The sequence below is a fragment of the Phocoena phocoena genome, chromosome 4 (genome assembly GCF_963924675.1).
Source record: "Phocoena phocoena chromosome 4, mPhoPho1.1, whole genome shotgun sequence".
Lineage (NCBI taxonomy): Eukaryota > Metazoa > Chordata > Mammalia > Artiodactyla > Phocoenidae > Phocoena > Phocoena phocoena.
Genome location: NC_089222.1, coordinates 125466288 through 125610466, shown reverse-complemented (window position 1 = coordinate 125610466; position 144179 = coordinate 125466288).

The window sequence follows — 144179 nt, the reverse complement described above, 5'->3', positions numbered from 1 at the left end:
CTTCTAAAATTTATTCTCTTAGCAACTTTCAAGTATACTACACAATATTGCTAACTAAAGTCACCATGCTGTGCATTACATTCCCAGAATTTAGTCATCCTATAACTGGAAGTTTGTATTCTTTGACTACCTTCACCCATCTTCCCACTCTCCCACTGCCCCCATCCCCACTGCTGAACGTGATTTAGAAGCTCAGCTATTAGGGTTCAGGCATCACTTCCTCCATCATTTTCAGAGGAAGCTTAACACTAGCCTTGCATTGTTTTGGAGATGGTGGAAAGGAGAAAGGGAGAATAAGAAAGCTGGATCAAAGGACAAGGTTTAAGAGTAGATGCAGAGTAAAAGTATTGGTTAAACTTGCTAAAATCTTTTCACTAAGCTACATCGTTTTTCTCCTGTTGCCTGTGAGAAATACAGGCAAATTCTAAGTTGTCAATCAACAGTTTATTTTAATTGTTTTTTTAAATGTTTATGTCTTTTCCTTTCTTATGTGGACCATTAAACTCATCAATTTTTACATTTCTGCCTTGGCTTTCAGAAAGCTAGGAGCTCTTTTGACTATGCAATCACATGATTATATAGTTAATTACATACAGTATTTATGCTTATACAATAAAAGTAAAGTTTTTTTGTTTTCTTAGGCTATAATCATTTCCTGGATTGGGATGTAAGTGGATTAAAATAATGGATATTAAATTTTATATAAATATCTAAAGCAAATTTGTTTTTTGTTTTTTATTAGAAAATTGATATAAATGGTTCAATAGTTTCTACTAGATATTTTGAATGACTTCTAATTTTGACCTCTTTCTATTCTCCATCCATGGTCTTCTGAATATCTATAGCTATGTCAATACTTGAATTATCTTTTTTTTAGCTATTCAGAAATATTTATTTTGATCAGTACTAACTCCTCTCAATAAGAAATAAATAACTTTAGAGATAAGGAGGAGATAACAATGTGAAAAATTCAAAGAGGCCCCTTCTATAAATGTAAGATGTTATCTTGTCCTGCTTCACCAATTGTTGAATAATACTTTGCTCACCCCCTTACTGGCTGAGATTTTTGTTAATCTTCATCTTCAGGATTGTAAATTCAGTTTAATAGTCTGTATTAGACATTTCAGGGAATAACATAATTTTATTTTTAAAGATACTAGAGCTTTCATCTTTTGAGCTCTTCTTTTCACAATGGGGTGTTATTTTTAGCTCTGTGATTAAAAGTCACAGATGGCAGGGAGGTATTTCTTATGATTGGATACTCATTTCTCATTAGCTCACAATTTCTAGTTAATGCCTCTTTCTACTTGAATATGCCTTTATTCTCTTTAAGATGAAGGGGAAAAAGTGATATGATGTAGCTACTCTGCTGCTGCTCCTTTCTTCCTGTTACCCTTTAAATGCTAAAAATTTTCTTTACAGGATGTGGTGGCTAAGGTACTAACTGTTGCTTCATTTTATGCCTGAGAGTCTTCTTTTCTTTGATTCTGCTGTTACAGCACTTCTTTTCCCTATGCTGTATTTATAATTCTTACCTGCTTAGGTGTTTTCTTTTTTAACCATATATCTTTGGAAACAATTAATGGAAATAATTTTTTAAACAGTTTAAATGAATTTTTGACAAATATATAAAAAAAATTACAGTTCGGGGGTATTTCTAAAAGATGCTATACAAGGAGTATGTTTAAACCCACTCCGTGCTTCAGAATGGGCCATCAAACTGACTCTTCTCTTCCCCTGTCTCAACTAAGACTAGTCTATCTATGGCTCTTTTCGATGCTTCTTTGTCAAGGTATTCATGAATATCACTATTGTGGCACATTCTTGTTGCCCACTGTTAATTAGTAACATACTTGGCTTTATGCAGATGCTTAATAAAAAATTATAGGTGAGGAGTTGAATTTTTCACATAGTATAACTCTATTTTTTCAAGAACATTAGTGTAACTCTATTAACTTTTTTGTAATATTCAAAATGATTTTCCAGAAATGATAATTTACAATATTAATTTTGAATTACAGACATGAAGATTTACAGCCTTGAATTTATTTTGTGCTTTCAAGTTGCGTGAGTGTTCAGCAATTATTTTAAGTGCTTCTCTTTTTCTGAAGTCCTTGTTTTGTAATGTGAACTTGAAATGATGCCAATTTTAAAAAGACAGAACACCTATTATCTGTAATGATACAATTAAAAAGAAATCACTCATCCTTTGAGTAAACTCAAATTTTCTCCCAACAGTGTTTTCCCTAGATTAAGAATTAGTCATTACTGAGAAGTTTAATATATAGTAACTGCTTTTCTATCACTTATTTTATGAAAGAAAAATTGATAATGCTTATTTTGGTTCCCCAGGCAAAGAACATTTAAACCTAAATAAGGATATTTGCACAGAACTTAAATGCAGGTAAAGAGACTGAGATTAACCAATTTAGAATATTATGAGGCCAAAGGACAATTGATTAAACTGCTTATGTAGTTTACAAATTGAATTCACATATTTCTTTATGTATAGAATCAGATGAAACATAAAAAGGCCTCCTTTTGTTATACATTACTTGTAATTATAATTTTTTCCTATTCTAAATGTTTCTGCCCCAAAGCGTTATGAAATAGGTTGGTGCTTTCCATGTCACTGAATATTATGTATCACAGTATAAACTCAAAGAGACTAGACAATACTTGGTTTGTAAAAATAATCCAGAGGCAAAAGGAAAGTCACTGTGCAAACAATAGTTTCTAATATATCTTTATATATTAAAACACACTCACACACACTCAGACTCAATCACACACCAGAAAAAAACATTGTTTGAAACTGTATCATGAAAAAATAAATAAAACTTGAATTCCTAGACCAGACTAGTTTGTATTTAATTCACCAATAAATGATAATTTAGTATATATTTTTAATCCTTATTATAGATTTTATAAGTCTGATATATTTTTATTCTATAGAAAACATTGCATTTGAGAGGTATTTAAAATAATTACTATCATCATTTATTGTAAGCCAACAATAAACTATGTTTTTCTCAATGAGTTATTTGTTTAAATAATCAAGCTTAAAGATTTTAATGAATTTAAAAGCGTAGCTACAATTGATTCAATGAAATAACATAGTTGAAGTCCAAGTAGATGCAACATTATCAGAGTTATCAATGAAGATTATAAATTTTATGATTTGTGATAATGATAAATATTTAATATATCCATTTCTCTGGTTATTGTAAAGTTTAGAACTAAATTTGATCTTCTATATCTGTATTGCATACTCTTAGGATTAGCATATTTCCCTCCTATTCCCTGCAATGGAACTGTTTCCTAATCTCCATTTTTTGTGTTTATGTCACTTTAAATTTACTTTTGAAAATAAAATACATACCTAATAAATTATATAAAGTAAATACTGTAAACAGTAGTTGACAAAATATATTTTGGTTATCGATTTCTATTGAAAATTCCTAATGGCATAGTGAAAACATCTTTGCAACTATTTCTACATATATAGATTCTTATATAGACAACACATCTGAATTACTATGTAAATTTTGACTGATATTTACTGCATGTCATAGATCAATGTTTCTAACATTTTACTTTAAGAAAGAATTACCCAGATAATTAGCTAAAAATGCACATTTTGGGGCCAAATCTCCTTATGCTCTAAGTATTTAGTTGTCACCAAAATATGAATATGTAACAGATTCTCATTTTTTTTTGAGGGATCACAGGATCTAAGTTTTGAATATCTTAAAATGAAAATTATAAAGGTGTTTACACTATTAAAAAGACATTTGTATGTATATGTCTGGCATCCAGGATCTATTTAATACAATCCAATAGGTCTCAACGAATAGAGTGACCACATAATTTATTTCCCTATTCAACTCACCTTTGAAATTGAAAGGGAGCACTATTACTGGTAAATTCCAGGATGACAGACAAACTTGAGCAATTCAGGAGAAGTAAGCACGTTGGATGTTTTCCCTATTAGAAATTTGGTAATTCTTTCATGAAACTTGTCTTAGACATCCATTTGACAGGGTGCTGCACTGCAACATTCCCCATCTTAGTTAAAGGAAAACTTTACATCTCCGCTTCATTTTATATCCAATTCAGCGGAAAGTTCTGTTAGAAGCACCTTCTAACGGACTCAAAATATGATCTTTTTCTACTTGTCATTATGTCAGTTAGTCCGCTTATATCTCTGGGAAGACTCCCCATTTCTCTTAAACTAAATGTTAAGTTATTTTAATGGCCTTTTTCTGACTTTCTCTCCCACTACTCCCCCGTTGCTTTCTTGTCTCCAAGCAGACTAATCTCCAAGACGTTCTTTATATACATCAAACATACTCCATCTCTAGGCACTGCCTCAATCAATCACTAAGTCTAGTTAATTCATAATCCTTTATCATTTTTTCTGCAGTCATTATTTTTATTCTTTTCTCACTGCCTTAATTGTCTAAATAAGGAAAATCACAGTTGCTATTTTCACTTGTGCATTATTTTTCTATATTTATATTTTATTAGTTATATTTTATCATGGTAAGAACATGTACATGAGATCTAACCTCATAAACAAACTTTTAAGTGTACAATACAGTATTATCAACCACACTAAGAAAAAAAACAGGACTCAAAATCAGGAATGAAAAAGGAGACATTACAACTGATATTACAGAAGTAAAAAGGATCATAAGAAAGTACTATGCCAACAAATTGGAAAACCTTGAACAAATTGGTAAATTCCTTAAACGATTAACCTTCTAAAGACAAATTATGAATAAATAGAAAGTCGAAATAGATATATACCTGGTACGGAGATTGAAACTAATTAAAACCTCGTAACAAAGAAAATCCCAGAACCAAATAGCTTTACCTGTGCATTCTTAATCTCTACCAAAATATTTGGCATGAAGTGAACAGGAAATTAAGACTTTTAGTATGAAAGAAGGGATTATTGAATAAATAATTTGCCCAACTTAATATCCTGCTCTCCTGCTTTTTTACCAAGGCTTAACCTCCCAGGTTAAAATTTCTGCCAAAAAGTATCAAGCTTCTTTGTATCTCTGCTTTCACTGTGTTCTTAATCTCAAATGCCATTCCTCTTCTTGTTACAAATCCTACATAGCTTTCAAGTTCCCAATAACGTGCACTTGTCTTTTATGAAAATTTTATTTATGAAAGAGCAAAAATTATTGCTTTATCCACTTTAATCCAAAAGTATTTTCTTATATCTCTGATAAATATTTTTCCTTATGATGAAAGTCTAATTTTATTCTAGGCGTGAATTATAAAATTTAGATATCAGAGTATAATATGATAACTTAGAAAATATATTTACTAAAAATTGTTTTAATAAAATATCAAATAGTTTTAAAAATGTATTAAATTTGTGAAAATAATTGCTACATGTGCAAAGATATCCATATTTTGACTGTGTACACAAGTTTTGTTTTGTTTTGTTGGTTTGTTTTACATTTTAAAGTGGATCAGACAATACATTATATTTCTATGGCTTACTTTTATTTTCTTACACCATACAATAAAAATACTGAGTAAATGTGTAAATAAGTTTGATCCAGACAAACAGTACAAACTGCCTTTTATGAGGCTGATATCTACTTTAAATAAGATTATTTTAAGCATTGACAAGCTTGGAGTTTTTAAAAAATTGCATTTTTTTAAAAATTCACATTGTACTATTTTCCCTTTATTTATTTTTCAATATTCTAAATCATATGGTTGACAGGTTGTTTAATTTTTAAATTGAATTACAATTGACATACAACATTATGATGTTAATTTAGGTGTACAGTATAATGATTTTATATTTGTAAAAATTGAAAAATGATCACCACAATAAGTCTAGTAAACATCCATTGCCATACCCAGTTACAAAGCTTATTTTCTTGTGATGAAAAACTTTAAGATCTACTCTCTCAGCAACTTTCAAATATGCAATGCAGTATTATTAACTATAGTCACCATGTTGTACATTACATCCTCATACATGTCAAGTTAATTTAATTATAATTCTTGAAACAGTATCATTTTACTCCTTATATTCACTGGGAGACATGACAATTGACAGAGTTCCTGATGCCAAGAGCTTACAATTATTTTTGAAGGAAGCAGCTTGGTATATGGGATATAGAAAGAATTTTGGAGCCCTAGATTCCTACAGTTTCATTCTGGCTCATTCTAGGTGTGTAAATTATGACAATCAAGTAACCACACGAGATTAAAGTATCATATTGCAAGACAATATATCACTTAAAAAATGTCATTATGATTAAATGATATAATGTAGGTAAAAGCCATAGCAATTATTTGCCACTTAGTATGGATCCAACACTTATCATTGTGCTGATAATGTTATCATCATCAGTATGTATTCGTAAGTTAACTAAAAATAAACATATTCAACACAGATTTAAGTAGAAAATTGAATAGTACAAAAGATACACACTCCAAAAACAATAGGAAAAAATGTTTCTAGATCAGTGAAAAGGATTCTTAAAGGTGAAGGGGAGAAATGCTGACTTTAAAAATTGTACTGGGATTTCAAGACAGTAACACAAAAAGAGAAAATGTGGAAGAGAATATAACAAAAGGATTAAATTTGAGAATGACTATGCCAAGATCATGGATCATGATAATACCTTGGCATGTATGCCAAGATCATACCTGCTTGCATATGGTGATTTATATTGTCGATAATGAGGTTAAATTTGGGTAAATATTATCTGAATATGGAAGATCCTGTATTAGATGATTAGAAAGATGAAACTGCTAACTAAGTATTGAAGCTTGGTGAAGGTGATGATGAAAAGAGTGTTTTAAGATTATTAATTTAGTGGCAGATAAGTAGAACATATTGAAATCAACAGTGACAAAGGTTATTTAGTCTGACAACTTGGAGGTACTACTTTAGCATTTTCAAGACTTTAATGTCATTAAACAGGTTTTATAAATTGATTATATTGAAACTTAGCATTTCCTTTAATTTTCTTCCTGAAGCTAAGTATGAACTATGAAGTGTCTGATGAAAACTACAAAAGTAAATATTTGGGCAGAGTGATGATTACTCCCCAAATGCCTGGTAATCAAATCCTACTATTATTCTAGTTAATAAAAAGATGTTTTCCTATGATAACAAACTCTAAGCTCACCAAGAAATATAAATGTTATATCTTCTGAATTAATATGATAAGATTACTTCAAAAAAGTTTGTGATAAAAGGTGTACTGATCCAACAAGTCATGAATACATCTCAAATTTAGTTGTTTTAAAAACCATCTGGAAGTTTCTTTCAAAATTCAGGTTTCTAGACCTCAAATCCTCTAAGTTTCCAATTCATTAGATCTGAGGCAGGACACAAATTAATAACTTAAGTGTTCAAGAATTCTAATGCTGTTGAGTTTCTGGATACATTTTGGGCAATTATATCCTAGAGTTCAGAGCCAAGCCATCTCCTAGTGAGATATTAGTCCACGAGAAGGCATTTGAGATTTTATTTAATTCTCCAATGCTGTCACAACACTTACTACTTTATAATAAAATACGAGTTCAACAACAACAACATGATATATTAAGCCAGAAATGTGAGATGTTTTACTGTATATCACAGATTCACATTTTAGTTTTGCTGAAATAGGAACAATGCCATCTTTAATTTGGTTAAACTTGGTATTTACTATCTTAAATAAAAGAGTTTGCATAGTAATTTAATAATTAACTGTTTTATAATATTTATATTGCCTTCATCTCTACACATTCAATTCAAGCTTACTTCTTGAGTTTATATAGTTTGTTAAGGACACTTCACTTCTACAAATTAATGTTTCACTCACCGAAGTGTTTGAAGCCAATTTTAACCAATTTTCACAGCTTTGAGACAAAGTCCAATTGTATTTATGTTTTTTCGTATTTAATCTGAGGATATGTTGCTTGAAAACAAATGTAGGAAATCAAGGAAGATGAAGTAAAAAGAACTTTTCGACGAGTTCAGAGTTAAAGTCTGGAAAAGGCAATTCCGTGGAGGATGGATTTTTAGTACTTGTCCTATCAGTGCCCATAACCTCTCCATGTATATCTTGAGTACTCTAACTTATTAAACTAAATAAGAAATTATATGCAAATACCTCTGGCAATAACAACACTTTGGAGTTCAGTAATTTTTCTAATTATATAAATTTTGGGTAAATACAATGTAGTTTACTTTATTCTGTAATGTGAGATTTTAATGAAATAATGCTTATGAAAGTGCTTTAAAATCTGTTGAATCTTTCAGCAATATTTCACATAATTAAAGCCAAGTCTCAGGTTCAAAAGGAAAGTAGTTGTTTTTTTTTTTTTAATTATAATGGCATTATACTATTATTAAAGTGTTAGGCATTATATGAGTAAAATAGCAAAACTATTGGCAAAAATTCATTACCCAGAGGTAACCACGTTTACTACTGGGAAACATCCTTCCAGAAACTCTCATTGAGCTCTGGAAGGAAATACTAGAATATATCATTTTAAGCAATATTTTTAAAAAAGTTAAGCATCACAATTCATAGTTGACACTGCTATCCTCACTTATGTGTATGTTAGGTGATAAAGGAAAAATGAGAGCACCACAGTCAGGAGAGCTTGAGATCCTCACCCTCAGATGTTTACTATTTTCAGATACTGCAATTCATTGCAGTTTTTGTGCTACAGATTGACATAGATGTTGTCCTATTAGTTTTTAAAAAGACATTTAAATAGTAGACTATTTAAAATACAATGTAAAATCATGGAGAAGGAGATTAAAATTAGTATGTACCACACAGAAATTTACTAGCTGTACCATGGAAAAGAAATTGTAAAACTTGGAAACACTCTCAGGTCTCAATGTTTAAATATGGAAAATAGTAATTTCTAATCTGATAAATGGAATTTATTAAATAAGAGTTTGGGTAAGAATTCTTCCCCCAAATGTCTAACTGACATTGGGAAAGATGGAAATTTACTAGCTTATATTTAAAAACTAAATCTACTAGCTTATATTTTAAAACCTTTTGTAAAGCAGTTGATTGGAACTGAAAGATGAATGAGACCATTTTTAGCAAGCATAGCCAAAGAGGCTTTTGTTCCATTTACATATAGTTTTACTTGGGAGGTATTTTTTTATTGTAATTTTTTTAGGAAACAAATTTTGAAATAATCTTAAATGAAAACCACCACTTGAAATCAATATTTCATTGTCTTAAACTAAGAATTTTAAAGATGAATGTGAATATGTAACCACAACTCATTAAATTTTATTTATGAATATTACAATATTTAAATAATTTATTTTATCTATCATTATTTTTAAACTTTGATCATTATATCTTTTTTATTGTTAAAATAGCAATAACAATAATAAATACATATTTATTACTAATAATAGTAGTAAATTATAATAATAGTAGTGGTAAATAACAATAATAAATAACATATAACAATAATAGTAATAACAATAGTAATAAAATAGTAATAACAATAATAAGTACACATTTATTACTAATAATAGTAGTAAATTACTAAAAATAGTAGTAGTAAATAATAGTAGTAAACTTGTACAACTCAATATTTTTTCATTGATAATGATGTTTGATCTGAATCATTTGGTGACCAAAATAATGTACTCTGTCAATCCTTTCTTCAAATATTAATTAATTCCTCATACACTTTTGAATATCTGCAAAGAGTCACAATGAAATGCATCATAGGCTTGGAATAGAGGGGAGTGTTTTTTCAGGGGGTAGCTGGAAAAGAATTATATATATATATACATATATGTATTCTGCTAAGAAATTTAGATTGTATTTTTAATACAAAATTTGAAAACATACAGCTCTTTCTATCTTTCTAGAAAATAATAATGTATACAGGTTTTATTGTGTATTTGGTGTACATTAAATTAAGACTAAAAAATAAGTACTTCAAGGTAAAATCAATATGGACAATAATATTATGCTATAATTATGTAATGTGATAAATCTTGCTATAATGGCAGTCATATTATAATATATAAATGTACAAAGTAACATTATGTACTTCGTAAACTTAGGCAATGTTACACGTCAAATTTATTCAATAAAAATTAATTCAATAAAAAATACTTTAAAGTTCATCTAAATTTAGAATTCTATGTCCAAGTTTTTTTATCACCATAAAATGTGACAAATAATTATTTATTAATTCTGAGATAATATTTCTTCAAAGACAAGATTGTGACTGCAGCATAACAAAGACTTATTTGGATGGTGATTGTTGTTATTTCTGTAAGATTTTCCAGTGTGTTATGAGTACGCTAAAGGTCCCAAGAAGAAATCACATATAAATGATGCATCCAAAGCCTTTCTAAATTGCTAGAGATTTTGACTCCAGCTAGGCTATTATATAAGTAATTATTTTGCTATTGATATTTTATTTGACTTTAGGATTTAACATTTGTATTTGATTTCTTCCAGAATGGACTATTTATGAGTTTCTTCAAGTGGTTCTAAAAGCTTTCTTTAAATGTTAATTTCTTTGTTGAGATACCAATTAATTATGAAGTAATGAAATGGCTTGTTATCGATTAATCCATGAAATTTCTAGGTGGACTACAAGGAATTTTTTTATTACAAAAGGATGTATACAAATATTAACTGACTCTAAATTCTCCTATTTCCCCACAGAATATCAGTATCTGCTTTCTTTATGCATTCTACAAAGACCCACAGTCACCATTCTTATTCCCATGAAATCACAAATATGTGAAAAATAATTCTGGCAAAAAAATATGCTCACTAGCAAGTGGTGTCTGAATTTAGTCAACTGTGCTAACCAGTTGAGTTTCTAGTACCTGTATTAAAATGAAGGCTTCACTACTATAAAGTGGGCTCAGCCTCACTAAATTTGTTAAGGAATTATTCTATTTTTATATTTTCTTATAGTAAATCATCTTTCCACTCCTAGAATAAATTCCACTTGTCAGGTAGATTATTCTTTAAATATATGTTTACCTCAGTGTAGCGTGCTTACACATGTTTTACTTATGTTTACCTTAGCATGCTTTGCACATATTTTACTTAAAAAGGCCATTCTCTACATTTTATTATATTATTTTTGTAAATTTTAGGTGCTGGTGTTAGATTACAAATGCAAATTTTTGTGAGTTGTGTCTTCCATGATTAATATCTCTCTATATAACATAAATATTTTTCATTAATATATACTTGGAAGAACCTGGCTATAAAAGTGTAATTGTAGAAACAGGAATTGTGAGTTGAAGGGTGGATTTTTGTTTCTTTTCATTTCATTTTACTAGACTAGGATTTCTGTCCTATTTTCTCCTATTTTGTTTAAAATTAGTGTTTTTTCCTACTTTTTCAATTGATACTTGAAACTGTGTTTTCTAAAAAACAAAAAACGAAAAACTTCTGTCATTGACTTTGTCAAAATTACCTATATAGAGGTAGAAATATTTTTCTTATAATATTAAATTATATTTTGTAAGAAAATGAATGCTTTACCTAATACATTTGAGGTATTTTTCTATTTTAATTTTGAATTATGAAAACAATTTAATTATGAAAACAATATATATTGGTGTGCTTTTTAAGACTTTTCTTAAGAGCAGTTTTAGGTTTATAACAATTTAAGAGGAAGGTACAGAGATTTCCAATATACCCTCTATCCGCAATCATGCATATTTTCCCCATTATCAACATCTCCCATCAAAATATTTCCTTTGTTAACCAGGATGAACCTCACTAACACATCTAAATCACCTAAGTTCATACTTTACATTAGGGTTCACTCTTGCACATTCTATGAGTTTGGATAAATGTATAATGGCATGTCCTCATCATTATGGTGTAATAGTATTAACACTGCCCTAGAAATCCTGTTCTCTATTCATTCGACCCCTGCTGCCAACCCTAGCAAACACTGACTGTTTTATTTTCTCCATAGTTTTGACTTTCACATAATGGAATATAGTTGGAATTTTACAGCATGTAACATTATCAAATCGTCCTTTTTCACTTGGTAATATGCATTTACGATTACTCTATGTCTTTTTATAGCTTGATACTTCCATTTTCTTTAACACTGAATAATATGCTATTGTCTGGATGTACCACAGTTCATTTATTCATTCATCTACTCAAGGGCATCTTAGTTACTTCCAGGCTTTGGCAATTATGAATAAAGTTTCTATAAACATCCACTTGAAGGTCTTTATGTGGACATAAGTTTTCAACTCCTTTAGACAGAAAGATACCAAGAAGTGCAGTTGTCAAATCATATGGTAAGAGTATATTTAGTTTTGTAAAAAGTGGCTAAACTGTCTTCCAAAGTGGTTGAATGATTTTGAACTCCCACCAGCAATGTATGAGAATTCCTGTTGCCTCACATCCTGGTCAGTATATAGTATGCCCCATTTTGTTCATTCTAATAAGGGTATAATGGTATCTCATCGTTGTTTTCATTTGTATTTTCCTGACAACATATGTTATAGAGCATCTCTTCATATTTCATATTCTTATTTGCCATCTCTATATCTTCTTGTTGAGATATCTGTTGAGTTCTTTGGCTCATTTTTAATTAGTTTGTTTGGTTTCTTACTACCGAGTTTTAAGAGTTCTTGCATATTTTGGATAACAGTTTATCAGATGTGCCTTTGGCAGATATTTTCTCCCAGTCTCTAGCTTATTTTCTTATTGTACTGACACTGTCTTTCACAGAGCAGAAAGTTTTAAGTTTAATGAAGTTCACATTATCAATTATTTCTCTTATAGTTTGTGTCTTTAGGTTGTATCTAAAAGGGAATCACCATACTCAAGGTCATCTAGGTTTTCTGTGTTATGCTCTCTGAGTTTTATACTTTTGCATTTTACATTTAGAGCTGTCCTCCAATTTGTGTTAATCTTTGTGATATAGCCACAAAATATCTTGCTAGATTTTTGACTGAGATTGCCTTCACTGGATAGATCAAGTTGGAAGAAATTGACATCTTGACGATGTTGATTATTCCTATATAAACATAAAATTTATCCTTATTTATTTAGTCCTTTGATAGCATTTCAGATCAGGGTATTAAGCTTCCTCAGTTTATTAACTCTTCCCTTTTGTTAATGATTTTTAAAATCTTTATTTTATCCGTACAAATAATTATTCAAGAAACATCCAACTTGTGCGTATTTCATTCATTTGCTAGCAAATATGAGGAAAGTAGAATTGTTGGGTTACAGGATACATGCTTCTGACATTTATGTGAACCTTTCAAAATGCTCTTCTGTTGCAGATTAATGTTGCATAAATGATTTAAAAATCTTAGTCCACATTTGATTCTATCATTCTATTAAAGTTTTTTATTGTAATGAGTCAAAACTGAGTTATTATTAATATGATTTATATTTCCTAGTTACTAGTTAGATTAGATACCCTTCAAATGAATAATAGCTTTATATTTCTGAGAAAATAATATACATTAATTCATCTATTTTATTTTGGGTTTCTCTATTCTCACTTTATAAAGATCGATTATAACTTTTGGGTAGTAAATACTATTTACATATAATACAAACATTTTCTGCAGTCTCTTTTATTTGTCTTAACCTTGGTCAATGGTGTTTATTGACAGAAATAATTTAAAATTTCAATATATCCAAATTTATCAATCTTATTTGTGAATTTTGCTTTTTGAGTATTGTTTAAGACTTCTGTACATCAAGGATGAATCATATTCCGTTTCATTCTCTCTTAATATTAGTATGGTCTTAAAAACATTTTAAAATTTTGTTTTATATTTTTGCCCTTAATAATTTGCAACTCATTTGTATGAATATGTAAGATAAGGCATGACCTTTTTTCAAAATGGAAAATCAAACTAACATTATTCATTAATTAGTTAATGCTTTCCATAATTAATTAACTCATCTTCATTAATATATTTTCATATATAAATAGAGCTCTTTCTAGGTTTCAGACTTTCTATCTACTTGTTTTTATCTACCTTTTATTCCTGTCTGACATGTTATCATTATAATTACAATAGTTTTATAACATATTTGAATAGTTTAGGAAATATATCTGCACATTTTTCTTTTTCCAACATTTGTTAGTAATTTTTTCATATTTATTTTTGGGTATGAATTTTTAGGAAAAATTTTAAGTTTTAGAATAAAAATTCTAATCAGATTGTCTGGGACTGTATTGAAATCTTAAATTGATTTGGTAAGAACCGGCATCATTACACGACTGAATCTTCCAAAATAAAATCAAGTTCTATTTTTCTGTTATTTCAGTATTAATTTTATGTCTCCCATGTTGCAAGGCAACATAGCATATTTTGTTACAAACATGGACACAAAGTCATCCTTTTATTACAAATTCTGACTTTTCAGTAACTAAGTCTTTTTCTAAATGTGTAAGGTTTTAGTAGGGATTAAATGTGCTATGTAAAAACATACAACAGTGCATCATGCAAAATGAATGCACAATAATTGTTAGTTATGATGATGCCCTATAAAACAATTTCTTAAATATCTTGCTGGTTGTATTTAATAATATTGTAAAAATGTTTCTAAATATTTTATGATTTCCCTAATAGAGTAATGCTGATATATAGAAAAGTTCTGGGATTACTAAATAAATAATATATAGATCATTCTAAATATTTTATTAGTACTTACAATTCACCAGTTGGTTCTTTAGAATTTCCAGCTGGAAAATAATATTGTCTGAAAATAATGAGGATTTATCACTTCATATCAAACTTGTGCACCTGATTTATCCATTTTTTTACTTCATTGGTTCAGAGCTTTAGAATAATGAACAGTATATTTCATAATGGATGTTTTGCTTATTTATGACTTTAATGGAAATGCCTATCACATTTTGCCCATAATTTGATGTTTAATGTAGGATTTTGCTAATATAATTTTTTTCAAGCTTGGAAAAGAAAGGATCATCTCCAATATTCGTTGTTCATAATTTTTTTTTAAAAAATTGCCTGTGCATTAAATTTTAGTCAATATATTGTTTTAATCTACTGAGATTACCATGTTGCATTTTGAAGTCTTTTGATCTATTAATATAGAGAATTATTAGATATTCTAACGTAGCATCAAGAGCCCCTAAATGATACTCCTATTCTCTTCCTCTACACTCATTGCCAGTCATCAGTCAGGGGGAAGAGGTTAACACATGTTTTCAAAGAGAGAAACAAACATCAGAAATGTAGATTGGTGGTTTCTGGATTTTCTATGGCTTGTTCAAAACTCTAAATCCACCATTCATTAACGTTATGTTATTGTATCAAATGAAATTATGTGTATGTATGTGTATATGAAAGTTTTGTATGTTTATGCATATATAGATTAATATAGCTATATATGATTGTATGTATATAATGTATGTGTGTATGTATATATATATATAGAAAATTATACAGATATATAGGTATATATACACATACTCATAAACTATTTGATCTCAATGTCAGACGTGGTATTGTTATTTTATAAATATTGGTTATTATTCTTTTGGAACAATTTATAATCAAAAATTAAAACTTTAATTATATAATCCCACAAATAATTCATTTTATCATTTTTAAATGAATTTATAAAATAAAAAGTGATCAGAAAGACAGTTGCTGAATGATAAGAGATTTTGTAACATAATAGGGTCATGGCATCATCTATGAAGTTATGAGAGAACCACTTGTAAAGGTGGGTCTTAAAAGATGAGTGGAGTTTAACTAAAGTGATCGAATTGAAAAGATGTTACGAACAGGCAGAGTAACAACATGTGCAAAGACTTTGAGGTGAGAGGAAGATTTGCATTGTAGTTCTATCTGATATTAAAATTTTGACAGCTGTGGTTATCTTACTACTAGTTCATATTGTATATAAACTAAACAAGTGCTACTCAGAGTGCTATCCTCACTGAGATTAGGAGAATGCACCAGAATGTAAATCAACTGTCTTTTAAAGGCACTGTTTATTTTAAATTATATTATTATTTTTTTCATGGTAAGACTTCTCCAAAGAAAGAAGCAGCAACTGATTTATGTTTTCCTGCAAGTTAATTACACATCTTATACCCATCTTATGAGTAGCACTTACATCTGCAGTGAGGGTAGGAATCTCATTTGTTTTGTGCACTATTATAAACCCAAAATATATTGTAGTTTCTGGAATAAATTAGGGGCATAATTAATATTAAGCATTGCATTTGGGCATGAATATATAACGCAAAAAAACTGGAAAACTATTTCAGGAACTGGTGAAGTTCAATAAAATTTTTAGCTGTTTAGAAATATGAAGCATTTCAAGGTAACTCTTCTAAGATAGGGAACTTGTTATTGCATCTGGCCTCTCCTAACAAGAAACACTATAAGTAGGCCTCTTTGAATTTGGGAAACAATGTATAATTAATCTGAGATGCTGGTTATTGACTAACCTAAAAGGCTACCAGTTTGAACTACCAGACGCTAGTTATTGACTAACCTAAAAGACTACTAATCTAAAAGGTCTTACTTGTCTAGAGCAAGTAAAACCCCATTAAAGTCTGGCCTGCCATGAAAGTTACTTTACCAATGAGATTCTATGAAAAGATACAATGATGGTTGAATGTCTGTAGCAGATAGTAATGCTACATGGAGTCTTTGTCAGACCCTTTTGGTAAAATACAATGTAAATGTCAAGGTTTTGGAGACAAGTCAATTCCATCATCTGCAGGTAAGTACTTTATTTTTAGAAAAAGCATCTATCTTACTACTGACCTTAGTAGAGATTGGAGGCTCACCAAGTTACCATGTGACCTGATTTCTCCATCATGAAGTAGGATTTTCCTGATCCATCACTCTATAAAGTTGATGTACACAGTGACAGAAGTACTCCATCACTACATGGTAGTGGTATAAACAAGATCAAGCTCAAGTAACTCCTGAAGCAATAAGCAAGTTCCATAAGCAAGATGCTTAGGCTCTCATGGATCTTATTCCTGCTATACCATCTCCTGTCCCTCAACCCACAGTTATGGCTTCTTGGGATTTCTCTATGATCAGATGATAGAGAAAACAAAACTTTAGCTTTGATTTACAGATAGTTGTGCATACTATACGTAATATGCTTGTACTACCAGAAAGTGGACAATCGCTGCACTATAGCCCCATTCAGGCATTGCCCAGAAGGAAGGCTCTGGTGAAGGAAAATCCTTTCAATAGGCAGTTGCAGTATACCTGACCATTAATTTTGCCTAGAAAGAGTCAAAGATAAGGTTCTACAGTGAATATTAGTTTTTGGCTTATGGATTAGGTGGGTGGTTAGGACCTTGGAAAGAACATGATTAGGAAATTGGTGCCAAGTGTTTGTGGGGATGAGGAGGTATTCAAATAGACATTTAGAATGAGAATAGAATGGAAAGATATGTATGGACACTGCACAAAAAGTCAAAGAAGAGTCACCTTAGCAGAGACGATCTGAATTACCAGGTAGACAACGTTTACTGTTCTGTTGATGTCAGTCAGGCTTTTGCTCTATGCCCATGTGCAATGGGATCATGAACAGTGTCCTTGGTGGAAGTGAGTTGCACAGTGGGAATTGGGATGGCAGAACTACATGTCTGAACTTCAGCTCAATTACACATTAGCAATGTAAGTATGGAGAAATCACTTAATATTTCATATTCTCAGATTCCTCCTCAGTAAAATGGGGAGACTATTCATGTCATAGGATTGTTAAAAGATTTAGTAAGATAACACACAAAAATTCAGTAAAATAATATACATAATATATAAGAATAACGTGCAGGCAAATATAAGCTTGTCTTCCTTAGTTAATTCTATTTCTTACCCACTCAAGTATCAAGGACATTTTCTAAAATTATATGAAACTTTTGTGAATTTCTTATTAAAAATAGAAAAAAATAAATGAAAATTTGATTAGAAAGCTAAATATGTAACAATCTGTATCCAAGTAATATTGCTAACATTATTCTCTTCCCTATGCATTCATATTTGCTATCAGCCAGGCCTCTTCTAGCCAGGAGATGAAAGAGTTAACAAAGCTGATAAAAAGTCCTACTCTACAGCACCTTACAGTCTGTTGGAAATTAGAGGAAATATATAAAATAAATAAGTAAATTATATATATTTTCAGATAATCTATGGTTCTTTGTAGTAGTCAATTTCCAAAGGAAAATGCATTCAAATAGCAAATGTGGTATGAAAATATAGGAAGGCATTGATACAGGAAATAACTTTTTAAATATTATTTTTAAAAAAGAGATATGAATTTTTTTCTTTTAAGAAAAATGAGTATACCCTTCCTCATTGCTTTGTGGACAAATACATCAGAAAACCATCCCGGAACCAGTTTTTATATGTGTGGAAACAAGAATGAAAATGGCATTCAGCTTATTTTTATATTAGTGTAATTTGCAAGTATAATAATCAGTATAACTTTGATATATCAAAGTTTACTAAGAGATCATATAATATAGTGTCATCTGTATGTATTTGTAATTATACCCATATAACAAAAGATATACCATTATTGCTCTTATTATATAGCTACATATAATAGAAAAGCATGTTTACACACTTCATTGTAAGTGGGGGGTAAGTGAGCATTTACCCCCTCTTGCCCTGGGCTTCATAGGAACAAGGACTGCTCTAGTGTGAGAAAATTAGAACAAACATATCTGTACAAGGTGAGTAAATATTCCTCCAGTTTGTATGCAGAAGAGTGCTCTGCATCTTTAGAAGGATTTCTAAAGATTTCTTAAGAAAAGTGATATGAGGATTTTAGTTTAGAATAGGTGTCATAACCTAAGACCTGCCCATCACCTCTTTGTAAATAAAATTTTACTGAAACACAGCATGATCATTCATTTACATATTGTCTATGGCTGTTTTACCACTTCAATAGCCAACTTTAGTAGTTATGAGAGAGGACATTGCTCAAAAGCCTAAAATATTTACTATCTAGCTCTATACAGAAAATATTTGCTGACCCTTTAGTTTAGGGCAGTAATTTCTGGAAAGTGAGAAGGGAACTAAAAGGGCCAAGAAAAATGAACCATCTAGATTCGAAGTAATAAGAAAGTCTTGACTAACAAAGTGATACAGTAACCTTCTCAATCAGAGCAACAAGTTATATGCTAATACTTGCAGTCTATGGCTCTCAAATGAACCTGCTCACTGACCTTGAATTTCTGTTTCACATACTCTCTGATATACAAGGATCCAGAGCAATGTCACTGGGAAAGTCTGACTAGCTTCATTAGGTAATCCAAAAATAATTATATCATGCATTTCTTGTCAAGTCCTACAGTGAGTGTTGGCATTTGAAAAAGTATTTTTAACTGCTGAATTACATGATGTTTGACAATTCAGGCTTTTAAATGTGGCTACTCAGTCTGTATGACTTTGCATTTGATATAAAGAGAATTATAGACATGAATTATAATGAGTACATAGCAAAATTATAGTTTCTTATCACTAGTAACTTTATGTTGCATTATATGTGAAAATATAGATATTTCCATTTAAATAATTAAACCATTTTTATATTTAATCCATATTAATGAATGCTAGGTGTTATTAATTTTAAAGGCAAATAGCACATCAAGTGAGGGTATGTATCTTTTAAATAAAACAAATTTTAAATAAAAGTAGACCACTATGAACTATAAATTTTTACTATAGATATAGAAGACAAATTAATGGTTCAATTCAGTGTTTTAAGAAATGTCATAAACTACTGCAAGGGTGAATTCACCATTCAAAAAATAGTTATTGAACATTTACTATGCTGTTCTTTGTGGTTATAAGTGCACATTTTTAGGAGTAAATAAGGCAGAGGATATCCTTTCTCAAATACTAAGGATACTATTTTATAATGAGGTTTAGTAATATGTATCAATTTCTAAAATCCAGTCCCTTACAGTTTCAAGGTAATATACTGAGAAAAATGCTTCAAACTGATACTCTGCTCAGAGAGAATGATTAGAGCCCACTTGTTCATTCTTAAAATCCACTGCAGAATTTTCTTAAATAGCTGTTGCTGAATAAAAATTGGCTCATTATTACTGTCTCTCACATGTAAGTTAGTAGAGCTGCCACAAATCTATTGAACTTTATCTACTTTTAATTGTCATTAGATTATTTTTCTCTCTTGGTTAGACATTTTTAATAAATGTATTTGAAAGAGAAAAATGTTCCCTCAAATTACAAAAATTACTCATGTATATTGGTAGAGAAAAGTAATTCAGAATGAAGAATATTTTGAAAATGAAATGTCCAGTGAATTAAATGAAAGATAATGCATTTCATTTTGTAAAGAAGAAGGAAATAACATTTTTTTATTATCTATCAAACAGGCCCTCAGGGCAAATATTGCTCTTAATATGGCTGAGCTGGGGCCATTGTGTTAAAGAAAACTGTTTGAAAATATATTGTATTTGGTGTACTCTAATATGCATGTATATATTCTGAAGATATGTGTTGCTTAACTTCTGTGGTAACATATGCTGTAAAAATGCACAGTTTGTAATGTGAAATCAAGAAATTGTTTTAAATTCTGGCTAGACTTGATTAAATAATAAAAGCAAGCGTCTCTTATTTCTCTTTTCTACCACATAATCCTTTAGTGCTCTGTCATCGGTTGTAGCTTCAGTTAGGTACTTACATATTTTGGCAAAACCTCAACGTTAATAATCTTGCTAAAGCTTTTTCACACACACACACACACAACTGTATGGAAGAAAGGGGCTGAATGAACTGTTTTCTTTTTATTTACATTGTAACTTTTACCATTACAATTGCTGCTCAGAGTCTGCCTTTTTTTCTTTTGTGCAGACAGTGGTTGGGGATGATTCTCAAGCTTTAGAGAACCCAGAATCACGCTGAACACTTTAAACAGATTGCTGGGCCCTACACCAGGTGTTTCTTATGTACTAGGTTTGGAGTGGAGCCTGAATATTGTCATTTCCAACAAGTTCTCAAGTGACCTTAATGCTTTTGGTTCAGAAATATATTTGACCCATAAATACCGAGGGGGTTAAGGTGCCAAACCACATATAACTTTTGACCCCCCCAAACTTAACTACTAATAGCCTACTGTCAACCAGAAGCCTTACAGACAACATAAACAGTCAATTAACACATACTTTGTATATGTATTATACACTGTATTCTGACAATAAAGAAAATAAAATGTTACTAAGAAAGTTTTAAGGAAGAGGAAATACGGTTACAGTACTGTAATATATTTATCAATACCGTAAGTTTATGTTGTCTGTTTATAAGATGAAATGTCTGTCAGTACCTACATCAATATTGTCTTATTCGATACAAAACACTGTAGATGTTATACAAATTATTAGCTACTAGCATTAGGTTTCAAAAATGGAAAGATGATGTGAAAAAGAAATTCATATTTACTTACCAGATAATAATTAATGTATTGATAATGAAGAAGCAGAAATATGATTGCTTTATGGTAGCTTAGTGCAATCAATATGATTGTTTCATGGTAACCTAGCATATACATTAGTAAATAAATCATTAGAAAATAGTTGTGACATACAGTACTACAGTCGTATTCATAATATAATATTGAAAACATTGCTACCCATGATGATAGGCTGAGGGAGAGGCATGCTTAAGGTAAACTAACACACTATTAATTTTGGATTAAGTAGCACTTATGCCTATGTAAGTATCTACATATATTTTATGCATTTAAGACATTTTTTTCTTAATTTTCTCTATGTATCTAGGTTATGTGGTGAATACATGAGTTTTTTCAAATTGTCACAAATCTCCAAAATTTTTTCCAGTGTATTTATTGAAAAAATTCAATGTGTAAGTGGACCTGCACAGTTCAAAGCTGTTTTTTTCAAGGGTCAACAGTACTTTCAGAAACAATACCTTAGACCAGAAGATAACTTTTCAACTTCACTGCCTGTATCTTGATGGTCATTTTTCTCAAAATAAAATAGATTGTATAATCCAAAGTAAAATAACAAACTAACTCCAGAAATGTTATATTTATATATGATACTGGAAATTAACATTTGCAAAAGGCAAGGTTCTACTTAGTATTCTCCTTTTAACTTAGTGCCTGGTTTGTAATTCTTTTTCAGCTTTTGTTTGTTTGTTTTTGCTTTTTCAGTAATATAAGCTATCTTCTGTTTCTATAATAATTGATTTATAGTTATTTTTTGACTCAGCTGAAAGAATACCCATCAATGAGCACCATTTTATAACATGGAAATTTTAATTTTTATCTTATACAAAAATCAAGTATAAATACAGATACTTCTCTTAAGGTTAATAAATTCAATCTATTATTTTCATGAAAAAGACATAATTTTAGCTATTTTTAAAATATTGAGTATTTGGCATTGATGTAGGGAAAAAATAGCATTTTCAAGATTTTGTTAACTGGCCTTTGATTTTACAATTTTTGATGTAACGTATTCCTGATTATTCTTTTGGAGAATAAATTTAAATGGGATATTCTTATTTTCATGAACACTTTGGGAATGCTTGGGAACAGGCATATGGTCACAGTATATTTCTAAAGTTATGCAAAAATATATGGAAATAGGCCTATTTTTGTTTTAAATATTAGTTTTAAAATTAGAAGTACTATGAGGAATACGATACTGGGATAAGCAAAATAATGTTCCTTTTTACACCACTCCACCACACACACACAAAATAGTAATGTCCAAATACTGATTTGGGGAAGTTGTGAATATATTCTGTTACAAGAAAAAAGAGAATTAAGTTTATAGATGGAATTAAGGTTGTGACTTGCATCACTGGGCAAAGTTATAGATGGTGTGACCACTTGCTTATGTTTTTTTTTGTAAAACACAAGGCATCCTTTAAGAAATTTAACACATGTCCTTGTCTATTTTGGGTAGAAAGCCAGATGGTAACTTAGTCTGAACAATGCTAAAAACACTTCAGATTCTTATAAAGTATTAGAAGGACATCGATGCAATGATTAAACTATATACCTTTTATCAAGACATTTGTATTTTGAAAATACCAAATCACAAGTTTCCATTTTAAAATTATGTCCCATTATTAGTTTATTTATTTATTTATTGCAGTACACCGGCCTCTCACTGCTGTGGCTTCTCCTGTTGCAGAGCACAGGCTCCGGACACACAGGCTCAGCGGCCATGGGTCACGGGCCTAGCTGCTTCGCGGCATGTGGGATCTTCCCAGACCGGGGCACGAACATGTGTACCCTGCATCGGCTGGCAGACTCTCAACCACTGTGCCACCAGGGAAGCCCTATTATTAGTTTATTCTTTTCACAAATATTTTTAGAGTTTTTCTGCTATTCCAACACTGTATTATATATTGAGAATGCAAAGATGAATAACTATGACCCCAGGCTTTAAGGTTCTTCCAGACTAATGGGAGACAAACTAAAATAAACAATTAGAGTTCAGGGTGATGTGCCTTTTCAGTTTTACTACTTGCTCTTTTATTATCTTTGAATTTAAATCTGTTGTTTAAAATTACTGAAAAAATAAAGTGAGAAAAGTTTATGTATATTACTTCCCCAAAGGAATTAATTAGCATTGCAAAGCTAAAGTCGATCATAAATTAGTAAAAAATAAATAAATATATTATTATCAAGAAATTTAATAAGACTTTTCTGCTACTTTATTAATTTAAATCATTTGAAAATATATGTTTAGTTGAATTTACTTTAATAGACTTTATTTTTATTTCTCTGTGTCTGCCTGCACATATAACCTTTCTTTAAAATTTAAGCTAAATATAGCAGTTTATTATAATTATAGAGACAACCAATTGTTCAAGCAGAAAAATATAACTAATAATAGGAACTATCTATAAAAATGATAATAACCAATTTAATTTATTCTCTAAAAGAATAATCAAGACAACTTTTAGATCCAGAGCATTTTTCATTGTGTTTTGCACTTATTTGATATTGAAATAAAAGCAAAATTATTTTTAAGATTTACCTTCTCTGCATTGTGATTATTTTCAATGTTATGTTTGTTGTAGTTTTACTGTATCATAGATAATTAATATGTACTGTATTCTACAAGAGAATATGGTATTACGATCATAAGTGTCCATTTACTAAGTGGCACTATTCTAATCCATCATGAGGATTTTTTCCCATTCTCAATAATAGAATAAAAGTGGTCAGTATATTGCTAACTAACATTCACTAACTCTTTTAGTCACTTTTATATACTATTTAACAACGTACAAATTGATAGTGTTGTAATCTGCAGATAGCGTTTTGTCTGCAATTTCCATCTGTATGTATGCACTTGTCTATAAGTGTGTTTTACTAAAACAGCATTATATTTGTAAGTACATAAATCATTAATTAATTGCGTGAATTGTTTTAACTTACCTTGCCTACAAAATTGCCAATATAGCAACTTCAACTGGAAAAGTGTAGACTGCAGAGATTTTAACTAATCTAATTATTCACAATTGTGAATATATATAAACTATTTTAGGTATAAGCATCTTCATTTGGTATTTAGATGTAAATCATTATATATATATGTATATATATGTATATATGCATATACATATACACATATGTATACACACGTACATATATACACATATATATACATACGTTCATATATATGTATGTACATATATATGTACATACATATATATATGCATGCATGTATACATATATATACTTATTCACAGCAGAATTTTCCCCTTCTTTTTCATATACCAAAAATGTAAGCACATCATGTAAAATATGCAAGATCTTTATGATTGTCTCTGTTTTATTGAATACTGGTGGATTACACACACACACACTCACACTTTAAAACTTAGAAACTAGAAAAAAACTTAGAATTAGAAAAAATATTACTTTTTCCCTATTCCCTCAAGTCCCCACCATTACTTGCTCAACATTACTCCATATTTGTTGTCATCAGTGTGGAGACAGACAATTTTCAAAGTACAGTCTACCTTCCATGTCTGGTTTAGTTTACATTGCCTTGTACAATGTTAGCTGAATATCTTCGGTTATCTTTGATCCCCATTGAGGTCTGTCATTCCCCTCACCTAAGGCAACCCATCTCCTCAAAGCTTCCCTGTATACACTAAGGAACTCCCAGTCAGAAAATTGCTCTTTATCCTTAGTACTTTTTCAGTTTTTTTCCATTGCTTGCCATGATTGGAAACTACCTGTTCATCAAGCAGGCTGATTTCCTATATTCCTCTTATCATTATTCACTCCTGTGATTCAAATTTCTGGTGTTGAAGTCACTCACTGTTTTCCTTTTTCCTAAAGTCACTTCTAGATTATCAGTCACCTATCTTTTAAAACTAAGTACAATCATAAGACTAATAACAATAATATTAACAATCCCACTGCATCCCCATGCACCACCATCCATTCTCATTACTGTCATTTTCCTCCCCTTGGTGGAAACCTCCAGACTCACTGAAGGCTTCAGCAAAATATCTCACTGCATTCTATACCCCATTAACTTCTAAGCTATAAGATGACTTGGTCAAGCTTTCAGAAAGTGCTGAGACATTCTGAATAAAACATGATGAAAAGGAAATCCTGATATTATAAAACTTCAGAGGGAGGGTGATCTGGAGTATTGTGGTTATGGAGGAATGCAGCTTGTGATGCTTGGTGGATAAGTATTTGCTTGTGTTTGTATATATCAGCATACAAAAAATATTTTAAAAATTGAATAATAGGTATTGAGATATTACCTAAATTGAGCAAAAATTAAGATGACAAAATAAAAAGTTGATATTTTAAGGACTAATACAGAGCATTAGAAAAATAGAAGATTAAGGAAAGCTATTATACATTTAACTTTGTGGCTTGATTGTCTAAGATAGTCAATCTCTTATATTTAAATATATATATTTAAAAGTTATATAATGAGGAAAAGGAAATCAACTCAAAAATTATTGGGCAATTACAAGACTATGATGAAATAAAGATAACTTTAAAAACTAAATCTGCTAGTATTTTAATACTATTTAGTTTTTTAGATGATTTAAAAAAGATTCTGGTAGAAGTTGGAGAAAGGGAGCCCACACATTTTAAGTCATGTTCAAAATCTACATATTAGATAAAACTGCTCATGTGTGGCATTGTTCGGTAATACATTCAGCTAGATAGCTCTCAAACTTGCTCTTGTATGAGAATCAACTGGGTGAGTTTATCAAAACTGCAGATGCCTACGAATTACCGTTAGAGATTTTGATACAGAGTTCTTAGTTGAGGTTAGTCATTTTCACTTTTAATAACCAACTCCAGTTATTTTAATGCACTTCAAAACTTGAGAACCTGTGCTTATATAAGGAGGGTTTGTGTGTGTGCATGTGTGTGTTTTGTTTGTTTGTTTTGCGGTACGTGGGCCTCTCACTATTGTGGCCTCTCCCGTTGTGGAGCACAGGCTCCGGACACGCAGGCTCAGCGGCCATGGCTCACGGGCCCAGCCGCTCCGCGGCATGTGGGATCTTCCCAGACGGGGGCACGAACCCGTGTCCCCTGCATCTGCAGGCGGACTCTCAACCACTGCGCCACCAGGGAAGCCCCCGTTTGTTTGTTTTTAATAATGGTGGCGTGAGGAGCTTGGAGAAACCTCTCTCCTAAAGAGACGCTTTGATGGTGGCACTTCTTATAGGGCACTTTCCATACTTTGGTAAACACATGTACTACACATGAATGCTATAAAAAGGTTTTCATGTTTAATTTTTAATAAATCATTTCAGGGCACACATATAATTCAGCAATTTGTTTTTCATTTAGTTTTTTTTTTTTTTTTTTTTTTTTTTTTTTTTTTTTTTTTGTGATAGGTGGGCCTCTCACTGTTGTGGCCTCTCCCGTTGCGGAGCACAGGCTCTGGACGCAGAGGCTCAGTGGCCATGACTCACGGGTCCAGCCGTTCCGCAGCATGTGGGATCTTCCCGGACCGGAGCACAAACCCGTGTCCCCTGCATCGGCAGGCGGACTCTCAACCACCGCGCCACGAGGGAAGCCCTTTTCATTTAGTTTTATGCTTTGATAATATAACTATATTTATACAAATAGATCTAATTCAATTATTTAGTTTATAGTATATTTTATGAATCACTTATTTATGTTCATATAGATGAGCGGGTGTGTTGGAGCTAGTGCTTAAAAGATCTTATAAGCCCATTATGTATATTTCTTCTCAAATCATATTCAGTGATTGGATCAAAATTGGTCGTAGGGTCTGGTATTTAAGTCATGAAGACTGGTAACTGCTACAAACCAAGACTTTTTTCCACCAAAATATCTAGTTCTTAAACCCTTACACCACACCACTTGGTGTACATGTTGTTTCCAATATAATATTATTATTGTAAACAACCCTGAAATATGTGTACCCTTGTCCACATACACAATTCTTATTAGGCAATATACTTGAAAATGAGTAGTGGGTTGCTATATTGCTATGTTAAACACTAATTGATGTCTTAAGGGCTGTTTGCAAGAAATATGGTTAAATTGCTCTCAAAAGAATTACAGTAATTTGCACACCCACCAGTAAAGTGGAAAAGCTCTTGGTCTTTCTACCTCCAGGCCATCATTAGAGATTGTCAGATTAATATTACATTATTATTTTGGCTTATTTTTGATTTACTTGACAATTTTATGATTATAAATTCTGCTGGAAAAAAAGTTACACACACTCATTTCTTCCATAGATCTTTAAGTCTAGCTCTATCATATGCCAAGTTCTTATTCCATCCACCGAGATGTTTATCTTTCCCTGCACCTATATAAGCAGCTTTGTCAATGTTTACTCTTAATAAGTCTGATATCCAGGAACACAAGAACCTTTCATTCTCTACTGATTTTTCACTTTTAAAATTACAGTGGTATCCATGGTCCTTTACCATATAAATTTTAGAATAATTTTGTCAAGTTACATGAAAAAATTCTGGGTACAATTTAATTAAAATTTATTAATATTAAATTGAAGTTATCAATTAATACTGCGAGAATTTTCTACTATGGCAGATTAAATCTTTTAATCTATGGATATAGTGATTTATCTCTATTCAGATCTCCTGTCAGGGTTATCCATAACTTTTAAATTTATATTCATATTCTATAATTTACATTCTAGCATATTTTTTAACATCTTTAGTGGAGTATAACTGCTTTACAATGTTGTGTTACTTTCTGCTTTATAACAAAGTGAATCAGCTATATGTATACATATATCCCCATATCTCCTCCCTCTTACTTCCGCCTTCCACTCTCCCTATCCTACTCCTCTAGGTGGTCACAAAGCACCCAGCTGATCTCCCTGTGCTATGCAGCTGCTTCCCACTAGCTATCTATTTTACATTTGGTAGTGTATATATGTCAATGCTACTCTCTCACTTCGCTCCAGCTACCCTTCCCCCTTCACGTGTCCTCAAGTCCTTTCTCTATGTCTGTGTCTTTATTACTGTCCTGCCCCTAGGTTCTTCAGAACCACTTTCTTTTTTTTTTTTTTTTTTTTTTTTTTTAGATTCCATATATATGTGTTAGCATACGGTATTTGTTTTTCTCTTTCTGACTCACTTCATTCTGTATGACAGACTCTAGGTCCATCCACCTCAGTACAAATAACTCAATTCCGTTTCGTATTATGGCTGAGTAATATTCCATTGTATATATGTGCCACATCTTCTTTATCCATTCATCTGTCGATGGACCTTTAGGTTGCTTCCATGTCTTGGTTATTGTAAATAGTGCTGCAATGAACATTGTAGTACACGTCTCTTTTTGAATTATGGTTTTCTAAGGGCATATGCCCAGGAGTGGGATTGCTGGGTCATATGGTAGTTCCTTTTTTTTAGTTTTTTAAGGAACCTCCATACTGTTCTCCATAGTTGCTGTAAAATTTACATTCCCACCAACAGTGTAAGAGGGTACCCTTTTCTTCACACCCTCTCCAGCATTTATTGTTTGTAGATTTTTTGATGATGGCCATTCTGACTGGTGTGAGGTGATACCCTATTATAGTTTTGATTTGCATTTCTCTAATGATTGCTGATATTGAGCATGCTTTCATGTGTTTGTTGGCAATCTGTATATCTTCTTTGGAGAAATGTCTATTTAGATCTTCTGCCCATTTTTGGATTGAGTTGTTTGTTTTTTAATATTGAGCTGCATGAGCTGCTTGTATATTTTGGAGATTAATCCTTTGTCAATTGCTTCGACTGCAAATATTTCCTCCCATTCTGAGGGTTGCCTTTTGGTCTTGTTTATGGTTTCCTTTGCTGTGCAAAAGCTTTTAAGTTTCTTTAGGTCCCATTTGTTTATTTTTGTTTTTATTTCCATTTCTCTAGGAGGTGGATCAAAAAGGATCTTGCTGTGATTTATGTCATAGAGTGTTCTGCCTATGTTATCCTCTAAGAGTTTTATGGTGTCTGGCCTTATATTTAGGTCTTTACTCCATTTTGAGTTTATTTTTGTGTATGGTGTTAGGTAGTGTGCTAATTTCATTCTTTTATGTGTAGCTGTCCAGTTTTCCCAGCACCACTTATTGAAGAGGTTGTCCTTTCTCCATTGTATATTCTTGCTTCCTTTATCAAAGATAAGGTGATCATATGTCCATGGGTTTATCTCTGGGCTTTATATCCTGTTCCATTGATTGATAGTTTAGTTTTTGTGCCAGTATCATGCTATCTTCATTATTGTAGCTTTGTAGTATAGTCTGAAGTCAGGGAGCCTGATCCCTCCAGCTCCATTTTTCTTTCTCAAAATTGTTTTGGCTATTTGGGGTCTTTTGTGTTTCCACACAAACTGTGAAACTTTTGTTCTACTTCTGTGAATAATGCCATTGGTAGTTTGATAGGGATTGCATTGAATCTGTAGATTGCTTTGGGTAGTGTAGTCATTTTCACAATGTTGATTCTTCCAATCCAAGAACATGGTATATCTCTCCATCTGTTCGTATCATCTTTAATTTCTTTCATCAGTGTCTTATAGCTTTCTGCATAAAGGTCTTTTGTCTCCTTAGGTAGGTTTATTCCTAGGTATTTTATTATTTTTGTTTGCAATGGTAAATGGGAGTGTTTCCTTAATTTCTCTTTCAGATTTTTCATCATTAGTGTATAGGAATGCAAGAGATTTCTGTGCATTAATTTTGTACCCTGCTACTCTACCAGGTTAATTGATTAGCTCTAGTGGTTTTCTGGTAACATCTTTAGGATTCTCTATGTATAGTAACATGTCATTTGCAACAGTGACAGTTTTACTTCTTTTCTGATTTGGATTTATTTTATTTCTTTTTCTGCTCTGATTGCTGTGGCTAAAACTTCCAAAACTATGTTGAATAAGAGTGGTGAGAGTGGGCACCCTTGTCTTCTTCCTGATCTTAGAGGAAATGCTTTCAGTTTTTCAGCATTGAGAACAATGTTGGCTGTGGGTTTGTCATATATGGCTTGTATTATGTTGAGGTAGGTTTCCTCTATGCCTACTTTCTGGAGAGTTTTTATCATAAATGGGTGTTGAATTTTGTTGAAAGATTTTCTGCATCTTTTGAGACGATCATATGTTTTTATCTTTCAATTTATTAATATTGTGTATCATATTGATTGATTTGCATATATTGAAGAATTCTTGCATTTCTAGGATAACCTCACTTGATCGTGGTGTATGATCCTTTTATCTGATGTTGGATTCTGTTTTCCTAGTATTTTGTTGAGGATTTTTGCATCTATGTTAATCAGTGATATTGGCCTGTCATTTTCTTTTTCTGTGACATCTTTGTCTGGTTTTGATATCAGGGTGATGGTGGCCTCATAGAATGAGTTTGGGAGTTGTCCTCCCTCTGCTATATTTTGGAAGAGTTTGAGAAGGATATGTGTTAACCTTTCTCTGAATGTTTGATGGAATTCACCTGTGAAGCCATCTGGTCCTGGGATCTTGTTTGTTGGAAGATTTTTAATCACAGTTTCAATTTCAGTGCTTGTGATTGGTGTGTTTATATTTCCTATTTCTTCCTGGTTCTGGTTCAGAAGGTCTAGCACATTTTTTTTTTTTTTTTTTTTTTTTTTTGTGGTACACGGGCCTCTCACTGTTGTGGCCTCTCCCGTTGTGGAGCACAGTCTCTGGACACACAGGCTCAGTGGCCAGGGCTCACGGGCCTAGCGGCTCTGTGGCATGTGGGATCTTCTCGGACCAGGGCACGAACCCGTGTCCCCTGCATCGGCAGGCGGACTCTCAGCCACTGCACCACCAGGGAAGCCCATCTAGCACATTTTTTATTTATTACTAAGTACATTATGTTTTGTTGATATAAGATTGATTTTGTTGTTCTATTGCTTATTGGTAGTATATAGGAACAATATTGATTTTTTTCATATTGTATTTTGACAAGAATCTGACTGAATTCTCTTATCTTTCAGTTTAGATTATTATTGCAGATTCTCTTCGATTTTTGTATAAATAGCAAATGAATCGTTAAAATGTCAGGATTATCTCTTCAACCAAATTCCTTTCAGTAATAGCTTTGTTTTGTATTGTTTTTGATCTATTGCTTGCTTAGGGTCACCAGTACAATTTTCAATGTAAAGCTCCATAAAATACATCAAGTTTTTTTATTGACTATGACAATGATTGAATGATTCCTCATTAAGTTTGATGTTTGATAAAGTTTACTTGATAAACATCCTTTGAAGTTTAAAAAAACATTATAATTTTAGTTCTGTATGTTAAAATTAAACATTCGAAATATTTATGTGTTGATTATGATAGTAATATAATTTTTATCATTTAATCCATTATACACATCAGTGTGTTTGTGTATCTTTTTACATCTGTGATAAAGCCTAGAAATATGGTACGCAATAGACTGCCTGCATGCTATAGTCAACTTCTATGTAATGATGACTATTAAGAAATGTGATGTCAACCAAAAATGCCTATTAAAAATTTTATGATTTATGACCTAATGTGCCCTGACCCGAGTTCACAGAAGAAGTAAAGTGCTGTGTTTTTCTCAAGATGTTCCTAAACCTAGAAGTTTGGTTTCTCATATATATACATAATCTAAAAGTTATCTTTTTTATTTTTTTAAATTTTGCTACTCACTCATTCTTTTTTTTTTTTTTACATCTTTATTGAAGTATAATTGCTCTACAATGGTGTCTTAGTTTCTGCTTTATAACAAAGTGAATCAGTTATACATATACATATTTTCCCATATCTCCTCCCTCTTACGTATCCCTCCCTACCACCCTCTCTATCCCACCCATTCATGTGGTCAAAAAGCACAGAGCTGATCTCCCTGTGCTATGCGGCTGCTTCCCACTAGCTAGATATTCTTAATTACTGCCCTTGGGGTAATCTTACAGTACAATATACCAGCCATTTTAAGTGGGAGATTTGAGTTTCTTTATTATGTCTTCTTTTTTCTCTTTTTAACATCATTGATGATAATTGATATAACACAGAACAGTCTGCTTTTCACTATCTTTGTATTATTTTACTTTAACAGCAGTTTGTTTTATGTTGCCTTTTAAATGAAGAAAACACTATAAACCTACTTGTATATTTAATTCCCCCTTCCACAGTATTTGATGATGGCTCATTACTTTAATATTTTACCAGATGTTTTCATATTTAATTTCAGTTAGTTTAGATTGCTTTCTTGTTTCATTTACAAAATTATACTATCCTCATAAAAAAATCAGGTTATCTTGATTTGTTTTTCTACTCTCTATTTTCAGAAAGAGTATTTAGAAAATATGCTTGTAGATAATTTAGTAAAAGTTCCCTGTTATATTGATAATATTTTATCTTGAGTGGGATGATTTTTATTACCAAATAACTTTCCCTAGTGGATATTATATTTTTAGATATTGTATTCCATTGAGTATTTTTATTAACTTATTTTACCCAGATAATTTCCATTGTAACCTTAAAATATATTGGAATAAATTATTGATAATTTTAAAGTTTACAATTTTAATAATTATCAATTATTGAAAATTGATAATTTTCTTCCTGGAGACAGACTAATAGTAGTAGTAGAGAGGATTTCCTGTCAACAATGTCATTTGGGGGACTGTATACAGGTAGAAAATAAGGCCACACTTAGAGCAACTACCTGGCTGGAAGCTTTATATAAATTACGTGATTGGAAAAGCATGAGGCCCCTCTGTTACAGTGATAGAGTTGTACTCCAAGCCTCGCCTCAGAATGGCAGCAATGTGATATAATAGAAACTTAGTTTCCAGCTCACTTCTACTTAATTAGTATTCATAGCTGGGATAGAATCTGCCATATTCATGTTCACATGGCTCAATGAATTCCAGTCGTGGTACGTCACCTGCTTAAGCACTAGTTTATAGTTGATTTCCATAGAGCTCAGTAGAAGCAAATTCCATTTCTGGGATGAGGTATCTCTTAAATATCATTTCATAATTCCAGAGTGACTGCTTTTTAACTTATCAGTTAATACCAAGAGAGTTATTTCACTTCCAAATGTTGGTAAGTGTATTGTTTTTACATGCTATAGAAAAATAAAGCAGGATAAGTGGGATTGGAAACATCACGGGTTTTCTTTTTTTCTTTATATCCTGTTACTAAAAAGTTAGACATCCTACTTCTACCTTTTCTTGAATTATCTTTAAAATGTTGACGTATATAGATATAATATAGACAGATTTTCACAGTTGTATTATGGCTGAGTTATCACGGTTTTAGGTTAACTCTACTCTTTCACTACCACTTTAAAGAGGGGCTAATTTCTTGTGCCTGAGACACTATTACAGAGCCATATTAAGTCAGTTCACGTCCATATGTTTAATGAAATACATAAGAAGTAAGGAAAATGGGTAATCCCTCTCAAGAAGGCGACATCTCATGAGAAAAAATGCAAGTGAAACTCTAGACAATTTTGTTTTCAGAGAGACAGTCTTCATAAATGCCAGGTTTATTTGTCAGAATAGGAGGAATTGTTTCTCATTTTAAAATTAAAATGCTTTACTTATCTCTGGTGATATGATAAGTGCTAAAAGCTGCTAGTTGATTGAATTAACAAGTTTCAATTGATCTAACCAATTATATTTTCAATAAATTAAAACGTTTAAATTTGAAGTATGTCTATCAAAATGAGAAGATTTGTGGTTAATTATTCTGATCAATAATTATGATCTATCAAAGTTCTGTACCACGTATAAAGAAATATTCTTGATATAAATATATGATTTTATTGCAGCAAACCATAGGATATATTTCACAGTAAATAAAAGATAATTAAATTATGTTCAATATTTGTAACAATAGTGTATGATCTTAAACTTTTCCCCTGCTATGTATATAAATTATAGATAACTACTACAGTAAATGATTTTATACTTTGTGATTAAGGGGTAGATAATAAAGATGTCAGACACTTCCTCAGGGTATTAAAATATTTTATTTTTGTTAGCAATCGTTCCCCATATCTACTATAAACAAGCCAAAATGTTACATACAATGAGAATTCATTGTTTTTAAATCTTGGTGACATAAATGCCCCATTAGAACAAACTCTGAACCATTAATATTTTATTAACTCACAGGCTTGTATCTGGATATTAGAAACCATAAAATATTCCAGAAAGATCTGGTTATTCATACAATAATATTCATAAATATTCAAATACCTTAGTATAGAATAGTTTCTTGAGGTATTCTAGTATACAGAATATATTAAAATTCTTTTGGTATGAGGTTACTTTTTTTTAGGGAAACAGACCATAAGCATTTGAAATGATACATTAATATATTATATCTTGTGTTAGGAGGCTCATATTAAATGTCCCATAGGAAAGTAGTATCAGGTAAGTAGGATTGGGAATATGAAGATTCAGAGGAGTGGTAGGTTGCAGTTTTAAATAATGTGGTCAGGAAATCTCTGCTATGATGTGACTCAAGCATAGATACAAAGGATAGAAAATAATTTGCTATGAGGAAGCCATTATTAGCAGAGGGAATAGCCAGTATAAATACTCTGTAGCAGAAACATATGTAGAGCAGTGTGAAAGAGATTGCGTCTAAGAAGAGTGAGCATGGGAAAGAGTGGTTATTGAAGTCAGGAAGGTGACTAAAGTCTCTTGCCATGTAGAGTATATAAGCCTTTGCTTTTACTCTGATAGAAATACTGAGCCATGTTATAGTTTTGAGCAAAGGAATAACATACATCAACTTAAATTCAAGTGGATAACTCTGGCTACTAAGTGGCGAATTTATCCACTTAGGGGAAATATTGTAGTATAAGTATTGAGATCAGATAGAACATTATATTGGAGAGAGATAATGTCATCTTGAATCAAGATGTTAGCAGTAAATGTACGTGAGAAGTGTTCATATTTTAGATATGTTTTGAAGGTAAAATGAATCTGATATACTGATGGATTGAGTGCATTGATAGAATGTGAGAGGCAAATTGTAGCCAACAATGACCTCAGGTTGGTCAGCTAACATTGCCTTATATTATAAGATTTTGTTTGTGAATAAAAACATAATGTACCACTAAAGTTCCCTGATGGTGCAGTGGTTAAGAACCTGCCTGCCAATGCAGGGGACACAGGTTTGATCCCTGGTCTGGGAAGATCCCACATGCCGTGGAGAAACTAAGCCTGTGTACCACGACTACTGAGCCTCTGTTCTAAAGGCGGTGAGCCACAAATACTGAGCCCAAGTATCACAACTTCTGAAGCCCACGCACCTAGAGCCCGTGCTCTGCAACAAGAGAAACTACCACAATAAGAATTTCACACACCACAACAAAGAGTAGCCCCCACTCACCACAACTAGAGAAAGCCTGCACACAGCAATGAAGACACAATGCAGTCAAAAATTAAAAATAAATAAATAAATAAATTTATGATACAAAACAAAACAATAATACAAAACAAGACAAAACAGAAAAACATAATGTACCTCTTCTGGAAATGTATTCAAACTATAAGTATACAAACAATGAAAAAAATAGTATTCTATGCTGCTTATCTTCTGGAAAAATGTTAAAGATTAATATGGATTTTTAAATTACTGACTATAATTACTCAACTTATAACAACATTGATATTATTATAGTGCCCTCCACCTTCCAGATTTGCAACTCTATTCCTTATCGTTGAGAAACTTGGTTCTTATTCTCAATAATACATTTCCTTATTTGATCAATACTCCTATATGTAACAAATCTCTCACTGCTTCCTACTCTTTCTTGCCCACACAGATATCCTTTAACCATACAAATTCCACAATGTGAGCTAGGCCACTTCCCATATGTGTGCACTCACCCTTTGATTAGCCTCTGAAAACCCATAGTTGGCAGTACCTTTTCATGGATGCCCTCTTCTTCCTTCTCAAGTTCTAACATCCTATGTCAGTTGCTGCTCCAAAGGGAAGACTTCCTTGCCTACCTTGGGTTCTTAGATACTGTGCCAGGCCAATGCTCAACCAATGCCCACACCCTTCTCCTGCAACTCATGACCTAACTGTCACATAAGACAGACCTCCTCACGTTCCAAAAGGTAATGTAAGAAAGGGAAAGACAGGGAAATGGAAACCAAAAAACATCAACATATATATCGTTTGCCACTGTTTGTAAAGACTCAATATTGTTAGGATGACAGTTCTTTCCAAACATCTATTACAATGATTGGCAAAATTTTTCTGTACAGGCCCAGATAAGAAAAGTTCTAGATTTTGCAGATACATACTTTTTTATTCCTCTTCTTTTATCCTTTTTTTCCCACCTCTTCTTCTTCCCCTACCATTCTCCTTGTACTCCCCATCCTATCTCTTCTATTCCTCCTCCTTCTACTCTTATTTCTGCTTCTGTTTCTCCATCTTCTTTGTGAAAATATAAAAACTATTTTTTATACCATGTACCATACAAAATAATCTGTTGGCTGGTCACCTTATCTATGGATTTGAAACCATCCCAATCAAAATCAAAGTAATTTTTAAAGGATAGACATGAAAAGGGTGAGTCTGAATATCATGTGGAAATAGAAAGGACTTAGAATAGTCAAACCAGCTTAAAAAAAAAGTTAGAGGGACTTTCCTGGTGGTGCAGTGGTTAAGAATCTTCCTGCCAATGCAAGGGACACGGGTTCGATCCCTGGCCAGGCAGGATCCCACATGTCGCAGAGCAACTAAGCCTGTGAACCACAACTACTGAGCTCGCGTGCCTAGAACCCGTGCTCTGCAACAAGAGAAGCCACCGCAATGAGAAGCCCATGCACCACATGGAAGAGTAGCCCCCACTGGCTGCAACGAGAGAAAGCCATGCACAGCAACAAAGAACAAAAGCAGCCAAAAATAAATAAATAAATTTATTTTAAAAAAAAGTTGGAAGGCTCATTACTTTCTGATTCTAAGGCATTAATCAAAACAATGTAGAATTAATATCAAGAAGACAAATAAATACATGGAACAGAATAGAGCACCCTGAAATATTCTCACATATATGTGGATAAATAAATTTTGATGCCAAAAAATGATGCAAAGGCACTTCAGTCATGGAAGGATAATCTTTTCAACAAATGGTAATGGAACAATTAGATCTATGGGCATAAAAATGAATTTTGATCCATATTCCACACCATATGCAAAAATTGACCCAAAATGATTCAAAGACTTAAATGTGATACCTATACCCAAAAACCTTCTAGAAAAAGACATAAAAGAAAATCACTGTTGCATTGTGTAAAACAATAATTTCTTAAACATGATATTAAAAGAATGACTTATAAAAGAAAGAAATGGCTTGATTATAATTTAAAACATTATATCTTCAAAAGACACTATTACATAATGAAAAGACAAGCCACAGACTGGGAGAGAAATTTACAAAGCAAATATTTAATAAAGGATGCATCTCTAGAATAAAAAAAAGGAAAATAAAAATACAAAATTCAGTAATAATAAAATAATCCAATATAAAAATAGGCAATGCTTAAAGGACATTTCACCAAAGAAGGATAAGGATATCAAATAAGTATGTAAAATGATATTTAATCATGAATATCATGAATTTTTAGGCAGATGCTAATAAAAACCCCAAGTTAGCATTAGAAAACTATTAGAATGACTATAATTCAAATGACTGAACATATAAAGTATGAGTGATAATATGAAGAAATTGAAATTCTTACACACTGCTGGTGAGGATGTAAAATAATACCACAACCACCATGCAAAATAGATGGGCCATTTACTTAGTATTTGAACATACACCTATCATATAACCTAGCCATTCTACTTCTAGGCATTTAATTAAGGGAAATGAAATCATATTTTATGGCCAATACTTATATCTGAATGTTCATAGTATCTTAGGCATGTTAGGCAAAATTTGGAAACATTCATCAATATAATTTGATAAATTGTGGTATACTCATACAATGAATACTAATCAGCAATAAAAAGAAACAAACTACTCATACAGGCATGAATCTCAAAGATATCCTGATCCATGTCAGAAGTCAGAAACCAAAGGCTACGTTTTGTATGATTCAATTTATAAGACATTCTTGAAAAGGCAAAACTCTAGGGAAAAGGCAAAAACATAGATCAGTTATTGCCAGAGCCATGTGGGAACTTAATGGGATGATGCATTAATTCTGTATCCTGATGTAGAGTCAATTATAGAACTTTATCCATTTGTCAAAACACATTGGATTGTACATTTTGAATATTATTTTATGTGAACAATTCCTCAATTTAAAATAAATATGCCCAAGTTTTGGGAATAACATTTTTTTTATCGAACTACTCTTTGCTGCATTGTACCATCATACTTCCTTCTTCCTTTTTATATGTTAGAATTAAATCTATATTTCCTAATAAGCCCTCTAACTTCAGAGAATGATTATTTTAATCAAAAAGTTTTAAACTTTATTATCTTTTTCTTATATACCAATTTATCTGCAGACTGTAGCCTCTGTTACTATATATCAGACACTAAACTCAGTACAATGAAGTATTTCTCATTGTTTTAATTCTCTGTAAGACATATTTTATGATACTTTGTATAAACTTTCAATATAAAAATGAATTGAGTTTGCTATAGCTCTATCAAAAAAGGATACATTTGACAAGAATTCGGGAAGATAATGAGCAGGTACTTATGTTTGCATCACCATTTTCAAGATGGCACATAGAGATTTTTCTTTGAAAATCATGAATATAAAATATATTACATTGCTGTTCCACGTGGGAAGTATGGCATTTTAGATTTCACATTATAATTTTTTCTCTATCAAATTATCTTCTGCCTCAAGATTAATAAAGATTAGAGATTTAATTTCTAAATTTTACATAAACAGTCCTCCAGTCCTTTTTCCATGTGAAAGGGGAACTTGGAATGGACTTTTTTTTTTTAATATAGCAGCCAAACATGACTTCTTTCCCATTATACTTGTGTAGTCCATGTATTCTGTCCAGAGATTGTACTTCGTTCTCTTGTGATAGGTAGTGTGTCCTTCACACCATGATTTCCATAAGAAAATAAATCTGTTACAACTCTGAAACAAATTATTTATAATTTATTTTTCAAGGGATTTATTTGTATATAAAAGTTAATGTAGCATGATTTGACTTGGTGATTATGCATTACATATTTAGAGTGGAAACATTTGTAGAAGTAGTTTCTGGTAAGTATGTACACTATACTTAGGAGACGTGAAATTATTATTATTTTATTTTGAGAAAATTGTGTGTTCACATTGTTATAATAATAGAGAAAGATACTATCTATCCTTCATCCAGTTTAGGGAACTTGATATTTCAAAATCAAGGTTTGTTTATGTTATTTTTGTTTGTGTCTCTTTATTCATTTGATCATTCATTGATTGGAAAACTATTTCCTGGTGTTTTGGGAGGTTCTTTGATGGCTCAAACATAGTTATACAATTAAATATTCCTACAGAGTACCTCTTGCATTTTTCAGGAATACTGAAATTAAAGAATCTCAGTTCCAGGTGATTAAAAAATCAACTAAATCTGACTTAAACAAACAAGTTTGGATTCATTGGCACACATAAAAGTAAGAATATAACTACCTTATGATTCAACTGATTTTTCCAGTACATCTTTCTTTTCCCATCACTCAGTCAGTTTTCTCTGTATTGATGTAATTATTAGGCAAACTCAGACGTCCACACTCATTCCTTATTTAACTAGTGAAACATTAACAGATCCCCTTCCTCTGAGAGGTTCTAAATTCCAAAGCAGAAACTCATATGAGTTTCTTGTTTGAGTAGTTAGGTGATAAAAAGGCCACTTCACCATATACAAGTTAGATGACACATGAAAATTATATTTAATGATAATTAACATTTATTTATAACTAGCAATTATCCAGTATAGCTTTAAGCAATTTCATGTCCCTTACTAATTATAAAAACTCTACCATTCCCACATAAGAGATCAGGATTACGGAGTTTGTAAGTAGTAAATCCATTATTGTTTACATGCAGTACGTGATTTAGTTTATTATCTGCTAAAACTTTTCATGTGCCTTTCTGCGAATTGAGAATTGTCTATTTAAAAAATCCGTGATACCAAGATAATCCAAAATAAGGTAACATTTAATGTTACATTTCAATAATGTAATTGTTTTTTTTGTTCTACCCAATGTTATCTGTGTTTTGTAGAGAAAAATTTCTCAAGTTCTCCCTTCCCTCACTAAATAAATGTTAAAGAGATCTTTGTTTTTTAAAGATCATTAATTTAAAGAAGCACCAAGTCAGTGGTCTGTTGTGGGTGCCTAACTTCTCAGACCAGGCATATGACTGCTTAGAGACAGGCAGCTCCTAATTGCATTACTGACTTTGCCAGAGTTCTCAATATCTCTTGTCCTTGCTTTAGGCTGAAAATCATTATTTTTAAGGAGAGGAATTTCTATTATGCCATGGCCTTTCTATTTTCTTTTATTCTTTCCTATTCAATCTATGCTTATCATTTTCATTTTCATCTCTGCCATGGTCCTTCACAGTTGAGACCTATTTTATTTTTATTCTCAGAACTCCTTGTTCCTATGTATTATCTGTTCCCTCGTTTTGTTAATGCTTGAAAATACAGATTGTTTTCATCATAAATGCTGCCAGAGATACAAAATAAAATTTTATCTTGCTATGTCTCTGATCATGTCAATACTGTGATTTCATAAGTTCGACTGCCAACTTTTAATCTTAAATGCAGTATTCTTAAATAAACAATAAAATTTAAAAGTTAAAAAAAATAGCAGCCAACCACACTTCAAAGCAAGATGAAAATTACCATGGGTAAGATCAAAGACATGGCTGAAACTGTCCCAGAAGTAGTTATCCTGCTAGACTCCAGGGCAAACATAAAAAGACCCAACAAATAATTAAAACATTTTTGTCTGAAGGCATCTTTGCTGGTCTCTTGTTTGGTTCTGCTCTTTAGTATAAATCCTTGATTTTGGAGAATTTAAGTTCAAGAGCCAAGATCACTGTTAGGACTGAGGCATCCACTGTGCTTCCAACTGTGATACTAGGGTCATCTGGAGAGCCAGGCTACCTGCCAGTTTGAGGATACATGTGTAAAATTCTCAGGGAGACCCATGATTAGGGAATTAAGACCTAGTTCTGAAAAGAGGAGACTAGGGATTCAGATGGAGGTTGTCATATACAGGATGATTGTGAGAGAAGAAAATCTAAACTCCCATCCACGCCCATGGCCCCCTCCACATACATCAACACTTGTGAAGCCCATATAGGTAACACTGTTCATTTACAGTATTATGATATTTTATGTCTTAAAATACTTTTTAAAATTTAGACATTAGCTGACCCTTATACACAGTAAAATATTATAATAAAAAGCTAAAATTTGCTGTTATTTGGGAATATCATGAAGAGATAAATTCTGATTTTAGAGAAATTAAATAGATTCATGCAAAATATTTTTATTTGAACATGATTTTAAGGCTACTTTTCTTTTATTTTTTGATGTACTATTTGGTTATATGTTAATAGAAGCTCTGTGGATCTTATTCTTGCCTTGCTGAACTAGTATTAGCTAGGGATTTTAATTAAATTTCTTATTACTGCTATATAAATTATTTATTGTATCACACTTAAACATATTTTAGTCCTATAGATATAAAATACCAATGTCTAGAGAAATAATTATTTAATAAATATTTCCTCATATCAAACATACTCTCACTTATATTATTTTCAGTTATGAATAATATACTATACTTTTGAAATATCAGATAAAACTCAAAAATAAAGATTTATTGATGATGTAAGAATAGATATATATTTGTTCAGATTTTTACTGACTTCATTTTTAATGTAGTTTAATAACCATTGTATTTGCTCTAATCTATAGCAATAATTTTAAAAATACTATTATTGATGTCTCCTTTGGAGTAAACTAATTTAACACAAATAACTAGAAATGTATCTTTCTCTGTGATTTTGCTATAAATTTTAAAAATATTAATTTAAGTTGGGTAATTTTGAAATGTATTACAGTTAAGATAAAATAATTTTATAGGGGATATTGGCTTTCCCAATCCAGATAAAATAATAAACAAAATCTTCTCCTTTAGTTTTAAGCTTGGTACCTGCTATTCTATTTTAAAATTCATGCTGCTCTTTGTGAGATGAATTATCATTGGCATATTTTCTTCTAATAGTAGTTAATATTTAATAGAAACTGTGCCTTTAGAATTATACATACATAGATACACACCTAACACAGAGATGATTACTGATACCAATAACATTCTACTTACAGCTGTGACTTGTTAGGCTCCCAGGAAAATACAGTAGATAATGCAGGGAAATTTAAAATGAGACCTGAGAGTCATCAGCCTATAAAATATTTAGAACAGCTGTGAACATCAGTCACAAAAAATATCCTGCTGACTTAGGCCACATTTGTTTATTGTTACTTCAGCCCAAACACATCCTTGATAAGCTAAAGACATTTCAGAGGCTGTTTTACATGTGCTGCATCAAATAGTCATCAGTCTTCTTGGCTTGCATATAGCAACTATGAAATTTCTTATCTACTCTTCCTTTTTTTCCCCTCTATGCTGGAGTAATATCTAAGATGTTAACGACTGCCAAAGGCATTGTCTGTGCTATGATGCTACTGGAACTTTTATTTATGCCAGTATCACTGATGACTAAATTACTAGTAAGACATCTGTGCTGACAGCATTTCTCCTAAAGCCTGAAAAACGTGGCACATGTCTGCTTCTACCAAAGTCTGGTCCACCACAATGGTGCTTGACAGTTGTGCCCTAAAGTTCATTGTAATTTTTGTTGAACCAATCTTTTATGCTTTTTCTTACTCATTAATTGCAATCCTATCATCCTAGGATGCAGGAATGAATCTACACAAGGCAAAACTAAAGGCAAAAAGAATAATAGAAACCATTTAAAAATAAGCCTCTTCTGCCATGCAGTTATATTATCCTTGATGAAAATATTATCACCTATCCTGTTTTTTCTTGAAATGAATTGTTTACAAGATGACCCTTTTCGTTCATGAACCAGATGAAGGGTCCAGATGAACAAACACAGTTTATACTCTAGATTTGTTTACACATGCTTGGACCTCAGAGTATCAAAGTTTAGGTCAAATTTGCATTTGTGTATATACAGCTATATGTAATTATACTGAATTTAATTTTGTCAGACCTCTATAAAAATATTTTCTTCTTACTGATTTCTGAATGATTAAATATATATTTGTTTGTTTGTTTTTCGGTGGGAGAGAGGATTCTTATTTCCTTTACTGGTAGGTTATCAAGCAGCTCCCACCACCGCACACAGGAGTTCACACTCCCACTGCCATTCTACCAAAGGAAAAAATAAAAAGTATGTAACCCTAACATCTTAATTGTTTCTATTAATGTGATTCTATCATTTGACTTCAGGTTCATGGTAGAGATTTGGCATGTCACCTTTCTTTTTTGCCAGAGGAAATAGGGGGAAAAGTGGCATGTATCATTTGGTCTTTTACAGTACTTAATGTTTGCTTGCCTGATATGGCAAGAAATAGACATAAATTTGAGTCATGAACTCCAGTTTCAGACTAGAAAATCTGGATTTTTCCTGTATCTAATAAGGTTCTTGAGACTGGCTAGGTAAACTGAAAGAGGGGTTTTCATATTTCAAAACTAGAAGGAAATTTTAACTTCAGGTTTAAAGCATAACCTAGATAGAGCCTGACACAAGTTATTTAAATTTGGAAGTCTTTATTATTTGGTGTTCTCCCACCATTCACTCCCTGAATCAGAATATAGGGTAAAGAAATCTGCATTATTGAAACAGAGATGATTAACCTTTAACCTTCCTCAAAATGAAACATCTTCATTCAATTACCCATTAAGTTAACTACACATTTTCTATCTTTTTCATTATCAAATGGAATATGAGATTTGATAGCTAATTTAGTCAATACTTAAAATAAAGTTTAAAAATTGAGGATGGAGTAAATGCCTCACAATGAAAAACCTATCTATGGAAAGGCATTTCAAAATTATGAATAACTTTAAGCTATACATATGATGCTTACATAAACATATTTATAGAAATGTCAATATAACATCAGGAACATTAGAAAATTAGGAAGAAAATTTTATTGAAACTTTAATAGATATTATTCAATCTCAGGATAAAGAGGATAAAAAACGATAAAAAAAAATAAACAGTTTCAATGACCAGAGGAAAGTATCAAGTGATCTAATACACATGTACTTGGAATGTGAATAGATGAGAAGAGAGGGGGATAAAGAAGAAAGTTATTATAATAGACAATTTTTTTTTCCTGTGAAGTTACAATTCAAGAATTGCGGACTACAAACTTTCTGCAGTAATGAGACAGGCACTAGATCCAAGCTAAGTCAGTGGGGAAAACCATGTCCATCTTCCTCATGATGTAATAACAAAGTGTTGCTTTTCCCAATTTCAACCCAGAACTGAAGAGACGATGGCATGGAACTCTGTCAACTGATTAACTCACAAGGACAGAGAGCTGCAGAGGCTTTAGAATCTAAATTGACATTTTAACAGCATCCTGAATAGACTGGCTCCTGATAAAATGAAAGTTTGAAATAGGAACCAGAATCTTAAAACATAATATTCAAAATATCCAGGATACAGTCCAAAATTTTTTTTTCATACCAGAAATAGGATAATTTCAATTAGAAAGATAAAATAAATCAAAGACACCAACACTGATATGAACCAAATATGGGAATTATTGAACAAGAATTTTAAAACAACCATCATAACAATGTTCTAAGAAACACAAACACTCTTGAAAAAAGTGAAAAAAATAAAAATCTCAGCAAAAATATCAAAGATATAAAGAATTAAATGATACATTGAGAGTTAATAATTCCAATAAACAAACAAAAATATGTGCTAAACGGTCTCAATGGCAAAATGGAAAGGACAGAAGAAAGAGTCACTGAATTTGAAGATAGATCAATAAAAATCATCCAAACTAAATGACAGAGAAAAAATAAACAGACAAAATTAAAAATTAGCGTGTGAGACCTGTGGGACAATTATAAAAGAACTAACATCTCTGTCAATAGAGTTTCAGAAGAAGAGAATGAATAGGTGAAAAAATGTTTGAAAATATAAAGCTGAACTTTTCTCCTGTTTGGAAAAAGACATAAACTTGTGTATGCAAGAACCTGAGTACATTCTAAAAAAAAGAAACACAAAGAAAACTATGCACATACACTTCATGGTCAAACTTCTGAAAACTAAAGAAAAATATGTCTTGAAAGCAGCTACAGAGAAATGAAATATTACTTAGGAAAATAACAATTTGAATGATATTAGATTTCTCATTAGAAACCATGGAATTAAGAAGAAACTGGTACATCATTTTTTAGGGCTGAAAAATATTTGTCAACATTGAATTCTACATCCAGGAACAATATATTTCAGGAATTAAAGGGAAATAAAGACATTCCACTCTATGCAAAACTTAAGAGAATTTGTCAAAGCAGGTATGCTGCAACATGACTAAATGAAGTACTTCAGACAGAAAGGAAATAATAGGGGAAAAAAGTTTGAATCATAAGAATGAAAAGAGAGCAAAAAAAAAAAAATGGTAAATGTATGCGTAAATACAGTGCACGACTACTCTCATTTTCTGTTTCTAAAATTGTGTTTTACTGTTAAAAGCAAAAAATAATAACATTATCTGATATACTTGCCAATAATAATGGGACATTACTTTTTAGAGTTAATTTTTGATAAGATTTTAATATTGAATGTTTTTATATTTTCTCAAATGCAGTTATGAAGTTTCTGGAGCAGAGCTCAGAGGGATTATTACTTATAGCAATAACCACAACAGTTCAACATGCCCAATTCTTACCTCTAATGAGGCAATGTGATGAGAGCTACTAGATGGTCAGAATTCATGTACAAAGTAGATATCTTATGCTATAGAAGAACTCTGAAATTACAAATCTAGGAGTTTATACAGTAGTGATACAGGTGATACTCTCTCAGGACAGAAACCATTGATTCCTAGTCCTTTACAATATTTGTGATATATCCCACTGACTTTATGTCTCTAGGTTTTATCCCATGTTGAAATATAAGCAAATTATCTGGAGTGGATATAGAAGAAAGCCCCTTCCATGGAGAGCAAGTATTTGACTCCAGTATAAATAAGTTTATTACGTTTTGAATGAGAGATCATGGCTAAAATTCTAACAGTCTTGGAATATGAGGATCAAATGAGTCTGGAGAAAAGGAGACATTATCTAGTATGCAAATTTCCTTTGGTCAAGAAGCCAAATTGCTCAGAACTGTGAAAGTAATACTGGGACATTATTTTTCTGACAGTACTTAAGACTATTATCTCACAATTGGAGTTGAGGAGTAAAAGAACCTAACTGGTATTAAGACATACGTATTGCACTTAAAGAGATTAAATATTGATAATAGTAGACTTCTTTATATGTATATTGCATGCCCTGATGCAACTAATTAAAAAAATATAGAGAGACACATCTCAAAAAAACTATAGATTAAAATAAAGGAATACTAAAAATGTTTATATAATACACAAGAAGATAAAAAAAAGGGGAGGCAATAAACAGAGGAACAAACTGATAAAAAATACAATGGCATCAATTTTTAAAAATAAATAATTTCATGAAATGGTCCAAACTCATGAAATAAAAGACATACATTAGCAGACTAGATGGAAAAACATGATTCAACTGTACAATGTCAACCATAAACTCAAGTAAAATATAATTATATAAGTTGGTTAAGGATAAAAGGGTAAAAGAAAACATAAAAATTAATATAGAAGTGGAATGGCTATATTAATATCAAAGTAGACTAAAGAGCAGAAAAATAATTATCAGGGCAAAGAGAGAGATTACATAATGATAAAGGCATCAGCTCATCAAGAAGATAAAACAGAATTAAATGTGTATGCACAAACCAACAGCTGCAAAACACGTGTAGAAAAACTGATAGATCAAAGGAGAAATAGACAAATCCAAAATTATCATTGGAGACTTTGAAATATCTCAGTAATTGATAAAACACTAGCCAAAATTAGCAAGATTATAGGCAAACTGAACAAAATCACATTGATATTTACAGATCACACAGCAAGAAAAAATACTTTCACGGGTGCGTGAGATTTCATCAATATAGACACTATCTTAGGCCGTAAAGCAAAACTTAACAAATGAAAAATATTAGAAATTATTCAAAAGTATGCTCTCTGACCACAAATTATACTAGAAATTAATAATTAGAACATATCAGGAAAATCTCCAAGCACTTAGAAATAGTTAATACTTGTCCAAATACATAATGAATATATCTGAGAAAATGTCTCAAGTGATAAAAACAAATTACTGAACTCTTAAAAATAAAAATATAATTATCAAAAATGTGTTGGATTCAGTAAAAGCAATGCTTAGGGTATAGTTATAATATTAAATCATTACTAGAAAAAAAAAACCCTAAATTTTAAAAAGGAGAAAAAAGAACAATTTAAGCCTAAAACAATTTAAACCTATATAGAAAGAAAAGTAACAAAAAAAGTTAGTGAAGAAATCAATCATATTGAAAACAAGATAATGATATAGAAAATAAATTAAACCAAAAGTTATTCCTTTAAAAAGATCTGTGAAATTGATAGAACTCTAGCAAACCTAAACAAGAAAAGAAAGAAGGTGCAAATTACCAACAATTATCAAAATTGGAAAAGGGGCCATTAGTATTGATCCCATCGACATTAAAAGTTAACACTTGAATGTCACTAATAATTTTATGCTTCAAGTTTGATAAATTAGATGAAATGGACAAATTGCTTGAAAGACAAAAAAAAAAAAAAGAAAGAAAAACAAACAAAGAAAGCAAGGAGAAATACATAACCTGAATAGTTCCCTACTATTAAATATATTGAATAAATAATAATACTACAAGAAGGAAAAGCTCCATTCCCAGGTTATTTAACTGATAAAGTCTACCAAATATTTATGAAAGAAATAATACCAATTCTCTATTTTCTTTTCCAGAAAAAGGAAGGATAGGAAGCACTTTCTAACTCATTCTATGAGACAAGCATTACTCCAATATAAAACTTCAAGATATTACAAGCAAATAAAACTCCAGACCATATTTCTCTCATGTACACATCTATCATGAACTATATTTCATGAACATAAACACAAAAATCCTCAATAAGTGACATCAGTAAGACGGAAGGCTAGAAAGCTACTGCTGTTCCAGATTCTCCCATGGAAACATTAAAAAAAAAAAAAAATGAAAACCAAAGAAAACACTAGACACTGAGTAAAATAACTGTATAGGAACTCTGGAAAATATTCAGAGGTCTACAGCAACCAAGCAAATGACCAACAAAGCAAAAGCCACACTCAAAGTCATGGGAAATTTTGTGGTGTTTTTGTTTACCCTTGCCCCATACCTTCCCCTAACTTGTGCGGTCTTGATCTGGAGAAGATGGCAGTCCAATTTCCAGTTTCCTGCCTTGAACTGGAGTGAGCAGAGCAGACCCCCATACAATGTTCTAACCTGTCAGGCTGCCTGAAGGACTGGTCTCTGTTTCATGAAACTTGAAACTCAGGTAGGGAGAAAGAGGGTAACTAGGATCTCAGGCTACAGAGAGCAGTCAAAGCAGCAGTCACTGTTTCTAAATGCAGAGCTAAATGGGAAGTGATTTGGAGAAATAATAACTTTTCAGACACCAAATAACAGTAGTCTTTTTTTTTTTTTTTTTTTTTTTTTTTTTGCGGTATGCGGGCCTCTCACTGCTGTGGCCTCTCCCATTGCGGAGCACAGGCTCCGGACGCGCAGGCTCAGAGGCCATGGCTCACGGACCCAGCCGCTCCGCGGCATGTGGGATCTTCCTAGACCAGGGCATGAACCCATGTCCCCTGCATCAGCAGGCGGACTCTCAACCACTGCGCCACCAGGGAAGCCCAACAGTAGTCATTTTAATGGGAGTAAACTATTCTATTAAAAGACAAAATCTGATACAAAACATCTATATAGATATACTGTATACTATAAAGGCAACGGCTCTACAAGGAAAAAAAAGCTATGTTTATAGTACATTTTACTGAAATTAAATAGCCAATAACTATACCATAAATGTGATTAATTCTATCTTAACGTATTTTTCCTGACATCTTAAAGACTCATCTTTAGTGTTATCCTTAAAGTTTACCGTTTTTCAAAGATGATTTTCTTATTTTCTATTGCAGGTATAAACACAAGAAACTGACTTTCATTTTAATAGTATATGGGTAAAACCCTAGAAAACTTTATTTTACATTCAAACATCTAATTTGTTCACTGTAGAATAGTTAAAATGCTTGTATTGTTTATACATGCAAAGTATGCTCTACCTAATCAAGAATAACAGCTTCTGACAATCAGGAATAAAACACTGCAAATTATTCTTGAACAAGGATCTGAATGGAAAGCAAATAACACATAAAAATATTTCATCTCAGGTTTTTTTCTGTTTTTTGGGGGGATTTGTTTCTTTGTTTGATTTTGTTTGTTTTACAGATTTCCAGGCATATAGTGTTAGCATCAAAAATATTTAGGCCATAATTCTCCAACTCAATAATTAGCATATAGCTTTTATCAGTTCTTGAAGATCAATAAAAGGATAGCTTAGTTATCTTAAATTCCTTGAAATATTAGCTACTCATAGAGAAAAATTCACAGCAACAACAGCAAACATATTATTCAGGCACTGGTCCTTAATATAACCAAAATATAACCAAACTATACTTTTTCTACTTGGGGACATGTATGTTTTAATAATTATCAAACTGCAGAGTAAATTGATACAACTTAAATCATCACAAAATACAATTCATGAATTGTTAAAAGTTAATTAGTATATTTCTAAGAACATTATGCAAGGCACTGAAAAAATACTTCTCTTTTATAACTAGAGAAGCCAATAATAGGATTTCATATTTAGATATCCTTTAATGTAAGTTGCTATGATGTTAGAAGTTCTATAAATATGTTATTACAGATAAACTGGAAATGATAATTGTTTTATTATAATTTTGAATTAATTTATCCCTCACATTTCAAGCAAAAAGGGCTACAATTCTAGTTCTTAACAATTTCTTACCCCAGGTAATAAACGTGGAGTTCTTCATAAACTTTTTTGAATCCCAAGCCAGTCTGTGTGAATTACTATCATTTGCTTAGTGGAATTTAGCCAACTTCCTCAATATATCTTATAGTTTAACCAGTAATCTGAAGAGTAGGAAACATAGTCAAGTTGAAATGCCCCCCCCACCTCCACAAAAGCAAACTGTTGTCCCCTCTTACCTGTGGTGTAAGACCCCCAGGGGATGCCTGAAACCATGGATAGTACCAAACCCTATATTTACAATGTGCCTTCCTATACGTATATAACTATGATAAAGTTCAATTTATAAATTAGGCACAGTAAGAGAGTAACTACAATAACTAAAAAATATAGAACAATTATAACAACTTCCTGTAATAAAAATTATATGAACGTGGTCTCTGTCTCCCTTAGAATATCTTATTGTACAAATTTAATGCCTTTTCCACCTTAACTAAGCACTTATCATGTACTTTAGCTGTTAACTGTTGCAGTTTGAGATGTGGCAGCTAAATTAACACAAATTTAGTTTTTCTTCTTCACAATTTTACAGATAGAACATTTGTCCTTATCGTAGATAACGCTACCCCTCATGTAAATTGATACCCCAGTGGGCTTCGCACTAAGGGTAAGGTTAAACCAGAAGTTACGTGACATTCAAGTGCAAACTTTTAGCACTTTCTTGGCTTAGATCTGTGAAAACTCTACAGTGATCACCAAGGTGTTATCAGGGAACATTCAAATGAAGTAAGTAGTTCACCACAGAACCAGTGTAACACTCAGTTCTCAGTTTTGAAATATCTTTCTCCAATAAATGAAACCAGCGCTCCTTAAAAATGTAGTTCATTCCAGGGCTAAGGAAAGGATAATACAAGATGAACATTAAGCATCCTATGATGTCAGAAAACAAGAAAGTACTCAAAATATGGGGGAATATCAAAGGAAACAAAGAGCCAACCTGAAAGAGCTCGCAGTGACCAAAACTGGGAACATTTGGACAACAAATTGAATAGAAATAGCATTTTGTTACCCATAAAATGAAATAAATATTTATGAGCCCTGACTTACAGAAGTGTATATGGGAATTGTATATTTCCCCTGAAAAAGCAACAGGGATTCCCCCCCGAGAATATAGTTTGGATGTGCAGTTGATGACACTCAACAACACAATTTGAGAGAAAGTTTATTACTCGTACAAGGGACTCTTAGAAACAGCTAGGTGGGTGAAAGGAAGTCCAGGTTGTCTTGGTTAAAAAGAAGAGGGAGTGGGTTTTGGCCTTTGTAATGGCTAAGGATTTAGATGGGGGAAAATTTCACGCACACAAGATTTAATTTTCCCACCAGTGCAAACTCCTGGGCCTTTTACCTGCCTGTCCATCTCTGGAGCCAAAGGGGAAGAGAGGGTGCAGCCTAAAAAGAAGTCAGCAGTCAAACATCAAAATAGAGGACAGACACTTTATTCAGGAATAAATGAATAAATAAAAATATATAGGGGAGAATAGGAGGTTCTTCCTTACAGGATGCCAACTAATTAATGAAGAAGGAATGAGGGAAAAATAGAATCACCATTAGACCAGGTCACTTTTCAAAAGAACCAGCATGAAATTATATATACAAAAAAGGTTAATGAGCAGTGCAGAGAGTAATTGTCAGAAGGGCTCAGAAGAAGTCTCTGTAGATCCAGTACTTAGGGAAGGTTTCTCAGTCTCTGTCTCTCTTGCACACACACACACACACACACACACACTTGCACACATGATTGACCTGGTCTTTGGAGAATGCTGGACAGGACTTATGACTTTGGAGAAAAAATCAAAAATGAAGGATATCTTATCATTCTCTAATAGTTTGGGAAATGTAGAAATTTCCTTTGATAATGAAAATGGGAGAACACTTGGTATCTTAACCTACTAGGGAAGGAAAGTCAATAACACAAAGGAGAGAGATACCTAAGCACTGGCATATTTGATTAAAATAAAATAGAGCTTAAAGGAATTCTCTCTCTAAAGTAATTTAGTCACATCATATTCCTAATCTCCTTTTTAACATGGAGGTATAAATGATGCTTAGGTCTGTTCCCTAAAATGTTAGGAATTTTGGGGTTCTGTTTTAAGTAAATTTGTGAATCAGAGATAGTTAACTAGCTCTTCATATCTATTAGTGAATTTTTGTAAGATAATATATTTGCTTCTTAAAGGCAGAAATATTAAACACAACAATTAAGAGCTTAGAATATCTATACTCATCCAGGAAAAATGAAACTTTGCCACTTTATTGGAGTTCCACTATGACCATGGCTAAATTTATTCCACCCTTCAACATGTGTTGTGCATGGAGACATATGGGAAAGATAAATAAATGGATGGCTTGAGGAAACATAATTTTATTTGCAAAAAATTGTTGGATATGCCATGGGATAATAAATTTGCTGTAGAAAAATTAGTTTTTCTACTCACTGAGGAAAATATGTGAAATGGGTTAATTTTGTTTGGAATGCATATGCTTTTTGTGCTAATGAATATATGTATTGGTATTTAATTAATAGCCCTTAGTGTTGTTTATTTTCTTACAACAGAAATACAAACTAAATTTTGATTCATAGAAAGGAAAAATCGTGTGTGATATTTGGCAATTGTGAATAAATATTTCACTTAATCTTTATTGAAAATGAAGCAAAACAGACTTACTTTAATTTTTTTCATAAAGTTTAGTCCACAAGTAGAAAGAGCCACAGAGAAACTGCCTTTGTTTACCTACAATTTTAAAAGTTTTGAACTATATTTTTGGGGACTGGGTGTTTTGCAACTAACCCTCCATTTGTGTGTATTACCTTTCATGGATTCTAAGCCATTGACCGCTAACTTCTGACTTTGCATTTTTGTGAATACTTATATTAACCCTACCATAACCTCTGATAGTATAACTTTAAATATATTTCTGACCTAGTATTGGTCTAAATTTCCTGCCAGATTAATTCTGGGATGAGGAGACAAAAGGCATATGATTTTTGATGATTAGCCTCTAGCAAGGATTTAAAGCTTCTGCTTAACCATAGTCACCATCATGTACATGAGATGACAATTTAGGAATGTAGACATATGGGATTGTTAATAAAGTTGACCCTTCCTCTCAGCAAGGGCAATGATAGTCTCTGTACAAACAGTTAGGCTTGGCAACGTGATTAGAAAGCAAGCTTAGTAAAAATATCCCTGGATAATTTTGCTGGAGTACAGAATGTCCACAGGGATTTGCTAATTTAATTGTTACAGGCATGGCTGAGCAAGTTAACTACTGTGGTTCCACGTGTTCAGGGATTCTCTGTGTCTCATTAAGTCAGCCAAGACGGATTGCCAGAGAGAGGTGTGTGTGTCAGAGTTTAAAGAAGTTTGTCTCCCTGGAGGTGGGTTCAATGTTGTTGTAGTGATAATTGGAATTTACAAGCAAGGCAACTATGTTCTTGTCTTAATGGATATATCTTATGATAGGGAAGAAGAATGCTGCCATTGATTTCTCTTATTATTTTATTAAATTTCCAAGCTGACACAATTAATGTATCATAAATAATAATACATATTTTTGGTCTATGTTTGTAAAGAAAACCCAAAACCTCAGGACATTATATTATTGAATAGTGTTCCTGATGAAATATAGGTTATCTTTAGTTAAATGTGAACATATAGGAGAAATTAGAGAGTTATTAGTGAAGTGTTACTTGGATATTTGGATAGAGACTATCTCCTATAGAACCACAGCAAACTTTCTAGAAAAGACAATAGAAATTATCCAAGATATCATTTTGCAGACAATAAAACTGTTTTCATGATACCCCTGCCTTTCCAACTCATTTAGGATTGAGTTCTTATCTACAAGGTTCGGTCTTCTTATAATTGTCATCTATTTTTACCCAGTTTTATGTTATAATTATTTTTCTATGATTTTAACAGTGTTTTGGAGTGAATGCATGTGTACATGTGTACATATAATAATGGAGTATTTATTTGCTGTTTAGTTAGGATTCTTTGTTGTTTCACTATTTCACTATACTTTAAAGTCATTTATCCTCTTGTTACTTATCAAATAGCAATGTATTTGATTCCCCTACAGAATATAGTTTGTGTGAAAAGAGTGATTAAGTAACATTTCAATTAAACTTTGCTTCTTATATTTTATATGATGGAATAGTGGAGTAGAAACTATATTATGTAGAAAGTTTCTCCATTTGTTATCAAGATCAGAGTATCTTTTCCTATTACATCATCAGCTACATTCCTAAATGGAGATTAGAACATGTAGGATAATTTGGGGGAGGAGGAAGAAGAGTGACATTATCTGTAGCAAATTCTGTTGAGGTCCTGCCTGTATTTGTCACTCACTGTTTCAGTGCAAAGTGAAAATGTGAATAAAAACATTATCTAACCCACATGTTGGAAAGATTAAATAAAGCCCTATATGTAAAGTACCCACTTTCTCTAAAAAATGTTGCTTGTCCCATGATATCATCATTGTATTGTTCTTAGAGTTGACATGCAGTCAGTAGAGTTACTTCTCTTTGCTAAATTATAAATAAGAATGATGAGGCCCTTCCTTCCACACACCCTGCAACACACACTGGAAAGAACTTGCATGAACAATGAGTGATTTGTCATCTAATTTAAACAGTAAGTTGTAGTTTACTGAGAAGTTTTTAGGAACCTTTGCATATTCTGAGAATGTAAAAAATAACTGTAGAGCTGTTCTTAAGGCTGTTTACAAAAAATAAAATACCTTAGTTTATGGTAGACAAAATCTTCAGCCTATTCTATTTTTGCTTTACAACACTGAAAACCACTAAAGAAAACAATAAACTAGGTTAAAATGCATAATAAGTATCAGTGATTAATGGAAAAGATGAATGAAGAATTTTGCAGACTGACTTTTTATATGCTTCCCATATTAAGCTTGGTCATTGCTGAGAGAATCACAGTAAATTTTGTTTCTGTGAAATCATCTTTGAGGATTATCACTCTGCATTCTAGAAGTAGGTTTTTCCATTCTCTACTCACAGTCTCTTTACATATATGTAAGAAGAAGCATATGTGCAAGATAATAACATCTTCCAACATATTTCAGCAGAGAAATCACAGGTATATGACAAATTCTAATAAAATTCTTAATAAGGAAGTTTTCTGGCATTTCTTAAATTTCTGATGTTTAAAACTTTCATAATTTATTTTACTTAGAGAACAAACTTACTGTCCAAATTCTCCTTTGGAGCACACAGGTTTACTGTAGATTCTAAAGGAAAACAAAAATGAAATTTGAGAGCTCTCAATTATTCTTAGATACTTTGTGGTTGTCATAGTGATCATCTTTACCTGCCTAGTTTTTTCAAAGCTCCTAACTCAGAAAAAAATAAGCACTATAATATTTGAAGATTGTTCAGGACGAAGATATTTTTTGATGCTTTGTTCTTAGTCTAATAGCTTATAAGAAGTTAGGAATAGATTTATGGAGTTGATAGGTTAGTCAAGATCTTGAATTCCATAACAAAAATCATTCTTATCATTTGAATGAGCAAGCAGAGTCAGGAATTCCTTTAATTATCTCTGTGTCTTTCTTTTGCTCTCTGTTACCTGTTCACCCTGTTTCTGTCCCTCTCTGTCTTTATTTTTCTCGATTATTTTAATTAAATTACTTTCGATTTAAATCAGAAATATAAAAATGCACATTTCAGTAAAACAAAGCACAGAAGACACAAATGCATATTTATACCAAAGTATTTTATATGGAGGGTGACAAGTTAGCCAGTAATTACTAGTGTCTTGGTTTTAAGGTTTCATTTTCTCATATTAGTAAAAATGGCACAGTTAATCTTTCCTTATAGGATGAAATCATGACTTTTTCTAGAACTTATCCTGTGATGACATATTTTAAACAGAAATTACTTACTATAAAAAACAAAGTTTACAATATTTTTTTTCAAATGAAAAGTTTACCCTAGACCCTAGTTCAGTAAACTAATATATATATATATATATATATATATATAGTATCACATTTATAAACATTAAAATGCAAAGAAACCAGATATCTGCTCATAAATATACATCTTGAGTCATTTCTTTGCATAGCATTAGCTGTATAATCAAACTATAGCACAGAAAACCAACATTAGACTCGATACAAGAAAATACAAAGTAATCATCATTGTTTACTGTTTTTATTTTCAAAAACGTCCTCATTTTACTTTCTACCCTTTGTCAAATAGATCTGTGGTTAAGGCAGCATTGTTCAGTTATTATATGACAAGGGAAAACATACTGTTTGAAAAACTATTTGTTGACACAAAATAATATTATCATATTTGTGCATGCTATTTGGAAACATGTCCATTTTACTTTGAAGAAAGAATGTTTATATTTCTTCATTAGAACCACAACTGAATTTTTTTCCACCATTGGCTTTATACATGAATCCTCCACTCAGTGAATAACATTGTGATACATCCTACCAATTATTTAGACACACACACACACACACACACACACACACACAGAGGAGAAAAGCAAAAAAACAAGCAAACAAACAAAAAACGCTCTCAACTTGTTAGTTTTCAGCCTTAATTTTGATCAGCTGAAAGATTTTTATTAGTCCTTTTTGAGCTTGGTTCATGTTAGAAAATTGGAGAATTTAACACTCTTTCTCTTTTCTTTCTTTCTTCCTTTACTTCTTTTTTCTTTCTGTCTATCTTTCTCTATTTATCTATTCATTTATATAAGCTATTAATTCCATGATAGAAAAATAGAATCAAAATGATCTTCCCAGGAGAGAGTCCGGGAAAAAGTCTGGACCTGCCTAAAAAGCAAGAGACCATTGTTTCAGGGTGTGTGAAGAGAGGGGACTCAGACCACCACCTAAATAAGCTCCAGAGATGGGCACAAGCCGCGGCTATTGGCACGGACAAAGGGATGGGCTTGAGACGCTAAGGCTGCTGCTGCAGACACCAAGAAGCCTGTGTGCAAGCACAGGTCACTATCCACACCTACCCTCCTGAGAGCCTTTGCAGAATACCACTGCCAGGGTCCCGTGATCCAGGGACAACTTCCCTGGGAGGAGAACACACAGTGCACCTCAGGCTGTTGCAACGTCATGCTGGCCTCTGCTGCTGCAGTCTCACCCTGCACTCTGTGCCCCTCCCTCCCCCGGCCTGAGTGAGCCAGAGCCCTTGATTCAGCCACTTCTTTAACCTCCTCCTCTCTGGGAGAAGAACAGATGACCTCAGGTGACCTACATGCAGAGGCGGGGCCAAAACCAAAGCTGAACCCCAGGAGCTCTGTGAACAAAGAAGAGAAAGGGAAATCTCTCCCAGAAGCCTCAGGAGCAGAGGATTAAATCTCCACAGTCAACTTGATGTACCCTGAAACTGTGGAATACCTGAATAGAAAAAAATATCCCAAAATTGAGGTGGTGGACTTTGGGAACAACTGTAGACTTGGGGTTTGCTTTCAACATCTGTTTCTGGGTTTATGTTTATTTAGTTTAGTATTATCATTGGTAGATTTATTATCATTGGTAGGTTGGTTTATTGATTTGGTTGCTCCCTTCCTTTATATATATTTTCCCCCCTTTTTCTCTTTCTGTGAGTGTGTATGTGTATGCTTCCTTGTGTGATTTCGTCTTTTGTCTGTATAACTTTGCTTGTACAATTTGTCCTAGAATTCTCTCACTGTTTTTTGTTTTGTTTTGTTTTCACTTTTTAGTGTTTTTCATTGTTGGTGGATTTTTTTTGTTTGTTTGATTGCTCTCTTCTTTCTTTCTTTTCTTTTTTTCATTACTCTTTCTATGTTTTTATATTTAATGGTATATATTTTTTATTTTAATAATTTTATTTTATTTTTTTCTTCTTTACTTTATTTTCTTTCTTACCTTTCTTCTGATCCATGAGGCTCACAAGGTCTTGGGGCTCTAGCCAGGTGTCAGGCCTGACCCTCTGTGGTGGGAGAGCCAAGTTCAGGACATCGGTCCACCAGAGACTTCCCAGTCCTATATAATATCAAACAGCAAAAGCTCTCCCTGAGATCACCATCTCAAAGCTAAGACCCACCTCCACTCAATAACCAGCAACTAAAGTGCTGGATGCCTTATGCCAAACAACTAGCAAGAGAGGAATAAAACCCCACCCATTAGAAGAGAGTCTGCTTAAAATCATAATAAGTTCACAGACACCCCCAAACACAAAACCAGACATGGTCCTCCCCTTCAGAAAGACAAGACCCAGCCTCATCCACCAGAACAAAGGCACCACTCTCTTCCACCAGGAAGCCTACACAACCCACTGAACCAAGACATCAAAAACAATGGGAAGTATGAATGTGCAGCCTGTGAAAAGGAGACCCCAAACACAGTAAGTTAAGCAAAATGAGAAGACAAAGAAATACACAACAGAAGAAGGAGCAAGGTAAAAACCCATCAGAAGGGCTTCCCTCGTGGCACAGTTGTTGAGAGTCCACTTGCTGATGCAGGGGACACGGGTTCGTGTCCCGGTCCGGGAAGATCTCACATGCTGAGGAGTGGCTGGGCCCATGAGCCATGGCTGCTGATCCTGCATGTCCAGAGCCTGTGCTCTGCAATGGGAAAGGCCACAACAGTGAGAAGCCCACGTGCCACACGCACACACACACAAAAAACCAAAACAAAACAGAAGAAACAAATGAAGAGGAAATAGGCAGTCTACCTGAAAAAGAATTCAGAGTAATGATAGTAAAAATGATCCAAAATCTTTTCTTAGAATGCAGAAAATACAAGAAACACTTAACAATGACACACAAGAACTAAAGAGCAAACAAGCAATGATGAACAATATAATAAATGAAATTAAAAATTCTTTAGAATGAATCAATAGCACAATAACTCAGGCAGAAGAATAGATAAGTGACATGGAAGATAAAATAGTGGAAATAACTACTGCAGAGCAGAATAAAGGAAAAAGGTGAAAATAATTGAGGAAAGTCTCAGAGACTTCTGGGACAATATTAAATGCACCAATATTTGAATTATTGTGCTCCCAGAAGAAGCAGATAAAAAGAACAGGTCTCAGAAAATATTTTAAGAGATGATACTTGAAAACTTCCCTAATATGGGAAAGGAAATAATAAAGTCCAGGAAGCTCAGAGAGTGCCATAAAGGATAAATCCAAGGAGAAACATGCCAAGACATAAATTAATCAAATTATCAAAAACTAAATACAAAGAAAATAATTAAAAGCAGCAGGGAAAAGCAACAAATGACATACAAGGGAATCCCCATAAGGTTAACAGCTGATCTTTCAGCAGAATCTCTGCAAGCCAGAATGGAGTAGCAGGATATATTTAAAGTGATGAAAGGGAAAAAACTACAACCAAGATTAGTCTACCAGCAAGGATCTCATTCAAATTTGGCAAAGAAATTGAAAACTTTACAGACAAGCAAAGGCTAAGAGAATTCAGCACCAGCAAACCAGCTTTCCTGTAAATTCTAAAGGAACCTCTCTAGGAAGGAAACACAAGAAAAGGAAAAAGACCTACAATAACAAACCCAAAACAATTAATAAAATGGTAATAGGAACATACATATTGATAACTACCTTAAATGTAAATGGATTAAATGCACCAACAAAAGACATAGACTGACTGAATGGATACAAACACAGGACACATATATATGCGGTCTACAAGAGACCAACTTCAGACCTAGGGACACATACAGACTGAAAGAGAGGGGTTGGAAAAAGATATTCCATGCAAATGGAAATCAAAAGAAAGCTGGAGTAACAATTATCATATCACACAAAATAGACATTAAAATAAAAAAACTATTACAAGAGACAAAGAAGGACACTATGTAATAATTAAGAGATCAATTCAAGAAGAAGATATAAAAATTGTAAATATGTATGCACCTAACATAGGAGCACCTCAACACTTAGGGCAAATGTTAACAGCCAAAAAAGGGGAAATCAACAGTAACACAATAATAGTAGGGGACTTTAACACTGCACTTTCACCAATGGCAGATCATCCAAAATTAAAATAAATAAGGAAACACAAGCTTCAAATGATACATTAAACAAGATGGACATAATTGATATTTATAGGATATTTCATCCAAAAACAACAGAATACACTTTCTTCTCAAGTGTTCAATAGGATCATCCAGGATAGATCATATCTTGGGTCACAAATCAACTCTTGGTAAATTTAAGAGAAGTGAAATCATATCAAGTATATTTTCCAACCACAAAGCTATGAGACTAGATATCAATTACAAGAGAAAAATCTGTAAAAAATACAAAAACATGGAGACTATATAATACACTACTAAGTATCCAAGAGATCACTGAAGAAATCAAACAAGAAATCAAAAATTACTTAGAAACAAATGAAAACGAAAACATGATGACCCAGATCTATGGGATGCAGTAAAAGCAGTTCTAAGAAGAAAGTTTATAGCAATATAATCCTACCTGAAGAAACAAGAAACATCTCAAATAAACAACCTAACCTTACACATAAAGCAATTAGAGAAAGAAGAACCAAAAATGCACCCCCAAGTTAGCAGAAGGAAAGAAATATAAATATCAGATCAGAAATAAATGAAAAATAAATGAAGGAAATGATAGCAAGGACCAAAAAAACTAAAAGCTGGTTCTCTGTGAAGATAAACAAAACTGATAAATCTTTAGCCAGACTTAAAAAGAAAAAAAAAGGGAGAAGACTCAAATCAATAGAAATGAAAAAGGAGAAGTAACAAGAAATGGACCAATTCATAGAAAAGCACAACCTTCCAAGACTGAACTAGGAAGAAATGAAAAATAAGAACAGAAAAATTACATGCACAGAAATTGAAACTGTTATTAAAATTCTTCCAACAAACAAAAGCCCAGGACCAGATGGCTTCACAGGCGAATTCTATCAAACATTTAGAGAAGAGCTAGCACCTACACTTCTCAAACTCGTCTAAAATATAACAGAGGGAGGAACACTACCAAACTCATACTACAAGACAACCATCATCCTGAAACAAAGATGTCACAAATAAAAGAAAACTACAGGCCAATATCACTAATGAACCTAGATGCAAAATTCCTCAACAAAATACTAGAAAACAGAATCCAACAGCAAATTAATAGGATCATACACCGTGATCACATGGGGGTAAATCCTAGAAATGCAAGGATTCGTCAATAAAAACAAATCAATCAATGTGATACACCATATTAACAAATTGAAGGATAAAAATATGGTCATCTCAATAGATGCAGAAAAAAGCATTTGACAAAATTCAACACGGATTTATGATAAAAATGCTCCAGAAAATAGGCATAGAGGGAACTTATCTCAACAGAATAAAGACCATATATGACAAACCCACAGCCAACATCATTCTCAATGGTAAAAAACTGAAAGCATTTTCACTAAGATCAGGAGCAAGACAAGGTTGTCCACTCTCACCACTATTATTCAACACAGTTTTGGAAGTTTTATCCACTGCAATCAGAGAAGAAAAATAAATAAATGGAATCCAAATCAGAAAAGAAGAAGTAAAGTTGTCACTGTTTGCAGATGACAAGATACTATACATAGAGAATCCTAAGGATGCTACCAGAAAACTACTAGAGCTAATCAATGAATGTGATAAAGTTGCACATACAAAATTAATGTAGAGAAATCTCTTGCATTCCTATATGCTAATGATAAAAAAATCTGAAAGAGAATTTAAAGGATCACTCCCATTTACCATTGCAGCAAAAATAATAAAATACCCAGAATAAACCTATCTAAGGAGACAAACGACCTGTATGTAGAAAACTATAAGACACTGATGAAAGAAATTAATGATGATACAAACACATGGAGAGATATACCATGTTCTTGGATTGGAAGAATCAATATTGTGAAAATGACTATACTACCCAAAGCAATCTACAGATTCAGTGCAATCTCTATCAAACTACCAATGGCATTTTTCACAGAATTAGAACAAAAAAGTTCACAATTTGTATAGAAATACAAAAGACCCCAAATAGCCAAAGCAATCTTGAGAAAGAAAAATGGAGTTGGAGGAATCAGTCTCCCTGACTTCAGACTATACTAAAAAGCTACAGTAATCTAGACAGGATGATACTGGCCAAAACACAGAAATATAGATCAATTGAAAAGGATATAAAGGCCAAAGATAAACCCACGCACATATGGCTACCTTATATTTGATAAAGGAAGCAAAAATATACAATGGAGAAAAAACTGCCTCTTCGATAAGTTGTGCTGGGAAAACTGGACAACTACATGTAGAAGAATGAAATTAGAACACTCCCTAAAACCATAAACAAAAGTAAACTGAAAATGGACTAAAGACGTAAATGTAAGGCCAGACACTATAAAACTCTTAGAGGAAAACATAGGCAGAACACACTATGACATAAATCACAGAAATAACCCTTTTGACCCACCTCCTAGAGAAATGGAAATAAAAACAAAAAATAAACAAATGGGACCTAATGAAAATTAAAAGCTTTCGCACAGCAAAGGAAACCATAAACAAGACCAAAAGACAACCCTCAGAGTGGGAGATAATATCTGCAAATGAAGCAACTGACAGAAGATTAATCTCCAAAATATACAAGCAGCTCATGCAGCTCAATATCAAAAAACAAACAAAACAATCCAAAAATGGGCAGAAAACTTAAATAGACATTTCTACAAAGAAGATACACAGATTGCCAAGAAACACATTAAAGGATGCTCAACATCCCTAATCATTAGAGAAATGCAAATCAAAACTACAATGACGTATCACTTCAAACCGGTCAGAAGGTCATCATCAAAAAATTTACAAACAATAAATGCTGGAGAGGGTTTGGAGAAAGAGAACCCTCTTGTACTGTTGGTGGAAATGTCAACTGATACAGCCACTATGGATAACAGTATGGAGGTTCTTTAAAAACCTAAAGATAGAACTACCATTTCACCCAGCAATCACACTACTGGGCATATATATTGAGAAAAATATAATTCAAAAATAGTTATATACCACAATGTTCATTGAAGCTCTATTTACAGTAGCTAGGATATGGAAGCAACCTAAGTGTCCATCGACAGATGAATGGATAAAGACCATGTGGCACATATATACAATGGAGTATTACTCAGCCATAAAAAGAAAGGAATTTGAGTTATTTGTAGTGAGGTGGATGGAACTAGAGACTGTCATACAGAATAAAGTAATCAGAAAGAGAAAAACAAATACCATATGCTAACACATATATATATGGAATCTAAAAAAAAGGTTCTGAAGAACCTAGGGCCAGGACAGGAATAAAGAAGCAGATGTAGAAAAAGAACTTGAGGACACGAGGAGGTGGAGGGGTAAGCCAAGAGAAGTGAGAGAGTGGCATGGGCATATATATATTACCAAAAGTAAAATAGATGGCTAGTTGGAAGCAGTGGCATAGCACATGGAGATCAGCTCGGTGCTTTGTGGCCACCTAGAGGGGTGAGATAGGGAAGGGGGAGAGAGAAGTAAGAGGGAGGAGATATGGGGATATATGTATACATATAGCTGGTTCACTTTGTGATGCACCAGCAACTAACACAACAATGTAAAGCAATTATAATCCAGTAAAGATGTTAAAAATAAATAAATAGCCAAAAAATGTAAATGTACTAAATTCTGCAATAAAAATACATATTGTGGCAGTTGTATACACATAAACAAACAAAAATAAAAAAAGACATATCTATATGTTGCTCAAAAGAGACTCACCCCAGATGTAAGGACACACAGAGAATGGAAATGAAGCAATGAAAAAAGATATTCCATGCATACAGAAACCATTAGAAAGCTGGTGTTGTTATGATTATATGAGGCAAATAGACTTTAAAACAGATTGCAGTAAGAGACAAAGGAGGGCATTGCATAATGATAAAAATCTCAACCCACAAAGAGAGTGTAATATTTGCAAATTTATGCACGCAAAAGCGAGCACCCAAAAGCCAATATTATCAGACCTCAAGGGAGAAATTTACACTCACTCAATAATAGTAGGGGACTTTAACACCCCACTTACATCAGTGGATAGATCATACAGACAGAAAATCAACAAGAAAACAATAATATTAAATGGCATGTTAGACCACATTGACTTAGATATATACAGAGCATTTCTTCAAAAAATGACAGATTACACATTCTTCTCAAGAGTACAAGGAACATTCTCTAGGATAGATTATAAATTAGGCCACAAAACAAGTCCTAACAACTTTAAAAAGATTGAAACCATCAAGCATATTTTTCTGACCACAGTGGTATGAAACTAGAAATCAATTACAATAACAAGACTGAAAAATTCACAATTATGTGGAGATTAAACAACATGCTACTGAATAACCAGTGGGTCAATGAAGAACTCAATAGAAAATTTTTTTAAAAAATTACTTGAGACAAATGAAAATGGAAATACAACATACTGAAACTTATTGGATACAGAAAATGCAGTTCTAAAAGGGAAGTTCATAGCAATAAATGCCTACCTCAAGGAATGAGAAAAGTCTCTAAGAAACAAACATACTTTACACCTCAAGGAACTAGAAAAAGAAAACAAAGTACAAAGATAGTAGAAAGAAGAAATAACAAATATCAGAGCAGAAATAAATAAAATAGAGACTAAAAGACAATAGAAAAAATTAATGAATCCAAGAGCCAGGTTGTTGAAAAGATAAACAAAATTGACAAACCTTAGGTAGACTTCCTAAGAAAAAAATAGAGAGGACTCAAATAAATAAAACCAGAAATGTAAGAGGAAACATTACAACTAATACCACAGAAATACAGAGAATCATGAGACTACTATGAAAAACTATACATCTATAAATTGAACAACTTAGAAAAAATTGATAAATTTCTAGAAACATATATTCTTCCAAGATGAAATAGAAAATTTGAAAAGACCATTTAGTAGAAAGGAGATTGAATCAGTAATCAAAAAACTCCCCAAAACAAAAGTCCAGGTCTAGACAGCTTCACTGGTGAATTATACCAAACATTCAAAGAATTATTAGCAATCCTTATCAATTTTTTCTGAAACATAGAAGAAGGAAAATACTTATATACACATTTTAAGAGGCCAACATTCCCCTGATACCAAAACCAGGCAAAGAGATTACAAGAAAAGGTAATAAAAGGCCAATATACCTGATGAACATAGATGTAAAAATCCTCAACATAATATTATCAAACTAAATTCAACAATGCATTAGAAAGATCATACACCATGTTCAACTGGGATTTATTTCAGGAATGCAAGGATGAGTCAACTTCTGCAAATCAATTGATGTAACACACCACATTATCAAAGTTAAGGATAAAAAGTCATATAGTCATCCTAATAGATGCAGAAAAAGCATTTGACAAATTCAACATCCATTTACAATAAAATCTCTCAACAAGTGGGCACAGAGGGAATGTGCTTCTATATTTATGACAAACCCACAGCTAAGATAATTCTCAATGGTTAAAAAGCTGAAAGCTTTTTTCCTAATATCAGGAAAAAGACAAGGATGCCCATTATTGCCACTTTAATTCAACATAGTATTGGACGTCCTTGCCAGCGCAATTAGGCAAGAAAAAAAGGTATCCAAATAGAAAAGAAAGATTGTCATTATTTGCAGATGGCATGATATTATATACAGAAAAATCTAAAGACTCCACCAAAAACTTATTAGTACTAATAAATGAATTCAGTAAAATTGCAAGATACAACATTTATATACAGAAATCTGTTCCATATCTATGCAGTAATAACAAACTATCAGAAAGAGATATTTAAAAAAAATCCCATTTACAATTGCATCAAAAAATAACTAGGAATAAATTTAACCACACAGATGAAACACCTGTACCCTGAAAATTATAAGACATTGATGAAAGAAACTAAAGAAGACACAAATAAATGGAAAGATATTTTGTGCTCATGGATTGGAAGAATTAGTATTGCTAAAATGTTCATACTACTCAAAACAATCTACAGATTTAATCCAATCTCTATCAAAATGACAAAGTCATTTTTCACAGGGGAACAAAAATTATAAAATCGGTATGGAATTACAAAAGATCCTAAGTAATCACACCTGTTAGAATGGCTATAAACAAAAATAGAAAAAATAACAAGTGTTGGGAAAGCTGTGGAGAAAAGGGGACAATTGTGCACTGTCGGTGGACATATAAATTGGTACAACCACTATGGAAAATAGTATAGAGTTTCCTCAAAAAATTAAAAATAGAACTACCATACAATCCAGCAATTCTACTTTGGGGTATTTACTCTAAGAAAACAAAACACTAAATCGAAAAGATACATCCACTTTTTGTTCATTGCAGCATTATTCACAATATGGAAGCAACTTACATATCCATTGATAGATGAATGAAACAAGAAGTTTAGCATATATTATATATATATATATGCACATATATGTATGTATATATATCCCACTATATACATATACATAGTGAGATATTACTCATCCATAAAAAGAAGGAAATCTTGCCATTCGTGACAACTTCGATGGACCTAGAGTTTATTATGCTCAGTGAAATAAGTCAGACAAGGAAAGAGAAATACTGAACATTTTCATGTATATGTGGAATCTAAAAAACAAAACTTGTGAACAAATATAACAAAACAGATACAGACTCATGGATACAGAGAACAAATGAGTGATCACCAGTGGGGAAGAGGTTGGGGCGGATGGGTGAAACAGGTGAAGGGAATTAAGAGCTACAAACTATCAGTTATAATATAAAGAAGTCAATGGAATCTAATGTACAGCAAAGGGAAAATAGTCAATAATATTGTAATAACTTTGTCTCATGCATAAGGTTTAAAAAACTGAGTCACTATTTTGTTCACCTGAAACTAATATAATATTATAGTTCAACTATATCAAAAAATTAAATGAATTAGAAAAAAGTTTAAAAGAAGAAAATGTGGTTTGTGTATATAGAAAGTGGAATATTATTCAGAAATACAAAAAGAACAAAATTTTGCCATTTGTGACAACATGGATGGACCCTGGGGCCATTATGCTAAGGGAAATAAGTCAAGCAGAGAAAGGCGAACACCATATGATCTCATTTATATGTGGAATCTTAAAAAAAAGCTCATAGATAAGAGAACAGATTACAGATCGGTGATTTCCAGAGACAGAGGTTGGGAGAATGTGCAAAATGGGTAAAGGGAGTCAAAAGGTACAAACTTCCAGTTTTAAAATAAATAAGTCATGAAGATGTAAGGTACATCATGGTATCTATAGCCAATAATACTGTCTGCATCGTTGAAGGTTTCTAAGAGAGTAGATCTTAAAAGTTCTCATAATAAGAAAAAAAAACATGTAACTATATAGTGACAACTGTTAATTAGACTTATTATGGTGATCATTTCATAATACATACATATATCAAATCATTATGCTATATACCTGAAACTAATACAGTGCTGTATATCAAGTAAACCTCAATTAAAATATTCGTAAAAAAAGAATGCCTCAACAAAGTGAGGTGTATATAAGAAACAGGTATTCATCCCATAACAAAACTTTTTTAAGGGCCATTGGGAAGAGGTGAGGTTTTTACCAATTCCATTCTTCTTTAAGTTCTGTTTTTATATTTGGAGTTCAAAAGACAGAACTTCACTATATAGAAGACCAATGGCAGGGTTAATCAAATTTCCTTGTGGCAGAAAATAAAAAGAAACAGGACCTCAGAGCAAAAGGATCCTGTGTAACCAGTCTTTGAAAACATCTCACATAAAGGTGTGTGCATGCTTGTGTGAATGTGTTTGTGTGTGTATGTGCATGTGTACATCTGCACCTATATGTGTGTGCTCTGTGGATACATTTAATTTAATTAGAATTATATTTTTATAATTGACAGAGGTGAGTACAGAAATATCAACAACAAAATTCTTAATAATGGAGCTTGCAACTGGTGTCCAATAGCCTTGTAATGAAATATCTGCTTTCGCTTTCCAAATAGATGGGAAATAAGCTGCTATTGAATGAAAGAAAATGCTAAGGAAGACCTAAGAAAAACCCCAGTAGACAACTTCTTTGTGAGATACAGCTATGCCATTGTGTGTTATTCCAGTGCCAGGCCAGCACCCTTTTAGCCAATCCAAAAATCTTGAAGTGAAGTAATTGGTCACAGTTCCTAATAGTTTCCTAGTTTTCAGCAAGTATATATAGTTTATGGCTTTATTCTGTTAAAAAAAAACTGATAGAATCAGATTAATGATGATGTTTCAAATAAAAATATTGTTAAATATTTGTTGCTAACAATAGGAGTAATAAAATATATTGTCCTATAATTTGATTTAGATTTTTAAAAATCAGTATAACAACAAGATTTACCAAATATCAATAGATATCATAATAATATAATAGCCCAACTAAGGTCTCCATAAGTTGAGGCAATACCAAGTCTCATTAATTTTTTTCATCAAGGAGTATGCATTGAACAGTCATCCTACAATTATCATGACTTTGGGTCCTGACAACAAGTCTAATGGAGAATAGAGTTAGCTTTGGGAAGCACATATTTGTGGAGCTATAAGGAACAATTTTTATAGTACAAAAATGGGCAAACCATAACATATGTTTGACTAGAACTCTGGAAGAGTATAAGTTGATTACAAATAAAGTTAGCGGGATTGTAAAATAGGTTAGATTTTTTTTTTTTAATATAGGAACTGAGTATTTTACACTTAATCTAGTAACCCTTTCTCTATGCCCAACTCAGGAATACCATACTATGAAAAATTTATATACTTCCATTGTAGAAATAAGGCTAATTATACAATATAAATATAGTCTTTTTTTTTTTAATGTACAGATTGCACTCCATTAGAGGAATTTATATTTCTATGGGACACTTTTTTTTTTTCCCGTTGAGGAGCACAGGCTCTGTATGCACAGGCTCAGCAGCCACAGCTCACGGGCCCAGCCACTCTGCGGCATGTGGGATCTTCCTGGACCGGGGCACGAACCCGTGTCCCTTGCATCGGCAGGCTGACTCTCAACCACTGCACCATCAGGAAAGCCCTGGGACACTTATTTTAATCAATAATAAAAAAGAGGATTTACTTGATAGTTCATGACAAAGCACTATAAGAAAGGTAATTCTGATGCTAATATTTTTTTCTTACAAAACAAATTGATATAAGATGAAATTACCCTTTTTGAGGCAATGTTCATTAGAATTTTAATTTTACCAGTTATTCACAAATAAAACCTTCTGACTTCATGAGTTCTAGATAATTCTCAGTTCAACTTCAACTACATTCAACAAAACCTGGCTTTAGGGATGTGTTTGTGTGTGTGTGTGTGTGTGTGTGTGTGTGTGTGTGTTTGAGAAAGAGATAAAGTTATTAATTGATGCATTTTATTTACTCCGTGGTCTTCCTGTATTCTGTCATTGAAAAGGGATTTGTATTAGAAGGAGAATGTTAAAATGACCCAGAAAAGAGAGCTAGAGAGCTTTTATTTATTTATTTATTTTTAAAATTTTTATTGGAGTATAGATGATTTAAAATGCTGTGTTAGTTTTAGGTGTACAGCAAAGTGACTCAGTTATATGTATACATATATCCACTTTCTTTAAGATTATTTTCCCATATAGGCCATTACAGAGTACTGTGTAGAGTTCCCTGTGCTATACAGTAAGTCTTTATTAGTTATCTATTTTATATATAGTAGTGTGTATATATCAACACCAATCTCCCAGTTTAACCCTTCTCCCCCACCTAACCCCCTTGTAACCATAAGTTTGTTTTCTACATCTGTAACTCTATTTCTATTTTGTAAATAAGGTCATTTGTACCTTTTTTTTAGATTCCACATATAAGCCATATCCTATATTTGTCTTTCTCTGTCTGACTTAGTTCATGCAGTATGACAATCTCTGAAGTCTATCCATGTTGCTGCAAATAGCATTATTTCATTTTTGTTTTCAAAAATGGCTACTTCAGACTATACTACAAAACTACAGTCATCAAAACAGTATGGTACTGGTACAAAAACAAATACAGATCAATGGAACAGGATAGAAAGTCCAGAGATAAACTCAAGCACTTATGGCCACCTAATCTATGACAAAGGAGACAAGAATATGCAATGAAGAAAAGACAGTCTCTTTAATAATTGGTACTGGGAAAACTGGGCAGCTGCATGTAAACAAATGAAATTGGAATGCTCCTTAACACCATACACAAAAATAAACTCAAAATGGATTAAAGACCTAAATGTAAGGCTGAGTACTATAAAACTCTTAGAGGAGAACATGGGCAGAACACTCTTTGACATAAATAGCAGAAGATTTTTTTCAATCCTAGAAAAAGGTTTACATTTTTTCATTACCTCCTAGAGTAATGAAAATAGAGAGCTCCTAAGTTCGACTATATATATTCTAGCTGGAATAACCAGCTTGTGTGCTTGTTCTTATCTATTGCTACTCCCATCTCCAAATTAAAAGGATGCTATCTAATCTGGAAAAAAGGAAGAGAGGTGAAGAGTGTATGCTGCCTTAGGCCCTCCCTTTACCCTGTTGGCAGAGTCTTGGGGTGATACCTAACTTAATTGCTATCACAATATGAGATGTTCAGGTGAATACTCTGTGTCATGCTTTCAGCATCTAGCAGTGAATACAGCCATTCCTTGACAAAATACATCAAACACAGCTCAAGAAGACATGTCAAAGTAGAAATGACACCATGCTGGGCATGGGCATGAAAGAATAAGACAAAATATTATTATTAAAAGAGGAAAGGGTTTCCCTGGTGGTGCAGTGGTTGAGAGTCTGCCTGCCGATGCAGGGGATGCAGGTTCGTGCCCCGGTCCAGGAAGATCTCACATGTCACAGAGGAGCTGGGCCCGTGAGCCATGGCTGCTGAGGCTGTGAGTCCGGAGCCTGTGCTCCACAACAGGAGAGGCAACAACAGTGAGAGGCCCGCATACCACAAAAAAAAAAAAAAAAAAGACATTTTACTTTAATCTTTCTTAATCTCCTGTCCTTATGTAGGAGTGCTCCTACATCTCACCACCACCATCGATGCTTCCTTCCTACCTGGGAATAGTAGCATAAAGCAGATGAAATTTCCCTTGCTTCTGAGAGAGGACTGCAGACATATTGAAGGATGGCTATGGACCAATGGGAGATTGTAGATTTGAACAGGAAGAAATGTCAGGTTATATGAACCAGATACACGAAGGCCTCGTGTGACAGCAGCAGGAGCAGAAGGGACAGGAGCTCTCAGCAAACATGTGGGACAAGTTCTACCTAAAGTAGATTGCAGAATATAACCAAGATAAAGGACATTTACCAAAAACCTGCAGAGAACACCACATTAATTGTGAAAACTTGCAATCATTTCCCCTAAGTTTAGGAGCAAGAAGATGATGTTCATTCTTGCCACTTCTATTCAGCATTTAACTGAAGCTTTTTGTCAGGGAAATTAAGTAAGAAACTGAAATAAAGGACATCAAGTTTGGAAAGGAATAGAAGGGAAATTTTATTCACAAATGGCATGAACTTGTATATAGAAAATTATTGGGAATTCACATAGGCAGGCTGAAAAAAGAGTGAAGTAAATTAGTTCAGCAAGAATACAGGATACAATATCAAAAAGCAAAATCAATTATATTCCTATATAGCAGCAATAAAAAATCCAAAGATAAAATTTAAAACAATCCCCATTTACAGTAGGATTAAAAAGAATAAATACTTAGAAATAACATTGTACACTAAAAAATGCAAAAGTCTTTGAAAGAAATTAAAGAAGACCTGAATAAATGAAAAGACATCCAATGTTTATGAATCGGAAAACTTAATGTTGCCAAGATGACAACACTTACAAATTGATCTACTGATTCAACACAATTCTTATCAAAATCTCAGCTGGCTTCTTAGAAGAACTTGATGAGTTGCTGCTGACATTTATATAAGTATGCAAAAGACCTTGAGCAGGCAAACCAATCTTGAAAAGAACAAAGTTGGAGGACTCACATATCTTTATTTTAATATTTACTATAAAGCTACAGTAATCAACACAGGTTGATATCTGAATAATGACAGATATATAGGTCAATGAAATGTAATACAGAATCCAGAAACCATCTTTGCACATATGGGCAATTGATTTTGACAAGTGTTAAGGCAATTCAAAAAGGAAATAAAAAATGAGTGGTAGGGGCTTTTCCTGGTGGCACAGTGGTTGAGAGTCCACCTGCCAATGCAGGGGACACGGGTTTGCGCCCCGGTCTGGGAAGATCTCACATACTACAGAGTGGCTGGGCCCCTGAGCCCTCACGTCTGGAACCTGTGCTCCACAACGGGAGAGGCCACAAGAGTGAGAGGCCCATGTACAGCAAAAGACAAAACAAACAAACAACAAAAAAACAGCAACTGAATACTCACATCCAAAGGAATGAAGTTGGACCCCTATTATACCCCGCATAAAAAAATAACTAAACAAGAATCAAACACCCAAATATAAGGGTTAAAACATTTATATAAAAAAAGAATAGCTATATTTACAAAATAAATTTGAACAGAAATTGAAAGAATAAAATAAAGAGGAAAAATACCCTAAGTAATATATCAGGTGCAACGTAGTTTTCCTGCATTTCATTTCAAATTTTCTAGGGAAAAAATGAGCAATATAAAATGTTACAAAATATAGTAAGTCCCCTACACATGAACAAGTTCTGTTTGGAGAGCACATTTGTAAGACTGTTTGTTCATAAGTCCAAAAAAGTTAGCCTAGGAACCTAACTAACACAATTGGCTGTATAGTACTGTACTATAATAGGTTTATAATATTTTCACACAAATAATACATAAAAAACAAACACAAAAAATAAAGAAAACAGGAGAGATTTGTTCAAGATGGCAGGTTAGAAGGACGTGCGCTCACTCCCTCTTACAAGAACACCAGAATCACAACTAAATGCTGAACAATCATTGACAGGAAGACACTGGAACTCACCAAAAAAGATACCCCACATCAAAAGATAAAGGAGAAGCCACAGTGAGATGGTAGGAGGGGTGTAATCACAATAAAATCAAATCCCATAACTACTGGGTGGGTGACTCACAAACTGGAGAACATTTATACCACAGAAATCCACCCACTGGTGTGAAGGTTCTGAGCCCCATGTCAGGCTTCTGACCCTGGGGTCCTGTCAATGGGTGGAGGAATTCCTAGAGAAACAGACTTTGAAGACTAGCGGGATTTGATTGCAGGACTTTGACAGGACTGGAGGAAACAGAGACTCCACTCTTGGAAGGCACACACAAAGTAGTATGAACATCGGGACCCAGGGGAAAGAGCAGTAACCACACAGGAGACTGAACTAGACCTACCTGCTAGTGTTGGAGGGTCTCCTGCAGAAGTGGGGGCTGGCTGTGTCTTATTGTGAGGACAAGGACACTGACAGCAGAAGTTCTGGGAGGTATTCCTTGGCATCAGCCCTCCCAGAGTACTCCATTAGCCCCACTAAAGAGCCCAGGTAGGCTCCAGTGTTGGGTGGCCTCAGGTCAAACAACCAACAGGGAAGAAACCCAGTCCCACCCATCAGCAGACAAGTGGATTAAAGTATTACTGAGCTCTTCCAACCAAACCAGGAGCCACTCTACCCATCACCAGTCCCTCCTATCAGAATACTTGCTGAAGCCTCTTAGATAGCTTTGTCCACCAGAGGGAAGATAGCAGAAGGAAGAAAAACAACAATCCTGCAGCCTGTGGAACAAAAACCACATTCACAGAAAGATAGACAAGATGAAAAAGCAGAGGGCTATGCACCAGATGAAGGAACAAGATAAAACCCCAGAAAAACAACTAAATGAAGTAGAGATAGGAAACCTTCAAGAAAAATAATTCAGAATAATGATAGTGAAGATGATCCAGGACCTCAGAAAAAGATCGAGAAGATGCAAGAAATATATAACAAAGACCTAGAATTAAAGAACAAACAAACAGAGGTGAACAATACAATATCTGAAATGAAAAATGTACTAGAAGCCATACATAACAGAATAACTGAGGTAGAAGAACGGATAAGTGACCTGGAAGACAGAATGGTGGAATTAACAGCTGCAGAACAGAATAAAGTAAAAAGAATGAAAAGAAATGAAGACAGCCTAAGAGACCTCTGGGACAACATTAACGCAACAACATTTGCATTATAGGGGTCCCAGAAGGAGAAGAGAGAGAGAAAGGACCAGAGAAAATATCTGAAGAGATTATAGTCGAAAACTTCCCTGAAATGGGAAAGGAAATAGCCACCCAAGTACAGAAAGTGCAGAGAGTCCCATACAGGATAAACCCAAGGTGAAACATTCCGAGACACACAGTAATAAAATTGGCAAAAATTAAACACAAAGATAAATTATTGAAAGCAACATGTGAAAAAATGACAAATAATATACAAGGGAACTCCCATAAGTTTAACAGCTCATTTCTCAGTAGAAACTCTACAAGCCAAAAGGGAGTGGCAAGATACACTTAAAGTGATGAAAGGGAAAAAACTACAAACAAAATTACTCTACCTGGCAAAGATCTCTTTCAGATTCGCTGGAGAAATCAAAAGTTTTATAGACAAGCAAAAGCTAAGCAATTCAGCACAACCAAATCAGCTCTACAACAAATGCTAAAGGAACTTCTCTAAATGGGAAACACAAGACAAGAAACGGACCTACAAAAACAAACTCAAAACAATTGAGAAAATTGTCATAGGAACATACATATTGATAATTACCTTAAACGTGAATGGATTAAATGCTCCAACCAAAAGACACAGGCTTGCTGAATGCATACAAAAACAACACCCATATATATACTGTCTACACAACACTCACTTCAGAACTAGGGATACATTCAGACTGAAAGTGAGGGGATGGAAAATGATATTCCATGCAAAAGGAAATCAAAAGAAAGCTGGAGCAGCAATACTCATATCAGATAAAATAGACATTAAAATAAAGAATGTTACAAGAGACAAAGAAATACACTACATAATGATCAAGGGATCAATCCAAGAAGAAGATGTGATGATCGTAAATATATAAGCACCCAACATAGGAGCACCTCAATACATAAGGCAACTGCTAACAGCTATAAAAGAGGAAATCAACAGAAACACAAAAATATTGGGGAACTTTAACAACTCACTTACACCAATGGACAGATCATCCAGACAGAAAGCTAATAAGGAAACACAAGCTTTAAATGAAACAAGAGTCCAGATAGATTTAATTGATACTTATAGGACATTCCATCCCCAAACAGCAGATTACACTTTCTCCTCAAGTTTGCATGGAACATTCTTCAGGATAGATCACATCTTAGGTCAAAAATCAAGACTCAGTAAATTTAAGAAAATTGAAATCTTATCAAGCATCTTTCCTGACCACAACGCTATGAGATTAGAAATCGATTACAGCAAAAAAAAAGAAATGTAAAAAACACAAACACATGGATGCTAAACAATACATTACTAAATAACCAAGAGATCACTGAAGAAATCAAAGAGGAAATCAAAAAATACCTAGAGACAAGTGAGAATGAAAACACGACGATCCAAAACCTATGGGATGCAGCAAAAGCAGTTCTAAGAGAGAAATTTATAGCTATACAAGCCTACCTCAAGAAACAAGAAAAATCTTAAATAAACTGTCTAACCTTACACCTAAAGGAACTAGAGAAAGAACAAACAAAGCCCAAAGTTAGCAGAAGGAAAGAAATCATAAAGATCTGAGAGGAAATAAATGAAATAGAAACAAAGAAACCAATAGCAAGGCCAATAAAACTAAAAGCTGGTACTTTAAGAAGATAAACAAAATTGATAAACTATTAGCCAGACTCTTCAAGAAAAAGAGGGAGAGGACTCAAATCAATAAAATTAGAAATGAAAAAGGAGAAGTTACAACAGACACCAGAGAAATACAAAGCATCCTAAGAGTCTGTTACAAGCAACTCTATGCCAATAAAATGGACAACCTGGAAGAAATGGACAAAATCATAGAAAGGTGTAACCTTCTAAGATTGAACTAGGAAGAAATAGAAGATATGAACAAACAAATCACAAGTAATGAAATTGAAACTGTGATTAAAAGTCTTCCAACAAACGAAAGCCCAGGACCAGATGGCTTCACAGGTGAATTCTATCAAACAATTAGAGCAAAGCAAATGCCTATCCTTCTCAAACTCTTCCAGAAAATTGCAGAAGAAGGAACACTCCCAAACTCATTCTATGAGGTCAACATCACCCTGATACCAAAACCAGAAAAATATTTCACAAATAAAGATAATTACAGACCAATATCACTGATGAACATAGATGTAAAAATCCTCAACAAAATGCTAGCAAACAGAATCCAACAGCACAGTAAAAGGATCATACACCATGATCAAGTGGGATTTATCCCAGGGATGCAAAGATTCTTCAATACACACAAATCAATCAATGTGATACACTATATTAACAAATTGAAGAATAAAACCCATATGATCATCTCAATAGATGTAGAAAAAGCTTTTGACAAAATTCAACACCATTTATAATAAAAACTCTCCAGAAAGAGGGCAGAGAGGGAACCTACTTCAACATAATAAAGGACATATAAGACAAACCCACAACAAACATCATTCTCAATGGTGAAAAGCTGAAAGCATTTCCTCTAAAATCAGGAACAAGACAAGGATATCTACTCTCACCACTATTATTAAACATAATTTTGGAAGTCCTAGCCATGGCAATCAGAGAAGAAAAAGAAATAAAAGGAATACAAATTGGAAAAGAAGAAGTAAAGTTCTCACTGTTTGCAGATGACATGATACTATACATAGAGAATCCTAAAGATGCTACCAGAAAACTACTAGATCTAATCAATGAATTTGGTAAAGTTGCAGTATACAAAATTAATGCACAGAAATCTCTTGCATTCCTATACACTAATGATGGAAAATCTGAAAGAGAAATTAAGGAAACACTCTCATTTACCATTGCAACAAAAAGAATAAAATACCTAGGAATAAACCTACCTAGGGAGACAAAAGACTTGTATGCAGAAAACTATAAGACACTGTTGAAAGAAATTACAGATGATACGAACAGATGGAGAGATATACCATGTTCTTGGGTTGGAAGAATCAATATTGTGAAAATGACAATACTACCCAAAGCAATCTACAGATGCAATGCAATTCCTATCAAATTACCAATGGCAATTTTTACAGAACCAGAACAAAAAATCTTAAAATTTGTATGGAGACACAAAAGACCTTGAATAGCCAAAGCAGTCTTGAGGGAAAAATACTGAGCTGGAGGAATCAGACTCCATGACTTCAGACTATACTATAAGGTTACAGTAATCAAGACAGTATGGTACTGGCACAAAAACAGAAATATAGATCAATGGAACAGGAGAGAAAACCCAGAGATAAACCCATGCACCTATGGTCAACCAATCTATGACAAAGGAGGCAAGGATATACAATGGAGAACAGACAGTCTCTTCAATAAGGTGTGTTCAGAAAACTGGACAGGTACATGTAAAGAATTAAATTAGGATACTCTCTAACACTATACACAAAAATAAACTCAAAATGGATTAGAGATCTAAATGTAAGACCGGACACTATAAAACTCTTTGAAGAAAACATAGGAAGAACACTCTTTGACATAAATCATGACAAGATCTGTTTTGATCCACCACCTAGAGTAATGGAAATCTAAACAAAAATAAACAAATGGGACCTAATGAAACTTAAAAGCTTTTACAAAGCAAAGTAAACTACAGACAAGACGAAAAGACAACCCTCAGAATGGGAAAAAAATGTTTGCAAATGAATCAAGGGACAAAGGATTAATCTCCAATATATATAAAGAGCTTATGGAACTCAATATTTTAAAAGCAAACAACCCAATCAAAAAATTGGCAGAAAACTTAAATAGACATTTTTCCAAAGAGGACATACGGATGGCCAAGAATGACATGAAAAGCTGCTGAACATCACTAATTATTAGAGAAATGCAAATCAAAACTACCTCACACCAGTTAGACTGGGCATGATCAGAAAATCTACAATCAACAAATACTTGAGAGGGTGTGGAGAAAAGGGAACCCTCTTGCACTGTTGGTGGGAATGTAAATTGATACAGCCACTATGGAGAACAGTATGAAGCTTCCTCATAAAACTACAAATAGATTTACCACATGACCCAGCAATCCCACTACTGGGCATATACCCAGAGAAAATGTTCATTGCAGCACTATTTACAATAGCCAGGTCATGGAAACAACCTAAATGCCCATCGACAGATGAATGGATAAAGAAGATGTGATACATATATACAATGGAATATTACTCAACCATAAAAAGGAATGAAGTTGCGTCATTTGTAGAGATGTGGATGAATCTAGAGACTATCATACAGAGTGAAGTAAGTCAGAAAGAGAAAAACAAATATTGCATATTAACGCATATATGTGGAACCTAGAAAAATGGTACAGATTAACTGGTTTGCAGGGCAGAAATTGGGACACAGATGCAGAGAAGAAACATATGGACACCAAGGTGGGAAAGCAGTGGCGGGTGGTGGTGGTTGTGTGATGAATTGGGAGATTGAGACTGACATGTATACAATGATGTGTATAAAATAGATGACTAATAAGAACCTGCTGTAAGAAAAAATAAATAAATTTTTTTTAAAAAGCTCAGAAATGAAAAAAAATAAATAAAGGAAACATTTTTAATCTTACAGCATAGTACCTTGAAAATTACAGTAGTATAATACAACAACTGGCATACAGGGGCTTGTCTGTGTATCAAGTGAACAGGCAAGAAGAGTTACTGACTGGAGGAGGGAGAGGAAATTGGAGATTGTGGAGCTGAAGCCTCTTAAACAATGAGAGATGGAGGGCAAGCTGCAATTTCATTCACACCTGACATTGATGGAACACACGTTCACATCTTTGTAAATTCATAATTTGAAGGTTCACATGTAGGGGACATACTGCATATCAAAATTAAATGTTTGCATTTGAACTCATAGGAATAAATATGCTACTGCCATTCTTTTTAAAATTTATTTTATTGAAGTTTAGTTGATTTACAGTGTTGTGTTAATTTCTATTGTACAGTAAAGTGATTCAGTTATTCATATATCTGAAAGTTTGCATCTGCTAATCCCAAACACCTAATCCCTCCCTCCCCCTACCACCACCTTGGCAACCACAATTCTGTTCTCTATGTCTATGAGTCTGTTTCTGTTTTGTAAATAAGTCCATTTGAATCATATTTTAGATTCCACATAAAAGTGGTATCAAATGATATTTGTCTTTCTCTTTCTGACTTACTTCACTTAGTATGATAATGTCTATGTAAAGTAGCTTTATAACTGACTAAATAAAGCAGAAACTGTAGGTCAGTCTAATTCTCAAATGCATATGAGTAAAACTAATTAAACCCACATTATCTTTTATCTTGTCCTAATTTTATGTAGAAATTCCAGTTCACAGCAAAACACTCCCACTCCAGGGTTTGTAGAACCCTTAAAGGGTGTTTTACATTTCCACGGCTGTGTCTGATTTCTCAGCCATGATATTTACTCTGCCATTTCTCTTTGACTGATGAGTTATAGCCTTGTTCTGAGTTGTTCCAGTGCCAAGCAGAGCATATTCTTCTGGAAATAGCTGCTGGTTCCACTGCTTTGACAAAGAGTGTAACGGTTTTCATTGATCAGATGTGGGGCTAGAAACAGGAGGCTCTGGTTATTGTGATGGCTGTGATAGTAGATCATAATAAATTAATTATGCATATTGTGAAAAAATATGCTTAAACGTGAGTGACAAAAATAAAATAATTTGGTAAAATAGAAGCTTTACACGATTTACTTATAAAAATCAGACACTGATGGAATGTTGCTGAAACACAAAAATGTATGTCCTATCTATGTCATTGTTCCTTGGTGCCTTATTTCTGTTCCCAAGGCTAACTCACCATTCAAAATGGCTCCTCTACTTTCAGCAATCAAGTGATATTCCAGCCAACACAAAGGAGGTAACAAAAGAAGAGATTATCCCCTTTTTGAAGGAGATAGGAAAATCGGAAAGAATAGGTATTTTAGGAGAGATGATGATAAGTTTCACTTAGAGTGTATTGAATTCAGGAGGCAGACTCATGAGTTAACTAGTAAATGAGCATTTAAGAGCCAGTTTTATTTTGCAAAAATTGATTTTAGAGTTATCTATATTTAATACTAAAGTAGAGAAAATTACCAGTTTCTACTTGTTTCAAAGCTTTTAGTTGAAGGACACCACACTTTATATAACTGTATGTTACTCAGAACACAGTGTCTTCTGTTTGGTAAATTCCAAAGATACACACAAAAAAAACACATGCACATATGATAAATGGTTAAAAATATATTTTAAAACAAAAAATTGATTAAACAAAGTAACACAATGCATGACATACTCATTACATGTTAAGTAAACTATAGAGCATATAAAATATTCCAATGTCTGGATCAGTCACCAGTAACCCAAAAACATTGAGGCTGAGACACCAATCTAATTAGAAAATCTCTCATGCCCACCAATAAAAGATAAAATGTAAACATTGGTGAATATTTTAAATAATACTTTTTAAAAAATAAATTTATTTATTTTATTTTTGGCTGTGTTGGGTCTTTGTTGCTGCGTGCGGGCTTTCTCTAGTTGTGGCAAGTGGGGGTTATTCTTCATTGCAGTGCACGAGCTTCTCATTGTGGTTGCTTCTCTTGTTGTGGCGCACGGGCTCTAGGTATGCGGGCTTCAGTAGTTGTGGCTCACCAGCTCTCGAGTGCAGGCTCAATAGTTGTGGTGCAAGGGCTTAGTTGCTCCGCGGCATGTGGGATCCTCCTGGACCAGTGCTTCAACCCATGTACCCTGCATTGGCAGTCAGATTCTTAACCACTGTGCCACCAGGAAAGTGCCATTTTTGGAACTGAGGAGCACTGAGAGTCATACTGTTTATTTGACATGAGACCAAAATTTACTTGATTAGTAAAATGGCTGAATTGCTATTATTTATTAAATATGATTTTGTTATTCTTTTATTGTGGCTCAGCTACACAAGAAAAAAAAGATTCTTCATAAACTATATTAAAATGTTGATACCATTGGGAAAAGGGAAGGGGGAGGGACAAAATAGGGGTATTTATACCAACTATTTTGTATACAATAAATAAGCAACAAGGATATATTATACAGCACAGAGAAGTATAGCCATTATTTTGTAATAACTTTAAATGGAGCATAATCTATAAAGCTTTTGAATTGCTATATTATACACCTGAAACTAATATATTGTAAATCAACTATACTTAAATAAATAAAGAGATTAATTAATTAAAAAAATGTTGAGTTATTGTCTGATTGGCTTTCCCTTAGGAAAAGCAAAACTTGGTGTTGTAACAAGATTTTCTAAAATTTAAATTTAATAATAACCACCCAATGGCATGCATCATAGCATAAGTTAACTAAATTAGTAGTTAGCTTTCAAATTAAAATCAAATAAATTACTTAAAAAATTTCTCAGTAGAGCTTTCCTGGTGGCGCAGTGCTTAAGAGTCTGCCTGCTGATGCAGGGGACACGGGTTCGTGCAAGGTCTGCCTACCGAAAAAAATAAATAAATACATAAATTGGTTCCACGTTAAAGAAGCATTCTTAATGTTTACTATCAAACTACCGTTTCTACATCTATTTTAGATGTTGGCATTTTCCGACCTTTCTGAAACTTAACCATTCTCATTTTTATGTTCGCTATTTGGAATACTCTGAGTATACAGTTTTATATAAGGTTAAGATAATAAATATATTATAACTAACTTATTCAGTGTAAATGGAAATTGAAATTCATCTTATTTGGCTAAAATTAATTTGACAAAAAACAACTTGGTAAGCATAATATATATTAGTCAACAATAAGTATCCTGAAATATTGATGCTTTGATTATTCTTAATTTTGATGCAACAATGTGGACTTACATAAAACTCTTTAGTCATTTTACATATACTTGTAGTTTTCTTGTATTCAGAATTTTACCACATTATAAGAACATTTTTGTTTCTATTTTAATTTTTAAATAATAATTTCTCATATTTGTTATTACAAATATTTAAAATCACTAAATGCCTACTAAAATCACCAATGTCTACTAAAATCACTAAATATCTACTTTGTATATGTGAAACTTGTAAGGTGCTGCTGCCAGTTATCATCAACTTGGGACTTGATTGGTATGTGTTGAAAATTTTGAGGATTAATTACTAGAAATATCTATTTTTTGGTAAGGTTATATTTTATCTATCTATCTATCAATGATTATTTTTTTTTCTAATTATATATAACCTGAATATGGAGAGAGAGAAAAAGGTATTTGAAAGTCTATTTATCAATTTCTGGAGGGCAGAGTTAGAATATTACTTAAATGCTCATTTTGTCCACTTATATTTTGTTTGCTTTACTTTTGTTAAAATACTAAAAATGATACAAACTTCTGAAGTAATATTCTTCTGTGATACAATATTTATTTGGCCTAGTCTATTTCCTATTGTTATACATTTATCTTATGGAAACTAACTGTGTGTTAACTAGACATATCCGAAAAACTGATTAATGTCAAATATTTTTTGTTTACTTACAGATGCTTAGATATCTACATGCAGTTTGTGATATATACATATTACTTGGTTTGCTGACATGAACCAATTTAAAAATTGGCAGAAATAACATGTAAAGAATGTGGATTTTTAACTGGATAAGTGATTAACTACATTAAAAGATATATTAATAATAAACAAATGAGGTCAATTTAGTTGAAGGGCATTGCAGTGGAAAAGTAAGAATAGGAAGTAAGCAAATTTTATCTGTGCTGTCAGGAATTCTAGATGACCATAAGCTGCTAACTGGACACAGGTGGCTGTTTTCTCAGGCGAGCACTTCATAATAGGTTTTAAATGAGAAAATGAGAATCATCAGTTTTAGATACTTTTGAAATCTCACAAGTGTGAAAGCCTTCATATATCATAACTGAAATAATGGGAAGTGATTAATAAATGTCATTGACATAAATGAGTTGCCAGATGCATCCAATCCTCAAGTGAGCAGGAAAAAAAAATGCAAAAGAACTTCATAAAATGTGTCATAACAGATTGTGGCAATTTATGTTAAACCAAAGAAATGATTTCAATTTCCAAAATAAAATACTTTTAGAAAGGTAAGTTATTTATTTTAAGAATATAACCAAGTTCCATATTTTAGCATTTGAAGATTATATTTTGTCTTCTATCTCAAAGCATAATTATAAACAAACCAAAGCAATAAATGGACAAAAAATAATAAATGCCTCAATTAACAAAGACAATAATGGAATGTATAAATGTAGCCCAGTTAAAATAATAGGATATATATATATTTTAAAAAAATCTTAATAGGAGCATCTGTTTTCTGAGAATTTTTTTTTTTTTTTTTTTTGCAGTACACGGGCCTCTCACTGTTGTGGCCTCTCCCCCACTGCGGAGCACAGGCTCCGGACGCTCAGGCTCAGCGGCCATGGCTCACGGGCCCAGCCACTCTGCGGCATGTGGGATCTTCCCAGATCGGGGCACGAACCCGTGTCCCCTGAATCGGCAGGCGGACTTTCAACCACTGCGCCACCAGGGAAGCCCTGGAACCAAATTTTAATCTGGTAAAACGATTTCAATGTCTTTCTCTCACTTGCTCATGACAATAATGTTTTATTAGCTTGAACCTCAAAAGAGGCTAAAATTATACAGGGCAATGGGAAAAATAAAATAAAATAAAAACATGCAAAGAACATAATCATACAATAAACTTTACCAAGCCTCTCTGAGAGTGAGGAAATTCAAGTCCTTTCTTAAAACCTTGATAAACTCTCCTCTTTTAGATTCCTTAGAAGTAGGAAGTGTCAGATGCCAGAAAAGGAATCTATATTTTATGTGTTTGTGTTGTGCGTGGTGGCTAAAGGGGAGAAGTGAGGAGTGAAGGCTAAAACACATGTATGGAATAACAGGCTGCCAATTTGTATCTTTTACTGTAAGCAAAAAAAGAAATTTCCTTTATTTTATAAGTCTGATGAGATATTCTCTATGGTTCAATTCTTCTACCACTGAAAGCAGCCCTATTTGCTTATAGTTTTTCTAGAAAATGGAGAAAAAGTTAACTCTGATGTTATTGTTGGGATTTCTTGTGCTAAATTTTATCTCTATCTGCTAACATTTTTCAACATATATATATATATATACTTTTTAAAAAAATTTATTTTATTTATGTATTTATTTTTGGCTGTGTTGGGTCTTAGTTTCTGTGCAAGGGCTTTCTCTAGTTGTGGCAAGCGAGGGCCACTCTTCATCGCCATGCATGACCCTCTCACAATCGCGGCCTCTCTTGTTGCGGAGCACAGGCTCCAGAAGCACAGGCTCAGTAGCTGTGGCTCACAGGCCTCGTTGCTCCGTGGCACGTGGGATCTTTCCAGAGGGCTAGAACCCGTGTCCCCTGCATTGGCAGGCAGATTCTCAACCACTGCACCACCAGGGAAGTCCTCAACATATATTTTTTTAGCTCTACCCACATTTATAAATGTGATCTTTGTTATAGGAATTCAGTTGAAAAATAGGCTCAACTATTTTATTTATTTTGCTTATATGCTTAACTGACTGCATGTAAAATTTTAAAGCTGTTGTTTCTCAGAAAACATGCAAAATGCTTGCATGTTCCTGTTCTCACAGCAAATAAATTAAATTGGGTAAAAGTGAATAGCAACTCCAAATACAAAACTATGTTGAATAAAAGTGGCAAAAATGGACACCCTTGCCTTGTTCCTGATCTTAGAGGAAATGCTTCAGCTTTTCACTGTTGAGAAATGATATCAGATGTGGGTTTATCATCTATGGTCTTTATCATATTGAGCTATGTTTCCTCTATGCCCACTTTCTGAAGAGTTTTTATCATGATTGGATGTTGAATTTATCAAAAGCTTTTTCTGCATCTAATGAGATGAACATATGGTTTTAATTCTTCAATTTGTTAATGCTTTGTATCACACTGGATTGATTTGTGGATATTAAAAAATCCTTGCATTCCTGGGATAAATCCCACTTGAACATGGTGTATGATCCTTTTAATGTATTGTTGGATTCAGTCTGCTAGTACTTTGTTAAGGATTTTTGCGTCTATGTTTATCAGTGATATCAGCCTGTAGTTTTCTCTTTTTCTGTGATATCTGTGTCTGGTTTTGGTATCAAGGTGATGCTGGCCTCACAGAATGAACTCAGAAGTACTCCTTCCTCTGCAATTTTTCTGAATATTTTGAGAAGAATAGGTGTTAAATCGTCTCTAAATGTTTAGTAGAATATTCCTGTGAAGGCATTTGGTCCTGGACTTTTGTTTGTTGGGAGTTTTTAAATTACTGATTCAATTTCATTGCTAGTAATTGGTCTGTTCATATTTTCTTTTTCTTCCTGGTTCGGTCTTGGGAGACTGTACTTTTATAAGAATTTGTCCATTTCTTCTACGTTTTCCATTTTATTGGCATACAGTTGTTCAGATAGTCTCTTATGACCCTTTGTTTTTCTGTGGTGTCAGTTGTAACTTCTTTTTCATTTCTGATTTTATTGATTTGGGCCCTCTCCCTTTTTTTCTTGATGAGTCTGGCTAAAGGTTTATCAATTTTGTTTATCTTTTCAAAGAACCGTCTTTTAGTTTTAATAATTTTAAGATTTGTATCAAAACACAAATGATCCCAAATAGCCAAAACAGTATTGAGAAAGAAGAACAGCACAGGAGGAATCACTGTCCTTGACTTCAGACTATACTACAAAGCTACAGTAATCAAAACAATGTTGTAGTGGCACAGAAACAGACACAAAGATTAATGGAAGAGGATAAAGAGCCCAGAAATAAACCCACACACTTATGGTTAATTAATCTATGACAAAGGAGGCAAGAATATACAATGGAGAAAATACAGTATCTTCAATAAGTGGTGCTGAGAAAACTGGACAACTATGTGCAAAACAATGATATTAGAACGTTCTGTAACAGTACATACAAAAATAAACTCAAAATGGATTAAAGGTCTATGTGTAAGACAAGATACTATAAAATCCCTAGAGGAAAATAAAGGCAAAACACTCCCTGACCTAAATAGCAACAATGTTTTTTTCAGATATGTCTCCTAAAGCAATTTAAATAAAAGCAAAAATAAACAACTGGGATCTAATTAAACTTAAAAGCTTTTTCCCAGTGAAGAAAACCATCAACAAAGTGAAAAGACAACCTACTGAATGGGAGAAAATATTTGCAAATGATGTGACAAGTAAGGTGTTAATATCCAACATATACAATCTTATAACTCAGCATCAAAAAAAACCAAACAACCCAATTAAAAAGTGGGCAGAAGAACTGAATAGACATTTTTCCAAATAGGAAATGCAGATGCCAAAAGGCACATGAAAAGATGCTGAACATCACTAATCATCAGGGAAATGCAAATCAAAACCAGAATGAGGTATCACTTCATTCCTGTCAAAATGGCTATCATCAAAAAGAACACAAATAATACATTTTGGAGAGGATGTAGAGAAAAGAGAACCCTCATACACTGTTGGTGGGGATTTAAATTGGTGCAGCCACTGTGGAAAACAGTATAGAAGTTCCTCAAAATACTAAAAATAGAACTACCCTACCATATGATCCAGAAGTTCCACTCCTGGGTATGTATCCAAAAACAAAAACAAAAACAAACAAAAAAAAAAAACATTAATTCGAAAATATACATGCACCTTAATGTTTTTAGCAGCATTATTTACTGTAGCCAAGATATGGAAGAAACCTAAATGTCCATCAACAGATGAATGGATAAAGAAGATGTTATATATATATATATATATATATATATATATATATATATATATATATATATATATACACACACACACACACACACACACACACATATACATACAGTGGAATACTATGCAGCCATAAAAAAGAACAAAATGTTGCCATTTGAAGCAACATGGATGGATTTGGAGAGAATTACGTTAAGTGAAATAAGTCAGACAGAGAAAGAAAAATACTGTATAATATCACTATATGTGGAATCTAAAAAATATAGCAAACTAGTGAAAAGAACAAAAAAGAAGCAGACTCACAGATATGGAGAACAAACTAGTGGTTACCAGTAGGGAGAGGGGAGGGGGAGGAGGCAATACAGGGGTAAGAGATTAAGATGTACAAATTATTAGGTATAAAATAGCTACAAGGACATACTGTACAACATGGGGAATATATCCAATATTTTATAATAACTATAAATGGATTATAACCTTTAAAAGCTGTAAATGACTATATTGTATACCTATAACTCATATAATAATATATAACAAATATACATTCATAAAAATAAAATTAAAAAATAGATGTCAGAGTTGAGGTAAAAATATGACATTCAAACAATGTTAATCATGGGACTTCAGAAACAGCATTCAAGTGAAACATGGTTTAAGAATTTAAAATGCAAAGGATTCTATAGCCTAATTACATATTATTTGAAAAAGAAATTGTTTACCACAGCTTGAAAAATGCTTGAAAAATTAATGTGTTTGCTATGAGATCAAGTAGGGGAGGGCCTGTCTGGTCAGTGGATCAATTCCAATGACTTTGTCATTTAGGATACTCTTCTGAGGGCAGACTGTCACCCTTGCTGCTAGTTAGCTGTGTGACCTTGATTTTGGGCAAGAAATGAATTTCAGTAAGCCTCAGTTTACACAACTATAAAATTGAGATAATCATTGTATTTTCCTTACAGGTACTAACTAGTGTGTAACATACTGAAACACTTAGAATACAAAGTAAGCATTAAATAAATGTCAGATTTTATTATTAAATGTGCAAAAGTTTGTCACACACATTGTTTATTCAACTTAGTTTTTTAATGCAGGTTTAAGGTACATTTCATAACTGATAATGGGTCTTCCCATATTCTTCTTCAGGTAAGCTTTAATATGTCTTGACTATTCTAATTCTTCATCTTTTGTGAAATTTAGAATTATTAAATAAGTTCCAGGACTTCCCTAGTGGCACAGTAGTTAAGAACCTGCCTACCAGTGAAGGGGACACAGGTTTGAGCCCTGGTCCAGGAAGATCCCACATGCCATGGAGCAACTAAGCCTGTGCACCACAACTACTGAGCCTGTACTCTGGAGGTCGTGAGCCACAACTACTGAAGCCCGTGCTCCTAGAGCCCATGCTCCACAACAAGAGAAACCACCACAATGAGAAGCCTGCACACCACAATGAAGACTAGCCCCCACTTGCCACAACTAAAGAAAGCCCATGCACAGTAATGAAGACCCAATGCAGCCAAAAATAAATAAATTAATTAATTAAAAAAATAATAACTTCTCAAAAAATTCATTTAACATTTTGATTGATACTATATTAATTTGATGAGATTTGTTCTCCTTATGACATTCCTTCTTAGTTAGGGACAGATTGTCTTTCTATTTATTCAAGTCAAATATATATATCTGTGTTTAAATTGATTTTTTTAAATAACATTTAATATGACATTCTAAGTACTATTTGTTAGGTTTTGAGGGGGATGGGAAGTAGAACTAAATCATGCCTCTCTATTTAAATTTAAACACATTTATATGTTTTTAAAATTTCAAGTATTGAAATTTCAAGTATTCAAAGATGTAAGAAATGAAAAGTAATTTTTTATTCATTACTCTATTCTTTTTCTAGATTCTTTAGCCCCTCTTGTTTTTAACATAAAATTATTCAATCTTCATGCTTTCTGTATAACCCTTCAAAATATTGATATGTTTTATCAATTCTTCCATTTAGTTGTTTTGTTGACAAAATTAGCAATTGAATCATATTGAATATAACTTTATTTCATTACAAATATTTTTATATTTTAGACAAGCCCTAATTTTTCCTTAATTTAAACTATTACTATTTGTTATTTATATTATTACTGTAAATGGGTCCATTTCACAGGAAGCAGAATATTATAAAAGAAATGCATGGTTGTATCATCTGCCTCATTAAACTCAGAGAGAGATCAGATTGTTTTCACCCCAAATATACCTCATCAATGCTGGTAAAAGGGATCAAATTTATTTGACCTTATAGATTCTGATATAAAGATTAATTTTAGTTTTTAAATATTTTAGTGGGAATGCAAATTGTCTCAATATATTAACATTCTAAACATACAATATAAAATGTAATCAACTTAAGACTGTGATGTAAGAATAATATTTATAAATTGCTCTTTAGCCACAGAAGTATGTAGTTGCGTCTCATGTTGTACTACTATAAGTCCTGATAGAAATAATTGAATAGTATTATTATTCTCTGATCAGAGTAATAGAAAGTATATATATATCTTTTCTCTTAAAAATAACAATCCTATAATTTCTGTTTGTGTACTCTTTGCATTTTTCCTCTTGGAGTATATCTATTTTTATACTTGGATAAATACTTTTTCTGTCTTATGAATATTTACAGGAAAAATATTAGTGATTATAAATTCATTACATGGCTGCAGATAACACTGCATTTGTAAGATGGACATAAATTTCAAGAATATATAAAAGTTTTAAAAGTATCTCATCATTATTATTTCCCTATTTGCTTTAGATTTGTCTATTTTTATAGATTTACATATAAGTTAAAAATTCTTTTGTTTTTTTTCTCTTAACTCTATTGAGTCTCAGGAATATTTTTATAAAATGTACATAAAATTCAAACTGTGATTCTAATGTTATCATCTGTTCCTTTGTTTTAACTCATATTAATAAAATGTTTTGTGTTATTTTTTTTGAGACAAATTCTCCCAATCCTTTTTCTAGTGTCTGTAATTGGCACTTTCTGTCAAAGCAGCCTACTGAGCAAAGTGCTTACATTTGAAGAGCTTCTTTAAAACATTCCCAAGAAGTTCAGTCATTATAAGCAATCTACAGAATTCAGCAGGAGTATGTGAGAAAATATAAAACAGACCACATCAACTTGCTGCTAAGTAGAATGTGTGTGAAGAGAACACCTGTAGGTGACTGTATTTTTTTCCTCTCTCCTTTTTACTGCCTAATAATTAGTTATTTGTTTCTCTTATAATTTGCCCCTGGCATGTACATGACACTTAGAAAACAAGAGTGAAAACAAATCACAGATAAGAGCATAGCAAAATATTAAATTGTCCTCATTTTGTATTTCACTTGTCTCTGTTGTCTTTAATCGGGTCTATTTTGCACTGACAGTGCACACCTGTGGCTGTGAACATAAACAGCAAATTAACTATTTCCTAAACTTTCTGATATGCTAAACTAACAGCGTTATGACAGAAAATAGATCTACTGCAATAAACAGGAAGAAAAGAAGGGAGGGAGGGGAAAGAAAGAAAGAAGGAAAGAAAGAGAGAAAGAGAGAAGGAGAGAAGGAGAGAAAGAAAGAGAAAGAAAGAAAGAAAGAAAAAGGAAGGAAGGAAGGAAGAGAGAGAGAAAGAAAGAAAGAAAGAGAAAAATAAAGAAAGAAAGGAAGGAAGAAAGAAAGACAAGAAGAAAAATAAATTTCAAAAGTAATATATGTATACATATAGCTGGTTTACTTTGTTATACAGCAGCAACTAACACAACACTGTAAAGAAATTATACTCCAATAAAGATGTTTAGAAAAGACAAAGTAATCAGACATGTTTATAAAATCCTTCCTGACAATTTTACTACCAGCCGTCAAAATATTTTGGGAGCAGAAAAAAATGGGTGCTGGGATACTTGCCTTGTGGTGTCACAATGAAAATGAACACTAGCAAGACCAAACTCAAAGGGTTTCCTTCATTCTACTCTTTCTCACTTGCCAGAGTTAAAAGAAAATGAGAATCCAATGTAACTTATCAGTTACATTTCTAATATTGAAAGAAAATTAAATTCCTTTGTTCATTATAATGTCCCTTTTGAAACATTATCTAGGCCTAAATAAGTAAAAATAATTTGGAAAGAATTATAGCATAAAACTGTAAATATAAATTAATTTAAAAATCCCCCATGTATTAAAATGATACAATGTACCTCAATGTTCATAACAGCGCTATTTACAATAGCCAAGATATGGAAACAACCCAAGTGCTCATCAACAGATAACTGGCTTAAGAAGACCTGATATATATATATATATATATATATATATATATATATATATATATATATATATACACACACACACACACACACACACAGTGAAATATTACTCAGCCGTAAAAAGGAATGAAATATTGACATTTGCAACAACATGGATGGACCTAGAGAATATTGCACTTAGTGAAGTAAGTCAGAGAAAGACAAATACTATATGGTATCCCTTATATGTGGAATCTAAAAAAATAATACAAATGAATCTATACCCAAAACAGAAACAGACTCACAGTCATAGAAAATGAACTTATGATTACCAAAGGGGAAGGGAGGGAGGGACAAATTAAGAGTATGGGATTAACAGATACAAACTAGTATATATAAAATAGATAAGTAACAAGGATTTACTGTATAGCACAGGGAATTATATTCAATATCTTGTAATAACCTATGATAATATAACCAGAAAAAAAAAAAGAATCACTATGCTACACACCTGAAACTAACATAATATTGTAAATCAACTATACTTCAATTTAAAAGAATCCATATGCTTATCAACTGTTCCCCCAACAATATCATGGTAATTATACTTTTATATGTTAATTGGAAATAACAGAATAATTACTATTATCAGAACAGCAGTTATTATATTCTTTAAATTATCATAAATGTCAGATACTTCGTTGATAATTGGTAATTAGTTTTATTAACATGAATACTAAAAATTAGGTAGATACCTTTTTAATGCAGTAATTAATATCTCTTTTCATTTCCTAAATGTTATATTGGACAATATTTTTAAATGTTTTGATAACACATATAATAAAGCAAAACAATTGTGTCAAAAAGTTTACTCTATCCAACACGGTTTAATCATTTATATGGAAAAAAAAGTGTTTTTTTTCTCATACTTAAATACCACTGCATTCAATATTCACAATATTGCATATGCAATACTTAAAGCTATATGTGCAAACCTGATTCATGTGGGATAGAAGTCTGTGGACCTTTCCACCTTCTTGCCTTAATTTAGCTTTTACAAAACTTTTGCTACCTTATGCAGATAATTCCACTGACCTATGCAGAATATAAGTCCCAGCAGAATTGCTATTTCATGTTCTCAATCTCAGTTTTTTCCTCACATTTTAACTCATCCCCACTATAATGTTGGGGGTACAAAGCTGTTGTGATATAAGTTTTTTTGTTTCTTTTATAGTCTGTAATCTTAATGTAAGGATATGAAGAATTAATGGTAACATCGACAAAAGCACCAACTTATGGGGCTTTAATGCATCTTGAAGTCATAATCTATATAATAATAAATACTCAAGTGCTTCATATAAAAATCATGCAGTAATTTGTTTCTTTGGTACTGCCTGTCAAGTACTTACTTTGATGGTCAGCATACCCATGGTTGATTATATTCCACATTTTATAAAAAGCTTCCTTTTGCAACTCAAGAGGTTCAGAAATAATCCCTTCTATGTTTCTCATAGAATATGTTTTGTTTTTTGTTTTGTTTTGTGTTTTTTTTTAAGTTTTTTCATCTGGCTTTAAATTGGGGGAAAATAACAATGAAAATCATGTATGAAATCTGATGATTATTGGTAATCAGTGCTAGATCAATTGCAATCTAGTTGTAAAGGTAAAACTATAGGGCTGTCAAATGAAAAAATAAAAGTATTAAATTATAGATAAGAAGTGTAGATAACTTTTTAGAAGTTTGGATGAAAAGATGAGGGGAAGAGTTTGATAGATAAGATCGGATGAGAGTTTCAAGATCTTTTTTATGCATTCTGGAACGTGTTACCTTCCTTCTATTACTTAATCTTTTCTCCAACTAGACACCTTTCAGGGAAAATAAACACTTTTACAGTTCCTCTCTGAGCTCTATTATGTGTTATCCTGTAAAATACGAGTTTACTTCCTCCACCCCCTCAGAAATTGTATTGATAGTAGAACATCACTTAGACTTCCTTTAGCATGGTTTCTTATTGCTGCTATAAAAAAAAAAAAAAATTACCACAGATTTAGTAGCTTAAAACTATACAGTCATTACCTATAGTTCTGGAGATCAAAGGTTCAACCGGAGCCTCACAGTGTCAAAATCAAGGTGTATGCTGGAAACCAGAGGCTCAGGGGAGAATCTGCTTCTTTGTCTTTTCCGCCTTGGAGAGGCTTCCCATATTCCCTGGCCCTAGGCCTAGTCCCCTTTAAGCCAGGTCCCATCACTCTGACCTCTGCTCCTTCCTCATCTCCTTTTCTGAATTTCACATTTCCCTTTGTCTCTTATGAAGACATTTATAATTACGTTGGGCCCATCAAATATCCAGAATATTCTCCCCTTCTCAAGAGCCCTAACTTAATCACCTCTGCAGACACTGTTTTACTGAGATTAGGTCATAAACATCTTTGGAGGGAGGGCACTATGCTGATTCCCACATGATCTATATGCTTAACTTCATTCACTCCTTTAAAGTGAGCCTTCAATGGTTTTCAGTTGCTCTACTCAACAGATCCCACTTGATTCTACCCCACGTCCCCACCCCAGGTTACAAATTTGCATTTCATGAACTTTAGACCTACCACTAAATTCCTGTTTCTAAACTGAGAGGTTGGACAGAGTTAGGTCTCAGTTTAGCTATTCTAAAGCATTTTTTAAAATTAATATTAATTGATTTTTTAATCAAGATTTTTTTACCTCAGGAAACTAGCAACACTCAGCCATTGAGATTACTTTAGAGTGATCTCCGAGTTCTCTTTTGTTCTCCTCTCTCCTTAGAAAACTGACTTTTACCAAATCGTGTAGATACAGAAACAATACATATAATTAGAATCAGTGCTATTACAAATCTTTATGATTATGTAAGTCCCATAAGCCATATATTGTGAATAAAATAAATGCATTGGTATTTAATTAAATTAAAGAAAATCCAAGATTCAAAATGATATTATGTACTCCTAATTGTATGAGAATGGAAATTCTCATCAGACTATCTCTCGCATTTCCTTCCACTTATCGGTGTTTCTTTCCCCTATCAGTCCATTTCCAGCATTTGGTATCAAATACAGGGAGACTTATAAGTAATTTTGAATCCAACACAGTAAATCTTCTCATTTCGGGCATGTGACATTTATGTCATTTCAATTTTTTTCACGGTAATTCTCTAAAACTAAAAGGGCCACCTCAATGTTCCACATCTTGTGAAGATAAGTTCAACTCCTACTTTCTTGATGAACCCTTCCACAAACCTTCTAACCTGCATCAACCATCTCTTGTTTTTCTTTCAAAAACACAAATTATTTTTCCTACTTAACTATATTATATTGTTTTAGGTATGACTCTTCCTCTAAGCTCTCTGAGGCCAGAGGCCTTAATTCTTGCTCTTTATTGGCCATATCATCAATCAGAATGTTAGGTGTATAGAAAACAATGTTAGGTGTATAGAAAACCAAAATATCTCATTGTACAAAGTAATGAAATGTAACTCATTAATTTATGATAACACATATATTTAATGTTCTTTCCTCTCCAAATATTTTTCTATGGCCTTGAGTAAAGCAATATCAAAATATCTTTTGTAGAAATAATGTCATTACTTCTAGCTGAGTAATATTTACTATAATAAATATATTCCTCCATTATGAACATAAAATATTTTAATACAATCATAACAATATCAAGGTTTTTAAAAGGACAAAAATACTTTAGATTCTGCTAATATCACCATTTCCAAAGTTAGCATGAATGTTTTGATAAATATTATTCCATTTAAATGAATGATTAGCATCTCTTTCGATGAATGTAGTGAGAAACATTAGCTATCCCTTAACATTCATAAATGTTAACTACCATTTCTAAAGAAATTTAAAGTAATAGCAATTATTTAAACTGTGGGGTTGAGAGACTCTCTCACAACTTAAGTGAGATCATCCTACATGTTTCTTTTATTGTTTTATTCACATAGTGAATGTTAGATATATGTAGACCTATTGTTAATATATTAAATTATTATTAATTTAAGAAATTCTAAGTTTTGTAGATTTTATTTTTGGCAAAGTCTTTACTCAATGCATTAACATTTATTACAGACAGCCATTTATTAAACAGCACTCAGAAAGTTCAGCTAATACTTCATTGTTAAAGGCTCCTCAATATTGTTAATAAACCTTTCAAAAGATGATCACAAGGAAAGAAACATGCCAGCATCATCATTAAAACAATTTTGCTATGTAGCCAAATAAGGATTAATCAGGCCAGATTTTTTCCAATAATGCAGTCAGGACACCGTCTTCACCTGGTAAGAGGGAGGGCCCAGGAACATCCTTCTAATCTCCTTTCTCTTGAACCAATTTCTAAGATAGGAAAATTTTTTCCTATCCCTTTTCTTCATATGCTGTAAAGGTTGTAGCCAGGATTTTTTCAGATGTAAATCCAATAAAATGTATTAAGCTTTATGATGCTTATATTTCTGTGAGTGTTGATCATTTTATTTTATTTGGCAATATTAACTTATAACAAAAGAAATCAAAATATCTTAAGGTGAAAAGATTATTTGTATAGTACATGACAATTTCTATAACAATGTATTGTACTTACACTTTTCAGATTTAGTTTAATAGAAATTGCTTTCTGGTTTTATTCCCCAAAGCTCATATAACTGTAAACAGTGCTTATACAACTTCTCACTTACCTACACAGCTACTGCCCTCACCTAAGTCACCAAAACATTTCACTTAGATTGTTGCAATAGCTCCTAAAACTTCTCCCCACTGACACTTTTGCCTCTCCATCATCTATTCTCAACAAAGCAACCAGGGTTATTCATATAAAACATAATGCATCATATCACCTCAGTACTCACAAATTCCAGTGGTTTTGTACCTTATCAGGACAGAAAGCAAGAGTTTTTTAAAATACCATAAAGGGCCATATGCTGCATTCCCCAAATGCCATTCCCTCAACACAATCTTTATACTGGCTTCAAATTCTACTTTACTACTCTCTCCCTTTCTCCTACTCTGAGTACATTAGCTGTCTTGCTGTTCAACCATGATATGCTTGTTTCAATCTCATGGTTTCTACACATGTGGTTTCCTTAGCCTGATGTTCTCTTCACTCAGACAACTCTATCACACTTTTGCTTGGTTTCTCTACTACACGTCACCTATTAGTCACAAATTAGTGAGGTCTACATGGACAACCATATAAAATGTTCCACCCAACCAGACCTTGCCACTCACTATCTCCCCACTCACCTGTTTCCATTTTCTTTGTAACATTTATTGCCACCTGGCTTGATATAAATTCACTTGTTTATCCATTTATTGCTAGTCTACCATTAATAGGATATGTAAGGGATATACAATAAATGTTTGCTGGACAAACTAATAAATGAATGCAAGAAAAGGAGAAGCTTTTCTTTTGTACCAGAGTTAAGCAATCTGAAGCCCTCAGGCTAAGACCAGCCAGGCACCTGATCTATAAATAAAGTTTTATTAGAACAGAGCCATGCACATTTGTTCACATACTGTTTATGGCAACTTTTGCACAACAATGGCAGAGTTGTGTAGTTGTGACAGAGAATGAGAAACTAACAAAGACCAAAATATCACTATTTATCTCCTTACATAAAATGTTTGCTAACCACTATTCTCATAATTGATTTCCATTCTCCACTTTTTTTTTTCCAGATAAGTAGAAGTAGCTATTATTACAGTATTCAGTACTGCCATTAAGAGACTGAAGTCAGATTTCAGTAACTTCATGGGAACCAAGATTTATACCGGCTTTGCAGTCAAAAATTTCACATGAAAAGTATTGAGTAGGTAAAAGGAAGTTTAACATTTCTGTGAACATTCCCTAGGAAAGTTCCCTAAGAAAATCTGATAAGATTGAAACAAAACACCACAAGGTAGTCACTTAACCAAAGGAGTTAGAGACCATTACAAAATAAAAGGAAAGCAGTTTGGATGCAGGAGATGACATTTCACTCAGATATGTTGTTTTATCTTTCATCTTTCAGAACTTATTTGGAAAAGAACATGTGATGTTTAGTTCCATTGAGCAATTAAATATTTAATGAGAAAGAGCACTAATTGGTGAAAAATGTTCTTATTGATTGTTTCTTAACCAGTTAGTAATTGCATATAAAAGTAATATATTAGAGACTTAATGAGCAATACAAATTACTCTGCCAAAAATGGCATATCATTATCACAGAATTTATATTGTAGCCATCCTTATTTTCCCCTTTGGTTTTGAAACCTTAGCAGAGAAAAGAACACTAAATTTAAGCTCATGATTTGTATTCTTCTTCCAAATCTATTCAATTGTTTGATTGTCAAAGTCATATATTCTCTAAGATCTCTGTTCCCATATGTAGAATATGATTAGTTGTTTATTACCCCAGTTTCCTGAAAAGGAAATAACATGATAAATAAAGTAGAGTAAGGGTCCTAGATGGAAACTGGATTACTCAATAACATTACATTTATTCTTAGGAAATCTATGCCATGATTAAACAAGTTTGCTTACCAAAGTAAGAACACAATAAAACCACTTTTATTTCAAACTTGATTGTTTTTAATTTTGTGATAATTCAGTCAAATGAATTTTATTTATTTGCTTACTGAATTATTTCAATTTAAATGTACTTGTATCCACTGTGTAGGTTAACGAATATAATTTTCCCAGCCATTCCTGAAGACTCTCCTGGTGTTCTAAGCCAGTCACAGCTCCGTTGGTACGCCCAATAGTTAATCATTATCCTGATATTTATAGCAGTCAGTTCCTTGAATTTCTTTGTAGTTTATAAAGCAAGTGTGTAGCATTAGATACCAGAATTTAGTTTTCCCATTTTTCAGCTTTCTGTGTCTTTTACTATCTATCCGTTTCTTTTCTTTATAATTTCTCTGTTTTAGAATCTGTGAAGTTTGACTTAGGTTTCCCTGAATCCAAATTAGGTTGATTACAACTCATGGTGCAGCTTAACATGTGTCAGACAAAGATTTGATAAGATCTTTAAATAATAATAGATTCATTTAACAGGAGGCACAGAATATTAGCCTCCTGGCTTTCACTTTTTGTTGTTCCTGTTCCAGCCATTTATACCCAATTTCTCACTTCATCTTCTGCTGGAGGTTAAAAAATGGTGATAATCTAATTCTATCATTTTACTTTAACTTTTCAGCTGAAACAATTTTGCAAAGTAATGTTACCTTTCATCTACTATTTGGTTACCCAGTGGTACAGTTCATACAGGAAAAGTGGGAAAATCACCTGATTCTTTTTCTGTCATATACTCAGTTAAAAAATGAATTATTATTTTTCACATTAATTAGGAGCTCACTTATTTATGATGAGTTTCAATCCAATACTTAGCCATATTAAATCTCAAATTGTCCCTTCTTGAATTGACAAGTGGAAGCCTCAGCAGGTTGGATCTTGAGTCCTCAGGGCATGATCTTAGTGGTCCTTAATAGCTATCTTGCTATCTGATAATTCAGGAGAGCCCATGCTTATCTTGTACATTTTCTTCCCTATACATGTAATCACGTATTTCTCCAAGAAACGCATTTTTCTTTTAACTAGACAGTACTGCAATGAGAATCAATCTAAGTCTTCTCATAGGATTTAGGACCAATAGGTATAGATAAAGTTATACAGATAAAATGCCTTGTGAGACATATTAATATTTCCATTTCCATTTCAATAAAAAATTATGTAAATTTTATATGACTTCATCTTTATTACCTTTGTGTCACATTTCATATACATTGATAATTCTGTTTTTCAATGACGTGGGAGATGATATAGGGAGAATATCCCATGTTTATTTTTATGTTTCATTTCACATGGTGATACAGCTGCCTCAGAATAACAATGCTAATACTCCCATCTCCAACTACGATTACTAACAAGAGATTTATTGTTGATGATGGTGTTTTTTCATTTTCTCTATTCTCCAATTTTTATCATTTCTATCTTCTCTCCTTGTTCCTGGTGAGTTTGACTAGACTCACTGTATTGATCTTCTCAATGAACTAGTTTCTGTTTTTATTGATATTTATTGTATTTTATTTATTTATTTATTTATAGGGTTAAGTGGTCTAGGTATGTCCATTAGATCAGTGTGGCTTCTTTCAGGTTCTTCTGTCAGCCTTGGTGACTTCCTTTTTCTGTTTTGCTTGACTTTCTTATTTTTATCCTTCAGGTGTCAAATTAAACATAATTTTCTCACCAAAGTCTTCCCACACTATTTGCAGAAATAAAAGGAACTGCATTCCATGCCATATGAGTGTTTACATAAACTTGGGAAGGAGAAAGAAAGATCACACAGGAGCACAATTAATGTAGAAAATAAATGTGGGTCATTCTGTCTCAATGGCAGGAACTTCTCCCATGATACAGATCTCATGTCACTTTCATTGCTGTCACTTTCAAAAGTACTAGTGTGCTATATTATTTCCAATTATAGTTTTATTTCATATAATCCACAATTTTAATATTTTATATTAATAATACCCCTTTATAATTAAATCTATTTAATTTTACATTGTTTTTATCTTGATCATTTTCATGTGCTAGATTCTAAAGGGTGATGTTTTTATGTAAATATTATAGAATGGTATAGAATTTTTTATAGAATGTAAATATTATAGAATGGTATAGAATTTTTTAAAATTTATTTTCATGAAATCCCCACAATTAATGAGAATTTATATGACTATTTAATGGATTTGGAAATGATTATATTATGTTTTGGCAAACATATGAGAACTTAGGTCAGAAGAAAAGATAAATAAAGTATTTTATGAGTACACAGGCTCTGTTACATATCTCTATCTATTTTATACTTATATCTATTAGGTATATCAGGGGTTAGCAAATACACTCTGTAGGCCAAATCTAGCCTGGTACTTATTTTTGTAAATGAAGTGTTGTTAAAAATCAGTGATGCTTTTTTGTTTACACATTGTTTATGATTGCTTACATATTACAGTATTACAGGGTCACAGTTGGGCAGTTGTGATAGAGACCTGTATGGCCCACAAGACCAAAATATTTATATTATGTATGGCCTTTTACAGAAAAAAGTTTGCCTACCTCTGATTTATATCATCAAGATTATTATCTATACTTAATCATATATATAATCTGTTTACATGTACATATAAATACAGTCATATATAGATGTAATATCCAATATTACATTGGATATTACATATTACAATATTATTACATATTACATATTACAATATTATTACATATTACATGTATATTGGATATATACTATATATATTGTATATATCCAATATAGTACATGTATGTGTATATGTGTGTGTGTGTGTCTGTGTATTTTATATATATATATATATATATATATATATATATTCCTCCAAATAAATATTCTCAATATACACAATCTTTAAATATACTCAATATACACAGTCTTTCAGAAAAGGTTTTTGATGACCCACAAGTCATCAAAAGTTTTTTTACCCACAAGTAAAAAAACTTCCACAAGTAAAAAAACTTCCAAGTAAGAAAGATAGAAGATAGAATGCTATAAAATAAGAGTAGAACAACAACAAAAATAACAACAATAACAACAAAAATAACAACAAAAAGCAATATTTTGAATCTGGTAAATCCTTCAATTTGGGTACAAGTTTTTTTTGAGGCCTGTAGCAGATCTGAAAATAATGATCAAATTTGGACTACATTTTTCTTCTTACTAGAATACATGATAAACTAAAACAAATTTATGAGAACAAAGGAATATTTCTTATTTTCTTATATAGATGTAAAGAAAACAGCCTAGCTGAACTTGGGACTATAATCTCGTTTTTTGAGGACTTGATTTTAAATACAGAATGCCCCATAAAGCAAGTTTTCTGAGAGTTTTAGCAATAAAAATTGTACAATAAATTGTTCACTTTATATATTAGGAATGAAACTATGGTAATACAAGGAGACATATAATTGAATTATAAAAATTAACATTGACTTGTAAAAAAGTAAACATTTATAATAGCCTATTTAAATGAAATTAGTATATATATATTTTTGAGGGTCTTTTTCATTTTTATTTTTATATGCCTAAATGTCGTTATCAGTACAAATTTCCCTAAATTCTAATATGAAGTATTTACATGAATCATTTTAGTAATTTTTTTTCTCAAAGATTTCAAAATATCTTCATTTCACTTAGTGTCTGTATCCTTATGTATGTAGGGACAGGTGATACTGGCTTATTTAGCCCAAGGAAATGTTGAGACTAATAAATTGGGGGATTGAAAACAATGTAAGAACTAAGGGCTCTTGATTGATATGCCATTCTTTTTTTTTTTTGAATGAAGAACAGTGTACTTATAATAATTTTGTATTCACTTGCAATATCCTATAACAATATATTAATACAATTTTGACCATGTTGATGCCTCATTAATTACAGTTGATTCTGTGATATAAGTATCATAAATATTTGATAATTATTTTCTCAATATTGTACTGGATAATGCATTTATGTAATAAGTAGGATACCAAGTAGAAAAATATGTTTTGCATTATTTCACGTAATTCATGGCTACTAGAGAGGAAGCATGGACTGATTCTGTCCTCTTAGGAAGTTATCTAATTCTATTCAGCAGACATTTACAGTAAGATATATAACAAGTAAGATATACAACAGCTAATGGCTACAGAACGTTTGCCACGTGTCAAATGCTGTCTTATCTGCGTTAGCTCATTATATTCATTTATATTATAATAGATAATCAAAAGTTGTATTTGTTACATCACAATTTTATTTAAATCAAACATTAAAGATACATGATTATTATATATTCAAAATATAGTTTGAAACACCTCTTCTAACTCATTTTCTCCCATTAAATATATCTTCAAGCATTTAGAAGTGATCATTCAGTAAAATCTTATTCTGACAGTAAAGTAACTAGACCAGTTTCCCTATGACTATTTTGATCTTATTTTGTTGATTGCAAGCATAGGACTACATTGTTTCAGTATATGAAAATAGCAACAGTTGCAATTTTGTCATTGTTTTATCCAGCAGATGTAATCTTTCATAAATGATTAAGAACAACACATTCTGATATATGTTTCAGCTATGAGAAAATATTTTTGAAGTGTTCAAAAGGGAAGGATTTTTATTATGAATGTTTGCATATTTTAAACTCGGACTCAATGCTGGCAAAATATAATTTATAGCTAGTATGTCACATATAATATTGTCTATACTTTTTCCTGCAAAAATTCAGGTCATTCATAATAGCAAATTATGCATTTTATGGGACATTAATCAGGCAATCAGCTGTTGCGGAATATTAAAAAGGCCCTTGCTAAAGGAAGACTGATTGGAAAATTTCTTAGGAAAACTCAATTACAGACACAACAGTTCATTTATTTCAGCTGGTGGATATCATTAACCCTATGGGCAATAGCATGTAGGAATGACAGAACTCAAAATTGGTCGAGACTAGGTCCCTGACACCATCAAGCTACCAGATCAGCCATATTGTTAGGTGAGAGACAAATATCATAAGTTTAAAGCACTATGTCTTAAGTAAGGTCTCTTTCATAGCAACTTAGTCTGTACCCAATTATTCATTACATCACATTAACGAATGCTAACTTATCAGTCAATAAATCTGAAATCTTGCATAATATCAGGTACATTTTATAAACGATAGTTTTTTTCTTTTATTTTTATTAATCATTTCTATATGCCAGTTCATCTCTCTATCTCTTTATCCATCCATCATGACTAACTATACCTAAGTATACTGATAGTGTTCATTCAACCATTCAGTTTGTGCTTTTTGTGTGTGCAAATTAACATTTTTGAAAAAATTTGTAAACCTGTAAATAATTGTACATAGAAAGAACTGTACAATTGTACATTTTATGATCTCTGTATAAATCCTGTTTTTCATACTGTGCCAAACTTACTTGAGAAAATTAGGATTTCATTAAGAAATGGCTATCTACAGAGCAATTCCAAAGCAAACTACACAAAAGAGAACAATTTCTCTGCTCTTAAAATTCAAAGTTGTGATATGGAACACATAGTCCTCTGTGTATTAAATAATGAAATCCATGTGGTCCAGTACAGCTTTGGCTTCCATTAAAGTTGGAGCTAGATCTTGGTTTTCTTCTCCATTTCAATAGCTTGGTAGTGATGAGGAATGAAGTCAGAAAGGAAACAAAGGGCTTGATTTTATTCTGAGTGAGATTATTTCAAAAGATCTACTCCTGGCTGCTGTGTTCTGCCAGATCCAAGAGAGAACATTGAGACCATTTAGGAGGTTCCTGCACTAAAAAAGATTCAATGTGATAAAGCTGACTCCAGAGCCATAGATGTGGAGCTGGTGATATGTGTCATACTCTGGCTGTGATGAAGTGCAATTGTAAGTGTCTTGATGCGCTGTACTTGTGCCTAGACTTGCAGGACTGTACTGTCTCTAAGGCCGTCTCCTAAACTTCTTTCTCATGATATAATTTTCTGAAAAGTTCAGACACTCAAAGAAATAAATAATACATTTTTTTCAAATATATATTTCTTTGTATCTTGCAAACTAAAGCTCCCTGATTCAGGGAATATAAATGTCTTGCCTTTTGGCTTTTAGGCAGATGGAGTGGTCAACCATAGAAAGACCAAAACACAAATTAATATCTCCGAAAATATCTCAGAAAATTTTGCTGTCCTTTTCTTCCCCTAATATGTACAATACACACATATTTTTTTCTGGAAACACATTTATTTCTATCCCTGTATTAGGGAGTGCAAGATGAGAATGAGTATAGGCTGGGCTTAGATTTAGATGGAAGTAGCCTGCTGAGTGAATTGTATACTACCAAGGAGGTTTTCTACAGAATACTGCATCAGAGTACAAACGATAACATAAGGATAATTTTTATTAATATGTATATCTGTAAGGAATATATGCAAATACACATGTATATTAACATAAATTTGCATGTATATTGAAAATAAAGTTAAATTAAGCTTTTATCAGAATATAGAATATTTATTGTACCTTTCACATATATTTTATAGTATTAGGTGTCAGATTTTTAAGCCAGGTAACCTGGAGATGATTCCTCTCTATGATTAAGGACAAGGCTAGGATAATTACTCTCATGATTTTTATTCCATATCATATGAAGGTTCTAGTCAGTGTGCTAAGAAAAATAAAATAATAAAAATAAGTAGGGCTTCCTAGTGGCACAGTGGTAAAGAACCTGCCTGCCAATGCAGAGGACATGGGTTCGAGCCCTGGTCTGGGAAGATGCCACAGAGCAACTAAGCCTGTGTGCCACAACTACTGAAGCCCACGCACCTAGAGCCCAGGCTCCACAACAAGAGAAGCCACCACAGTGAGAAGCCTGTGCACCTCAACGAAGAGTAACCCATCGCTCGCCACAATTAGAGAAGCCCATGTGCAGCAGCAAAGACCCAGCACAGCATAAATAAATAAATTAATTTTAAAAATAACATAAGGGCTTCCCTGGTGGTGCAGTGGTTGAGAGTCCACCTGCTGATGCAGGGGACATGGGTTCGTGCCTCAGTCCGGGAAGATCCCACGTGCCGTGGAGCAGCTGGGCCCGTGAGCCATGGCTGCTGAGCCTGCACGTCCAGAGCCTGTGCTCCACAATGGAGAGGCCACAACAGTGAGAGGCCCGCGTACCGCCAAAAAATAAAAAAAATTAAAAAATTAAAATAATAAAAATAAAAAAAATTAAAAAATAACATAAGTACAATTTGAATGAAATAGCTATCTATCTCACAGAGGATATGAATATCTACCTAGAAAATCACAAAAATCTATAAACATGCTCACACACACGCACAAACACACTTCAATTTACAAGGTCACAGGTTATAAGGCTAATATTAAAAAAAAGTTATTTTATTATAATAGTACTGAGCAGTTGTTGATCAAAATTTAAAACAGAGTACTACTTATAATTTCACTCTAAAATACATGAAACACTTTTAGGTATAAATCTTCCAAATATGTGTAATGTCTATGTGCTATAAACTACGAAACACTGATGAAATAAATTAAAGATGATGTAAGTAAATGATGGAGATACTGTGTTCATTGTTTAGAAGATGCATATTCTCATATATTTATATATGCTATACTTTTCTCAATGTGATTTTAAAAATCATTGCAATTTCAGTAAAACCCAGCAGAACTTTTTTAACATTGAACAGTCTGATTTTCAAATTCATGTAAAATCACAAATGAATTAGAATAGCCAAAACGTTTTGAAAAAAAAAAAAAAGAATAATTTTGATGACTCACATAACCTGAATTCAAAACTTAATATAAAGCTATAGCAATTTTACTAAAAATAAAACCTAAAATTTTTAAACTTAAAATTTTTTAGAATAAAGCATACAAGAAAACCTTTGTGACTTGGAATAAATCAATGATTCTCAGCCATGACACTAAAAGCACATTTCCTTAAAAAATAATTCATAAATTGTACTTCACCAAAATTAAGAACTTCTTTTAATAGAAACACAGTTAGGAGAAGGAAGAAAAGTCACAGTCTGGCTTTTATCATATATGTGATAAAAGATCTGTAACCAGAATAAAGAGAATTCCAAACACACCATTAAAAGATAAATAGCCCAATAAAAAAATGGATATAAGAGCTGAACAGACACTTCACCAAATAAGATATACAAATGTCAAGCACATAAAGAGATGTTCAACATCATTGTCATTTGAGTATTGCAGACTAAAAGCCACACTGAAGTATCACAGTATATCTATTCCAATATCTAAACAGACAAACAATACCAAGTGCTGACGAGAACACAGAGTAAAGGAACTCTCATGCATTGCTGGCAGATATGCAAAATATTACAAATACTGCAAAAATAGTTTGGCAGTGTTTTTTTACAACATTAGACATATACTAACTATGACAAATTATTGATGCACTCCGTAGCACAAATGAATTTCAAATGAACTATACTAAGTGAAAGAAGCCAAACTCAATGCTACCTACCTTGTAACTTTATTTATGCGATATTCTAGACCAGGCAAAACTATCAAAATCTGAAAACAGATTACTGCTGGATGTATGAAGAAGCTAACTATAGCTACAAAGGACATTTAAGGGAAATTTCTCAGGTGATGGAATTGTGGTGTGTGCTGATTATTGTGATGATTATATGGCTGCACTGATTTGACAAAACTCCTGGAACTGTACTTTAAAGTTGGTGAGTTTTATTGCATGTAAATTATACCTTAGTAATGACAATGTAAAAAATCCCACATGATATACTTAGTTATAACTGCAACTTAAAACAGTTATTATCTGTCAAAGTTTCCCTTTCTAATCATTTTTTTTCTTTCCTGCAGTAATATAGTTCAATCAGAGATCATTTTCCATCTTTACTATTTCTTGTAGAGCACGTTTGCTAGCATCAAATCATCTAAGCTTAAGTAACTTTCTTTTTTGAAGAACATTTTTGCTGGTATAGGGGTCTAAATTAACATTTTTATTGTTGTGTGTTTGTTTTGTCTTTAACAAATTCAGGACATCATTCCAATATTTCTGGCAACCATGGTTTTATTAGGAATGGGTCTAAGCAGATAACCAGATCTCTGTAAACAAGATTAGCTTTAACTATAGTCACTTACTTCAATTAGAACAAAACATGAGGCAAAATGAAACCCAGGGCGATACTGCAAGTTGGAGAACTGCTGAAAGAACATCTTGACAGTGGATCTGGGGATATTTTCTTTTTTTCATTCCTTTCTTTAAGCAACATTTGCATAAAATTGAGCACAGTTTGAATATAGCTGACAAACTCTTAGTATAATTTTATTATATGTATATATATTCAGATTGATTTTTATGCTAAACACTCTTTATATACAGCATCAATAATCTGCACTCAGTATTAATACTTTGTACATCTAGCACTGTCCTACACTCACACTTTGTGTAGAAGATATACAACTCCTTAGAAAGAGTATAAATTTTAATAAACTGACACTATCTCCTAAAAGATTATAAATATAATAAATTTAATATGTAATAAATATGTGCTATATATAACATAATAAATTTTGAAATGTAACTTTTAATTTTATGATATTTGCAAGTATATAAAATGACAAAATAAATGCATAGTATAATTTCTTCTTTATTTTATCACATAAGGATTGTAATATGTATAATGGACATGTATCTGAAGCAATAGATGGCTCTATTGGTCCATTATTATGGATGTTATAATAGGTTTTATCTTGTTTACCCTTCATTCATCTAACCCTCATTATTTTCCTACAGTTTTATAGATCAGTGTAAGAAGATATTTGAAAAGTTAATCTGAAGACAGCTTTTTTTTCTTTTTTTAACTAGGCAACTTTGATTTGCGTTTCCTCTCTGTATAGAGGGTATTAACTGAAGATTGACAGGAGCAGGAAACAAAACACTTCAGTTCTTTCATGTATGTTTCAGGATAGATTACTCACAGTCATTTGGGAATTGTCACAGTGTGCTGTTCTAGGACCATCCATCCTCTACATCTGTAGTTTAGTAGCAGGATTTGTTCCTAATAAGTTTTCAATAATGCTCTTTATAATACCTATTTAAACTTTGAAAACACTTGGATTATAATATATTTTTTAATCCTAAAGGTAAATCAAACGCAATGAGAAAAATCTATTTTCTCGAAACATTGTTTTCTGTTGTCTTGTTAAAAACGTTAAATTTAAATGAACAATTGGATCTGATGTGGACAAGAAAGAAAACTATTAATTTTAAACAGCAGTAGGGATATAGCTAAGAAAAAGCAAATGATGACAATCATAATTATAACGAGGTGAGCCCTACATTGTTGAAGAAAGAAACAAAAAGGAGAATATTTCACAGGTCACCTAGTTTATGCTCTTGAAAAAATTCTAATATTATGGGGGCAACTGTACTGACCTATGACGCTTATTCTGGTCACCTCTACCTTGAGATGATCATTGGTAGTTTTTGATAACTAAGGAGTGCAACTCATCTGTTGAATCCATTTAGGTCTGTTGGCTTTTCTTTCAATGAGTATTTAGATTTCAGAACAAAGTAAGTTTTAAAAGTTGTACTGTATTTCCATTTTTTCCATAGAGATATAAACTATCAATTGAAGTTAATAGCTGGAATGAGAAGGTACCAATTTAACATCATCAAATTTTCATGAAGGCTTTCAGCTATAAGAATGCAATATTATGGAGACACAACAAATTGTGTGTTAGCAATGTTTTTTCCTCCACTTGTAAAATAACATAACACACTTTTGCGCGGCACCATAAATAGCAACTGACATGGAAGCAGGCTGAGCTTCTTTGTACATTTATGGGATAATCAAGACACCATGGAACTTCTTCCTTCTGAATTACTCGAGTTTGAAAAGATAACAAAATGATCAGGATCAAAATTTTCTTTGTTTTAGACACCCAGTTTTTACCTTGTACGATTTCAATATCCAAACCATGCAAATGACAAGAAAAACTTCAGTTTACTCAAGGCACACAAATTATAAAGCTCTTTGTAACTGTTCTTTTTTAATTCTGAAGACTCTCCTTAAGATAACTAGGTCAGATATTGTAATATCCAAATGCTAACTGTCATTTGAGAAAAATGATACTCGGTGTGAAGAAGTAAATTGCCCGAGGTCAAATAGTAAGTAACTGACAAGCCTTCAAATGAAGAATTCTGATCTTTTGCTCCTGAATCTTTCTGCTACCTTGTGCAGTTTCCAATTTGAAAATCAGATTTAATTCTCAAATCATTCCTTTAAGGACCTGATGTTTTTGAAAAGATGTTAATTTTTACAACCACAGGCTGATGTTATGAGGAGATTACTTTATTTGCCACAATGTTATTGTACTGTGCAGTAGCCATAATATCTAATGAGCATGAAAACTTGTTTAATAATTTATTTATATCCATAAAATATTCTACATGCTATGTTTAAAAATGGAACACACCATCTTTACAATATATAAAAATAGCTAAATTTTAACTATAAAATTTTAGAAACTAATATACAATTATACCTTAAAACACATTGAACTTTTAAAAGAAAAAAAGATAATTTCTTAGAAGAGCTCTTTCGAAATTATAGCTCAGATACCGAAAGCACAAGCAACAAATAAATGAAAGATAAATTGGACTTCATTAAATTTAAAAGCCTTTGTGCATCTAAGGACCCTATCAGAAAGTAAAAAGACAACCTACAAAATAAGAGGAAATAGTTGCAAATTCTATATCAGATAAGGGCCTAGATCCAGCATATATAAAGAACTTTTACAACTCAACAAGAAAAGAATCAGCTCAATTTATTTTTGATAGGCAAAGAATTTGAATAGGTATTTATCTAAAAAAGTTATACAAATGGCCAAGAAGCACATGAAAAATGTTCAACATTTTTAGTCATTATAAAAAGTATAAATCAGAATAATGAGGTACCATTTCACACCAGTTAGGGTAGGTATTAAAAAAAAAATCAAACAAACCAGAAAATAGTAAGTGTTGGGAGAATGTGGAGAAATTGGAACCCCTCTGTAATGCCCACCTTCCTATAGTTCCTTAGCCCTAGACAATCACTAGTCTGTTTTCCATTGTTATAATTTTTTTCACTTCAATGTTGTTATATAGATTACTTCATATAGTCTGACCTTTGAGATTGTCTTTTGTCATTAAGCATAGTGCCTTTGAGTTCCACTGAAATTGTTACTTGCACCAAGCAGTCTATTTATGCTAATGGCTAAGTCATATTCCTTTGTATGAATGCATCGTAGTTGGTTTAAGCATTCACCTATTAAGGAATGTTTTGGTTGTTTCCAGTTTGGGTCTATTATAAACAAACACACTATAAATATTTTTGTAGAGAATTTTGCATTTTTAGTTTTGTGGGTTAAATGCCCAGAAGCACAATAGATGGATCATATGATATCATGTTTAATTTATTAAGAAGCTTCCAAACAACTATAAAAGTGGCTGTTCCATTTTACAATCCCACCAGTGGTGTATGAAAAATTCAGTTTCTCTGTATCCTCACTAACATTTGGTATTGTTTCTGTGATTTTTCTTTTTTTTAATTTAACTGTTCTAATAGACGTGTAGTAATGTCTCTTTGTAGTCTTAATTTGCATTTCCCTAATGTCTAGTGATGTTGAACATCCTTTTATGTTCTTAACTGCCATGTGAATATCCTTATCAATGAAATGTCTCCATATATCTTTTGTTATTTTATAATTGGATTTTTACTGTTGCATTTTGAGACTTCTTTACATATTCTAGGTAAGTCCTTTTTCAGATATATGGTTTGCAAATATTTTCTCTCAGCCTGTAACTTGTCTTTTCCTTCTCTTTACAGGATTTTTCATAGAAAAATATAACTTTATTTTGAAGAAGTCAATTTATCTTTTTGATTTTAAATACATCGTGCTTCTGGTGTCATGTCTAAGAAGCTGTAGAGCATGAGATTTTGGTCTAAACATCTAAAATTTTACAGTTATATTTTATACTTCTTTAAATGTATGATTGATTTTGAATTAACATTTATTTTATGTGCCATGTGAAATTTAGGTGATATTGTAATATAGGTGGTATTTAGTGTGAAATTTAGGTGATATTGTAGTGATATTTTATAGCTTTTTTTCCCATACCAGTAAAGAAATGAAGCAATAGATGATCTGATTAGTCAATAAAACTCCTCAGATTATTAGTTGTGAGACTGAGCATAGTTGATATTCCCCATTTATCTGGAAATGATAACCACAATGGTAGTGACTTTACAGGCTTAGAGTATTCCATGATGATTGCAGGTGCTAATTCAAAGAGGAAATGTGTTTTTTTCCAGTGTGAACTTTGGCAAACTCTCCATCCTGTATCTTCCATCACACTTACTACATGAAGAAAACTGGATTCTTGAAGGGACAATTCCCTTCTTGTATCTTCCATCACACTTGTGTATCTTCCATCCTGTATCTTCCATCACACTCGATTCTTGAAGAGACAATTCTGTATTTTGGATTGTTAATTGTTAATTTCTAGGGTATAGAAATATAATTGATTTTTATATAAAGATCTTGTAGGCTACATCCTTGTTGAACTCATTTATTAGTTTAATAAATATGAAAAGATGTTGAGATTTTGTCAAAAAATTTTCCTTTTACTGCTGAGAAAATATTTTTTTTTGTTCTTTATTAACACGGTGTAATATATTGATAAATTTTCACATGTTAAACCAACTCTGCATTGTTAAGATGAATCCTGCTTAGTCGTGATATATAATTCTGTTAATTTGTTGCCGAATTTAATTTACTAGTATTTTCTTAAAGATTTTTGAGTGTACATTTAGAGAAGATATTGGGTATTTTTCTATTCTTGTGAGTTCTTAGTCTTGTTTTAGTAGCAGGGTAATTTGGACCTCAAGAAACTAGTTGAACACCATTCCATTCTCTTTTACTTTTTGGAAAAGTTTGTGAAGCATTAATCTTTATTCTTCTTTAAAAATTTGGAAGAATTCATTACTGTAGCCATAGGGCCTGGGCTTCTATTGGCTGGAATTTGATTACTAAATTCAATCTCTTTACTTATTCTAGATCTATTGGGATTATGTATGTCTTCTTCATGTCTTTCTAAAAATATGTCTACTTTAGTTTAACAAATCTGTTAGAATATAGTTTTTTCATAGTATTCTCCTATAATCCTCTTTTTCTTGATTTTAGTGTTTTGTGCCTCCCTCTACTTCTCTTGCTCTCTTTCTTCCTCTCTCTGGTAGGTCTAGATAAACTTTTGTCAATTTGGTTAATCTTTTAGAGAGTAAACTTTTGGTTCTGCTTATTTTTTTCTATTATTCTTATATAACCTATTTAATTTTTTCCACTCTAATCTTTATTATGCTCTCCTTCTGCTTACTTTGGGTTCAATTTTTCTTTTTTCCTACTTTACTAAGGTGGAAGTACAGTTATTGTATTGATATGTTTTCTTTTTGTTTTTAACATAGGTATTTATAGCTATACATTTCCTTATAGGCACTGCTATAACTGCATTTCATAACCTTTGGTATATTATAATTTTGTTTCCATTGATCTGATAATTTCTCTTGTAATTTTTTATCTGATCAGTTGGTTTTTTAGAAGTGTATTGCTTAATTTACACACATTTTTGAATCTCCCAAATTTATTTTTATTATTATTTTTAAATTTAATTCCATTGTAGGTAGAGAATATAGATTGTATGACCTAAACCATTCAATATTTTGAAACATATTTTATAATATGTCTCACTGTTCTATTATTGAAAGTAGGGTATTGAAGTCTTTAACTACTGTAGTTGAAATTGTGGATACCTCCCATTAATTCTATAGTTTTTGGTTTCATGTAATTTAGAACTTTGATGTTATAACAAGGATATAACTATGCCTTTCTGATAGGTTTACTCTTTTATCATCATAAAGTGTCCAACTTTGTCTGCAGGAACAATTCTTACCTTAAAGACTATTTTTTTCTCATTTTACCATAATTATTCAAACTCTCTTCTGATTAGTGTTTTTATGACTGTTTTATCTTTTCCCATAATTATACCTTCTATTGTGTCTTTGAGTCTAAAGTGTTTCTCCTGTAAAGAGCATACAGTGTTTAGTTGGTTTAAATTTACTGTAAACACTACAATAATAATGTAGATTTACATCTGAAATTTGCTATTAGTTTCCCATATATCTTTTATGTACCTCTATATCTCTATTACTGCCCTCTTTAAATTTAATAGTTATTTTCTAATATGTTATTTTAATTCCATTATGGTATCTTTTACTTGTTTTTCTTTTCTTTTTCTTTTTTGAGTAATTTTCTTGGAAGTCACCCTTGGGATTAAATTAACATAAAGGATCTAGTTTGGATGAATACCAAACTAACTGCAATAGTATAAAAGTCTCTCCTTTAAGTCTCTCCTGCAAATCTTATAACCCCATCAAGATGTTTTACCTTTATAAGTGTTCATTGTTTTTTATGTTCAAGTTACTTTCTAGTGTCCATTTTGCACTTAAATATTTCTTTTAGTATTCCTTGTAGGTTAGGTCTGCTACTGATGAGGTGTTCTCAGTTTTTGTTTATCTGCAACTGTGTTACTGCTTCCTTCATTCTGGAGGGAAAGCGTTGCTGCATATTGAAATCTTGAATGACAGTTTTATTTTCTCAGTGCTTTGAATAAAATAATATTGTTACCTCTGGCCTCCTTGGTTTCTTTTGAGAAGTCAGGTATAAATATTTTTAAAGAGCACTTGCATAGGCTGAGTCACAATTTTCTTGCTGCTTTCAACATTATCTTTCTTTGGCTTTCAGTAATTTATTCATAGGTGTAGATATTTTTGAGTTCATCTTATTTAATTTGCTTAAGTGTCATCCATTTATCAATATAAAGTTTTCATCAAACTTGGAAAGTTCTCAGCTATTATTTTTTCAAATATTCTTTGGCCTCTTTCTCTCTGTAGTCATTTGAATAATATATGCCCACAAATATGAGGTCATTAACCTGTGGCCTGTAAGTGTTATCTTATATAAAAAAGAGTATTTTCAGATGTAATTAAGTTAAGGATCTTGATACTGGAATATTATCCTGGATTACCCAGATGCATCTTAAATCCAATTATGAGTGTCCTTACAAGAGACAGGCAGAAGAATGTTTGATACACTGAAAAGATGAGGAGGTACTATGACCATGGAGGCAGAGATGAGAGTAACACAGTCAGAAATTAAGAAATGTTGGAGGCCCAGATGTTGGACAAGAGGAAGAACAGATTCGCCCCTGCAGCCTCCCGAGGGTGTGTGGTCCTCCTGAAGTGTTAATTTCAGCTCAGCTCAGGAAACTTATTTCAGACTTCTGGCATCCAGAAGTGTGAGAGAATATATTTATGGTGTTTTAAGCCACTACATCTATAATACAGCAACCACAGGAAGCTTATATACTCTCTGTCACTTTTCTCTACCTAGGGGCTCCCTTTATGCATATGTTGGCTTACTTAATGATGTTCCATAGGTCTTTGAATCTCTGTTCATTTTTTTATTTCTTTTTCTTCCTGTTCCTCAAAAGTATAATCTCAGTTGACCTCTCTTATTCATGTTTAGATTCTTTCTTCTCACAGTTCTAATATTGTGTTTTTCCTCCAGAGTTAATTTTTCCACTTTATTGAATTTTTCCACTCCAGAATTTCTATTTGGCTTGCTTTTATAATTTCTATCCTTTAATTGGTATTCACTATTTCAGTGATATATTGTTCTCGTATTTTTCTTTTAATTCTTTGGGTGTAGTTTTCTTTCAATTTTGGACCTAGTTATAGTAGATGACTTCTTTTAAGATCAGTATTGGGGCTTCCTTGGGAAAATTCTTATTGTTTTTTTTTTTTTTTTGTACCCAGTACATCTTTCATTATTTCCTGTTTCTTTACATGTCTTATAAATGTAAGACATTTAATTTTTGTTGAAAACTGAACATTTGAAAAATAATTTGTGACTTTTATGAAGATCAGATCCTTCCCTTTCCCCATAGTTTGTTGTTGCTGCTGTTTGTTTTATTTAGACCATTTAGCTATTTTCCTGAACTGTAACATCTGTATTCTTTTGTGTTTGTGGCCACAGAAATCTGTTCTAGACATGCTTAGTTATTAGCTAATGATTAAACAAGATTTCTTCAAATGCCTTGATCCAATAAATCTCTCAGACTTTGCTTAGGGGTCCTGTGTATGTGTTGAGGCACATCTTCCACACTATGTAAGCTAAATCTTTTCCTTAGCCTTCACTTCTTGTTTGTGCAGAAGTTAAAGATCAGCCAGAGTAAGATATTGTCCTACTTAGATCTTTCCTTGGTATGTGCATAACCCTACACATGTGTATGGCTTTCTAGATTCCCAGGAATATATCAGACATTTTCAAAGCTCTCTTTGGTCTTCTTCTTTCCTAGGTATTATTTTTAAATATTTTAGTCAACCTTTTGCTTGCCTCAGCTTGTATTTCTACCCGAGGCTGCAAAGTTAAACTGTTGCTAATTGTTTTTGACAAAAAACCTGGGTTTATAGCTGCTTATGCTGACAGAATTCAAAGTCAGAACAATAAAGAGATTTTTCTGTGGATGGGATTTTAGGGAATTCCAAATTTATTCTGCCTCCTATAGTGACTGCTAGAGTGCTGCTTTTTACAGCTCTCTTGTTTGTGAAGTAATTGGTTTTCAAGACTACCACAGAGCTAAGGAGAGGGGGATGGAAACAGTGCAAGGTAAACACCAGCTCATTGTTCTTATTGAGATTCACTCATTTTAGTTAAATAAATATTCTCAAATTATTGTAAACTTTTGGTTACTTTGCTTTCAGAGCCCTAAATTTTTTTTATTTTGCTATTTTTTGCTAGTGTTCTCATTTCATTCTTTGTTATAAAGATGCATATTTGGAGCACTTATTCTACTATTCCTGAAATGCTTTCTCTCTCCTTGATTTTAATTCATTTTTTAAATAAATATCCATTGAGTACCTAATACATTAAGCATTTTTATAGATGTGGGATATAAGGTGAACAAAAAGACTTTTTCCCTAGGCTCATGGAATTCAAAATCTAGTGGAAGATACAGACATTATCATATATATGAATTTATTACTATAAAATATTATTAGGGAAGAAACAACTATGAGGTTTTTGGAAACCTGAGGACACAAAGAAAATTTCTCTGAACAATTTATATTTTAATACATAATATATACAGATTATATTTGAGATATGCTGACCAACTAATGGAGAGCAAAATAAATGTAGACGTTCTGTGAGTTAGTTTGTACAAAGGCACTGGGATTAATAGAAATGACTTAAATAGACTAAATGGATGTTTTAGAGAGGGAGAGGGAATACCTGGTGAAAGACAGGAAGATCAACCAATTTTTTGTTTGTTTGTTTGTTTGTTTTTTGAGAAAAGTAAAAAATGTATTTCATGCAGGAGAGATACATGATCCCATATTTGTTTGAAAATATATCCTGACTGGAATGTAGAATACTGAAATGTACACACAAATCTCATTTAGGAGACTTTGAAGTAGCCCAATTGAGAGACGAGGACAACAATGACTAGTTCATTAAACATTCAAAACTTGAGGTTTAAAGATATATGTATTAATAATAATATATTATATATGTAATAACCTAACTTTATTGCAACAATATAAAGGAGATAAGAATATGTGAATATATGTCCATACACTACCATATGTAAAGTAGATAGCTAGTGGGAAGCAGCCACATAGCACAGGGAGATCAGCTCGGTGCTATGTGTTCATCCAGGGGGGTGGGATAGGGAGGGTGGGAGGGAGATGCAAGAGGGAGGAGATATGGGGATATATGTATATGGTATAGCTGATTCATTTTGTTATACAGCAGAAACTAACACACCATTGTAAAGCAATTATATTGCAATAAAGGTGTTAAAAAAGTAAAATTAAAAAAAAGAATATGTGAATAAAATTCATAATCTAATGAGGCTGATCAGTTCACTAGAGGTAATTAATGTGAATTATACCAGGATACTAGTTTTTTTTTTTTTTCTTTCTTTAATATACACATTTAGGGCTTCCCTGGTGAGGCTGTGGTTGAGAGTCCACCTGCCGATGCAGGGGACACGGTTCGTGCCCTGGTCCGGGAACATCCCACATGCCACGGAGTGACTGGGCCACTGAGCCTGCACGTCCGGAGCCTGTGCTCTGCAAACGGGAGAGGCCACAACAGTGAGAGGCCTGTGTACTGCAAAAAAAAAAAAAAACAAAAAGAATACACGTTTAGTGGCAACATCTCGGTTTTCCCACCATTTCTATACTAAACAAGCAAAATATAGGATGGAAATAAGAGAAGTTCAACACTAAAACTTTATGGGCCTTATTTTTCTATAGAAGTAACTAAACACATTCTCTGAATCTAAAATTAAAGATATATATATATGTAATATATATTACATATAATGTATATATACATAATATATAAAATTTTTGAAAATAGTTATTGAGAAAATAAGTATTCAAGATTTAGCAATTATTCATAAATGATTTTTATTTTTTTTTTATTTTAAGAAGCTATCCTAGATAGAGTACTTAATCCTTAATGAAGGACTGATATTAAATATTGTCTGAAGTCTTAAATGTTTAGTAAGATTTTTTTCTAATATATTACATGAAAGCTGAAAGAATTCACCCATCTACTTAAATTAAATGCCTATTATTTTAAAAACAACAGAGAATTTATGTCAAGGTATTTCTTTAGGTTTAGTTCTCAGAGCAGAACAAACCATTTTCTGCATATTACAAATTAAACTATTTTTCTTCTTGTATCCAAACTGTATTTTACAGTTCATAAGGTTCAAATGGGAGGCAGTTTTCAATAATAAATGTGCTAAGATTTCCTTATAGTTAAAAAAAAAATAATAGATGCATAGTGGGTTATGGGTGCTTTAAGAGAGGGTCTATAAAATAATCTATCATTTAAGTAGCTAAAAATTAATAATTTTGAATATTATAGCAGGAAAATATTATGTTGAAGAGAGTTAAAACGCTGGTGCCACATCTTGAAATAGACAGTAGAAAGAATATTATCCTACTGAATACCACAGTTATTCACAATATAGTAAAAATAGATTTTGGATCAATAGTCCTAACCAGATATTTTTATGCAAATTTATTTTTAACCATATCCCATTTCCTGAATATGAGAATGTATGTTTAAAATCAAATAAACATATGAATTCAAGTTACGTATAGACATTTTTATATAATGAACTGTGTTCCCTCAAAATTTATGTGTTGAAGCATCAATGTGACTGTATTTGGAGATAAGGCCTTTAGAAAGTCAATAAAAGTTAAGGTAGGTCATATAGGTGGGGTCCTAATTCAATATGACTTGTGTCACAGAGAAAAAGCCATGTGAGGACACAACTAGAAAGCAGCCATCTACAAGCTAAGGACAGAGGCCTCAGGATAAATCAAACCTGCTGACACCTTGATCTTGGACTTCCAGCCTCCATAACTGTGAGATGATAGATTTGCTGTTTAAACCACCCAATATGTGATATTTTTTTCATGGCCGCCCTGGCAGACTAATATACACATTAAAAGAAAATTGAGTATGTGAAAGAGAAACTTAGGGAAAGTTACTACATTCTTTTGCTAGGGCTACCACATCAAAACACTACACTGGGTGGCCTCAACAACAGAAATTTATTTTCTCACCATTCTGGAGGCTAGAAGACCAAGCTCCAAGTGTCAGCAGGATTAGTTTCTCCTCAGGCCTTTTTGCTTGGCTTGCAGATGCCCACCTTCTCACTATGTCCTCATGTGATAATCTCTCTGCACATATACATGCCTGGTGTGTCTATTTGTGTCCTATCTCCTCTTCCTATAAGAACATCAGTTATATTGGATTAGTGTCTACCTTAATAATCTTAGTTTAATCTATTAACATTTTTAAAGACCTTATCCAAATACACTCACATTCTGAAGTGTGCGGGCTAAAACTTCAACAGATGAATTTTGGGAGGACAAAATTTTGCCCAAACAGTTACTTTCATATAACTTATTTCTAAAAGGGGTTTAAAAAAAGAAAATAAAAGGATATTTTAATTTTGAATATATACTCTAAGAGGAAAATACATTTAAAATGGCAAATTGCCAAAAGGAAAGCATATTTATATACTTGCCCGCATTGCTTTGTTTGATCTCTTCTAAGAAGGAGTTTACTACTATTAAAGTGACAAAATAAAGGTGTACAATTTCATTGTCTGTTTGATACTAACATTTTTGAGTATTAGGAAACTAGGTGAGAATCAATGTTTTTATACTAGGTGGTTAAGCTCCCTACACATTATTTTGCTTTGTTCTGTTTTTGTTTTATGAAAAAATTAATTATAAAGTATATGTAAAATAAATCATATGTGAATTTCTTCATTACCTTAGCAATTAACAACTAATTAACAATTAATTGAAATTAGTTAATTAGTTAATAACTAATTATTGGTTAATCATTAGCTAATAACTAAGTTAATAGTTATTAACTAATAACTAATCATTAGCTAATAACTAAGCATATCTAGAACAGATTTCAGTTAATTGCCTTAGCAATTAACAACTAATTAACAATTAACAGCTAATAATTGCAATTTTATCTGACCTATACAGCTTCAACTACCCATCCATCATCTTGAATCAAATTCCAGATATATCATTTCATCTATGAATATTTCTTTAAAATAAAGACTTAGATGAACGTACTTTTTTTTTAAACACATGATTACAGTCATTATTCCATTAAGCACACCTAGGGTGAAAATTTTATTTAAATAGATGGGATGTTAGGAGTAATTACATGATTTATTTGAACTCAAATTATGAAAATATGTTAAAATTGTCTTACCAATAATTTTGAGAAATTTTTCAATGTATCTCTCATCTTTGGAATGAAAATTAGAAGATATATGTAACATCCTAGTAAAAATTCAGGTAATTTTTAACTCTAGATGAGCATTTATCAAACCAAGATTCTGTGAGGCATCATTAAGGGGTCTACAAGGTAAGATGATTGAAAATAAAACAATTATTGATTTCTGTATTAATGCAGGACAGTGACAGAGAAATCTCATTAGAGATTTCATTAGAGGTTTTCCAGGTCTGCAGCTCAGTGTCAATGGAACATATTCACTTGACTGAGTCAGTTCTAGATGTTACAGTAGTAGCCATTGATAATCAGTAATTGTGGTATTACAAGGAGACAATATTATTACTTTCCTTCTGGAAGAACTTACTTCAACCTCCCCTTGGAGGCTACTGTCTAACGTAGTGGTCTGAACACACCAAATTTGTGTAACAAAAAAATCAAAGGGAATTTTTACTCTAAAGGAAGCATTTTATGTATCCCAGTTCAACAGCACCCTAATGGTTGCCATTGTTGCCATAAATATTGCAAAATATGGATTATTTAGTTTAGAAGTAAAGTATATTGTAAAGTTTTTGTGTTTTTATTAGATTTTGCTATTGATTTATTATGTATGTTTGTTTCATTGTTTAATGAAATTTTATTCAGTCATGTCTAAAATTTTTGTAAGGAAATAGTGACATAACAAACAACAATTTGAAGCCTAAGACTATAAAAAACTCTCATAAGATTGATGACAAATAATAATTACATTATGACACATTCTAATACACTAGTGGAACAAAGGACAAATAAAAAGAATGCTACTTATTCATACATTTTCCATGAGCTGATAATCTAAGTTGGCCTCTGACTGTTTGTATTATGTGTGAAACAATGTACAAACACAATAGAAAGAGGTAATAATACGATAAAGTGACATTTATAATCTGACACAAAATACTGATTTTTTTGGTAATAACTGACAAGCAACAGTTTTTCTATCTAGGTTGACATGTTAAATATTACCTCACATTTGTAAGATTTGTAAATTGCAGCGTAATTCAAGAAAACACTCCTGATCCAAAGAACTTCCCAAGATATCAAAGGTCAAGGTATATTTGAAGATTTTTATTTATATACAAAAACAAAACATCCTGGAGGAACTCTTTGAGTTCAGGGTTCCACAGAGAAATAGAACCAATAAAATTGTAAAAATTAATAAAGAGAAACCTTAATTAAAATAGAGTGGAGACCAAAGAAGAGACAAAAGAAGAGCTCTCACACCTTACAATGATAGCAAAGCCCAACAGGAAAAAGAAAGACTCTTTCTTGCTGCCTGGCAAACCTCAGCCAATGAAAAGCTTGAGAATGAGGTAAGATATCAAGAGGTCTCAAGGGTTATTGAAAAGCAGTAATAATAACTCTAGAATAAAATGAGACTGCATTTTACATCTTTTTTAACACAAATTGAAACTGCTTTGAGAGAAGATTAAAAATGTTTTGAATATTGAATTCAATATAAGGATTACTGTTCTGCTATTTGATAAATTCTGCATTTCTATAAAAAAAGAGTAGCCTATATTGATAAAAAGACTATTTCTTGAAACTAACACAAGACCTGTACATGAAACTGAATGTGTCATATAGCAAGAACATATTTTTCCAGTTTTGTACATATGTGTCTTAAAATATATTTTTATTTATTTTGTTTTGATTATGATTTTATTAGGTCTATTATTCCACATTGTCAGAGACACGTTCTTTATAAAACAGTAACTAACATCAATTAAATCAAATCTTCAAAGCCTATATTTCATATATTACATATAATTGTAGCTTACATCAGTTATTTTTCAGAAATATATTATCTTTTTCCTTGTAAGTTTTCAATATATAGGAATAAGAAAGAAACATTCATTTCAATTTAAAAAGCAGAGCTGAGCTCTTTTTTTTTCGATAAATGTTGGCTCAAATGTTTGTTTATGGTGAAAAAAACCATTCTCCTACTGTACAAACACTCTATGCATCTTAGAAACTTGTATAGTAGTAATTTGTGATGATATTTTAGGCTACATGGAATAACTGAAAAAATAATTATCAAGTAGGTATTTTAATTAAAAAAAGAAAATTAAAGTTATATTTATGCACACTAATGATCTGCTTTCGAGTTTTCTTTGTGGGAATAAAAAAAAAAGAAGCTCAAGATAATAAGTTTCTCAAAAATCAGATCTGTAGAAAAAACAGCATTCCCTTTCAAACAAAACTTGAAAATTACTATTCTATTATCATATCTTCAAATCACTAATTTTGCTAAAGTACCATGAGATGTCTACATAATAGTATGTATGTATGTATGTATTTATATCAGTGGTTCTCCCTTATATGTTTCACAAGGCAAAAAGATTGAGAATGACTTCTTTAAAATAAAACATTCTGTTTAAAGCAAGGACTAAACATACTGACATGTAAAATAGCATACCAAGTGGAATTTTCATTTATCACAGGTACAATGATTATTTAAATATTTTTGTCCTTTGACATATTTGAGATGTTTAAACAAATATTATGACATGAGTTAATTTTAAAAGTATTTGAGAAATTACAAGGGTTATAATAAACTACTAAGTTTATACAAATTAAAAAAAATCAATCCTGAAATATTGATCAAAATGCAAATGTAAACCTATATTTTAATGAGTTCAATTAAAGATACCTTGGGGATGTGCCAACATATATTGAGCAAACAGGTAGTAGATGAAAGCTATAGAAGCTTGATTAAAGGAAGAAAAATGTATATGAACAAATAAAATTTCTGGGCTAGGTTTAATAGTTAAACTCTCTTGAAATATACTAGTCAAAATTATTTTGTTTTCTTATATGCGATCCAAACTAAAGATTTCTGAAATTCTATCTATATCAACAATTTTCATTTATATTAGTACTAAATATGTTCATAAGAAGAGTCTTTAATCATTTCAGGTCATTATATTTCACTTTGTAATTCATTTGTTTCTATTGTAATTCAATAAATATTTATTGAGCATTTGTTATGCACCAGGGACTCTTGAAGACAATGGTGATAGTTGCAATCTGTTTTCATAAGCTCCCAGTCTAGGGAAGAATATAAATTTTAAACAGCTAATTACATGTGCAATGAATTCATCAAAAGAAAAGAAATAAACATTACAGGAACACATACAAGGAGATTTAACCCAATACTAGGGGATCAAGCACGATAATGTACAAGAAATGATATATTAATGGAGATTCAAAGGAATGAGTTAAAAATGTACCATGACTATTTTATTTCTATTAAATTCTCATATATATATATATATATATATATATATATATATATATATATATTTTTTTTTTTTTTTTTGTGGCCTCTCCCACCGCAGAGCACAGCCTCTGGACGTGCAGGCCCAGCGGCCATGACTCACGGGCCCAGCTGCTCCGCGGCACATGAGACCCTCCCGGACCGGAGCACAAACCAGCGTCCCCTGCATCAGCAGGCAGACTCCCAAACACTGCGCCACCAGGGAAGCCCTACAATTTATTTTTTATTTCTACCTTACCTGAAGTATGTATTTTTCTTTTGTACATCATGGTCTCTTCTTTCTTTTCTTATCTTTCTTTTCTTTTTTGGAGTTTTATAATTTACTATAGAGATTGCTTTCTCTTCTTATTAATTTGTTAGCATTGCTATACTTTTAATTTAATCAAGTATCTTCCCTTTTCTGGCATTCATACTCAAATACATATTTTCTACTAATACATGACAGAAAGATGTCAAGTTTCCAGAAAATTAAATAACCATTGACATGGCAGAGAGCCAAATTTGTGGAGGCAATTAAGTGAAGACAACTTGGGGGTATCTCCATTAAGTCCAGACTGTTATTCTCATCTGCTCCCTTATACTCTGCCTGATGTTACATTGGTCTTTCCAATATTTGACTTTCTATTACAGCTGACTTTAAGTCATAAAAAGATAATGAGCCAGTTCTTGTGAGAAACTGCTGATTTGTACTGGAAAACTGGAGGCCATTGATGTTAGTAAGAGGGTGCTTTAGGGAGGGGTTGTGAGGAGTCCCTGATTCAGATTTGTTTTATCTGTGTAAATATAAGTTATTTTAATATAAGTATAGGGGATACAAGTAAATATGTTTAATACTATGGGAAATTTAAACCATGATATTCCTATTAATTGGAAACTTGAGAAACACTCTCCAGGTGGAGTGCTATACCAATGGCATCAACAAGAATGGCAGTAGTCAGAGGTATGTAACAGTATCTCATGACTTTTTAGTTGTTTCCTATGGAAGTACAATTTTTTCCCATCTTGGCCCAAAGCAGTGAAAGTGTTTCTGAATAGAGTAGTACCATTTGTGTAATATGCCCTTCTCACTTTTAGATTATGGCAACTTTGTATCCATAAAAAAAAAAAAAAAAAAAAATCCTCTTGTGAACCAGGGAAAGAGAAAGCCTTTAACACTCTAAGGCTTTCTGTTCAGTAGTTCTTATGCTTGAACCCACTTCCCTAAAAATACTGTGGATCAAAAGTGAAAGAAAAAAGGTCCCCACCTTTCTTATATAAGTTCTTGTCTCATGACTCCAAATGTGGGGTTTTCATGATATTCTTTAAATTATTTTTCCTTCATTATTTCAAAATGAGGATTTATTTTTTTCAAAAGGAGAAGTTGTGATTTGGTATTGTGAGTTTCCTCTATTAATTTTTTCCTTGCACTATATCTAAATGAAATTTCCCTCCAATTTGTGATACAGTGTTCACATTTCCATGTTCACATTCCAATGTTTCCATATTTTGATTAGTGCTAATCAAAATATCTTCTGATTTTTATTTCCTTTAAATCACTTCAAAAAACCATGCTGTTAAAAAATTCTATTTTAGTAAACTGACTTGGGATTCTAAAGAGATTTTATGAAAAGCTTTGTTTTAAGGTAATTTTTATGCAGATTATTCAGATACAGTTTAAGTGAAGAAAAAACAGTTTTAGTGGTAAATTAAAATTCATAGAAAATTAAAGGCTAAATATAAATTATGGTATTGAATTATTTTGACTTTTCAGGTACCTGGACAAAGCTTATATTTTCTAAGTCATGTTCTATTTTATTTTTGTTTATTTATTTTAAAGTTTCCATTTGTGACTATAGAAAAACTAACATTTACTACTAATTTATATAGTTTTTTTCCCCTTTTTTTCTCCTTCTGGTTTAGACTCTAAAGGTTTTTATTGTTTAATGCTGGACACACTGAATACTTCCTTCCATATTATGTAAATCTGTAAGCATTTGAAATAAAGCCTTAACTTTCTGAAAACTGTGATCAATATCAGGAACTTCTGTGAGATTTAATTGAGAGATATGAGAGACATTTCTCTTTCTTCCTTTTTAAATTGATTATAGTGAACTTTACAATTACATAGTATTTTCATCTCAGAAATGATCCCTATTATTTTTCACATTTAATTTTTATATGGCTGGACCAACATAATCATACTGACTCAGGTCAGGTCATGCAATGGGCAAATGCCTATTTTCCTGGTGTTTATAATCCAAAAGAGTATGAAGGAAACAAAGACTATAAATACAGATGTATATATTATACTACAGAATGAAAGTAATGAAGACTATTCTGCTTTTCTCAAACTATATGCTAATTCATTTCAAAAAATCAACTTACTTTTGGAATTACTCTGTTTTTTGGGTATGTTAAAGTAATTCTAAATAATTTTAACACTTATTTGTGACAGTAGCACTAATAATGACTGAGTACATATATTTTGGTCACTAAAACTATGATTGGAATCCATAAAAATTAACTGGGAGAGAGCTATCTTTCACACTGTAATGGAAAAAAAATGGGGTCCAATTAGAACATCTATTTGGGTTTGGAAGAAAAGAGAAGAAATGATCAAATTAAGGACATAAGCCAGGAGACTAGTGTTCCCTGAATCAAGAGGATTTATTTGAAGCCTGTTTTGGTCCCAGGTAGGTGTTCAGATTAGATATAATATTTAGTAGCTTATATTCTCCACTGAGAGAACATGAATACTGAGCTGATATTCTTAGCTACATTGCACTTATACTATTTTTCTAACTGAACTACAATCTTCCATTTGCCATAGAAATGATAGGATAGAGGGACTGCTTTTATTTGTTATATATATATATATATATATATATACACACACACACACACACGTAAGAGTCAGGTTATATGTGTGTGTGTGTGTGTGTATACATATCTGACTCTTCTTATGTAAATTAACTCTGTTCAGGGGATATACATATATACATATGTATCTTTAGGTTCATTTTGATAGAAAGAAACTGGTTCCTCTGAAGAAACTTAGTTGAGAAGATAATGGTTGAAAAACAGTTTGTGATTCATCTGAATTATAGATATATTTAATTGTCTTATTCTTGGAGTTCAAAACTAGATATTATTGATTCAAAGGTAATGGTCTCAAATATAAAATGCTACCACTAAGAATCTCAGAATAAGAAGAAGACAGTAGAATTGGTTGACTCTTGTGACTAAGCTGCAATTCTCTTTCTGTTTTCTACTGTTCTCAGGATAAGAGTTTGAATTGACTAATTAAAGTCATGCCATTTTTGAAAGACTGAAGCAAAAACAGTTTGAGCGTTCCTAGGATATGAAACAACATTTTTCAATGATAACATTGGAAAAAAATATTGGACAACAATGTACAAATGCTTATTAACTAAGAATCTGTATTGGGGTAAGAACCTTGCTTGCCTTTTCAGATTCCCTCAGTTTCATGTTCTTCATCTCTCATTGGTGCACTTTCCTTTCCTGCATGCTTCTCCATGTTCAGACTTCAATAAAACAGCATACAAGGTGATCTAGGATGACCACATAGGGATGACTGCTGTGACTCAGACCTGTTTCTCCTGTCTTCTCTTCCAGTAGGCTGGTTGATAAATACTTTTATAACAATGGTAGAAGAACAAATGGAGATGTGCAAACACTAATGTGCTTTGTTGACAAAGACATGATCTCTGCATTCATCACACCTCCTAACTACTTGTCAAAGCAAGTCACATGGCCAGACTAATAATCAAGGATAGAAAGATAGACTAATTTCTAACAAGATGAACTCCCAAGTCAAATGACAAAGAGTTGAAACAGTGAGGGATGAACACTATAGGCCTATAATGTAATCTACTAAATTTACCTTAACTCTGTAGACCTAAGGGAGTAATGGATTAGCACTGGTGGTAGTCCTTGGGTGTCTGACCATATATTGTTGGTTCTCTTAACAATGACGTATTTAGAGTAAATAATCCCTTGGATATATAAATCTATTTGACTATAACAGCTCTTTTTCCCAAGAGCACACACCGATATATGATAATATATCACTCCTCTGCATAACCTGTTGGCCTAGGTTCTTAGTCGTATTTAATTATCTATCCAGTCTTTACCAGAGCTACACATGATAAATTACCCCAGGGTCCCTTCAGTCTAGCTTTCTCTTTAGGTTTAAGTTCTTTATTATTAAGTTCATGCCTGCATATACATATAACACACTGCTCAGTTTAAAATGTTGGTGATATTTTAACTCCAGAATTCTGTCCAGTAATGCAGGTGTTAACTCACCCTCTTCATATTACCCACTGAGAATTGGGTCTTAGGAAACTAGTGCATAAATGCTGATACTCTGACTATGGTAATTGCTGACATTAATGAACTGTCTTTTGTCTCTGACCCAGGGGTCTTTTGTCTTCTATTATCTTTCATGAAATTTCAGAAAGATAATTAATTAGCTTTCAGGTAGGGTAAAATCTCTGATCTTTCACGGTCCTTGAAAAATAACTATATATATATGTATACATATATATGTATACATATACATACATATATGTATACATGTATACATATATGTATATACACATACATACATATATATGTACATATATACATACATATATATGTATATACACACACGTATTTATATATATATAATCAATTATACAATAAATCATTTATCTTGGATGCAAACCATGATTTAAGCAAAATAGAGTACATGGCAATTCTTTAGAACATGTTTTTAATGAATTTAAAAATAATGTGATATATAACAAAATGTAGATATATATCATAAAGTTTTTTTTTTAATTGGCACTCTGCATGACTATATTACAAGTTCCAAGTCACACCCTATTCAGTTTTTCCTTCTGAAGAATAGCACTAATAGCAATAAATATTTCACAGGGTGTTAATTGGTCTCATTTCCAAAAGTATAATACTTGGAATAGTGTTTGTTACATAAGATATTAAATTAGGGTTTTAAATGAGTATGCATTTCATACTGTTAAAAAGATGGATGCAGGATCCAGACTGCCTAGTAGTCCATCCTCTTAAACAATGTAGTATGCTGCTTCATAAGAAAATTATAACATTTATTTACATATAATAAAATATATATATAAAACTACTTGACATTTTTGTTTTTCTATATAGAACTATTCACATGTTACATTTATTTTTATTTAGTTATAATAAAGGTAAGTAATAACAAGATTAAGACAGCTTTATTCTGAAATATCTAGTTTGTTGTGTACAGACAGCCAAAGTGTGATATTAAAGGTTACAGAAGAATATAGAAGTTCTGAATTGCATTGAAGCTTTCATAAGTCAGTGGTTATAATGACCAACAGACTCCACAAAACCTTGTACTCACAAGAGGAAAAATAGCACTGATTGGAGTAGAAGTGGAAAGACTAATGCACTTTTGTCTTTAAGGATTAGAAGAAAAATTGTTGTCTCAGCTCTGAAAGGAAGCACCGCAAGCAATCCAAAAGCGTTATTTGTGTGAGGCAGTTTGTAGAATCTGCTTCATTTGTCACTGGAAGCAGTGGTTGAGGCTCGGAAAATTTGAGTTATGGTTCAGTCCCAGGGTCAGTGTCCACATATTCAGAGCGATACCTTAGGTTTAAAGGTGATTCACATCCTCAGAAACACTCAGCAGTATCATCAACCCTAAACTACCAATCCTTAACATGCAGTATCTTTGTAAAGGAAGATACAAATAAGACCAGATAAAATGGAAAAAAAAAAATATATATATATAATATGTGCATGTGTGTATGTGTATATAATAGATACATAAATTTTTTCCATGTTGTAGCTATTAAACATTTTCAGTGAATGGTTAAATCATATGTATCTCTGAGAACGTTTCCATTTATGTATATTTATTTCTTAACCTTGAACTTGAGAGTTTACTGCATGCAAAGGCTGTTCCACTTTCAGGTGAATTGGTATCTCAGGAGCTATCTCCCTTAAAAAGGAAAAAAAAAACTTGCTTACCCAAACCATAGACTATCTGAGATCTTTTTTTTTTTTTTTTTTTTTTTAATCTGAGATCTTTGAAGTGCAACAGCAGCTAGAAAAGGAGAATTTATACAGTATAGAAAACAGGCATTGGCAATCTCTATGTGGTATCTCCCATTCCCTATGGTTACAAGGTGACAGGTTACAGAAACCAAGTATGTTTCAAGTCACCAAACATAAAATTTGATAATGGTTAAAAAAAAAAACCCTAGGTGATTCTTTGGTCATTTTTGTAGAATCAGCTTCTAAAATCTAATGTAAAACAAGGGCAACAGTGATCTGATTGTGGATAATGCCTACCTGTATTATGTATCAATAAAATGACTTCAATATTTTAACTATTTTCAAATAAAATTGATTTGTTTATATAAACAATAAGCTAAATGAAGAAAATTCATTTTCAGGAAGCAACTTTACACTGGACCATTTATATGTGTCAAGCATTGTTTTAGACATTAGGCAAATAGCATCCCTGCTGTTGTTGGAAGAATTGTAAGATGCTCCCTGATTCCTACCTCCTGCTGTACATGTCCTGTAAAATTGACTTCCCTTGAGCTACAGGTGGGACCAGTCATTATGACAGAATACTCACTCCCTTAATTATTATATGGTAAAGGTAATGAGATAGTGCTTATTTTTCCATACAACAACCAATTCTCCAATCCTCTGACATCAACTGGGTGTATTAAAATTAAATTCAATTCTTAGAGTAACTACTTGGAATTGAGTGCAGACCCCAGAAGTTAAGAGCTCAGTTCCATAACATTACCCCATCTCAGATGCCAGCTGCAAGTGTGGTCCCCAGGTGACCCACACTTCTGCCCAGACAATTACAAATATGGGGTTCCCACACAAATGACTCAGGTTCAATTATTTGCTAGATTGACTTACAAAAATTAGAAAAGCACTATATTTATGATTGCAGCTTTATGATAAAAGATACATATGAACAGCCAAATGAAGAGGTACATAGAGCAAGGTTTGCAAGGGTCTGCAGCACAGGAGCTTCTGTCCCAGAGGAGTCAGATTGCCCTACTCTCTCAGCAAGTAGATATGTTCACCAACACAGAAGCTTCCTCAAATCTTGTCATTCTGAGGGTTTTTATTTATTATTATGATTAAATTTTTATTATGTAGGCATAATTGATTTAATCACTGGCTGTGGGTGATTGAATGCAATCTCCAATCACTCTCCCTTCCCCAAAGGTTGAGGAGTGAAGCTGAAAGTCCTAACATTCTAATCATCTGGTTAGTTTTTCTAGTGGCCAGTCCCCCTCTGAAGCTATCCAGCCGCCTCTACCCCCATATACACACCTGAATCATCTCATTAACATACAACAGACCCTCCTATCACTCAGGAAACTCCAAGGGTTTTAGAAGCTCTGTGCCAGAAACCAGGGACAAACCAAATATACTTTTGATTATACTACAGATAGTCACTTTAATGGTTCTGTAACCTAATATAGCATTTTGTCTCAGCAGACTGAAGGAAGAGATTCTCCAGCTGCCCTTGGAATGGTATGAAGGTTCTAAGAACTGAGAATAACCCCATTTGACAGCCAGTAAGAAAGCAGGGACCTCAGTCTTATAACTGCAAGGAAGTAAAATAACACCTAGTAACTTAGAAGAGGATGCTGAGCTTCTCTGATAAAATCATTGCCCTGGTCAACACCTTGATTTTATCCTGGTTGATATCTTGCCCAGAGAATGTAGGAAAACACTGCCCAGAATCCTGACCCAAGGAAACTGTGAGATAATACATTTGTGTTCTTTTAAACCACTATGGGTAATAATTTCTTACACAGCAATAGAAAACAAATTCACTTGTCCTCATGGAATTTATGCTATATTGAGGGAGACAGATAATAAATACCTAAGCAAAAGTTAAATAATGCAATTTCAGAAGAGAAGTGGTTTGAGGTACATTAATATAGCATGGGTGTAAGAGGAGGTAGGTGTATAATGTCTAAATGATGAGGAGTGAGGATGCCAGGAGATCACTGAAGGTCCAGAAATGGGAGGGGACTTAGCACATTGCAGAAAGAGCCAAAGGGGTGCATAGCAGAGTGGAATAAAGCAGAAGGAACAGAAAGGAATAAGGTAGAGGAGGAGTCTGAATAGGAAGTAAGGGATCTGCTAATGAAAACTCACAAGAGTCATTTATTTCTACCTTTTGGAACACTTTCAACAGCGAGACTTAAAAATGCTGGTCAGGACTTCCCTGGTGGCGCAGTGGTTGAGAACCTGCCTGTTAATGCAGGGGACACGGGTTCGAGCCCTGGTCTGGGAAGATCCCACATGCCGCGGAGCAACCAGGCCCGTGAGCCACAACTACTGAGCCTGCGCGTCTGCAGCCTGTGCTCCACAACAAGAGAGGCCGCAATAGTGAAGAGGTCCGCGCACTGTGATGAAGAGTGGCCCCTGCTTGCCACAACTAGAGAAAGCCCTCGCACAGAAACGAAGACCCAACACAGCCAAAAATAAATATAAAAATAAATAAAGATTACTATTAAAAAAAAAATGCTGGTCATTTGTGAAAGAATTTTGATAGTTTAGTCAATGTTTTACAACTCTGCTGGTATGTTTATTCTCCCTTAGCCAATGTTGCTGATGTATTTTTTTATATAAATTAATTTATTTTATTTATTTATTATTTTTTGGCTGCGTTGCGTATTCGTTGCTACTCTACATTGCTCTGCACGAGCTTCTCACTGCAGTGCCCTTCTTTGTTGCGGAGCAGGGGCTCTAGGCATACGGGCTTCAGTAGTTGTGGCACGCTGGCTCAGTAGTTGTGGAGCACATGCTTAGTTGCTTCGCAGCATGTGGGATCTTCCAGGACCAGGGCTCAAACCCGTGTCCCTTGCATTGGCAGGCAGATTCTCAACCATTGTGCCACCAGAGAAGCCCTTGCTGATGTATTTTATTTTCACCCAGTGGTCTATTTAATTGCTATACACAACTTTATATAGATGTAAAGAGAGCTCCAACCTTCTATATATACATTGGGAGTCAATAACAGTTGGTGACATTTTGTATAAATGAGCTTTGGAATTAGTTAACAACGGTATAGTGTTTCTGATTTATTATGCATTCTTTGTGATTGAATCATTAGGGAGTTATTATATGTTTTGACTGCTTTGTATTTATTTAACGACTTTTATGCACATGATATCTACAACTTCATTAACTATTATTTGATCATGATAAAATAATCATTAGTGACAGTGGTGTGCTGGAGCTGGTTTGCAATGGCTCATGAGAGTCCATTGTGAGTATCTCTTCCCAACCCCATACTCAGTGATATCATGTTGTTATCTTGAAATTGACCATGGTGGGAGTAGCTACACCACAAAGTCTGCAAACAATACAAATATATTATTTCTTTCCTCAAAGAACCAGTTGTTAAACTTTGCCAGCATAGCAGTGATCAGATATGTCATTAATGTATGTTAATTAAAATAAATTTCAACAAAATGTTTTTGTGTCATTGGTTTACTTTGATTTTATATTACTCATAAAAGCAATTTTTGAAAAAAAAAATACTTTGCTCCAATTGCAATTTCTGCATCTGAAGTTATATGTATATCTTTGGTAGTCACAGTTAATGTAATAAAATTTAATTTTCATGTGTAAGAAGCTAATTAAATAACAGTTTATTCTGCATGCTGAAATTAATATAGATTTATCACATTCAATTATATTTACTAATTAGAAAATCTCCTCTCCATACCAACATCTTCTTATTGCCCAATTCAATTATCATCCACGAACATAGTGTAGCTTTCTGCTTATAGGTAATTGTTGGTAGCAAAGTAAAAAGTATACAATGCCATAAAATTTTCCCATCATATTAACTGCAAAGGAAAATGTGCCTAGTTCCACATCTATGCACAAAGGAAACATAGAGAACAATTATTTTCTTCCCTACAACATTTAATTTTTCAGAGTAGAAAGCCAAAAAGCAAAAAAAAAGGAAAACTAGCTAACAGAAAATGAAATATTGCATTTGTATCTCAGTGGAAAACAAGTAATAAAAAGGAGTAATATGATAGTTCTGTATTTTAAATACACTTTATGAATGGAGTGTGAGAATAAAGAATCAAAAATTATAAAACTGTGATATAATGTGGATTTATCTAAACACTATCTTGTTAATAGTAGCTTATTTTCCTCTCCAAATAACTGTGGGTTACACCCATTTACATGTTTTCACTCCAAAAATGTTTTATCTAGTTCTTTCTGGAAATTTAGATTTGGGATTTCAGTTGCTTGTACCAATTTCTGCCAGGAAAACAATGAAAAGAATCATATTTTAACTTTTATTATGTAGCAGGCTCTATCATTGGGGCCCCAGTTTCTTCCCTGTCTATGACAACTTCTATTATTTCTGATAAAAAGAAAAAAAAGAAAAAGAAAACTATCCAATGCCTTTGGAATGAGCAGTGCAAAGCAGTTTCCTGACATTTAATATACAAGACCAATTCATAAGCCATTTTACACACTCTACTCCTTTTCTCAGGCTCTTAAAATACACTTGGTTATTTACTGTACAGAAAATAAAATATTTTGTCAGCTTCTTTGATTGTTAGCTTCTTTCATGATCCTCTTCAAATAAAATTTTTATTACAATAAACTGCAAATCAAAATCTCAGGAATTTCAGTTTTAGAACTTGATGATCCTTTTGAAAATTAATATGGAGGAATAAGCAAACAAAAACAATGTAAAAAATGACATTTTCAGCCCAACACACCCAGTTTTCTATAACTTTAGATAATTAAGTTTTGTCATGTCACTTCCCCGCATTTCTTATTATGTATTAATATTTAATGTTTTTGTCTAATATATTTCCTAACACATTAAATGCTGCATCTCTTTTTTACCTATCTTTTATTTGACCTGTTATATAGTAATCTTCCATCAGTTCTAATGAGTGTTTCAGTTGATTCTCTTGGGTTTTCTGGATAAAAATTATCTACAAATAATTGTAATTTATTTTTCTAATTCTCCAATATTCATATATAATTTTTCCTTATTTTTTGGAATATTTACATTACTCAATCTCTTTATCCCCAAACTACATTGAATAATAATTTTGATAGGTGGTAATTCTGCCTTTTTTCTGACTTCGAGGGAAAACTTTTAATTGCTCACCTGTGTAGTGTCTTTATTATTAGTTTCAGATACAATCTTATTCAAGTTTAGGAATTTGTTCCAGTTAGGTAAAATGTTTTTGTTTTTCTTTAAAATGGATGTAGAATTTTATCAAACATATATCGATACAACCAGGATTTTCTCCTTTACTTCATTAATTTAATTTAATACATTAATATATTTCCTAATTTTAAAATATTATTTATTCCTGCAATAAAAACTCCACTGTTTTATTATATCTTTCTTTTTTAAATAATGAGTTGTATCTGCCTGCTAATATTTTATATAAAATGTTGGTTTCTGCTGCCAAATAAGATTGATCTACAGTTTTTGTGTTTTGTAAGATCTTTATCTCATTGGTATTAGAGTTAGGACATTTTTTTTTCCCAAACATTTTTAAGGCCTATTGACTTTCATGTTATTTAAAAGTTTAAGTAACACAATGATACATATTTTATAAGTTTAATAAAATATATCTATAAAACATCTGGGAATGATATAATTTCAGGGGGAAATAAACATCTTTCTACCTTTTAAAGCAATGCTGTGCCTATTGGTTAAGTCAGAATTATTACTATTCCCTCCTTAAACATTTCTTTTGCAGAAATGTGTCCATTTTTTCTTCCTTTGCAGATCTATAGGATTAAAAAAGCTGAAAAAAATATCTTTCTATTTTCTAAGCATTAGTTTCCATCCTTGTTTTTGAATTTCTCAAAAGCAAAACTAGAGAATGCAAGTGATGTATTAAGAAACTATTCCCAAGAGTAATCCTCAAGGAAGAAAAGTAGGGCAAAGAAGAAGGAAGAAGCCAAGCTATGATGTTTCTTATAATGTTCCATCTGAATCTGATCTCATGGAGAACTCTGGAGCATAAATTACACCTTTGAGATTATCCCAGCTATAGGCAACAAAACTAGCTTTCATTTCCCTACACTATTCTAACCTTGGTTAAAGGTTACCTGAGAAAGCAGGTTGAGGGGGGCCATTTGGAGGCGAAGGTATCATAAGCCCCCAAACCCTCTAACTGTTTGCAAAGAATTCTGGAAAATGTCATGGGTGAAGTCTTTAGAAGCTGGGGAACAGACACACAGCACAGGCAAATGGATCTGAGGGTATCTGGGGAGCACAGAGTGTCTGTTATAACTATATTCTTTGACCATGGCTTTGATCATGTAATGTACTGAGTGATCCACTTTAGAATCCAGTTAGATTTTGTATCTAATTAGCCATATGGATTTGAGTCATATACCTGTCTCCCTTTTGCCATTAACCTGTGATTAAGAACAGCCAAATATAAATAGATGATTAGAATTAGGGATATGGTTTTTGAACATAGGCCTGTGTACTTAAATAGAATAACATTACTCTTCCTATACTATTTTCAATTGAGATGAAATATATATACCTTATAGCAAAATGCACAATAATATATATATATATATATATATATGTATTATTTGATTTCAAGCATGAACATTATTTGATTTCAAGTGCTTGTATATAAATTTTTTTCACTTTATAACTTAGATTATGTCCAAATAGTTAGAGAGTTAATGAACTAAATTACCAGAATATGTTTGTTATTACATATATGTGTGACAGTTTTCACATTTCTTTTTTAAATTTTTGAGGCAAAATTCATGTAATAAAAAATTATCTATTAACCATTTTAAGGTATACTTTTTCCATGGATTTAGTACATTCACAGTGTTGTGCAAACATCACCTCTTCGAGTTCCAAGACATCATCATCTCCCAAAAGGAAACCCTGTATATACTAAGCAGTAATTACTCATTTCCCCTTCACGCATCTCATGGAAACTCTTTGTCTGCCTTATGTTTCTGTGGATGTACTTCTTCTGGAAGTTTCATAGAAATGGAATCCTACAATATGTGACATGTTGTGGCTTCTATTATTTAGAATTTTTTTTTTTTTTATAGCTTGTCCACATTGTAGCATAGCAGGACTTTATTTCTTTTCTTGACAGAATAATATTTTATTGTATATGTATACCACTATCGTTGACCCATTCATCACTTGATGGACACTTGACCTGATATTACATTTTGGCTATGGTGATTACTGCTTCCATGAAAATTTGTATAAAAGTATTGTTTGAATACCTGTTTTTAATTTTTTTGCGTATATATCTAGTAGTGGAAATAGTGTGTCATATAGCAATTCTATCCTAACTTTTAGAGGAAATGCCAAACTGTTTTCCATAGTGATTTCACAATTTTACATTCCAACCAAGAAAAATACAAGGTTCCAATTTTTCACATCCATGCTTACACTAGTTATTTTCTGATGATGATGAAGATGATAATGATTACCACTTCATTGTGAAGTGGTATCTCATTGTGATTTTGACTTGCATTTTTCTAATGACTAATGATGTTGAACATCTTTTCATGTGCTTGTTGGCCATTTGTATATCTTCTTTAGGAAATTTTCTGTTCTAGTCATTGTTGCATTTTTTAATAATTGTGTTGTTTACCTTTTTGCTTTTGAGTTGTAGTAGTTCTTTATATATTTTAGATACTAGACCCTTATAAGATTGGTGATTTACAAATATTTTCTCCTATCTGTACATTGTCTTTTTATTTCTCAACAATGTCTTTTAATATAAAAAAAGTTTAAATTTTGATGAAGTCCAATTCATCTATTTTTCTTCCTTTTGTTGCCTATGCATTTTGTGCTATTTCTAACATAGAATTACATCTTTATACAAACTCTCATATCCTCCACTCCTATGGCCACCACTAATGTTGTGTTTACACAATATGATTGATGACTAGTCCAAGTATGTACACCTTAGTCATTTCAAGAGTGTCTTCTGGACTGCCCTGGTGGTCTAGTGGTTAAGACTCTGCACTTCCAATGCAGGGGGAGGTGAGGGTTCGACCCCTGGTTGGGGAACTAGGATCCCACATGCCACTTGGTGTGGTCACAAAAAGAAAAAAAAAGTGTCTTCCTTTTGGACCTTTGAATTGAGTTTGAGTACGTCAGGCATCCTTAGTGGTGGTGCTAGGAGGTGTGGAATATAAAATTATCATATTGTTGTAGCCACATTTCCTGTTCCATGGAGAAAGTCTTCAATTAGAGTGAATTGTACTAAGAAGAGAAGAGAAGAGAATCAGAGACAGGGGCCTGAGATACAATTTTGATTATTCAAGCCACTGGTTAAAGTGGTCTCTGAGGTCCACTTCCAATCCTCAGCTTACGTTCAGTAAAATTGTTTAATACTGGGCTTCCCTGGTGGCGCAGTGGTTGAGAGTCTGCTGCTGATGCAGGGGCCACGTGTTCGTGCCCCGGTCTGGTAAGATCACACATGCCACGGAGTGGCTGGGCCTGTGAGCCATGGCCACTGAACCTGCGCGTCCAGAGCCTGCACTCCGCAACGGGAGAGGCCACAGCAGTGAGAGGCCCGTGTACCGCAAAAAAAAAAAAAATTCATATTAAGTAAAATTCTTATAGAAATTCTTATCCCTCTGATTTTTAAGCTGAGTCAATTTGAGTTTTCTTTCTAAGCATGCAAACGATCTAACTAATACATGGCTAATTTGAGCTACATAAAACATTAAAATGAAAAGTGATGCTTAATCAACTAAATTACCACTGTATTGATTTTATTTATCCTGTAAGTTAAATAATTAGAATCACTTCCTTGTCTCCTCAACAAGCACCACTACCTCATCATTCTGAATCTTATTTGTTATATATCATCATCTTTTTTTCTTCTTATATCTGACTTCTGTTTCTGAACTAGCTCCAGTTATATCTTAAACTTGTCCACTGAAAGAAAAGTTGTGATTTAAGTTTGATTCAGGGATTCTACTGAGGACTATAGGCCTGGAAATAGCCTCTCAGATAGCTCTGAGGAACAACTATGAATAGGCAAGGGAGGAGCCAGAATATATATGAACTTTTTTCACTGGAAAACAAGTAGTCAAGCATAAAGACTTACTGCTAATCACAAAGAGAAGATATCAAGTTAATAATTTTACTGCTTTTCTATTTATGGGAAGATGCAATAATCTGGGGTCATTGAATTTTTTTTTTTCTTTAGACATGTATCTTAATTATCTAGGGGCTGGTATAAGCCAAGTACGAATGTTTCCTGTTTTTCTCCATCCTGAATTCCCCTCAGGTGCACTATCTGTGGGTGACTACAGTAGCTAATGTCTTGATTCCTGTAGAACTGTAATGGCAGGCAACATTTTTTTCTTTATAATGCTCAAAAATAACCCATCCTAAATATGCATAGCTTCTCTCTTATCTTCCTTACTTAATCACTTAAAATTCCTGTATTTTCAATTGCATAAATGGGCACATTGTGTTATCAAAGTTAATTTGTTTTCAATAAATGATAAAGCAGGAATTTATATACCAAAAAACACAAAATGTTATTGATACTTAAGGCCAAGAAATGCAGTCCAATAATATAAAGGAATTGCTAATCAAAAACAGAAGTTACCCTAGCTTTTCACACAAAGCTATAATTCTTCCCCATTTTTTTGGACCTCTATGCATCTTCACTGTCATTTGTTCCTCTTCATAATGGTGAACGTTTCTTCCTTGAAGATTCTCTGACAGTCAAAATGTGTCTTTGTTACCTATAGTTATCAAAACTTAGAGGCTTAAAACAACATACTTTTATTATTTCACCACTTCTGTTGGTCATGAATCCAGGCATGGCTTAACTGGATCCTCTGTTTCAGGTTTTTCACCAGACTGCAATGAAGGTGTAAATTGGGGCTGGGACTGCTAAAAGTTCAACTAGGGAGTAAGAAACTCTTAAACTCACTTATGTATCTGCTACCAGTATTTACTTACTCAAAATATATTAGACTGAGAGTATCAGTTCCTTCTTGGCTGTCAGACAGAGACAACCTGCAGTTTCTTTTCACATGAGCATCTTGTTTCAACATGGCAGCTTGCTTCATCAAAATCAGCAAAGGACAGAGTCTGTTAAAGGTAACTTCTTTTTTTTTCTAAACATGGAAGTAACACCCCATCATCTTTGCCACATTCTGTTGGTTAGAAGTAAGTCACTAGGTCCAACTCACATTCAAGAGGAGTGGTAATAATACATGGGCATGACTACCAGGAGGCAGGAATCACTAGAACTCCCTTAGAAGACTATGTCCACAGAATTATTACTATTATTTATACATTTTAAGTTAACATTTGTTTACTCATATATTCATTAAATCAGCTGATATCTGCTGAGTCTCTACTATATACCAAAGAGTATGTTAGGGTTTAGGGAATGAAGAGTGAAATGTATATAGTGCTTGCCTTCATGATATTTACATTCTTGTCTAGAAATAAGAATTCCAAAGATAATTAGGTCCCATTTGTTTATTTGTTTTTTATTTCCATTAATCTAGGAGACAGATCAAAAAAAAAATATTGCTGTGATTTATGTCAAATAGTGTTCTTCCTATGTTTTTCCCTAAGAGTTTTATAGTATCTGGCCTTACATTTAGGTCTTTAATCCATTTTGAGTTTATTTTTGTGTATGGTTAGAGAATGTTCTTATTTCATTCTTTTACATGTACCCGTCCAGTTTTTCCAGCACCTTTTATTGAAGAGACTGTCTTTTCTCCATGTATAGTTTTGCCTCCTTTGTGGTAGACTAATTGACCATAGATGTGTGAGTTTATGTGTGGGCTTTCTATCCTGTTCCATAGATCTATATTTTTGTTTCTGTGCCAGTGCCATACTGTTTTGATTACTGTAGCTTTGTAGTATAGTCTGAAGTCACGGAGCTTGAACCATCCATCTCTGTTTATTTTTCTCAAGATTGCTTCAGCTACTTGGGATTTTTTTGTGTCTCCACACAAATTTAAAATATTTTTTGGATCCAGTTCTGTGAAAAATGCCAGTGGTAATTTCATAATGATTGTATTGAAGTTGTAGATTGCCTTGGGTAGTATAGTCATTTCCACAATATTGTTTCTTCCAGTCCAAGAACATGGTATATCTTTCCATCTGTTTGTGGCATCTTTGATTTCTTTCATCAGTATCTTATAGTTTTCAGAGTACAGGTAGGTTTATCCCTAGGTATTGTATTCTTTTTGATGCAATAGTAAAAGGGATTGTTTCTTGAATTCCCCTTTCTGATCGTTCATTGTTAGTGTATAGAAATGCAACAGATGTTTGTGTATTAATTTTCTATCCTGCAACTTTACTGAATTAATTGATGAGTTCTAATAGTTTTGTGGTAGCATCTTTAAGATTTTCTATATATAGTATCGTGTCATCTACACTTAAACTCAAAAGATTTTGTACACCAAAGGAAACCATAAACAAAATGAAAAGGGAACCCACAGAATGGGAGAAAATATTTGCAAATGATGTGACTGGCAAAGGATTAATCTCCAAAATTTACAAACATCGCATGCAGCTCAATATCAAGAAAAAAACAACCCAACTAAAAAAAAAAAAAAAAAAAGGGCAGAAGACCTAAATAGACATTTCTCCAAAGAAGACACACAGATGGCCAAAAGATAAATGAAAAGATGTTCAACATCACTAATTATTAGAGAAATGCAAATCAAAGCTGCAATGAGATATCACCTCACACCAGTCAGAATGGCCATGATTAAAAAGTCTACAAACAATAAATGTGGGGAGAAAAGGGAACCTTCCTACAATGTTGGTGAAAATGTAAATTGGTACAGCCACTATGGAGAACAGTAAGGTGGTTCCTTAAAAAGCTAGAAATAGAGCTACCATAAGATCCAGCATTCCCACTCCTGGGTGTCTAGCTGGAGAAAACCATGATTTGAAAGAATACATGCACCCCGATATTCATTGCAGTGTTGTTTACAATAGCCAAGATGTGGAGGCAACCTAAATGTCCATTGACAGATGAATGGATAAAGAACATGTGGTACATATATACAATGGAATATTACTCAGCCATTAAAAAGAACAAAATAATGCCATTTACAGCAACATGGATGGACCTGGAGATTATCATACTAAATGAAATAAGTCAGACAGAGAAAAACACATATCATATAATATTGCTTATATGTGGAATCTAAAAAAAATGATACAAATGAACTTATTTACAAAACAGAAACAGACTCACAGACTTAGAAAACAAACTTATGGTTACCAAAGGGGAAAAGTGAAGGGAGGAATAAATTGGGAGTTTGGGATTGACATATACACAGTACTATAGTTAAAATAGATAAACAACAAGGACCTACTGTATAGCATAGAAAATCTTCTCAGTATTCTATTATAACCTAAATGGGAAAAGAATTTGAAAAAAAAAAAAGAAATATGTATAACTGAATCACTTTTCTGTACACCTGAAGTTAACACAACATTATATATCAACTGTAGTCCAATATAAAAAAAAATAATTCCAAAGAGAGAAAGGATTAAAAATTCAAATATGATCTATACAGAAATACTAAGCTAACTGACAGATTATCTGGGAGCAGTGGAAGTTTCTCCAGGAAAATGGAATATAATTAGAGATGTGAGATCCTTTGAAGAATCAGGAGAGAAAATGCCAAAGGATAGAGAAGAGAAAGTGCTTTTTGCAAGTTGAACAGTAGGTACAATACCCTGAAAGCAGGACATAGAATGACACATTACAGACATGAAAGATCTATGTTACAGAATCACAGTAAGTAAAATGGAAAATGAAGGTGGAGAGATTGACCTATTGAGCTTAAATAGGCCCTGTGTGCTATAGTAACAACAATAGATTATATTCTAGGTAACTTTGCATGATATTAAACAGAGTAGTCACAAGTACAATTTTGTTGTTGTTGTTTTAAGAAGATGAATCCTTTATAGTATAACATGATTTATGTCATACTTTCTCAAAACTATAGATCATTTCCCTCGAACTTGATCTGTACACTGCTTAGCCCACTATCATGTGCAGAGTGTTTTTAAAGCTATTTTCAAACACTTGCACTCCTTCAACCACTTCCAGTAAGTGCATTGAATTCTAATATGTAAAAATTGTATTTACAAGGGCAATTTGAAGTAAGAAAAATATCAAAAGCATTAATGTACTGACATGAGCATATGTTCATCTATTTTACATGAAATTTAACTTCTGAAGCAAATGTGTGGTTTAGCTTAGAGATTTTTCTGTTTCATTACTGACTCACTTCAAAAAGCTATTCTTTTGAAATATGACTTGCTATCATTTTATGGACTGAATGGAATGAGTTGATCTCAATATCCATGTTTTAAGTGCTCTCATCACAATCTAACAACGAGATGGAGGTAATTGACTCCCTAGAGATGAATGCCTTACAGTGAGTTATTAAGTCTGCTGTCATGCTCCCACAAAACTTGGATAATGTCTTATTACCAGAGAAAAGTGCAAAACATATTTCTCTACAATACAACTGTTGGATCTAATCTTAAATTGTAGGGGCTAGTCCATCTTCAGTTTGAAGTAAAGGATGTTTTATGGTTGCTGATTTCTAAATTGTGAACCTTGAAATGCTTTGATCATTTAGATTTACTGTTAGGACCATAAGCGTATCTCAGAAAAATAAAATATATCCTTGATTAGGTTTTTATATTATTTTCTGACAAGTAGCTGTGATTAGCCATTAGAATATATGATTTACATAAACACTATTAATATTTTGTAAGCATCACTCTGAGTTCATTTTGACTACCAATAATCTAAAATTAGTCCTTAAAAGATACATGGATCTCCTCATTCTTATTTTTAATATACTTATTCTTAACAATTGACAGGTTTTTTTCCCTCCTGTTAGTGGGACTCATCCTGCTGAAAATATGCATGATTTTTAAAGTAGACAGTGGTCATGGGGCTTAAGTTTAAGAAACTCTGGGCTAAGTTCCAGTTTTCATGTCTATTAATTATTGTGATAAGAAGTCCAATATTACATTACTTAATCTTAAAAAACCGTTAGCAGACATCACAATTCAACTGATTTGTAATTGAAATTAGTCATATTACTTGAACTACCTATAATTAAGATTGACTCTAAGATCTTGGGGGAGGAAAATAAAAACACCTTGTACCAGTTACTATTTACAAGTCTCTCTCTCTTTTCTATCTACTCATGAAACTGCAAATGCTTTTTCACACCATGTATGTGAAGTTAGTATTTAGGG